Consider the following 121267-nt stretch of genomic DNA (forward strand, 5'->3'; position numbering starts at 1 on the left):
CCTGCTTTCACAAGGGAAACGTCCGTCTGTTTCTGTGCTTCCTCTATCTGCAATTTGAATGCAAAGCAAACACAGGGGTGCTTCCTGTTGAACCGACTGTGTTGTTGCTACCATTACTGGGAAAGGCGACATCTGGAAGTACCTTAAGATCAAATCCATGTGGGAGCTTCTAACATTCCCCGCTTAACTTCTTAGGACCCAGAATATATAATGATTTTTTTAATGCCTCTTTTCCAAATTTTGTCCTATAGCCACCCCATTTGCCAGTAACCAGTTTCTTCCAAAAGGATGTTTACTGTTGCTTATGAAAATGCCATGACAGTGCAGGGCTGGTGTCACGGCTGAAGATTGTTAGGTGCTTGCCAAGGTCTGCACCCATGTGAGGACCACTCTCTAGAGCCTCCTAACCCTGCCTCCTCTTCAACCTTTGGGATGCTGCCTGTTCATCCGCTGCAATATTGTGGATGCTGCCAGTTTCCCCACTGCAAGCATGCATGCATGGAATGGCCAGAGTGAGAAGGAAGGCAATGACAAGGGCAGGGATGGACAACCCTGTCAATTTCATTTTCTCTCCATTTCTCACTTTGTCTAGTCTTAAATTCAGTTAACCACTTTTAAAATAAATAAATAAAGACCTCACAAGAATTCGTCAGCATCCAAGTGCACATTTCTCCTAACAGACACATTTTGCCATGCAGCTTGCTGTAATATAATGCATTTCCACAAAGTGTGTTCTCCTTCATGGAGAGCCCTTAAAACCTGGAGCCTCCAAGATACAAGTTCACAGGCGCATATGTAAGAAAGCACCTTTGCACAGCATTCAAAAGAACAGCCCTGAATATGTTGAGCTGGTTTAATCCTGTGTCTCTTTCCCCCGCCCTCCGAGTTTGGATGGGATTAACATAACACACAGGGCAAATACGCAAAACTATTGCAGCAGTGCTTCTGAGTACAGTGGTACCTCGGGTTACAGACGCTTCAGGTTACAGACTCCACTAACCCAGAAATAGTACCTTGGGTTAAGAACTTTGCTTCAGGATGAGAACAGAAATAGTGCGGTGGCGGCGCAGCAGGAGGCCCCATTAGCTAAAGTGGTACCTCAGGTTAAGAACAGTTTCAGGTTAAGAACGGACCTCCAGAACGAATTAAGTTCTTAACCTGAGGTACCACTATATTAGAAACGGGATGGGAATGTAATATTACATTTTTTAAAAACTGGCAATAAAAAATACATTGGGGGTGTTGCATCGCATGCTTCACTGGACAACCTTTTCCATAATAATGGTGCCACCCACAGATTTTACTGAAAAGAAAGTATTTAGAGGACAGCCCTCCCAGCAAGGTAATGAAGAGCTGCTCCTGAAAGAACACACAGCCCACGATTTTCTGGGCTGTAAAGATTGCCACTAATATTTGAATGCTTGGTTTTAACTAACAAACCCCTTGCTAGTTTTATTTGCAGGCGGTAGGTGGCACCAGTGTTGTTTCTGTAAGGCCTCTGCATCCTGGCTTTTTTACATCCTCCATTAAGGGAATATTGCTGTTTATAGTAATGAATATTGGTTCTTTCGTTCAACTTTAGTCCAAAACACACACCACGAACTCCTCATTCGGCACTGAAATGTATCATTTATTTTAGTGGGAACTATGGCAATTCTTAACGATGACATATATTTAGTCATCCAAACAGAATGAAATGTTTTCCTTCCTTTCCTTGCTCAGCGGGTCAAATTTTGTAATCTTACGACTACTCCTCAAATCTGTGGTAGTCGGTTGGTGTAGAAGTTGCTTTACAAGCCCTGTCTCATTATCACAACCGAGATCTCTCACAATCATTCTTACTGTGCTCAGGCCAAAAGAGACGTTTACCAGCATACTGCACCTTCCCATTCCTGTTCTGCTCGCCTCCTTGACTGATGATCTACTTTCCACTATCTGTTGGAATTAGTTGGTTGGTTATGACAACGCAACAAGCTTTCAGCCCATTTCATAAAAGTAATCAATGGGTAGGTAAAGAGTGCAGAACCACCAATGCAAACATTCATCTTTTCCTTTTCTCCTGCAGGTCTCTTAGATATTCATATAGTCACCAGATGAACTGGGGACAGGCAATAATGGACACACAGTAAAGCTGCAAGGAAAAGCAACTGAGTCCCATCAGGGAACAAGGCAGGGTACAAACAAACAACAAACAGCTTTGGGATCCTATTCATTCTCTCAGGCTAATGGGTCATATTGATTCTACTCACAGCTTGATAGGTGGGGTGGCAAGGAATTTGCCCATGAAGGAGCTGGAACAACATCAAACACAGCTCTACCTGTTATGGTTTAATCTCTCTCCCCACCCTTGTAAAGCCCTGGTGACACAATAATATACAGTAGTTTGCTGAAGTTGTAAGAACAGCGCACTAAACCAAATTATTCCCAGTCTGCCGCTGGAAATTAGTTAAGCCAGGCAGTGGGCAGAAGGTAAATTGGAACTACTGGCAGATTGCTGGATGATTTGCAGTTGATCAAGAAGAATTTCTCTTTCATAGCAACACAAAGCCCCCCTTTCCCTAAATTAGCCTGCCACATCACACATGTGGGTACTAGGTTCTGTTAATACTTTCTTGGGTGCAAACTCAATGGGAATTTACTTCTGAGTAAGATCTAGGATGGCATTAATCCCATGTAGAATGAACAGAGGGAAAGTAGGTCAGGGGGACAACAGGGGCAAAGAACAGGGGGTTTATTTACTTATTATTTCAAGTCTACCTTTTTCTCCAAGGACCTTGTTATGTACTGAAGTTCTCACCCTGGGCCAGCAGGGGGATACTGTAGATAGTTATGCAAATGAAGGATCGAAAAGTGACGTTCAGTGATTGGATAGTTTTAGAAAATGGCAACAGTTACATTGTTCTGGAGCTCTATATAAGCAGGCTGACTGAGCTCCTCAGTTAGTTCTGTTCCAGCTTACAAAATAAAGAGCTGCTTTGGAGAAATCGCTGTGTCGTCTGCTATGTCAACCCACAACTTAACAGACCTCATGGTAGCGCACAGTCTCCCCCCATTTTAGTCCCAACAACAACCCTGTGAGGTAGGTTAGGCTGAGCGGTGGCAACTGAACCAAGGTCACCCCGTGAGCTTCATGGCCAAGCAGGGATTTGAACCTCAAAAAAAGGGGATCTTTCAGCTTCTAGTCTAACACTCTAGCCACTACACCACGCTGCCTTATTGAACTTCCTTATACTCTGAGTTGTACCCACTGCACATAAACAAGTGCCAGCCCTCTAACTCCTTTAGACTGGAAATGCCAAGGATTGAACCTCATGCAATCTGCCTACAAACCAGGGATGGACAAAACTATCAATTTTCATTTCTCTCGCTTTATAATTTTCCCAATCTTTAGTTCACATTTCCACACAAGTTTGTGACCCCCCCCCCCCGTTCTCATCATTTTAGTGCAAAATTCTCCTCATATACACATATACAAATTCTCCTCATATACACATTTTTGAATGCAATTTCACTCAATGTTCACATTTTTGCAAAGCAATTTTACCTTGCCTGATGTGTTTTGCCATTTTATTTCCACTAATAAATACACAATTATCCCTAGTGTATACATTTTTGAGGACGCTACTTGGCTAGAGAACTGTACTGTGAAATCTGGAAAGGTGCAGATTTTGGAAGATGGCCGTTCCTCCTCCGTTCACGCATTGTGTCGGCAGGTAAAAATTGGGTAGAACTGAATCCCCACCCCGTACTACAAGCAAGACCTAAGGTCCAGCCACAGAGCAACTCTCACCTCCATTTCAGAACATGCAGTTTTTATCACTGCTGCATCTCCCCAAATCCCCCCTGTGTGCTAATATCATCCTTACTGAGAAAACCCCTTGGCCCCAGCTGCGGCCCAAGACTTCTGCACCCTGGGTGGTGGATCTATGTCTCTGTGGTGAAAGCAGGTGCCTGCCAGGCTTGCGAAGATGCTTCCTCCTCCTTTATTGCTCTATTGCTTTATTATCATTAACTACAGCCTCAGGGCCTTTTCCCTCAGGTCTGACCTGCCTGGCAAGTACTGCAAATTAGGGCTCATATTCGGCCCTTCTTGAAGGAGACATTTCTTTCTTACTTTCTTCTGTTGGTTGACAACGAAGCAAAGAGGCAGCAGGTACCGTAAGACAGGACAAACAGGACAAAGGCGCCCCTTTTTTGGTCTGTGTTCTCTAATACTCTTGGCTATTCTGAACCCATGTTGTCTGCCACAACCATGAGCCACAGAGTTTTCAGTACCCCCAAGCAGCTTATGGGAGGGTGACTTAAGACTGAGTCATCCATTGATCTACTTAGCTTAGTGTTATCTATATAAACAAGCAGTGGCTCTCGAAGGATTCAGATCCAGCCCTACCTGCAGATAATAACAATAACAATAATTTTATCATGCATACCTCGCCCATCTAGCTGGGCTTCCCAAGCCACTCTGGGCGGCTTACAGCACATATAAACACACAATAAAACATCTAACATTAAAAACTTCCCGATACAGTGGTACCTCGGGTTACATACGCTTCAGGTTACATACGCTTCAGGTTACATACGCTTCAGGTTACAGACTCTGCTAACCCAGAAATAATACCTTGGGTTAAGAACTTTGCTTCAGGATGAGAACAGAAATCATGCTCCGGTGGCACGGCAGCAGCAGGAGGCCCCATTAGCTAAAGTGGTGCTTCAGGTTAAGAACAGTTTCAGGTTAAGAACGGAGCTCTGGAACGAATTAAGTACTTAACCTGAGGTACCACTGTACAGGGCTGCCTTCAGATGTCTGCTAAAACTTGTGCAGATGTTTGGGATTGATCCTGAGATCTTCTGTATGCTCTAACACTGAATGAGGGCTTTCCTAGAAAAGCTACCCAGTGGCGTAGCGTGGGGGGTGCAGGGGGGGCCGGCCGCACCAGGCGCAACATCTGGGGGTTAGGGTTAGGGGGCGCAAATCCACGGGTTAGGGGGCGCAAATTACTTGCCTTGCCCTGGGTGCTGACAACCCACGCTACGCCACTGAAGCTGCCATCTTCTCACTGGCCCCATTTCTGTATCTTTCACACCTTATGCAGATACTGGCCAATGAAGCTTTCCCCACTGCATGACAAGAGAAGCTACAACACAGCTGCCACCTCCCCCCCCACCCGCAAGCCTCATTGTGTGCCAATTTGTGTGCGTGGGTTGGGTTGTGTCAAGGAAGGACAGGTCTCCTGCACCTTTAATATTTACGCAGGAAAGGGAATATCAGCAGGTGCAGCTTTCTGGGGTGGAGTTGGCCGTGCTGCATGACAAGCGACACCTGCTGAAAACCCCTTCTGCCTAATTGTTAAAGAAGCCCTGTCTTCTTTTTCATCTGGCCACCGGAATGGCAGTCAGAAATTTTAGCGAGAGCAGCTTTCCCCCCCAGCATTGAGATGCAGGGATTTTAACCACTTTAATTGTCATGCTTTTTAGCTGGCTTGTTTTATTGTCTATTTTAATTAAGGGTGTTTTACTGCTCTAGTGGAATCATTGTGTATTTAATTATGTATGGATTTTACAATTGAACACATAGTTGTAAAGTGCCTCGAGGCCGTTTGGGCATATAAATGTAATATAAATTAAATAATAAATATAATAAACAACTGATGCAATGCAACCTGGTTCTATATGCATGTTTGTTTGAAAAGCCATTCAACTGATTTCAGTAAGAATACTGTGCTATGCATGCAGACAATGTAGTTATCTCAAACCCAGCAGACTCCACCTGTAACCTCCATATTCATTGACTCATTTTCGTATGTGGAGGTTGTGGGTGGAGCCTGAAGCCATAACCATATTCCTCTCTGCACCCACGCATTTGGTCTGTTTGCACTGATAGCTTGAACAAGGCATTCTTCTTTTAGGAGTGCAGCATGAACATGCAACCAGCCGGTTAAATAATTCACCCAAGACCCGACTTCTTGCTGTGAATAGGCCTAGCCATGAGTAACTGTGTCAAGCATACAATTTAAGCTGAAGACTTCAACCAATTTAAATATGATTATTCTCAGACAATTGATTTGAGGAGTGCAGCCTCAGTGACAATATTTGCTTGTTAACATTTGTGCGGTCTTTACTTCTCTCTCTGTTTCAGTCTTCACCAGGAGGGGGAAAGAAGCCTAAGTACATAAAATACTGTATGATTTATTTCACTAGGAGGCTTGTGCGAGATGCCTCCTGCATGACTCCATCGCAATTAATTGAGTACTGCTTAAGCAGAACTCAGTTTGAATTAAAATGCATCTGTATTGTAATTGGAGTTTTTTGTTTTGTTGCTGTCAGCTGGACATGCATAATAGGATGGGCCCCTAATTTCCATTATCAGTCGCTTGCCGTCTTACCAGCGCAAGAAGAGGGACACCAAGCTACAAAATACTGTAAGCGCAGTGAGCCTTATAGTGCTGATAAACATACTGGCTTCTTCACCACCCATGGCCTTTTGTCTAGTTTATGGCCAATGCTTTTTATCCACTGAACTTAGAGCAATTCACTAAGATGACTGTGATTTATTATCTCCATTGTAAAGATTGCTTAACAGAGATGAAAGGCAATCTTGTTCCTCCTCTGCCACATGGTATAACAATGGTAGAGGCAAGTGTTGAACAGAAGTCTTCCATTTTTAAAATCTGGTCTCTAATCCATTGGAATGATGTTGACTACCCTCTCCCTCCACTGGCCCTTGTGATCTATCTGGAGATCTAGCTCTGCCTCCCTTAGCTCATAGCAATTACCCAGTAGGGCTCAATCCTGCAAGATGCTAGGTATAAGGAGAAAAGCATTTCTGTGTTTGCTTTAAGCATACAAGGACAGACAATGGTGCTGGAAATAAATTTGGATGAAAATCTCTGAGTTAGAAAAAGTATGGATTTTCTCTGTCATTAAAAAGCAATAACACCTTATGAATCACTTTGACATTCCCAATGGAAGTTGGAATCTAAAATACTATATGTTCCACTATGCCAGGTTTGTACAATTTGTGACCCACTCAGAAGTCTCGGCGCCTTTCACCAGTCTCTGGATGAACAAGATGGGGGCGCATTGTATGTATGAGAGCATTTCTGGGACTAGTTTGCACAAGCAAGCTCTCCATGCAATTCTTCTCATGTATAGGACAGAGCATCCAAAGTTCATTGTAGGGAAAGGTTTGCAGCTAAGCAGTCGAGGCCTCAGGAGGTCTCCAGGTTCAATCCCTGGCAACTCCAAGTGGGGTTAGGAGAGACCCATCTGAAACCTGAGAAAGTCACTGCCAGTCAGTGTAGACAATACTTAGTGAGATTGACCTGACTTACTTCAAGGCAGCTTCTTATATTCCTAGTGTAAACCAGGCTGGACACAAGTAGAGCACATGGCAACCATTTCTGTGATTTTGGCAGCTTAAACTACAACAAAAAGCCAGCCTAATCAAAGGAATTGGAGCTGACTGCTGCAAAAAGTATTCATGTAGAGTTTGATAACACTAGGAAGGAGCATGCAGATTCAATAAGGAGTCGATGTACCTGCATGCATTGGCTTTAAGAAAGCCTGTGGAAAATAATGTGTGCATATGTGTTTTGGTTTGTAGGTTATTGAGCAGCGGCCACCCGGGATAGCTTTGATTGAATGTCCCTGCCCTGTAAAAGGCCCTCCAGATGTCTAAAGGAAGACCAGGGCCAATATTCTATACTTGTTTCTGTCTCAGAGTCTGAAAAATGACAAAGCAAAACAAATAGAGAAGTGTAGGTATTTCGTTTAAACATTCACAGCTTGGGCAAAATTATTTGTTATTCAGAGGCTGCAGTTGCAATGCAGATCTCTTTATGTCCACCTTTTGTGTGATTGGTTGTTCTCTGCTTTGGCTAAGGGCACCAATGTACAGGACAAAAAGAATGTAAATCCGAGACTGGCCAAATTTCTTAGCCATGTTTCTCTTCATAGGATGCCTTAAGCTAGGGAGGAGGGACCTAAGGCCCTCTGGATGATGCTGAAATTCAGCTCCCATTCTTTCTAACCATTGGTCATGCTGGCTGGGGCTGATGGGAATTCAAGTCCAACGCCATTTGACAGGCCACAGGTTTCCCATCACAGCTTTAAGCTGCAGTCTCAAGGAAGTCCAAAACCTAGGGTGATTTTTGTTTTGTTTGGGAGTTGGGGTGTAATAGAAAGACTGTAATTAGAGTTGCATTGATATGAAGAGTCTTAGCATTTACTTGGAATAGCTCCAACGGAAGTGGGTTGACTTCTGATTTAATGTATGTTTAAGGCTGGGTTGTAAGTTTCCCTGTTTCGATCTATTGATCTCAGCCACTTGACAGCTAATTGTCACCTATCTATCTATCTATCTATTATCTATCTATCATCTATCATCTATCTCTCTCTCTCTCTCTCTCTCTCTCTCTGTCATCTATCTATCTATCTATCTCTATCATCTATCTATCTCTCCTGTCATCTATCTATCTATCTATCTATCTATCTATCTATCACCTATCTATCTATCTATCTATCATCTATCTATCTATCTATCTATCTGTCTGTCTATCTATCTATCTATCTATCTATCTATCTATCTATCTATCATCTATCTCTATCTATCTATCTATCTATCAATCATCTATCTCTATCTATCTATCTATCTATCTATCTATCTATCTATCTATCATCTAATCTATCTATCATCTATCATCTATCTATCTATCTATCTATCTATCATCTATCTATCATCTATTTACGGTATCTATCATCTACCTACCTACCTACCTAATAGCAAATTGTTATGTTTCCCCAATACTATAGTCCCTGAATGCCGAAAACGGATATTTAGCAATATGTACCTCCCAGGTACAAAATGACTTAGAAGTGTATGCTAAAGTACCAAATGTGTCAATTACTTGAACTCTGTAGCTTATTGTGATTCATGTGCTTTTGTTGAAACATACAAAGAGGCCTCATGTTTACAAAAGATTCTTACGTGGCTGCAAACTTATAAATATTTTAAATCAAGTGCTAATTTTCCAAAAACATCTGGTTGCAACATTATTCTTTTTTGCCCCAGTTGTTTCAAAGGCCATACCCAGGCTGCCTGCCCACAAGCCACGGAAAAAAATGAGGCACGAACCTTTCCCTGCACATTGGATCATCCAGGGAGGTCTTTAAAAAAAGAAAAAGAATAAAGGAGACAAATGCCATCTCTTCTTCTGTACAAATAATTGCTACTGACATTAGATGCCTCTTCAAAGCAGAATGCCTCTTCATAAACTAATTGTTTACTCCTGCTGTGTAGATGCTGTGCAATATATTTTAATGTGCATCTTTTGCTGCTATACATGTCGAAACTATATTCACCAAGCACAGCTATGTAAAATGCATGAGGGAAACTGGATTTTTGTTTGTTTGCCTGGCCAGTAGAACAAAGACCAATATCTTTAGCTGCAACCAATTCTCAGTCTCCTAAAACTTTTGCAGATGTTACATTAGCATTTTAATATTAATCTCAATTGCTTTATCTCCCAAGATCATGGTGAGCTCTTGCTGCAAAATGCAGGATGTTTGGGGACTGATCCAAGTATGCACTGGATCTTTCTTGCCCCAGGGCTGTTCTGCAATCACTGCGATATGGAGGTCTTCAGAAATATACAAGCACATAAGATTATGATAAAAGCTCGTTAGCATGAAGCAAACCTCAAGGCTGCATTAGTCAGCCGCAACCATACACTCTCGTTTTACTAGTATCAGTAAACGCCAGCAATAGTTGTCTCTCCCACACCCTTCTTCCGTTGGAAGCAAAGCTGCAAAACCACTCCTTGATGAAATAATGACAATGAAATTGTTATTATCCTCAGGAAAAAACCCAAAAAGGTCTCCAGCAGAGAAGCTTTTCTTGTCGAGAAACTATGGCATTAGTATAGAAGCCAGTGGATGCTTTGTGGGGCACTGTCCCACCAAGTCTGCCCGCAGGCAGCCCCCACAAACCTGCCTCCTTACAACCAGCAATATGAGGGGTATGGGACACTAGTTGTCAGCCTCCTCCTTAGTCTCATTGTTTCCTTTATAGAACTTAGCAGGGAGGAGGATGGGAAGAATTAGTTGGGACAACCTATCATTGGCTCTGGTGCCACCTGCTGGTTGGCCTCCCTGGCTTCCGCCCTATAGTTCGAATGAGCACCAGACATCAAAGGTGGAAGCTTTTCAATTTTGGAGAAAGGTATTTTTTTGTACTTTTTTTTGCACCCCACACCAGGAACTCCCCAATATACAATCATATTGATTATATGGTATCAGACTTGTGCTACCAAAATATTATGAATTGGGGGAAATGGCATTTTGGATCAAATGAACATTACGTGGGTGCTACATGCTAGGGGCTTGCAAACAACTACTTGTTCCCCACAAGTAGGAGGGACTAGTAACCAGGCTTAACTAAATCGTGCCCTGGAAGTGACCACATAAGTAAGTGTTTGCAAAAACCAGCCATGTAGTACCCAGTTCATGTTCCTTGTATGGAAAAAGTTACTTCTCTTGTAAGATTATTTAAAAAAAACCAAAAAAATAGGACATAAGTATCATAGGTAAGTGTTTTGGTGCATTTTGGTGCACTAGGTTTTCCGGAACTAGTTCAAGGCTTTCTTTTGGCACCTCCACAACTTTGGTTAATGGGAAAAGATTAAGATCTATAAAGCCAACGATTTTAAGAAAACAAACGTAGATCGATGGTTGCCTATTTAGTGTTGTTTACTTTAAAGGATTGGCTTGCATGTGGTTTTGCATACCTTTGTCAGGCAGGACCAGGGAAGGCCATGGAATAAGGCCTGGAGTAAATATTATCTCTCATGAGCTGGAACCAGAGACAGAGATGGGGTGGGGTTTGTGGCTTATGGGAAGCCTGCAATGTGGGCTAGGCTACACAAAGGCTGAAGGCCAGAGCTCTTCTTACACACCCTCCAAGTGTCCCTGTTTTCCAGGGACAGCCCTGGAATAATGAAAACCACCCTGGCTTCTGATTTGATCTGATTTGATCCCTATTTTCCCCATCAGCGGCGCTGCTCCCAAGCTCAGGGAGAATGAGCTGATGCTTGCCTGAGCAGTGGTGACAGCAGTGGTGGCTGCGATAGAGCATTTTGTTGCCTCTCCATGGCTGCCACTGTTGGCCTCCTCCTTTAAGCAGTTTGTAGCAGCTGCTGGAGAGAGGGCAAGGAGGAGCAGAGGTTGCTGCTGCTGAGGCCCAGCATCAAGTGACGCACCGGCTCTGAGGGGCAGGCAGAGGGCATGGCTGCAAAAGCACAGAGCAAGGAGTCTTGCTTGTCTTTTTAAAACAACAACAACAACAACAACACGCTTTGTGCATCCATGTCAAATCTCGCCCCTTTTGAAATTTATTTATTGCAGTGTATTTTTCTTTTTTTGCAAATCTACCAAAGAATCAAATCAAATCAAATCAGGATTAAGGGGTTTTCTCAAGACGGTAGAGGGCATGTGTTCCGTTGCTGTAGTAGCACTTGCGATTCTTCTGAAAGGAAATGCTCTGTGGGGGCAGGAGACAAAAAATGGGGAGCTGAGAAGGGTCAGTTGGGGGGGAGAGTGAGAAATATCCCTATTTTCATCTGAGGAGCATTGGAAGGTCTGTTACTATTGAGAAGGTGCTAGAAGCTGGGCATGCAAAGCCCTGGGTTGCTCCAGTGGCGTAGCGTGGGTTGTCAGCACCCGGGGCAAGGCAAGTAATTTGCGCCCCCTAACCCATGGATTTACGCCCCCTAACCCGTGGATTTGCGCCCCCTAACCCTAACCCCCAGATGTTGTGGCCGGTGCGGCCGGCCCCCCCTGCACCCCCCACGCTACGCCACTGGGTTGCTCACATGATGCCATTCTCTGACCAGATGGATGACCTTCTTTTAAGGAATGGTAGTGAAAGGACAGATGAACAACATTTTGACTGTTCAAAATGTATATTTCTCCTCTTGCAGGGTTTTTTTAAAACAAGAAGCCAGGTAAACGTTTCCTACTGGGATGATTTATGTTTAGTGAATCCTGCCTCAGAGAAATGAATACAATTCAACAGCACTGGAGGTCCCCTCCAGCCTTATGAATCTATAAATAAATGCCAGCAGGACATTCAACAGCCTTGATCCACAAGGCTCTGAACAGCTTTTTGACAGCCAATCAACAGGGCTATAGAAGAACGATGCTATTAACAAGCAAACCTGCCCCAGTTGCTATCTTTTGGCAGGAGGGTGGTGTTTAGTAATTTAAAAAAGCATATCTCCCTATCATTGTTTCAAGGAAGAAGCGGGAAGACCATATTGGAAAATGCCCTCTGGATATCCATCTAAAATCGTGCAATACGTAAGGATGGGCAAGGAAACTTCCCTTCCCTGTGTTTGCTGTAGAAGTCAAACAAAAAGGAACAGGATCTGATGTTGACGATAGTGTGGAAGTACATGTGTGTGTAATGTACACACATATACAAACATTTGCTCATTAAATACACAGCCAAGATCTTTGCCTGTGCTCTAGTTCACTTGTAATAATATACAGTACGGAGAAGATATTCCAGCAAATTTGGACGCATGTTTCCAACGTATGTTTTCTTTCACTGTCTCCTGATGAAAACATAACTTGGAACATGTGCTCGATGTTAATAAGCATTCAAATTCACTTTACAAGCAAACGTTAATGATACTCGTGGCCAGCTTTGGGGGCTGAATCCTGGCCCCCTAGACAGTCTCAGCTAAAGATCATGGATAAAGCGCTTGGCCTGTCTCTGCCTCATGGCAAGGGTGGGTATTCGCCCCCCCTTCCCTCCCGAGTCTCAAAGCAGCTACAAAACCATTCTGTGATTACGACTGCAGCATGTTATGTATATCTTCTCACGGGAGGTCCCACACATCTCTGTGAAGCAGAGGGGCCAGAGAGCTGCCACCTACATTGCTTCAGCCCTCACTTTGATCTGCAAAAAAGCAGATATCCACACAGAGGAAAATGACCCTTGATTGACTTAAATATGTACCTAGATCTGAAGCTGTATATAAAACATATTCACCAACCATGCAGAAAACACGAGTCAAAATAGCACTTGGAAGGCAGTTGTGAACCAGACATTTGGAGTGGCATCTAACCACCACTTAGTTACTATTCTGAAGCAACTTTAGCGTACTTGCACTATGGAATAATCTCAGTCAATTACAGTGGTACCTCTGGTTAAGTACTTAATTTGTTCCGGAGGTCCGTTCTTAACCTGAAACAGTTCTTTAGCTAATGGGGCCTGCTGCTGCTGCCGTGCCACCAGAGCACGATTTCTGTTCTCATCCTGAAGCAAAGTTCTTAACCTGAGGTACTATTTCTGGGTTAGCGGAGTCTGTAACCTGAAGCGTATGTAACCTGAAGTGTATGTAACCCGAGGTACCACTGTATATATTTTGGGGGCATGGGGATCATAGCAGATATGAGAAAGCAGCCTTCCCTCTGAACACAGAGTTTCCAAGTAAATGTGAATAGTCTTGTGCTGTTAAGAGGTGGAGGTCATATTTACAACCAGACTTGACTACTGCAAGACATTATGCATGCCCTTGAAGATTGCTCAGAATCAACAATAGGTTCAAAACGTGGCAGCCAGGACCAGAATGCAGTACTGTCTGCTTGGAATGTATCTCACCAGCATTATACAAAAAAATAAAATAAAAAACTCTACTGATTCCCAGTTTGCTTTTCATTTTCCAGACATACTTTGAGACGTGTTTTTCTTTTCTTTTCTTTTTTCTTTTCTTTTCTTGGTGGAGTAGAAGGACCATAGTTCAGTAGTAAAGCCATGCTTTGAATGCAGAAGGTCCCAGGTTCAAACCCCCCTATTCCTTTCTGAAACCCCGGAGAGGCACAGCCAATCAGAGTTGACAATACTAAGCTTAGATGGACCAATGGCCTGACTCAGTATGAGAACTTTCTTCTGTTCCTGTAAAGCCTATTAAGAATGAATTAAATAAATTTAATTTAATGAATTAAAGGAAGAAAGAATTCGAGGTGGTTTGTTTTAGAACATAGCATCTGTCTTGTCAATGTTACAAGGTATGATTCCTTTCTAATTGATCTTTGTCCAAAGTTAAGACCTTTAAGTAGCTACCTTATAACCAGAATACCAAGGAGGAACTGACAAAAGTAGCCAGTGAGTCCACCTTGCAAAAGAGATTGCAAACTAAAGGGCAAGCATTCAGGTTGTAGACAGCATCATGACTTTATAAGGCATTCCTTTTTTCCATCCATTCACCAGCCACTGAACATTCACAGGGCTGTTGCTCAGATTCAGGGGAACCTGGACAGGAATTTTCAGTGGGCACATCAGAAAGTACATATTCCCTTTCTGGGCATTGGATTCCTCTGCCAGCATGATGAAAGCACCAAGGGCTCTTCCACGTATCTGGCAATCTTTGAGTGTACTTTTACACTCCATGGATAAGTTGCCTATTTGGTAGGCCATTATTATTCCTAGTTTACAAATAGGGAACTGATTCTGAAAGAAAGCAATTTTCCCACAGTTGACCAGTGAGATCATAGCTGAGTTACAATCATGGCATTCCAGATCCCGTGGGAGTGCTGTCTCCATTGGACAACAGTGGGTCTCTGCCCATAAAACAAAGGCACATTAGGTTAGTTATTTATTTGGAAAAAAATATACCACGTTTTCCTCCAAGGAGCTCAAAGTGGTGCACATTGTTCTCCAACTCCCCAGTTTATCCTCACAACAACCCTATGAGGTAAGTTAGGCTGAGAGGCAGTGACTGACCCTAGTCCCCCAGTGAGCTTCATGGCTGTGTGGGAATTTCGTATCCTGGTCTACCAGGTCATAGTACAACACTCTGATGGCCATCAAAATCTTTAGCTTAACCAGCTACGTACCTCTAGTGCAGGCTTCCTCAAACTCGGCCCTCCAGATGTTTTTGGCCTATAACTCCCATGATCCCTAGCTAGCAGGACCAGTGGCCCAGGATGATGGGAATTGTAGTCTCAAAACCTCTGGAGGGCTGAGTTTGAGGAAGCCTGTTCTAGTGCAATGGTGGTTCATGTGATGCCCTCCAGATGTTACTGGAGTAAAACTTCCATCAGCCACAGCTAGCATGGCCATTGGCCAGGGATGATGGAGGTGGTATACCAATAACATCTGGTTGGCACCATGTTGGTTACCGCTGCTCCGTCGCTATGTACATGTTATTGGCTTGAAACACAGCTATGTCGTTCTTTTTCTCAATTTGGATTAAAGCTGGTTTGGCGGAAAACACATCAAAACATAGCATTTCAAAAAAACCTCTAGCATAGATATGAATTGTGGCTATCACTGTGCGTATACCACTTCCCAAACTAGTGAATGCAGAGTAAACAGAAGTTTGTGTACAGCTTAAGTGTATCAATATAATGATAAGTTGGAGGGGCTCTTCCACAATGGCAGTCTATGGATGGGTGCTCCTCCAAGGAACATACAGGTTAATCCAGTTAAATAAAAATATCAAACATACACAGATTCAGAAAAAATTGTGAGAACAGATGCAAAAGCTAAGCATAAAATCTAGATATTTGAAATCAGTGGCAGGTAGATTCTATAGCTCCTATGACATACATACTTTCTACTGTTATCAGATCAAAAACTTTTTACTAAGTAGGTGGTTAAAAGAAACTTTATTTACTTTTACTTGCTGATTCCATCTCAAGTCTTGGGTGTTTTGTGTTAATGTTTCATAACGCTGGTTACCAGCAGCCCACACCAAACATCCCTCCTAACAACAGTATAACTATAAAAGCAGTTATTTTACCCTTTATAGGAAGAACCAGAACAACCAGCCGAAGTACCAAAAGGCCATGCGTAGTCATGAGTTGCAGCTGGCAGCTAGCTGCATAGTTGCCTATAAGCCATTTACTGTGCTCAGTTAATTGAATGGGTGGGCCAGCCCCTTAGTAGGTTATTCATACTTAAAACAAAAATCCCACCTTGTAATACTTTTACTTTTAGGACAATAGCAAAAGTAAAGTTTAAATTCAGGCACTACCCATAACTGCTCTGGAATTATTGGAATCTAGAGCAGGGAACCATAAGATGACCCCCAACTATCACTGGAGCTTGTTTCTGAGAGGCAACAGTGGCTTTCCACCACTGGATGTCACAGCTAGTCTGGCAGGCAATTAAAGTTCTCCGGCACCTGCAAGTCCTTCACTGCTGGTGATGGCTAAGGTCCCAATCCTAATCCCACTTACCCGGGAGTAAGACTCACTGAATTCAGTAGGGTTTACTCCTGAGTAGGCATGGTTGGGCAGCATCCTGGCCACAATAAGAGACAATGCTACAGTTCATCCACTGATGAACCCTGTTTTCCAGCGACTGCTGGGAACATGAACCTTCCTGCCAGGCTTGCTCCGATCATAGCTCTTTCCATGGCTGACAAGTCTTCCAAGCGACTCTGACATTTGCATTAGTTTGGAATCTGCTTCTCCCTTCCTTCCCATCTCGGCAGCAAGCCATTGTGCTGTGGCCAAATCAGGATGAGGGGCAAGGCGCTGTAAGTTTGCAACAAACACTCCACCTTGAATCAAACTGGAAAGGCAGGAGCATGTGTCATTCTCACAGTGCCAATGGGAATCTATGAAATATCCACAACATTGCACTGAATTTGGTTTCCTCCATGACCCAAAACACATTGCTTGGTCTCCCAACCCCTCTGTCCCCATAAATACATTGGACTTGGCATCAGCTCAGAGGGCAACTCACAGGCATTGCTCTTCGTGGCATTTCAATGGCTGGCTAGGAAATGCAATTACTGTTCCTAACTATCATGATGACAGGAAAGGAATTATCCAAGTATGACATATTCCCTTTAAATTTCAGGGAAGGGCTTCTGGAAGCACACCAAAAGACATTGCAGATGGGGGCTGCTGGAGTCCTTTCCGCCATGCCTCCCCTAACGTCACATGTGCTGTTTGTGGCACAGGCCACTTAGCTGTATGCTATGATGTATACATCCGTTATCTTGGGGATGTGCCAGTTACATTTATGGCACATAGCTCTTCTTTCCTGTGTTGTGGTTGAGCAAATAGCCACAGTCAGATACACAGTGCTTTTGTGACTAACCCAACCATACAGAGGAAGTTTCTGAAAGAAGAGGAATCTGAGCTCATGATTCAAAAAGCCAGTCGCCCTTACCAATAAATCCGAACGCAGAACAAGCTCAAAAAGGACCAAGCCCACAGCCAGAATTCTTGTAGTGAGAATCCTGGAGGATAGGAAATTGAAGAAGAGTCAGAACATAAATACAGGTAGACTAATATATTTAAGTGTCTAAGCGAGCATTTGGGTAAAAAAATAAGAAGCCTGCTAACTGAGAAGCACAGCTAAAGTCTACAAAGAGATCGTTTATTTCCACTTCTTTTAACTTCCCCCGCCCCATCCCTCTTTCTTTCTAGTGCAGCCTTCCCTCTCTCTCACATGAGCATCCTCATATATTTTCCTGGGGTGGGGCAAAATAAAACATTGAAAGGGTGGAGCAGGCGAATTTCTCACAAACAAAATGAGAAGAATGGTGTTTGCATGCTTTGCCTCAAATCTTAGGTTGCAAAAATGACAAACTTACTTTAGCAAAAAACCATGAAATTTGGGGAATTTGGGGGGTTGCGCTTCATTCCAGGGGCACCAAGGAAAGCATGGCACCCATGGGTGGTGATCCCTGCATTAGAACATCCAAACACAGCCCTTGGCTGAAAAGGCAGGCTGATCCTATACACATTTCCAAGGGTTTGTAGCTCAGTGGTTGAGTATGAAGAAGTTCCCAGATTCAATCCCTTGCATCTCCAAGGAGGAGTGGGAAACCCAGGCCTGAAACCCCGGAGAGCTGCTGCCAATCAGTGTGACCAATCATGAGCTAGATGAGCCAATGGGCCATCTTGGTATAAGGCAGCTTCTTATGCATTCCAGGCAGAAATGAAAGTCAACGCTTTCCCACTGAACTTCTCCTAGTCACAAAGTTGTTAAAGCACTGGGGGGGGGGGATCCAAGCCCATGTAGGATTGGTATTCACTTGTGTAGACCACTGGGTGTTAGAGACTGTTCTAGAAGGCTAGAAACTGTTGTAAGCTAGTGACATTTTTTATGATTTAAAACAGGAGGCTTCCACCTTGACTGATTTTCCAGCTTGTTCTCTCCCACACCCTCTCTGCAGCTGGCCACACCTCCTCACTACTTGGTGGCTTCCAGCTCATCATATCTTAAAGCAGGAGTGCACAACCTTTTGGGGGCACATTTAGAAAAAATGAATTGCTCTGGGCAGCAGAAAACACACATTCCACACAACGAAATCTGACAATGCTTCAGAACCTTATTTGTGAAAAAGTGACAATGACCGACTCTCCCCAAAAGAAATAAAAAACAGGCAAAGAAACAGCAGGCAACCACCTGAAAACAGCACTGGAAAGCCTCCTAAAACACATACACACAAACTGAGAGGAGCAGTGGGCCTTGCCTGAGGGTGCCAGGGTGCCTACAGGTGCCATGTTTGGAGACCTCAGTCTTAAAGGAAATTTACCCTCTCGACGCTGACCTTAAAGTGATGGCTTGTGGATGAAAGTGGATTGTGCTGTGATTCATCACTGCTTCCATATTCTTGGGGAAGACCTCTTGGGCAAGATGCCCCCAGTGGGCCTACCTCCTCAAGCAGGCCTCGCCTCCGTGCCAAAATTGACAAAGGAAGCCATGGGGTTTAGCTGTGGGCCCTTACTTGGATGTGAGCCTAACAGTGCTGTTCTCTGATGTTGATTCTACATGCATGAGACTACAAGGAAAGCCCTGCTTTTCTTATGTTCCCTGCCTCTGGCATGGGAGGTAGAACATAGCCACTGATGGCCATGAATTTGGCCGGTCCTCTTTTAAAGCCATCCGAACAGGTGGCTGTCACGGCATCCTGTCGTGACCTTGGGGGGCTGGCACAGCTACTCTTTTGTTGCTGTTGTTTAGCTTTAAAAGCAACAGCAGAAGAAGATGGAGAACCAAAAAATTCAAAAGAGAACATGTACTCCTGTGGTCTCACAGTTGCATAGTTGTGAAGTGATTTCAGCAGATACAACTTTTACAGACAGAAACAAGTCTTTTTGTCTTTTTCAGAATTACATGTGCAAGTATGTCCCCCCTTTCCTGAAAGGACCTCAAGGCTGGTTTCTCCCAACATTTTATCCTCACAACAACCCTGTGAGGTAGGATAGGCCGCTAAGAGATAGTGGCTGGCCCAAGGTTATTCCGTGTGCTTTGTGGCCGAGTGGGAATTTGAACCCTGGCCTCCCACCAGGCCCTAGTCCTGGCATTCAACACTACACCACACTGTTGCAGGAACACACCCCATATAGGTGGTGCCATAAACCTGAAACTTAAAAGCCTAACAAATACCTTATGGCAAAGCTTCCATAGATTAGGGCATTATTAATCTTTAAGGTACCTGCGCCCCAATATTATTTGACATTTCTTTCACGCAAGTGTTATTGGTGGAAGAGATTTGAATCTGGGCATCCCAAAGGAAAAAAAGTTAAAACTGGGCGGCAGTAGGAGCTTTCACGGGCCTGACAAAACCAGGACTGCAATGGAAGGAAGGGGCTGTCATGCGGTGTGCGCAGCGCCTCGGACGGGGGTGGGGGGCAGCGTTTTCCTCTTCTCTCCCCCCCCCCCAGCAGTTGTGCCGCTCCGCGTGCTCCGCCCCCTCCCTGGCTGGGGTCCAATCCCTTGGCCGCCGTGGGGTATATATAACATCTCCAGGCGCAGACGGCGCGCAATAGTTCCTCTCTGCAAGATTGTTTGGAGGCGAGCACGTGTGCGCTCCGGAGGCGACGCTGGGCTGGTGGAGCCGGGCGGCTGGGGTTGCCAAGCTAACGGCGCTGTTCCTTCTCTTCCCCTGTAGGTTTCGCCGCTTGTACACTTGGCTGCGACCCAGAAGCAGCAGCGCGAGGGAGGGAGCCAGCAAACCAGCCTCGGCGGGCGGGTTGGTCGGCCTGCCCGCTCATTACCGCCAGGAGGAGGCGGGGCGGCGGCCTCGACATGAGCACGCAGGCGCGGGGCCAGGCTGCTCGCAGTGACTGGAGCGGCGGCGGCAGCAGCAGCAGCAGCAGCTTGCAGCCTCAGTGGCAGGAGCAGCAGCAACAGCACCACCAGCAACATCTCCTCCACCACCTTCCTCCTCCTCCTCCTCCTCCCTTGGGCCGCAGCGACCTCGAAGGCGACCCCGCCGCAGCCATGCCGGTGACCGAGAAGGACCTGGCCGAGGACGCGCCCTGGAAGCGGATCCAGCAGAACACCTTCACCCGCTGGTGCAACGAGCACCTCCGCTGCGTGAACAAGCGCATCGGTAACCTGCAGTTCGACCTGAGCGACGGGCTGCGCCTCATCGCGCTGCTGGAGGTGCTGAGCCAGAAGCGCATGTACCGCAAGTACCACCAGCGACCCACCTTCCGGCAGATGCAGCTGGAGAACGTGTCCGTGGCGCTCGAGTTCCTGGAGAAGGAGAACATCAAGCTGGTCTCCATCGGTGAGCTTGTGGCGCGCCCGTCGGGGCTGGGCAAAAGAACGGGGACGCGCGGGCTTCCGCGTGTGGCGAGAGCAGCGCTTACGGGCTGCAGGCTGCCTGAGGGAAGCAGCTCAGTTTCTGCATCCTCGGACCTCTTTAGTTGGGCTTGGCACTTCGTTTCAAACCAGCCGTCCGGGCACCTCTTGTGCCTGGGGGTTACGGCTCAAGGTTTTGGGGGCAAACTCAAACCAGCTCGTCTGTTGGCAGCTGCGGGGAGGTGTCTGAATTCCTCCCGGCGTGAGGAAGGCAGAAGTGGGGCCAAAGCGCCTGGCAGTGGGTGCCCCGTCGAGTTGCCGCTCCGCTAGAGTAGCGAGCGGCTGGACGGGCGAGGTGGGCGCGGCTCTGCTGCTGAGCGTCTTCCTGCGGCGCCGACGAGCCCCCGGGAGCCCAGCGTGGAGGGCGGCTGTGGGGAGGAGCCGCCCAACCCGACCCTCCCGGGGCGGGTACTTGCCGGCTTGTTGCACCCTGCGAGCTTGGAAACCAGCTCGGCTCTTAGCCTACCGCCCGCCAAAGGAGGACTCTTAAGCCCCCCCCCCCTCACTTCACGGTCTCTTAAGTAAAGCACGCCGGTTGGGAGGAGGAGGGACGCCCAGGCGTCGGGTATTTGCATGCTCTCTTCCCCCGCCCCAATTAATGGTGTCTCCGCCATCTACACACTCCCCCGTCCCCGGGCTCGCATTGAACCGTAAACGGGGCCCGAGCCTAATCCTGGGAAAGCGGAGAAATGGCTGGCGCTGCTCAGACAGGATTTCCTGAGGTGCCTCCCTCCCAGCACAGGGAGAAGTATCTGAAGTATCTGAAGAAGTGTGCATGCACACGAAAGCTCATACCTAGAACTAACTCAGTTGGTCTTTAAGGTGCTACTGGAAGGAATTTTTTTATTTTGTTCCCTCCCAGCAGGTAGAGCCACTTCCTTTTGGCGGCAAAGACTTCGGTTTCCATGCTGGAGGTTTCGGAAGGGTGTGCGCTGTATAAAAGCCCAGTCTCTGATCTGAGACCAGCTTCTTCTCTGCTTTCCTGGGAGAAGCAGGCATAGGGCTGAACTTGGTTCCCGTTTAAAATTAAAAGAGCAGCTGCGGGGCTTGTGGTGAAAGCAGTGCTCTGCCCCTCAAGTAGCATGTCAGGAAGAAAACCCAGCCGGCCTAATCATTTTATTCTCTGGGTCTGGAGAACGTGGTGTAGCCAAAATGTGCTGTGCTGTTGGTTCTGTGCACTAAGGATGCAGTATATAAGGAATGCTAATAATTCCTTGTTAAATTGTTTTAATACCTTACTTAGCAAGCATTCTAAAGTGTCTGGATTTCTAAAAGTGTGACTGTGATAGTACATCTATTTTGACCATTAGGATTTGACGTTAAGACTAATTTGGTAGAGACTATTCACACCTATTTTTTCAGTTGGCACTGCTGTTGAGTCAGCTGTGACCAGGTTCTTGGTGGAATGGGACAAACTGCAAAATGATAGGCTATGTATGGTAATCTGGGTGTACATATTTGACACATCACACCTGTAAGGTGTTGTGCACTATTAACTAACTTGTCACCTATCAAAGGGATAGCTGCAGCAAAATACAATCTTGTTGAGCCCTCAAAGACTGACATCCTGATGGCATAAGCTTTTGTGGACTAGCCCACTAGATTAGATGCATGATGTTACCCTGAATTGCAGGTACATATGCAATGTGTGTTGTAGAATCGAAGTGTGAAAGGATCTCAGTCATCTAGTCCATTCTTCTGTGAATACAGGAAACTGTATTGTGACTCCCTTAAAAATTGTCCATGGATAATGACACTCCATATTTTCTCTTTTAAAGCTGCATTTTTCTAAGCTTACGAGTTGGGAGGTGGTAGTGGTAGAGAGGGAAGATACTAGTCAGCTTCTGTCTAGTCAGAAACCATTTGTAAAGGACTAGATGGCATTTCAGATGCTGTGATTAAAAGGCTGCCAGTGTCCTAAGCACAACAAACTTCCAAGATACAGTTGAACTATAGAATGGATAAATGTAGTCTGATTACAATAGCCATTAATTGCATAGAAAGCTCTGCAGCTAAGTACTGTTGCTTTGACTGTGTTTCTGGTGTCTTTTATGTTGGGAATCTTTTCTTGCAAAATGCAGAACTTGTATTAAAGGAGGGAATAAATAATGCAAAATAGCACTAGGAGGTGTTTCTGGATAATATCGCATGGATAGAATGCCAGCTGAAATTATCGAGAGGCTAAACCTGATGCCTTGTGGACACCTGTAGTGTATACCAAGAATGCAGGATATACTTCACAACAGTTGTGTTTGTGAAAACATGTAGGTAGCACAAACAAAATATTTTACTGTGGCTTAAAAATGTTAACTATAAAAAAATCTTAAATGGCTTTTTCAGCAGCTGAAGCGACATCAACAGCGCACCTGCTTTTCTGCTACCAATCACAATTCTAAAGTGACACAAAATTGAACACTTCTGCTTTTAACAGCTACATGAACCTTTGCATGTTTTCTGGGAAGTAAATCAAAGGGGGATAATTGGGAGTGCGTGTGCACAGCCTGTTGGGTCCATAGAGCATGAAAGCAGGAAGGGGTCTTGCAGAATTAGGTTTTTACTAAGGCAGGCCCATACCCTGAGGCAGAAAATGCGCATTATCCAACTTGTCCGTGAATGTTTATGGATGAAGGCTATGTGATATTTAGGGAGGAAATTATGCATCTACTAGCAACTGCCCATAATTCCCATTTTAAGAGTTGCAAAATGTAGGATCAGTAAAGTGACAAATACTCTTAAAACATTTTCACAAAGATAAACTTAATTGGCAGGGTTTTTCTGGGCAGAGACTTCATCCATTGGCCAAAACCCAAAACAAAAAAACTCTGCCACCAAGCAACTTGGTAACCATTCTCAATGATAGTTTAATGCTCTCAGTTGCAGATGCAGCTTTTTTCAAGGCAGTAATGGATATATTTTGGGAGCACTGAATGCTACTCTGAACCTTCAACAGAAATAGTGGGGGCATGAGTATAAAGTACATCATTTGCAAATGAAGGCAGCTTTCAAACTTTTAAAAAGATGGGTTAATAGCAAGTGGTTCTCATAGCCAGATCTTGCTGTGTTCTCTATTAGCAGCCAAGTAGTAGCACAGAACTGGTGTGTTAACAAGCAAAAGAAAATAAAACTAATACCTGCCTGTGGGAGCTGAAATCTAACTTTCTAACAATTGTTGCCCTGTTTGGAAGTCTGTCTGAGTTTTAACTGGGGAAGTAACTTCGCTTCTCTCTGCAGTGGTGTCTCTGGAGTATAGAACTATGTTATGAGCAAAACGTGACCTTGAGTTAGAGACCTGAAACAGAACTTCAGAGACGTCCTGTCTGTGTAAATAGAGTTGAGGCTTCAAGGAAAAGTATAGGAGAAAAGAATGTTGGTTCTCTGTATGTAACCCATATGTTTTGAAGCACGGAAACCTTGCTGAGCTCTGAATCAGACTCCTTGTGGGAAAATACCTTTGACAGCTGTTGCAAACTTGCTTTTCCAGGGATTACTTCACTCTGATTTCTTTTCAGTTTAAATATTAACAGCAGAATATTGTTGGTGCAAAGCGCCAACAGAAGTAACAAGCGGGATAATGTGTACTCCTGCAACTAGTGCTGGGTGCTGCTAATTTCAGAAACCCCATTAAAAACTGTTGTGGTGGGTGGGGGAAATTTTGCCTTTCACTAGACAAGGCCCCGCCCGTCCTGTACTGCCCCTGGGAGATGGCAAGCTGCCTCTTACAAGTTGGTACTCCAATGTCTGGGCAAAGCAGGAAGTGTTAGGCTCCTGCATGTGTGGATTACAGTACATTCTATGTAGCAGCAATATATTTGATTCTATCAGATTTATTGCAACATGTTTAAGGAAAGTTTCTGAATTGTGTGCCCTGGGTAAGCTTAATGATAGCTGTGTTCTTCCTCCATTGTTGAAGGAAGTACGCCTTAGAATATCAGTTGGTGGGAGTCATAGGTGGGGGGGAGAGTGTTGTTGTGCTCAGGATCTGCTTTCACATTTCCCATAAGCATCTGGCTGGCCATTGTGAAAATAGGATGCTGGAGCAAGTGCTCTTCCCAAATATCCCAAATTCTCCAAGCTGCTTTAAATGCTAACATGTCATGTCACCTAAAGAGAGGTATAAACTTATCTTCGGGCCAGGGAATAGCAGAGGTATAATTTGGTGGCGGCATCATTTTGATACATTCCAAAGGATTAGAGATCAAAGGATCAAGCTTTGCTTTACAGCTGCTTTAGCTTCACCTCCTGTGAGGCACAAGCAGGCTGATGGACTATCCTCCTTCTTGTAGGTATTTTGTCACTCATCATGGGACAGGAAGGGTCAAAAGTTCCTGTGTGGTCTTGGAAGGCATTCTGTGCCATAGCTAGAACTTGAACACGAAATTCCATGCATGTTGCCTCCCAAGTTAAATCTCACTGAGTTCACTGGACTTTGCCCAGGTATAGGATTGCAGCCTAAAGCAAAGTAGGGGAACTTCAGAATCTCATGAAGGTTCCACCAGCATGCAGCTATACCTCCGATTCAGTTGCTGGAATAGGTTATCTTATAAAAGAATCACCTTGCTTGAAATAGGATTGAGCATCAGTGTGATCTATAAACTTACAACTTGTTAAGAAGTTCTTACTGAAATCTTAAGTACAAACAGCCCTACTAATTTTGCTCCAGGTGTTTATGTTCCTGAATCAGATAAAATCTGGCATTGCTATGGATAGCCCTGTTCAGCAGTGCTTAGGTCTAAAATATCGCATTTCAAATATAAGTGCATCACAATAATCTAAAGAATACCTTATTTTGTCACCCTCTTTCTATATTACATTGCAATACTGAAACCTTAAATATTACTGCCCAAAACCCTTCCCTGAATGATCATCTCACTAGTGTCTTGTAGCTCATGTCTAGATGCAGATTTATGTAATGAATTCATAGAATCATAGAATCATAGAATCATAGAATTGGAAGAGACCACAAGGGCCATCGAGTCCAACCCCCTGCCAAGCAGGAAACACCATCAGAGCACTCCTGACATATGGTTGTCAAGCCTCTGCTTAAAGACCTCCGAAGAAGGAGACTCCACCACACTCCTTGGCAGCAAATTCTACTGTCGAACAGCTCTTACTGTCAGGAGTGTTCTCTGCTAAACCGGTAGTGGTAGCTGGAATTTAGACTCTTACTTAGTAGCATATACCTCAATATTGAAAGCTGCTTCAGTCAACAAGAGACATATGAATCCTTTTTTGGAAGATGCATAGTTAAGCACCTGTATTTTGGCAGTTAACATGCAGCTAATGACTAGCTATCAAATTTAATAACTGATATTTTAGTGAACCATTTTGGTTCATTTGCCCCAAGCAGGTTCCAATGTAGCTTTCTTCTTAGGCTCACAATTGGGTTGCAAATGAAAGTGTAAGAAGTGGGAATTGATTCAAACTTTTAAAATTGTGATTGCTGTGTGATTGAGAGCGCCACTCCTGAAGTACAGGTTATGAGTGTGTGCCTCATTCGGTATATATTGCCAGATCTTTGTGGGAATTCTTTTCCTTCAGTAAACCTGGCAGGTTTTTTCATGAGCAATAAAATCCTAGTATATCGCCTACACTACACTCCTTAATGATTCACCCAAGTGAGCAGTTGGGTTGCCTTCAGTCTTATAACTAAATACAAACTGCAGCACTGAATACAGTGGTCTGCTGGTGGTAGGAGATGCAGTTTGGTTTCATGGCAAAGGCTCAAAGGAAACATGGAACCAAATCTCCATGAGCACTAGTAGACAAAATCATTTTTATTGTCCTGGGTCAGCTTGGAATTCAGAAGTCTCCTAATACATTCCTTTTTGAATACCCATGGTAATGTGTGCATAAGTGGAGTGTGATGGTCTCTTCCCAACTGATCAGGGATTGGATCCAGACTTCCTTTGATCAGTTCCATTCCGATGATGCTTCTGCCGATGGAAGGGGCGGGAGCTATTTCCCCTCCCCAGTGCCCCTCCCCCTGAAGCCTTTATGCCCCTGCCAATTGCTCAGGAGGATTGGGGATCCTTCAAAATGCTGTAGGCTTCAAGCAGAATTGGTGCAAATGTCTTATCTCCTCTCCTCCAGTGAAAACCTCCATTGGATTGGACAGCATGTACCACAAGCAGAAGGTGCCATTGCATTTGCAGAACAAAGTATTGATCCAAACCATAATCTTTTACCACCATCGTGTGGTAGAGGCAATAGCTCTCTACAACATAGGGTAGATAACTTTAGAAGTAGAAAAGCACTACACCCATGCTGACTCAGTTTAACAGGAACACTGATAAGCAATACTTGGATGTCACTATATGGAGAAATACTGAACCAATTCTTGCTAGACATTCAATCATGCAATGGTTGTACTATTTATCAGTGGCTCACTAGGGTGTGTGTTTGGGTGTGTGAATTGAGTTGCAATTAGTAATGCTATTGAAGCAACTTCCTGTCTTCATGTTGCAGTTCAAGGAATGAACCTGTACTCGACTTGGGGTTTTTGGGTGGAGTAGTTCAAATGAAATGTTTGATTTATGGGTTTCTTTATATGCAGTTGTCTCCGTGAACAGAAGTAGTAGCTTTTTAAATAGAGAGGGTGGTTTCACTGCTGCCAGCTAATGTCCACACCCCATGTTTATATATACTCAAAAACCTAGGTAACAGCTAAGCTAGCTACTGTTATGCAGCAATAATTGGCTGTTTTAGGATGTGGGGACTAGAAACCAGCATGTTTCTAGTCTGCACGATGCAGGAACATACCTTGTGTAATTGCAGAATCACCCCCAGCCTAGTATGATGTTCATACTTTGGTAATATTCTAGTTTCCTCAGGCAAGGAGCGGAGTGATGAAAGCATATGCCTTAAAATCCTCATGACAGTGGTTAATGCACCCTTCTTTGGTCAGGGGAAGATGGCGTAATACTTTGAGCAACATTCCAAAGAAGATTTCTGCCCCCGAGTTTGCGTGCCGTTGCCACCCATTGAACTTGAAAAATCCAGACCTTCAACACAAATTCAGTATTGTCCTTTCTGAGTGGCAATGTTTTTTTAAGGTCTTGGGCAGAGAGGGCTTCCCCAGTCCTGCAGCCTGAAATTTCTTGCCTAGGGATGCTGATGATTAGAACTTGGGACTTAGTCACACAAAGCATGAAGTGCTGGGAGTTGTACAGAAAACATGCTTGCCCTTTAGTATAGAAAAATATTTTTTTCTCTCTCTACTTGTGAATTGATAGCTTTGTTCAGGTTGGTGTGTGCAAAGAGGCTTTGGCTGCAATTAAAAATGACTCTGCTGGGTGAAAATGACATAGAAACCTCATTGGCAAATCTTTTGGAGTGTGTGTGATAGTATTGGAACTACTGGTGCTTGGATTGTATTCTTTAATCTTGAATTGGAAGCTTCTTAATGTACTCATAATAAAGGGTGGCATTGGTAGCTGAAATACATGTGTAACCTGAACTTATAAACAGACTTTGCTTGTTCTGTTTCAAAAAAGCATGTTCTTCTGTGTCTGCCTGATCAGAGCAAATGCTGGATCTTATAACTTACTGTTGAAAGGAATGTTGGCAGTTTCCTCCTCCCTCTCCTCCCATTTTGCAGAACCTTGCATAGGAACTATAAATGCCTAGAGATTATCACAGTGGAAATGGTGCTGCAAAGCACAACTCGCCACCTTTGCTCCTAGAACAATGATTTAGCAGACAAACTTCCTGAGGAGGAGCGCAAGGTTCAAGGATTGCTTTCTGCCTGTTGATTGACTCCTTAATCATCCTTAGTTAAAACTTGTCTACTTGAAAAGCCCAGTTACTTTTCTCGGGGCTTTACCACTGAGTTTCAGCTGGCATTATTGCTTTATTGCTAGTGAATACAAGAATTGTTATTCCTCTAATGTGCTAGGTTTTAATAATGGGTGAAATGTAAAATCATTGTAGATAAAATTGCTGTGTAGGAGGCTTTTTTTTTTTTTTTTGCCCAGTTTATAGTCGTGTGACACAGGGACATGAAACACTGACTCACTCTGCCCTACCCCTTCCAATGACATGTTTGTGCGTGTGTGCCTGGTTGCCTGGGCATCTAAATGACCTGGTAACTTAGAACATATTCCCAGCCCTGGCTAGCTGGGAAGTTAGAATAATTCCTGCCTGTAGTATATGTAATGTGGTCTGTTTAGAAGAACTTGTTTTTAAAATAAGTTTTTATCAGAAATTTTAATGCACACTTTATATTTTATGTAATCCTCTTAGAGGTTTGGATAAATCCTGATATCTAATGTATATATTTACAAGCACACACACATACACACACAATATGCAGTTACAATGAAAGACAACTACCTAAATGAGGCATAAAAACAAACCAACAAAGACAGCTGTGTTGGGATGAAAAATATCTCCCAACACCCATAGCTATATAATACCTGTATTAGGACAAGCCAAGTATCATGAAATGTGCAAGCTTTCAAGTTCTCCAGAACTCTTAATCAGGTTAGATGAGTTTGAAAGCAAGGGATGGGGATGGGGAATAAAAATTAAATGGGCTGGGCCTTCAAGTCTAAAGATGGAGATTGCAAAAAAGAATTAGCCTGGTAGGTGCTTGCCAGTGTTATGATCCTTGCAGGTACAGTATTTGGTTAAACCTGGAATTCTGGCATAAACAAGTGACAACTGCTCCCATTTTTTAAAAGTAACATTTAGCAGCTATGCAGGCTTCCTCAACCTCAGCCCTCCAGATGTTTTTGGCGTACAACTCCCATGATCCCTGGTTAGTAGGACCAGTGGTCAAGGATGATGGGAATTGTAGTTTCAAAACACCTGAAAGGCCGAGGTTGAGGAAGCCTGGGCTATAGCTTGAGCTGAGCCATGAAACTCATGGGGTGACCTTGAGCCAGTCACTGCCTTTCAGCTGAACCTACCTCACAGGGTGGTTGTGGGGGTTAAATGAGGACCATGTGCACTACCCTGATTTCCTTGGAGGAAAAAAGTGGGATGGGAATGCAACAAAATAGAACAGCTTCCAATGAGACGGGCTTATTGACTTTGCCTGTAATCTTATGCATGCTTAAGGAATAAGTCCCATTGTTCAATGGGGCTTACTTCTGAGTATGCAAAATCGAGGGTTGCAAACAGATTCACACTGTTTGCCTCTGCTCTGAAGGTTTTCTCCTGTAAGAGAGAAGCAGGGACATTTGGGTTTAATAGACTTGAAAATCCTCTGAGACCCTTCAACACGACCAAAAAGAAAGGAGAGAAACTGGCGCTGCTGCTGCTGGCAGCGCAATCATGTCATGTAAAAATGAACCATCTGTGCAGAATTGCGTTGTTAATCTGAAGAATGACTGTTGGCAAAGATGTACTCAATTCATCACGTGAAATATGCTTCTGTACAGTTCTAGAGAACTGTAGGCCGGGCATAACTCTTTGGTGCTATTGAGCTGTCATAGTGGAGGTAAAAGACCAAGGCTCCTACAGTGAGCCAGGAAAGACTATTCCTTCTATCTAGCGTTTGTTTGTGGGTGCTGGGCTTGCTGCCTTGCTGCTCCTGTTTTAATTGAGTGTTTAATGGATTCGCTCTATACTACTTTTCTCTGTAAAAGGAATTGTTACGTGGAAAAGGTAACCTATGGCGGGTCATCTCCTTGAGTTCAGGGCAGGGGTCCCACAAACTTACATAAATCACTACTTGCAACTTTAGATTCAATTCACACACTGTAGGTAATTTTAACTTGGAGGGGTTTCTCACTTCATGCTGTGTGTACTGTTTTTGTCTCCCACAAATCCTCTACCACAGGTGTGGGCAGACTTCAGACTTGGGGGGAATCTCCTTCCGGGTATTTTCTGCTGGTATCTCATGGTCTTCAAAATAGTGTCTGCAGGTAGGGTGGGGCTGAATGTATCCTAGGGAGCTTCTGAGGGACATGCTTAGCCCAGGAATCTGTTTTCAGTACCAGAACTGCTAACTCCTTGTGTTTCTCTCCTCACCCCCCTTTGCAACTATGTGTTTTATTAGCCTAATTTGTTTAGAGGTGCTTTTTTTGTTGCTGTTGATAAAGGAAAGTAGGAAATGCTTGCTCCACTGCAAACAGCTCATATCTATCACATGCTGGGAACTTGGGAGGAGTGGGTAGGATTAATTAAAAAAACATTCTGTGCTTTGAGGAAGCTGGCTGCAGCAAGTATGTTTGCCACTCTTTTCTCCTTCCAACTCTTCCCATTAAATACATGAAGCAACTCTCTTGCTTTCGACTTTCCCCCCCAAACATTAGCATGAAGCTGAGATAAAAGTAGGGCCAGTGGCTTCCTGGCCCCTTTATTTATGGATGGGAGCCGCTCTCCACTTGCCTGCTTTATATTTCTGGCACAAGGGTTGGAAAACTCAGGCTTCACTATCTGTGGCCCCTTCCCCCAAGTTCTGTTCAGTAGAAGTCAAAGACGTAACATAGTTTTGTGGTGGTGCAAAGTCATATTCTTTATAGCAGTGCATTTTTTTTTAAGTGTGCTAAAAGCTAGGGTATTGCATCCATATGGGCTACAATGATAGAGGCCACCCAGGCAGTCTGAGTGTTTCATGTGCACTTTGCATTGCGGTGCTCTGTGTCTTGGAAGTAGCTCAAGAAATGGGTGAACAATAACCACCATGATCTGACAACTGAACTGGGACTTGTGCCAATGCCCTTAACTCTGACGTTAGAAACTTGGTGTGGTATAAACCTGACCAAGTACTATACTTTCTGATTTCATCGGCTGCTGTGGGATCCCTAATTGGATTAAACAGGTGAAAATAACGCTTAAGTTGTGCTCCTTCACTTTATGAATCAATAGCGAAATGGCTTAATGCTTTTAGCAGCACAGCTCCACTTGCTGCCTCTTAGGAAGTGAAGGCCGCTTTGACATAACATTGCTCTGAGTGGGACCAGGCCCAAACTTCAATTAAGTTAGTGGGGGTGGGAGGCAGAAATCTTAAAAAGACTTCTGTGTGGAGGTGGAGATAACTGTTTGATCTGCAGCATAGCTGACATGAAAATGTGCTTAGAGCTCTACAAACTGCAAGGGAAAACTTCCCTCTGGGCACTGTGGCGGCTGATGGTGGGGCTCTTCAGGAGTGGAGTGAAAGGTGGGATTTCTGAGTACAGTGGTACCTTGATTTACAAACAGCCCTGTTAATGAACTATTTGGTTTACGAACTCTGCAAAATTGGAAGTAGTGTTCCGGTTTGTGAACTTTCTACGAAATGGAATCTACGAATCTACGAATGGAAGCCAAACCATGGAAGGGCACTGGTGGCGGGAGGCCTCTTTAGGGAAAGTGTGCCTCAGTTTAAGAGCATACTTGGTTTAAGAATGGACTTCAGGAACTGATTTAGTTTGTAAACCGATGTACCACTGTAAAGAGCTTGGGGAACTGAAACTCGGTAGGCAGCTGAGGAAATTAGTGGCCCTGAAGCAACAGTATCCTGCTGCAACTTAATGCAGGAAATGGAGATGGTCAGCTCAGACACTTGCAAGGTTCTGACTTTAAACTGCTGAGGAGCAGGTTTATGTGCCAGTGACTCAAAGACTTGGAAAGTCCCTATACACTGGTATTGCATCTTAACACACATTTTACTTAGGCTTTCCGCTCTCGCCTGCAGCCTCTGTGTTTTTCAGGGGAAAGACCCGTCAAGCAGTGAGCCAAGAGGGGGAAAAAGAACCCCTTTCGAAAATGGTGTTCCTGCCACTTCTTTGCAAGGAGCATCCGCAGTGGGGCTGTAGCCAGTCTGAATTGCTGCTGATAGGAGGGTGCCTGTCTGATGGCGGAGACTCCGGCTAGCTCTGGTGGGATGCGGTGGCGGCATACCAGTTCCTCTTCAAGAGAGAAAGCTGCACAGATGGCTTGCCTGCTGCTAAAAGAGTTGCACTGGTTATGAATCGGCTATCTGGCTAAGTTCAAAGTGCTGGTATAGTGGTGCCCCGCAAGACGAATGCCTCGCAAGACGGAAAACCCGCTAGACGAAAGGGTGTTCCGTTTTGGAGGTGCTTCGCAAAATGAAATTCCTATAGGCTTGCTTCGCAAGACGAAAATGTCTTGAGAGTTCCTGCGGTTTTTCCCCCCTCCCCCCTTTTTCTAAGCCGCTAAGCCACTTATCAGCTGATCCGCTAAGCCGCTTATCAGCTGATCCGCTAAGCCGCTTAACAGCTGATCCGCTAAGCTGCTAATAGCGCTAAGCCGCTAATGGGCTTGCTTCGCAAGACGGAAAAACCGCAAGATGAAGAGACTCGCAGAACGGATTCTTTTCGTCTTGCGAGGCACCACTGTATTGGTGTTCAAAGGCCACCAGGATACCTAAAAGACTGTCTCACCCCTTTACATACCTAACCAATCACTGTCTTCTATAGAAGAGGGTCTCCTGCAGATATGACCTTATCAGGCGATCCATTCTGTATGATGTAGTATTTGGACCTTCATTGTGGTGGCACCCTCCCAATTATACACCAGACCTTTCCTTTTTGACTCCCATTGAAGGCCTTCCTTTTTCAAAAAGCCCTTTAAGTGGATTTTATTTTATTTTATATCCCAATCTGTTTCAGATCTGATGCAGTTTTTACATATGACTTTATTGAGCATTAATGGCTTTGTGATGTTTCATGGGATGCCATTCATAAACTTTAAAAGAGAGACTAACCTTGCCTATGTGTGGTAAATGTCTAATAGGTTGTGTGCAATTCTTAGAGTCCCCCTAGTCAGACATGTGTCACTGGCCTGCTTGGTGTGGGCACTGAAGAATGTCTGTGCTGGGCAGAGGAAGCAGTGCTGCCCATCTTCCTCTCTTGGAGGTGATGTTGAACTAATGAAGGCAGACTGGCCTCTCAAAGCTGCACAGGCAAACCGTTTCCTTGGTTAATGTTGATGAGAGAGAAAGCATTCCTTCCCACAAGTACTGGTCCAAGTTGATCACTTATTCCTTGCAATTAAATCTTGGTTGTGGTCAAATTCTTCCAGGACTGACCGCCAAGATGGCCTCTGGCCTCTCCCCTATTCTTGCTTAGTCTAGGTGACTGGGGACTAGATGACCCTTGGGGTCCTTTCCAACTCTGCAGTTCTACGGCTCTATTCTGTAATTTTTGGCCCAGGGCTTAATGTGGTGGCCACAATAAGTGTGACTTGGGTGAAACATTGGTTGTTTTGTTAACAAAAATGGGAACATCTTTTAGGCTTATGCCATGAGTCTTGCGTTGCTTGCCTTGATCAAAATGCTTTAAAACAGATTAGTAGCCAAAATATTGTGTGTATCAAAAAGTTTTAAGAGGTGTACCAGGCTATGAACATTAAAATGTTTTTCCTTTGACTGGAACACTTCCTTTTTCTGAATGCTGCTCTCTGCTTGTGATGGAGCCTGGCTGAACTGTGCATACTTGCATGAATGGGATTTCCTCTCACCAATCCTGTTATGTGTGGTGACTCTGGATGGTTTCAGATGGAAAAACTGAATCAAAGTGTACATTGTAGTCAAGGATTTCCCCAAACAGTAATCACTTCTGATTACTTCCAACGTGTTGGTTTTGGCTCTAAAAAACCCGTATACACTGTGGCTTTAGTGTTTGGCGTGTGCTGCACAGAAGATATTTGGCTCTACCATATCTAAATAGCTTCACTTATCTGTGCAGTCCTCTGCTGGTGTGATGGCTGCCTGGAAGCATCTTGACCCACACCCAGTGTGAGTAAACATGCTTGCTAATGCTGTGGATGTTGGTCTTGGAAGCTCCCCAGACTTTGTCACTAACCATGTAGCCTCTACTACTGACTGATTGCTAAAACAAGCTGCTGCAGATGAGTAACAAGAATCTTATGAGACTTTTTTTGAGCATATTTATATGGATAAGGAACAAATATTGGGGTAAGCTAGTTGTGGGAAAGATGGCCACTTCCAGCTTCACCCCAAGCCTGCCTGGGTCAGATGAACCCTTTCCTGTTTCTGGGAGGTCTCCAGTATTTTGAGTCTGCATGCTTCTACCACTGGGGATAGATAAGGCCAGAAGAAGTCGTTGGACTACAGCTCCCATCAGCCCCTGCCAGCATGGCTAGTGATCAGGGATGGTGGGAGTTATCTGTCAGCAATTTCTAGGGGTCACCACATTGGCCATCGCTCTATGAAGCAGCCTTATCTGATCCCCCACAAAGGACACCAGGTGGTAGTTTACTCTTCATAGTGAAGGTGAGCATTGAGGGCTGTGTCTCTGAATAGTTCCTATGAACAGTATTCAGTGATCAAAACTGAGCAAGATGAGAGAAGTTTAGTTGGCTGGTTTTGAGACCTAGCTAGTCTGTTACCTGAGATACCAAATAGTTTGATAGTTGGTATTGCAAAGGCTTTGGCTTTAGGAAAAGCTAAAAATAAACTCCCATTGTGCTTTTAGATAATGAAGCCTAAGGAGATCTTGCACAACTCCCTTTAGAGTGCAAGTCAAAGGTGTTTGGGCCTGCTTATTCCAGGTCTACCACCCTGACCTCTGATAGGTCGCTGTAATAAGGACAACTTTAAGAAATGTAGACTGCCAAGAAGGTTCTGATTTTTTATTCTGGACAGGGTACTTATAGCAGAACATACTGCAGAGACATATAAAGGATGTCAATGCATATATCTAGTTAATAGTGTTGAGAAAAAAGCGCATTGCTCCTTGATTGCTGCCTTCCTGGCAGCAGGAACCTCAGATGTAGTTATGATCTGTGCATGAACTGTAAATAGCAATAATTGTCTGCATAAACCATACATTTTGACAAGACTCTGTATTATCAAATGAGAGGGTATTGCGATCAGGAAATGAGAAGGCAACAGTGGCTTGAAGCTGACATAATTTGCACTTTTAATGCCACAGACTCAAAGCCAAACATACCTTAAAGATAACTGCAGGCTTAAATGAGGGTCTGTTGTCTGCAATTAGCCACTGAAATAGGAGTGTGATGTGCATAGTCCTTCCAGCTTCGATCTGAGGTGGCACTTTTCTTGTCCAATTGGAAAGCTTTTGCATACTGTTGATGTTTACTTGTAGTAGAATAATATGCATTGAACTATGGCATATGTTGATGATGGTTGTGTGGGTTGCCAAGCCCACAGAATCTGCATTCTCCTGCCTAGTCTTTCTGGAAGGATTGTTTTATTTCTGTCTTGCAAATGTCAAATTGCAAGACTGGCCTGCCTTTTGGAGAATGAAGTTCTGGTTTGTGAGAGGCCTTTTGTGGGAAAAATAACAAAAATGACTGTGCAGTTTATCATGCACTGAATCCTCCTAGTATTTTCCAGTTCTGTTGTAATTTCAATCTTCCCCCAACTTGGTGTCCTCCAGGGTAATGATCACCTGAACTCACTTCAGCTGGTGTAACAGGGATTGTAGAAGTTAGTCCAGCAACAGCTTGAACTCACTAGTTTGGGGGAAGTCTAGTGTATTTTAGATACACTTTCATTATAGGTTTCTATACTTTCATGGGGCCATGCAAGGTCTCTGTAATGCTTCATACTTTCTGCCCCCCACCCACCCCCCAATTTCTTTGACAGCAGAATAATGGGAGTTTCTACTTATATTTACCTAAATTTAATAGCATTGGAAGATGGAGCATCTTATCTTACTCTGCAGTCATATGCTGTTGTTTTTGAAGTGAGGTTTGAAGACATGGAAGCATGCTAGGCAGGAGCCATAAGTGTAATGTGCCTTTCCAACAGTTATTTTATATGGCTGCCTTATTCTAGAGCCAGTGGCTAGTTGATCTAGATACACAGCTGGAGAAACATAAATACTTACCAGAGTGTTCAGTTCCTTTTGAGGCCTGGTGATGGGTGTCCTGTCTCCTTCCTAAATGGCCTATCACTGGAATTGGTGTTTTCTCATTATTACTGGTTTTCATGTGCTTGTGATGTGTAGCCACTGACTAGTGCATTTTATTCGTGAGTGGGCACTGTAGTATTTCGGAGAACAGGCTGGTGGGATGCCTGCCTGAAAATAGACCCATGAACAAATATTCCAGACAGCAGCCTCAAGCAGCAAACTTGAAGGGGGGCATTGTTGTATGTCTAGACGGCTACCATGAACAATGTTGTGGGAAAGTTAATACCTCCTTTCTGGCATATCTGAAACGAAATGCAGGATTGGAGCCTTAATCAGCAGGCAGGGCTACTTCAGAACACTATTGTACTCATACGGATGGCGGCAGATTACTGGGAATGGTGGGTGAATGTGGGTGCAGACGTAACCGTAGGGCTTTCCAGACAATAGTTTTCCACACCATTAGCTGTTGACTATAGTGCTACCTCTGAAAGCACTTTCCTGACATTGTTTTGCACAACCTGTCTTGGACTGTCCCACCCATTCTGTTCCTGATTTGCCACTTTGGCCTAGCAGCGATTAGCACAGTTGTCATGTGCTTCCATTGGAGCTGCCACTTCTTGACCATCAGTGCCCTGGGGGTCCAGTGGTGCAGCTCTGTTCTTCAGGATGCTTGCTTCCACAGCATCCATTCACCCGTTGGTTGTTGATGAATGAATCTAGAACCTCTGAGGTAGGTTTGGGCTGCCAAAGCAATTGCCATAGAAGCGAGAACGAGAGATCTCTATAAACGCTTGAGGCAGCTTGCGTCGAAATGAATGGCAGCATTGGGGGGTTGGGGAATGATTCTGTGCATGTGCAGGTTAGAATGGCTGCCAAGAAAATCTCCTGGGAATGTGTGCATCAATATTCAGATGCTTCGCAAGGCAGTGTTCCAGTCAAGCCAGTAACGAAGCAAACTGATCTCATCTGCAGCTTCTGGGGGCTTTTCACATACATGGGGAACAAGGGGTGACCTCACTAATGTGGAATGTGCTTTGCTTAGTGTAAGAGGGGGGCCTGTTCTCCTGGGGGTTATTGTCAGCATAACAAGTTTGCCAATGATGTCATTTATTCAAAGCGTGCTGCAGCAGGCTTTAAGGACACAGGAAGGGCTTTTCGAAAGCCGAAGTTTCTGTTTTAGTAATAAATGGAACCAAAGTTCTCCAGGTTGGCTGTAGGAAAAAAAATTATTGGAAAAGGAAGCATTACCAGGTGCTGACTCCTGTTATACCACTAGTGCCAGATCTTAATAGCCAAAAGGCTCTTAACTCAGAACTGTGGTGGTAAATGTTAAGTGATAACAAGAACTGGTGAAAAACAAACCTGAGCTTGGACTTAAGTAGTGATCACTTAGCAAATGTGCCACAGATGTTTTCTAAGCAGCATAATAAAGCACCCCAGTATTCATTGCCATACTTCTTGGCATCCCACTTATTGGCATCTGTCTCAAGAGGTCAAACAACTGCATTAGTAACACCAAAGTGACCTCCCTGAGGCACAAGCCTGGGCAGTGTGTGTGGAGCTCCTGGGCTGCCCAGGGTACAAGACTGTCCCCCCAGCCTCACTGCTGTGGTTCAAAGGAAAGCAGAGCAATGCTTTTGGCACCAGACTGGCTGCAGGAATTGTCAGAAGGAGGGGTACAAGGCACCATCCAGTCGTCTTAAGGACTCTGCATATGTGTAGGGTTTATTCTTGTGCCATTTCTTCTCCTGAAGTTATCTCATAAGGCAGTGGAGTTTTAAGACCAGAGTTTTCCTTCTAGATGGGCTACCTTCCCAGGTTGACGAGCTGCCTTCCAGACTGTTGGAGTCACTATTGGTTTCGTTTGCTTAATCCACCAGAGCCTGTGTCTGCATGCAGGTGGAAGTCGCTAACTTACCAAGGGTTTGAGACCCATTGGTTATCCTCACCTGATTTAGCTGGCCAATGGAAGCCATTCCCGGGGTGTGTCTACTGTCACATGCTGATAGCTTCAAGGAGCACAGGTGAGAGCCGAGTGCAGGGTGGGGACTAAAGGTGGACAAACTACCCCAGAGGGGTACAATGTGTCCCCTACCAGAGTTACTATCCCTCCCCTAACACCCCATCCCTTTTTATTTAAAATGCCTACCTCATTCTTTAAAAGCACAATCCTCTTGGGAGAAGAACTTTGTTAATGTGGCTCTGGTTGCATGAGGTTCAGTTCACACTGCTTTCAGGGTAAATCACAAACATGAAAACCTCCCACTTCTGATAGTTGTGTGCTTTATTTGGAGGCAGGTGATGGGAAAGTTAGCAGTTCTGTTTTAAGGGGCAGTACTGCAAGAGTAAACAGGGCAGGGTATGTTGCACACAGTACTTAAGGACTAAATCATCCCTGCAACCATAAGATTTGACACTTGCTTAACATGGAGACAGTATTACCATGTTAAATACTACAGCTGCAGAAGACAAATGGCTTGTGACTCTGTACTAAGAAACTTGAAACTTCTAACACATTCAAAAACTAAATACCTTCTGAGAAGTGGGAGGTGCAGGGAATAGTGTTGGTCCTTGTGGTGGCTGGCGGTATAAAAATGCTTCTTTTAAACATGGCGGGGGGCCCTAAACCACGGGCAGTATTTGGCACCCCCAAAAGGTGGTTCAATGTCCTCTCAAGATGTGCTGCCCATTCAAAATTATATTTAAAATTTAAATTTTACTGAATTTAATGATAAATGGTTTGAATTGATACACAATGGTGGATGGGACTATTGCAAGGCAGCTTTGAGAACTGCAGTTTGCACCACACTCATACTAATACTTAAGCCGCACCCATTTAGATATGTGGCCCCCGGAGGGTTAACAATGGGTCATTGTGGCACTTTACCCAAAGAACCACAGGTCTGCAACAGACTCTTGTTTTGAAACATTACGTGCAACAGCTTCATCTTCCCTAGTTTACAAGACACCTAAGGTTGCATTTGCAGCCATTGTAAGGCAACTGATTGCGGGATTGGGATCTTGTGGCCCTCCACTTGCTGGACCAACTCGCATCAGCTGCAACGAGGGATGATGGGAGATGTACTCAGCAGCATACGGATAGCCACATATTCCCCACACCTTTTCTAGTATGTTCTGTATTTTCCTTGTAGCATCATTCTCTGGCTCTTTCCTGGTGTCTGAAATGATTAGTGTGCAGAATGGTAGCAGTGTTAGTCTTGTTGTAGCAGGAACAACAAATTCATGTGGCACTATCAAGTCCAGCACAGTTATTATGATGCAAGCTTTCATGGACTCTGACCACATGACTCTTCATTGAAAAAAATTAAATGGTACAGTTCTACCTTCAGGGAAATCTGCAAATGATATCATTTCTATTCACAACTCCGGTTAATAACTTGCACTGCTCATTCCTGCAACATGTTTATTCTCTCTACTAGAGTTCAGAGATCATGTCCTCTTGCTATGGTTTGGATCCACAGGCTTGAGTCTTAAGGTCAGGAGGAATGACCTGTTTCAGACATTACGACAAGCCATGTCCTAGCATAATGGGAACAATTTGTAGTGAGACATGTGTTCATATGCTTCCATTGTTTGATGGGTTGCAAGATGCCATTTCTTCTAAACTCAACAAGCTGTGTCTGATGTTGCCTAAAAGATCTATCTTAAGGTAAGCATATGAAGCCAAACTCTCTGCTACAACTAGAAAGCTATTTGGCACCCTCTGTTTGCTTTGTCATGAGGGTGATCTGCTTCCAAGGAATACATCTTGCAGATTTAGGCATATGGGGCTGCTGCGACTTTCCCCAGAGCTATTTCTGGCCCTAAACATCATTTATGCTTTTAATAGTCATGTGTTTTAGACTCTCCTCTTGTCAGTTGTTGGTGGTTAACATGCTGGTGAACAATGTGCCTCTCCCAAGTGACAGTGTGTGTGGATGTGAGCATATACATACCACATTGCAGCTTGGTAGCAGAACCTTTGCTGCTGCTCCTTTAAGGCATATAGTAATCTTTGCTCAGTTCTAGTGGTTCTTTTCTTTTTTAAAAAAACTATAAGCTAACAGTACCAAAAATAACATGCTTTGGGTTTATAATAATCTGTGGTCACATTTGTCATTTTAAATTGCAGATGTGTCACTAAGCTCTGCCCTCTGTTCCAGCGGGAAGGCCCCCCCAAAAAGAGAAGTTACCAAGTTATGTACTACTAGCTGTTATCTGCATGATCTGCATCAAACCTACAAAATTGGCTTACACTTTTTAATGGAAAAATAGCTGTGCTATACCAGTGGATTTCAGCCCTTTTAGTTTAGAGGAAACACACCTTTTTTTTTTTTTTAGTACCGTGGCCCTTTCTCCCTGCCCCCGACATCCACCCTACAAAGTAAAAACTGGTAATGCATTGTAAAATGTTGACGGACCCAAGCATCCTGTGGAACCCTGGTTGGAAAAGGTGCAGTCTAGAAGGCAACTAGCACATAGGTGGGTGTCTGCCTATAAGTTTTTCAATATCTGTAACCCAGTGTAAAGGGTCACCCAAGGTGAAGGGGTGCATTTGGCTACAGAAGAAATCCTGCCATCTAAGTTATAGCGGCTGGTACCCTTTGAGATACTGTAAATCCCTTAAAAGAAACATAATGGCTGGTGAATACTGTATTTTAGTTGTATTGCCTTGTAGAATAATAGCAATCACTCTGAACTATTACCTTAAGTTTTAAGTACAAAATTCTGAAGGCTTGCCCAAAGAAGTATATTACTCTCTAGACACTAGGTTCATAAATGATACATCTGTCTCCCTCAAATCAAGGCTAGGCCAGGAGAAGACAATCTCAGTGACATTATTCTTACTGAAAATATTGCAAAAAGTGGATACCCTTTCAAGAAATAGTGTGGCTAACAAATACAAATGAACTGGAGGGAATAAATTTGAATTTGCACACCATAACCAAACTAATGGCAAATATGATGACCTACAGTGGAACAGATAAGAGTGTGTGCTGCCCAGAGCCTGCTGGTAACCATTTAAAAAAATTGAACATAAAATCTTTTCTAGAAGTCTTACTTTCCTGCCCTCAACTTACTTTGCTCCCGGCATTTGAAAGCAAGCCCAAATAAAACCTATTTTGGGATTGGGTTAGGAAAATCTAGGGGAATGGGCTGCCATTGCAATGGAGCAGCCTTTTTCTCCATGCTCTTGCTGTTCTAAACTAGGTGCACAGGTGGCACAGTCAAGATGCCTGGTTGGAAAGTGGTGTCAAAGTTTGGAGTTTGTGCTGTTTGCTGAACTTCTTACTTCCACAATCCAAATGGTTGCTATGCCAGTGAATATGTTAAGAACTGGCTACCTTTCATTCTTGGCCAGTAGTACTACATAGGAGCTTGTTCACCATAGGTATGTCCCAGTTTGGTCACTTCCAGAATCATAATATCATAAAACTGTAGAGTTGGAAGGGACAAGGGTCATCTAGTCCAAACCCCAGTGATGCAGGAATCTTTTCCCAATGGTGGGGGGACGGGACTTGAGCCCATGATCTTTGAGACGTAAGAGTCTCATGCTCTACCGACTGAGCTATCCTGTTTCAAGTGACAGTTAACCTGGTTTCTCAAGCTGCCAAATCTAGCTTATAACAATACTGTCCTTCCTTTGCCCATGTTCTAATCTCTTGCTCGTGCCAGTAAAAAGCATAGTTCTTCTGTGTATTCCAGTTACCAAGGAAACTGACCACAGTAGCTTATCGTGTTTCCGCTAATTGTCTTAAGAGTAAATTCCTTGTAGTACTGCAGCAGGACAAAGTTTTTAAAAATTAACAAATTCACTTGGCTCTTATGCAACGAGGTTTTAGTTGGTGTTTCCCAGTCCAGGCGCTCGTGAATAAACTGAGCCGTAAACTTTGTTTTGAACGGTGGTCCTGCAGAATAGTGGGTTGCTGGCAAAATGAGAACTGTTTCTAAGCAAGGCAAAAGGTCCTATTGGGTGTCCCTCTGGACTGTATTGAAAAGAATTCTTTGGATTGCAGTGCAGAACTTAACCCAGCTAGTAAATGCCAGTAATAAACCTGAATAACTATTCTTCTTTTTAGTAAATATTTAACGCTGGTCTCCAGGATCTGACTAATTCCCAGGGCTGCAAGTACATACTTGTGAGATTGCTCAGTTTCAGTATTGATCAGTCATGTGAGGTTCACAATGGGCTGTAAGTAGGAGAAGGGGCAGAATGTTACTACTGTTTTGAACGTGTCCCAGGTTTTAAAATGCATGGGTAACAACCAAAGATGTATTTGGAACAAATTACAGCAATTTCTGAAGAACTAGCATCTGAAAGTGAGAAGGCCACCAGCTAAATACTTAAACAATTCACTGTTGGAAAAACAGAAAAGAATCAGTGGTACCTCGGATTACAGATGCTTCAGGTTACAGACTGCTAACCCAGAAATAGTACCTCAGGTTAAGAACTTTGCTTCAGGATGAGAACAGAAATCGTGCAGCAGTGGGAGATCCCATTAGCTAAAGTGGTACCTCAGGTTAAGAACAGTTTCAGGTTAAGAATGGACCTCTGGAACGAATTAAGTTCTTAACCTGAGGTACCACTGTATGCTAAATTTGTCTTCTCTGGCATAGACTGTCGGCTGATCGGCAGAGATGCCTTGTCGCTATTTTATTTTGGATTGTTTTATTTGCTGTTTTAATGTGCTGTAAGCGGCTGTTATAAGAATTTTACGATCTTAGATATATAATAAATGTTCATAAATATACCAAGCAAACACGTACATAAATATATAAACCACATATCTGAAGCAGCACAGGAGGGCAGTCCTGAAACCATTTTAACTCCCAAACTGACCAAATGTTTCTCTGCAAGGAGGGAGAAAATGAAAAACAAAACAAAAAAAAAACCTTCCCATTGTCCCAGGAATTAAGTAATTACCATCTCAAAAGGAATCGCCAGACTACCAGAAAAGGCAATAAGATAAGGCATTATCAGATAACCTGGCAGTCAGGAAAAAGAACAACCATCAAATTTCTGTTGTAGACCGCCTTTTCTGTGATGTAGGTATTATGTTTGTGGGGGGTGGTCTTGGGCTACACCCCTTCTGTGATGTATATATGGAGGGGTGGTCTGGAGCTCCAGGGCAGGAAATTTCAAAATGGATATATAAGGCCTTGCTCGCCATTGTTCGAGGTCCTCCTCCTCTCTCCTGCGTGTGGGGGAGCACCCTGTTGCAACAGTCAATAAAGATCAAGCTTACTAGCTGCTTTGCTTCTCAATATTCTCTGGTTGGTCTCTGTTATTTTCTCCTACCGATAGAGAACCTACAAAAGGACTCTATATGGGCTCTTGGGTACCCCATAAGGGAAAAGGAGCAGGTTTTTTTATATCACTCCATAAAATGATATAGAAATTAAATGAATAATAATGATTAAATCCCCACTCCCAAAAGGCAACTAGACAGTCTTGTTGTTATGACTGTAACCTAGGTTGAAGGTGCCATTTGGCGATGAGCTTATATATGAGCTTCTCACATCTCTGGATGTTGTTGGACCATAACTCCCATCATCTGTGACCATTGGCTTTGCTCACTGGGGCTGATGGTAGTTCAGTAACATCTGCAGGGCCACAAGTTATCTGCCCATGCTCTAGTAGTCACCACACAAGATCATATGAAGGCCTCCCCATTGTGTTTCTATAGACAAAGTTTCAGCCTTAAATTTAGAGCACTTTTGACCTGCGGTGCCTATATCACTATGGAAGCCTGCTTCTGCCTGAACCGTTTTTCTTCAGCGATGCTTGTAAATCTTTCCCTGTGGCTAATGGCTCTAAGCAACTCAATTCATTACATTATAGCTCTATCCCTCAGCAGCTAATGTAGGGCCTGCCCTCATATGACTGCATATTATCTAAAATACAATGATTCAGTTAGGAAATGCGCAGGTAAAAATTTGGTGCCTGCTACCCAAACACATTACTAGTTTTTGAGTAGAAATGTTTTCCACATAAGGAGGAAATGTCCAATTGATGCAAAATGAGTTCCTACACTTTGTGCAACTTTTGGTTCACTGGTGGAATTACTTTAGGCTACTGTTTTCTTGCAAGCCCTTGCATCTGTGAGAAGAGGCGATTGCACACCCCTTTAAATCTTGTGTGCATATTGTAGCTGTATAGTGAATTGAGCAATGGCCCTCTGGAATCCGACAAATCTCAGACTTCACATGTTAAAAGACCAGTATGCAGCCACAAAGCTAACTTATCTTCAGCAGTTGATCTGCCCTGCAAACCTGGCTTGTGTGAGTCTACAGCTTAAATGTTGCAATATTGCTAAACACTGTTCCTCAGGCCATGTACCTTAATAACCTCCAGACTGAAGCTGTATTGCTTAAGCAGTTTTAAGATGCAATTAACAAATGACAGTGGCTAGATAGAAATTCCACTGTTAATTGCTCATGAAATATATTTGTGCTTGGGGCCAGAAACATTACAATAAAGCTTTGCAATGGAGAGAGTTGTGTAGGTGAGCAGTTCCTCATCATGAGACAGTGCCTTGTCATAGTCTGTGAGTCCTGGTCTAGTTCAAACAGACCTGGCAAACAGGGCTTGATGTGAGTCCTGAAAATATTTGGATAAGAGTTCCCAGGAAGGACTTGTTTTCATAATTATGAATCTTTAAATTTCCCTGGTGTGATTTTGGTTTTACTTTTGGCCAGAGTGGTGGTACACTGCAAACCGCTTCATAAGTTTTTTAGCCGCAGTATCACTTATGCAAGGACTCATTTTAAGTTTATTTCTAGATCTCTTTGGTACCCAGTCACAAATAGCTGTTGTAAGAGTCAATATAGAAATGAACTTTTGCTTATTATACATCTGAGCTAGGTAGTAGGGGAGCTTGCTTTCCAAGTCCAGTTTTGTCGGCTTGATGCCATTTTAGAAGCACATTCATCTGTTTGGCTTTCTAGTTTCATCAACATACTGATGTGTCCCGGGCAAATGTTGACTAGGGTACTAAGGAATTTCTAGCTTGGTAGAAAGTCTGCTACTAATAGTTGAGTGATAAGGAGGGGAAATACTTGGACTAAACATAACATTTTCATATTGATGTGAATAAGCTATAGCCAAATTCGCAATAGCATGGAAATCTAGCTGTGTAAATGCTCCTTTTGTTCTCTAAATTCTAAATGACTGATGCAGATTGGTTCCATCTTGTCTTTGTATATCTTATTCACCATGTAATGTACCTTTCTACAAGAAAGGTTTGTGTTGTAGAAATAGCTCATGGTTTCCACCCCCATTTTTAAACCCAAGGTCTGTTGCTGCCAATCTGTTTAATTTTGCAATTATGCAGATTCTGTAAGAAGCTGAGTAAAACATTAATCTTAAATCATGGTTGATTCACTCTTGAAGAGAAACCAGAGCAAAGGATTTCTACCCTTTTGGGATATCTACCAGTTAGTATGATTGGCTTTACTGCCCTGCCACTTACTGTGGAGGTACATAATGACAGTATATAAACTGTTTTATGCTCTCCTGTAGGGCAAGGTCTTGGATTGAGGACAATAGGCTGGTTGTCCTAGTTCCTAAGTTCACATTATTATGATCTGTTTGTTGACAGTAGACAGCTGAACTCATGGCTTGAGAAGAAACTTGGAGGAAGCTACTCCAACCATGAATCAAGCATATAGTAAAGTATGTGTAAAAAGATCTCAATAGATACCTGGGTAGATAGAAAGAACCATTGTGTCTGCCAGTCATATTATCCACCTGACTCCTGTGTGGTTAGATTGGTGGCTCAAAGCAAACGCCTTTAAGTGGATTTGTTACCTTTCAGCTTGACTTGATGCCTAATGGTGGTTTTAGTAGTAATTCTGTTTTTCTTCTTCTTTTCAGATAGTAAAGCTATTGTTGATGGGAACTTGAAGCTAATCCTAGGGTTAGTATGGACCCTTATCCTCCATTACTCAATCTCTATGCCAGTGTGGGAAGATGAAGGAGATGACGATGCCAAGAAACAGACTCCCAAACAGAGACTCTTGGGATGGATTCAGAACAAAATCCCTTATTTGCCAATAACGAACTTCAACCAAAACTGGCAAGATGGCAAAGCATTAGGTGCCCTCGTTGATAGCTGTGCTCCAGGTAAGCCTCCTGTGACCTTTCCATTTTCTCGCCCTATGTCAGTAGCAGTTGATTTATCTTTACCTTAATGTAAATAAGATTCCCTTGCTTTGAGAAGTCCTGTACTTGACTAGAAGTCACACCTATGAAAACAAGCTCTAAATGTCTGTATAGAAGTCAGGAACCCTTAATGAAGGTTTCACAACTTTTAGGCATTGCTTTAAGTTTGTAATGCATCATAAAAAAAACTTGGTACATATTTTATGGATTCCAAAATGTCCAATCATAGTTGTTGAGCAGCACGTGTTTAGCTTCATGAAGTATTGCACGGATTCCTAAAAGCTTTTCTACAGTTGTTTTTTAAACAAAATATCCTGGATGTAAATGCAGCAGTAGAGCTGTTTTGTCGTGTTTACGAGCTGTTACCTTTGCTGCACCCAACTCTCAAGTGAATGAGAAGACTATTGGCTAAGTTAACCTTCTTGTGATCCAGGAGTAGCCAGTAGCCTTATAGATGTTGGCACCTGTTTCTGAGCTAAGAAAAGAAGGATGTTGGTGGTCTAACCTGCTGTGACCCCTGGCCGGGGTTGGTGAGAGTGTGGCAGAAGACCATTTTGGCTACGCCTTCTGTTGTCAATAGGATTCTTTAGCATCTTATTTGTTCCTACTTCTGGCGAAACAATTTTCTGAAAATTCAGCACTGCAGAACAACTTGATAAATGTTGCATCCAGAATTTTAGGGTAATCTTTAGTTATTGCATATTGTAAATGAGAGAGCAGTTTGTTAGAATCATAGAATTTGACCAGACTGGCTGCATGGAGTACTGGAAAAGCCAATCAGTGGTTCAGCAGTCAGTGTAGCTCAGTGGATAGTAGGCAGTTCCAATCTGTTAGATCTCAGATTGGCATTGAATCTCTTTCCTCACAAATGGGAGTGGAGGCCAAACAATACAAACAGGATTTATCTCACATATCCTGACTTTGCAGTCTGAAAACCTTGGCTACCAGGCTATAATCTCCACTTCCTACTCTTGTGTAATGCAAGTGCACTTCTGTGGGTAGACCTTGACAGTTGCTAGCTAAAATTAAAATGGATTTATGCTAAGTGTAAATGCTTCCTGATGTTCATAGTATTTTAAACTTTATAATTCTTGCTTCACTAGGTCTCTGCCCAGACTGGGAAACCTGGGACCCTAAGAAGCCTGTTGATAATGCCCGTGAAGCCATGCAGCAAGCAGATGACTGGCTGGGTGTCCCTCAGGTATGGAGAAGAGAAATGATATTTGAGCTTCAGCATATCCAGGTGGCAGGATATGAACAGAAATAATTTTACTTGTAGCATCTGATGGTCCCGGTCCCACAAATTCAGCTGTGTTTAAAAATACCTGCTGTGGTTTGAAATGTCATCGTCTCAAATGATTAAAAACAGTGGGTCCTCCACACAGAATACATTTGATGAGACTGCTTCCTTGAAAGCTGCCCCGTAACTTATGCATGGGTTACATTCTGGGAATCGTGCCTGAATCCAAAGTTCTGTTGGGTTCAATGGTAGGTGGAATTGTCAGTTGCTACCTGGATCCCCACGCACCCCTTTTATTTTTATTTGCCAAGCCCATAAAGCTGAATGCACACAAATTAAATGTCATTTTTACAAGGATAGAAGCCCCCCTTCCTCTAAAGGTTGGGCTGGATCCTATCCCTGCTAGAAACACTTTATAGTCCTCTGCCTTTATTGAAATAACTCATATTATGCCCATTATTTGCTCCAGTAAAAGAAAGCACTTACGACTTACTGTGCCAGTGCCAGTTCAATAAATTTGCCTCGGCGTTTCTCTAAGATTAAGAGCCTTGACTGCTGTTATGTACTTTTGAATTGGTGCTACTGAAGTATTTATTTGAGAGGTCTAAAAAAGTTTGTACATAGAACCTAGGCAGTGTTTAGGGGGACCAGTAAAACACTCAGTGCAACTTCAAGTGATTGGCTGTTGGGAGGAAGGTGGCATCATAACTTTTTGACTGGCAGTAGTAACTCAACTGCAAATGACCCAGCTACAAAGCTATGTGTGCAAATAAAGTGCACTTATTCTATGTGTTGCAATTACACGGTGTAATCTTTCAAAAGGCTTCTTGGTCTTAGGAATGCTACTGGTTATATTTCCAAACTTAGGGATTTATTGGACGGGCAGTGATTTGGATGTGTAGGAATGTATGAGGGGAACTCGGATTCACATGCTGTAATCCTAATGGAAATATGTCCTTATTTACCAGGTCATCGCTCCTGAAGAAATCATACACCCTGATGTGGATGAACACTCTGTAATGACCTACTTGTCACAGTTTCCCAAAGCAAAGCTGAAACCTGGTGCTCCTTTGAAGCCTAAGCTTAATCCAAAGAAGGCAAGGGCGTATGGCAGAGGTGAGGTCTAAAATGCTTTTCTTATAACTTACGTGTATTGTTTCTTTTATCTTGTTACATACATTCAAAACTATTGTGCTTTAAAAGACCAGTTGGTTCTTGCTCTATTTAAATCATGTTTGTAGACAAACTTCCAAGTTGCATTGTATTCGTTTAGTGCAGTGCTGAGATTCAGAAAAATGTGGAAATAGTCCAAAAGCCACTCCTACTTTCACATGAAAATTCCCACTTTGAGAACCAGTTTAGCAAGGCTATTGTCTTGTTCTAAGCTGTAAACCTAAACTTCATCACTGTCAGTGGGAGGGGACCAGTTGCTTCGTGTAAGGCAGTGGTTCCCAAACATTTTCCCATCATGGACCACCTAGAAAGTTGCAGAGGGTCCAGTCCACTTAATGGTATTTCTGCCTGTTGTAGCAATTGTAATGCACTGTGCTGTATGGTTTTTAATTGTATTTTGAATGCTGCTTTTATTTTGCACAAATTGCATCAGTTTGTATTCAAATAATACAGCAAAATACAATATATCTTGGTGTATATTAAGATGGTAAGAATGTTGTTACACTGCAGTTTTCATGACTGCTGATAGGCAGACTGCCCAGGCAGAGGGTTAGCAGGAAGGCATCCTAGGCAGGTGGGTGAATGGTTGGCCCAGGTGAGTGTTGTCAGTGGTGGGTGGTCTGGGCAAGTTATAGAGGAACACGCAGGGTTCCCCAGCAAGCATCCTGCTGTTCTCGTTGTGAACCTCAGCAGCTTCGGTGACCTCAGTATATGAGGCGTGTCTGCTGAGGAGCTTCCCTAACCTATTCCTCCATAGCTGACTTGGGCTGCCATTTGGCCAAGCTGTAAGAGGGGCATGGCTTGGGTGGTTGAGTGACAAGGGAACTGGAGGTGGATGGAGGCAGGCTGGTGAGTGGGATTGGAATGAGAGGGGATGGGATGAGAACCTGGAGAGGAACAGAAGTTCTACCAAAGGAAAACAAGCAGTGAAGACCATGAAAAACTAATGCACGTGTATATTCAGAAAACTACCAAAATCTAGGGTATCGATGTTGTCAACGCTAGATTTTTTCTTTTTTAAGCAACACTAAGAATTTTAAAGCAAACTCCTAATTCACACATCACAGATGAATACAGTTTTTTCGGATTCTGCACACCTCCAAATTTTGAAATACAATTCGCTACTCAAAACCTGTGTGTTAGGATAAAATTCATTTGGAAATGTGTACATTGAGAAGTATGTATTTACATTTATTTTAAAAATGCAGTTTAATGTGACAGTAGCTAAGACCAGCCCCATCACCGTGGATTTGTCTGTCAATAGCAATTAACCACGTTAGCCACAAATTGAACCTCCCATATTTTGTGGCAGTGCTTCTTTTCTTCACCATTATGTCCTGATGCTACATTAAGAGCAAGGATAGCTCCAAATTGGTGCTGATAATTCTAGGAAATAATGTAATTGCATCACAGTTTAGCAAGTAAAAGCTCTCTGCATGTCATCTTTACAGCCAGCTAAGCACAGCCTTTTATTCCTGCAGGAATTGAACCACATGGAAATATGGTGAAACAGCCTGCCAAATTCAGTGTTGACACCATCAGTGCTGGCCAAGGCGAGGTATTGGTTTTTGTAGAAGATCCAGAAGGAAACAGAGAAGAGGTATGCATATTGAGAGGTCTTGGGCCAGGGAAGGGAAATGGGTTGACCACTTACTACTATCTTACACTATGGAAAAGGAATCCTCTTCAAGTGTGTTGGCATTTGAGTGAGTTTCATGAATCATGAGGATGGACCATAGTTAAGGGGTACAGGCCATATAGAAGGTCCTAATTTTAATTCCTGGCATTTTATTTATTTGTACTCTTAGCCCACCTTTTACAAAATGCTCTCCAGCGCAGGCTATAAAAATGTCACTATAAAAATAGGCACAATGTGTAGAATTAAAATCATAAAACGACCACAGCAGCCAATACGATACCCAGTGAAAAAGATCAAGAAACTTAAGCATGACTGAGTTGCCTAATGCCTTCCTCTTCCTTAGGCCATGGTGACTCCGGACAACGATAAGAACAAGACTTACGCTGTTCAGTACCTCCCAAAGGTTACAGGAGCTCACAAGGTAAGAATATCTGAAGATTCTGGAGGGAGACGTGAGTTTTAGCTGCCAAGTACATTTTGCTCAGGACAATGTTGTTGTAATACTATCTCAAAACAAGTTGGTCTAGTTTTGTAGCTGTAGTTGAGAGCGACAATGCTCCCCCCCCCCAGCTTAAAGTACTGATTGGCTGGTCTAACAATTGTTCAGGTAAAAGAGGAGGTGGAGGCAACACTGGTAGTCGGTTTTATTTTAGAGTAGCTAAGCTGCCTTTTTTATCCTGCCTTCTCTTTTGTTGAGAAAGTGAACTATATGGTTGATTGACGTTCAGTGCCCTATTAAAATATGTTTTGCCTGTAAAAATGTGCATAATTCATCTGGATATGGTAGCTGGCAATACCACATTCAATGTTGGGCCTGCAGACACTTCTCCAGAAGTTTTGTTTTTTTAAAATTGGCTTTTAAATGTCAGCTTGTGAATCTGGATCTGCTATTGAGTGAATGCAAACTGGCTACCTGTTTGCAGTGGTGCATACCTAACTTGAATACTGTTACTACACATCTAGGTTACAGTTCTGTTTGCTGGCCAGCACATTGCAAAGAGCCCGTTTGAAGTAAATGTTGATAAAGCCCAGGGAGATGCCAGCAAAGTGACCGCAAAAGGACCAGGCTTGGAAGTAACAGGAAATATAGCCAATAAACCTACTTACTTTGAAATTTACACAGCAGGTAAGATGGGCTGAATAGATTCCTTCCTTTGTGACGTGGAGCTGTGAGCAGGCTTGCCTTCTCTTCGTATGGGCCATGATGTTACTTCTCCCTATAGTGTCCACACAGGATAGGGACCCTGGGGCTCTGCAGATGTTTTGGGCACTGAATCATACCTTTCCAGACGTCAGGAGTGATGGGAATTGGATTCATAGCCAGAGACTCCTCCCCTGACACAGAGCATATGTGAGGGTGGAAGGGAATGCACAGTGCTCCATGGGTTGGGCATTTACTGTTATTAAAATTGTATTATTTGTGGTGTTTTTAAAGGGTTGTCTTTATTTCTGTTTTTAATTAATACCATGCCACTTTATATAAACACTGACATATTTTTTTTATGAAGTGGTATATGAATCTTGCTAGATAGAATAAATGCAAATAAATGGGTTAAGGATGCTGAAGATGCATTTGAAGCTTCAGGGTTCAATTTGCAATTCTTGGCCACAGTACTTAATTAACAACACCTAGTTTGGACATGAAGGGGTGTATATCTGCTTTACATCTCTTTGGTGTCCAGTACAGAAGCCTGCCTCGTACCAACACTTACTAGTCTTCCAACAGGTTTTTGTTTTTTAGCAGGCATTGATATGAATTCACATCATTTTTTCTGATTTACCAATCAGGGATGGCAACGGCCTTGGGTTGCTTTGGCAAGAAAGGTTGCCAATGTGTCTGCGTTCAGGAAGTGCAGAGTATAAGCTTTTTGTGCAAGGTGCATGATGTTCATGCATTTGAACTAAGCATTCTTCATTGTTCTTGGGAATGCATAGCATGTCTGTGGCATAGTAGCTTCGCTATTGTTTCTTCAGAAGTCACTTAAGATGAACTTACTGAGTACTAGACTTAGGAGTTTATAGCGCTTGAATTTTGCAGTAGTAACTTAAACAAAAAGGTGACTGCGAATTGAGTATAATGAGGATTTTCCCAACTGGGGGTGCGAGTCTTGTTGGGCTATATTGCAAAACTAAAGCTGCTTTTAAATCCTTCCAAATAGGAAAACTGGTAGACATAAGTCTAAATAAATCTAGCAGCGTTTTCTGCAAAACAAGCAGGCAGGACCTTGGTATAAAGATAAGGAGAATTCTGGCTGCAAATGTCAAGGATGTATTATCAGGCATTTCTCAACTCATTTCCTCAGGCTGCAAACCTTGAGATCCTCCTGCCTTTTGTTATGGATCATTATCATACTCAATAGCTTATGGGTTCTTTTTGGAAAAGCTAAACTGGAAATTCGTGACAAAACAATGTGTTCTTGAGGGGAGATGGTCTCCGTGTCCCATTTCCCAACACCCCAATTTGGCTATATAGAGTGTGTATTTCCTTGGCCCTCTTTCCACTGGGATGGCTACTGGCCAACATAAAAAACTGGGAGACTTCCCTAATTGTGGAAATAATTTTTGAGCTCCTATTTTGTATCTTGTAGGGGCTGGTGTTGGTGATATAGGTGTAGAAGTTGAAGATCCTCAAGGGAAGAACCCCGTGGAAGTTGCAATAGAAGACAAAGGAAATCAAGTCTATCGTTGCGTGTACAAACCTCTTCAAGCTGGTCCCCATACCATTAAAGTGGCGTTTGCTGGAGAGCAAATTCCCAAAAGCCCTTGGGGTATTCATGTTGGTGAAGGTATGTGTTTAGGGCAGATGTATAACTATTTAACCATATTACTGGATACATGTGCACATTAAGTGCAGTATCTATGAGACTCTCTAAACGTGGGAATTTAGTCTTTTGGCTTGGATAAAGCAGTTCAATTCTTGCATGTAAGTCATTTCCCCAAAAAAGGACTTTTAAGTGTTAGTATCTTATCACATTTAACTAACTGGGTTTTATCAGTCTTGTCATCTTAAATGACCGCATTGCTCCTTCTTACACTTTTAGAATTGAGCTTTCTTGCTGTGTCTCTTTAAAACCAACTATATTCACTTTATTTTGTATCACAACTCTCTTCCCTTCTTGAACTGACACTTGGCTTTCTATTCCATCCTTGCCTGCTCCTGTGCTTTCAGACCTCTGCTCACCTCTCCTGAGCTACTTTCAATTTGTGAGATGTTGGACTTCACTGCTATTGGCTTCATAGTTGGGCAAGCTCTGTCGGTAAGAGGGTGTGCAGGGTGAACTTGTGTTGCTGCGTTTTTTTCCTGAACACCTAGTCAGCAGGCAGGTTTGCAGCCCTAAGCAGAAGTGGCTGGGTTGTATGAAAATGTTGCAAGCGGCAGGTCAGGCTTCAGGCAGTCTCGCAAGAAGTCAAACGGCTTAACCACAAACTGCCAAACTTTGTTGCAAGGAGCTTGAAACTGAACTTCGGCTTGCTGCTACATCCCTGGTTTGCTGCATCTACAGATGGATGTAGAACTAGTCAATGCAGATTGGCTGGGGGGGTGAGAATTCCCTGCATGCTTGCAGCAGGACAGCTTTTCGTGGGATGAATTGGTTTTCCCTCCAAGGAAATGGTTGCCAACTCCAGAAGGAAATGCATGGAGTTGAGCTGTTGAGAGCCCAAGCCTGCATGCCTCACAGTCCAATTTCATGGCTAGGCCAAATACTGACAACTGTGACCCTGCTTATCTCCCATAAATCATCATTCTGTATGTGGTCTTTTTCACACTGTGTATCCAGTGGTTTCTGCATACAGACCTGCTTTCCCTAATGGTGACGGTGTTCAGGAAAGCATGTTTAAACTCTTGCGTGTGAATTATATTTCCCCACCTCCATGGTATTGTTCATTTCAGGCACACCTGCATGGGGCTTCCTCTGGGGGATTAAATGTGCTAATTTAGGGGCAATAGCAGGATCAGCATAGCAACACTTGTCTCAACAATGCAAGGTGCAACATCTCTATGAGATGCTCCCTGTCTCATGCTATGTTTCACTTCTTGCCCTCTTCTTCACCCCCCACCCCTTGAAACCTGAGACTTCACTGGGGAAAAAAAAAGTCTGGTTCAAACTGGAAGGTTTCATCTGCATGCATGCCCTAAGGCAATATGCCCTCCTAAGTTTGAAACTGTGAAAATGAGGATACTTTGCTCCTTTTACTGTTGTAAGACCAAAAACACTTGCCTTTTCTTTTTTAAAAAACAAGTTTCTGCAAAACAAATTCCTTCCAGTAGCACCTTAAAGACCAACTAAGTCAGTTCTTGGTATGAGCTTTCGTGTGCATGCACACTTCTTCAGATGAAGTGTGAAGCACTTCATCAACAGCATCTCTCATGCTGTTGTAAATTTGTTAGGAGTTTAGTTCATTTAAATGAGACTTGGGTTTGTACATAGTGAAGCACGTGAAGCAAAAAAACTGCAACCCCGAGTTTTATGTTAATATAATGTGCATTGACAGCCTCAGTCTTGCCTCCTTAAGACTGCAAAATGGTGTTCAGGTTTTACATTTCATAAACTTAAAATCTCATCCATCTTAAAGCAAGCTGAGAGAAACCGTTCCAGACTAGCTTGGCTAAGTTAAATATCTCTAGGAATCAAAGGCTGTATTGATGTCTGTCTGCAATTCGCTTGCAGCGTGCAATCCAAATGCCTGCCGTGCCAGTGGTAGAGGCCTCCAACCTAAAGGAGTTCGGATCAGAGAAACCGCAGACTTCAAGGTTGATACTAAAGCTGCAGGGAGTGGAGATATCCATGTGGCAATAAAAGGACCAAGTAAGTGCTCGGCTTCTTAGCATTGCTGGGGCTTTGGGGTGGGGCCAGGGAAGTTTGCAAAGGGCTTAAAAGTGTAATCCATCGCCTTGTGATTCTGGTATCTGTATGTTGACTTTATCCCCTGGGGAAACTCCAGAAGTGAAATGGAGCCGCTCTTTTCTCTCTCTCATATCTAATTGCACAAGAGGAGACTAGGTAAACATGGCTGGAAATTTGAAATGACTGGTTCTTTGGGTGTGATAACCGCCTTGTTTACCTGTTTATACAGAAGTAATCTGAGCTGTGCAACTGCTTTAGTGGGTTTGGAAAGGCTTGAACTTCTACTTCACTATCTATGGTGCAAAGCTCTTGGACAAAAGGGTGTGTGTGTGTGTGTGTGTGTGTGTGTGTGTAGCAAAAAACATTCAGTAATAATGTTTCATGACAACATTGCTCAAGAAATGTGAAGCAATCATGCAAAAGGGGAAGAAAGGTTAGGCCAAACTAGACAGGATGATATCAGGTGCCTGCATTTCTTTGCTTATCTGCCTGAATGGAATATAAATAAGAGGCTGTGTGTCAAACTGATAACCAAATGAGATGTGTGGCTGAGGAGTTCCCCTCTGTTTCAGAAGTGGTTTACCTGGGGAAGTGTAAATACTGGAAACTAATGGAACTTGTATTAATTGTTTGAAATACTCCTCAGCTGCTTGAGGTAACTTGGACATGATTTGTCAATTTTTATGCAACTTAACTTGACTGTTTCAGGATTTCAGACCGTCATTCTTTTCCTTGTCTCAGACTTGGTAAAAAAATAAGTGAAACTTAGCATTTCAGGATACTACATTTTACACATTTTGGGGAGTTCTGACCTTAAAGATGGGTACTCAAAACTGAACCCCAGGATCATTTTCCCTCTGCTTCGCTTTAGCAAGTTAATGCTCCATTCAGGAGTCATAATGGACAGAAAGTCCCCCGCTGGCTTGCTGATCGTACGGCAGACACCTTTTTCTACTCTTGGATCACAGTACGCCTTGAAATAGATGCAGGGCTTTGTTACCTTCTGGCCCCAGATCAAAATGAATGGCAATCCTTTTCAGCCTTGTACAAATTGGTGGGGATTCTGGTGGGCCTCTTGCGAGCTGTAATGTGCTTAAAGCGTTGGCTAGGGCAGGGTTGCCAACTGTGCACTGTTAAAGACAATAGTCTTGTATCAACAAACTTAGGCATATTTAGACTGTTGCAGGAAAATTAAATCAAGTAAGCATTCCCCAAATACTTGTGGTCATGAGGTCTGATGAAGCTTAAGCTTCCCTTGTTTTAACATGACACGCATAATTCTTTAGACTAAGGAATAACATAAGGGAATGAGTTAAGCGAGGTAACGTAACACTTTCACTCATCGATCTCTTCTGGAAATATTTATGCCATCTTTCTTGCATGACAACTTGGAGGCCATTTCTCCTCCTTGCAAACTATTTCTGGTTGGGGGGGGGAATGACTTCATTCTTAGCAATTTTTCTTAGAATACTGGAAAGGGGCAAAATTGCCTGTAACCAGAGGATTGAGGCTGTAACTATGGAAGGCTAATGCTAGATTGATGATATTTCTGCAGAAGGTCTGGAGGAACTTGTGAAACAAAAGGAGTATGTGGATGGCGTGTATGCTTTCGAATACTATCCAGTAACCCCAGGAAAATACATTGTGACAATCTCATGGGGAGGCCACAACATCCCTAAAAGGTGAGTTAGAACATCCATTTCAGGTTTGTTTGTTTTTAGCAATGGATGTGTATTCCCTACCAAACACGTTGGAACTGCTTAAGTTTCCACATCTGCCCAGAGCAAATTAACGGATGGTAGTACTGTTGTTCGGTCCCAGCTCCTGCCCACCTAGCAGTTCAAAAGCATGTCAAGTGCAAGTAGATAAATAGGTACCACTTCTGGTTCACCAGAAATAGCTTAGTCTTGCTGGCCGCATGACCCAGAAGCTGTCTGTGGACAAACGCCGGCTCCCATCGCCTATAGAGTGAGGTGAGCGTGCAGCCCCAGAGTCATCCACGACTGGACTTAATGGTCAGGGGTACCTTTACCTTTTAGTGTCTAGTACAAGGGTACTACCCTGTTTGGACAAATTGTATATTTCAATTTCTGAAGAGGGAGACTTATGTCAGCTGCATTAAAAAGAAATCAAATCCTGTGGCACCTTAAAGGCCAACAAACTATTGTGGCACAAGCATTCATCTGTATTTCTAGGTATCAGATTACTATTTGGTAGCACCAAGATTATTCAGATTTTATTTAAAGAGTGGAATTTATTGTAGGCAACCTTTGGAATATCTGCCATATTGTAGCTTTCATTGGTCCCTGTCTGTTTTCCAAGTGATGCACCACATAGAGGTTAGGCTCCCACTTCATCTATCTGTAGCTCCTGGTCTTTTAGCTGGACAGAGGTGATTGCACAGTAAGCTCTGCCTTGTTCTGGATTCAGGCTGTAACTGGAATCATTGACAGTGTAGGGAAGGGTAGTGGTGACCATTGTTGCTTTCAGTCCCAAGCTTTTCCTAGAGTCCCAGGTGCATCATATCCTTCCTCTCCCTACCCAATCTACCTGATCTGATTCCAGTGGCAGAAATGGAAAAGAAAGGAAGAGGTTTTTTGACATCTGGATCCAACCCAGGAGGCGCTTACAAAAATGCATGAGGACAATGTTTCTAGTTAGCTACATCTCTGTGGCTCTACTTGAGCCCATCTTTAGTATCTGATATTAATTGCTCCTAATCCTGCTTTCTGGTGTTTCTGTCATAGCCCATTTGAAGTTCAAGTAGGCCCTGAACCTGGTCCTCAGAAAGTAAGAGCCTGGGGGCCCGGCCTTCATGAAGGCGTTGTTGGTAAATCTGCCGACTTTGTGGTAGAATCCATTGGCCCAGAAGTTGGATCCTTAGGTAAGAACTTGCCTGGCTTGCCCTGCTTTGCTAAATGGTTATTGCATTTATGTGATGCCTAGCTAACTTCACATGGAGAAAGTCTCTCAACATCACATTGCAGTGGGCGTGGAACCACATCCAATTGGATTTAAAAGAAATTGGTTTGTATAGCACTTCTGACAAGAACAATGATGACACTGTCCTCCACCCAGTTTTAGCATGACAGGCAGTAAATGTTGGCTGATGCCTTTGATTCTCATGATTTTGTGATGGTTACGATGTCTCTGGTAACTTCATTATTGACCCTGCCTTTCAGCAGGCCCCATTGCTATAAAACCAAGGGGAAGGACTTTAAAAATTAATTAGTACATTTATAAGCCATTCTTTCCTCCTAGAAGCTCAAGTTGGCGCACGTTATTCTTCTTTGTCCTGCTTTCGCCCCACTCTAACTTCACAACAACCCTGTGAGGCTGAGAGACTGTGACTAGCCCCAAGGCCACCCAGTCCAGCACTCTAACCGCAAAACTAAACTGGCTTCTGACAGAAGTGATGAGAAATTTAGCACACGGCCCCTGAAGCACAGTAACTGCAGTGAGTTTTCTGGTTTGCTTTGCAATAGATGGTTTCAGTTCACATAAGGGTTACCTCAAACAAAACCTGCTTAACAGGCTTTAATGCTGTGGATTTAAAAAATGGTTTTGAACAGACAACCCAAGGTCTTTGAGTCCTACTAGCTAAAGCATGGCACCTCTTAACAGCACTGCTAACATGTTTGCTTCTTTTAGGTTTTGCTATTGAAGGCCCATCTCAAGCCAAAATTGAATGTGATGATCAGAACGATGGCTCGTGCGATGTAAAATACTGGCCCAAAGAGCCTGGCGAATATGCCGTTCACATCATGTGCGATGACGAAGATATCAAAGACAGCCCCTACATGGCGTTCATCCAGCCTGCTTCTCCAGGCTTCAATTCTGACAAGGCAAGTATCTGAGGAGCTGTTAATCTGTCAGGCTTCTGTATAAACTGTGCTAGATGGTATTCAGGGTCAGGATTTAGCCCCAATTTAAAGGAAACTCACGGTATGTTGGAAAAGTTGCTGCCTTGTCCAGTGACATGGCAACACCAGATATGAGTCTGTCCCAGGTTAGAAGTTCATTACAGGAGAAACTCCTTCCATTGAGGACCGTTGCAGATTTAGGCACTAGTGCATGTATGCTTTGCATTGTGAGATGTTCCCAAGAACATCAAGTGGAAAACGACTTATTTTAGCAGTGACATGCAAGGTGTATCCAGGTATCTCACTCGAACAAACTTTGGGCATTGTAGTCTGAGCTATTAACAACCTGTAAAGGTATGTTGACATATTCTCTTATGTTTCTGCTGATCTTTCTTAGGTAAAAGCTTACGGTCCGGGGCTGGAGCGGACTGGCTGCATTGTGAACAACCCTGCAGAGTTTACAGTTGACACAAAGGAAGCTGGGAGTGCCCCTCTGAGGATCTATGCACAGGTAAGGTCCAGAGTTCCAGGTTGCATTTGCTTCTCACTAAGTCATCTGGAACTGTAGCCTTGGAATTGTGTTCAGAAGTTGGGAGTTTTCTTCTTAAGGGTATTAGTCTGACTGGCAGAAATACTTAAGATGCCATATGGCCACAGACAGGCATCACAGGATGCTGGACTTGATGGGCCATTAGCCTAGTCCTGGCACTTGCCATATTGGCAAGTGTGAGTATGCCCTGAGCCCAAGTCCTTATAAGATACAGGGTCAGATTTATTCCTTGATAGGAAAGAATTGCACTATTGGTCTTGTCCATGTTATCCAGGTGGTTGCTGGTATGTGGTTCTAGCAACACTTGTTTGTGTGAATTTGGTCCTAAGTGGGAGTGGCTGATATTGCCTGCTCTGTGAAATCTAGCTATAGCCTGTAGGATTAAAGTGGAGCAAGTTTTATGGCTCTTTACATGGTGGCAGAGAAGAGAAAGCAGGAAGGGCTTCCATCACTTACCAGTACTGTAGATGAGAAGGTAAACAAAACACTTCTTTGTCCTCTATACCTGTGTTGTGTTCTTGCCTACAAAAGGTTTATACATTCTATGTACCGTTAGAACATACGGTGCCACAAGGTATTGGAAGATGTTCTGCATGGAAGTCTTAAATGCTGACCAGTAAGCTTGCACTAAAGACTCTTGACTCGCCATCATTTGTGGTAAAACCAGCAGTGATAGGATTCCAAAACCATGTCGGTCTGTATGTCACCCCTCTTAAGAGGATCTACATTCTTCCTTTTTTTTTTTAACAGGATGCAGAAGGGAATCCTATTGACATCCAAATGAAAAGCAAGCCAGATGGTATCTATGCCTGCTCTTACAATCCAACAAAACCAATCAAGCACACACTTGCTCTTACTTGGGGAGGAGCTAATGTGCCCAATAGTCCTTACAGGGTAAGTTTTAAAAGCAGCTAAATAGCTGCAGCTCTTTATCCTCCAGTTGTAGCATGTCTTACTGTGTCTTATGCGCAAACCCTTGCTTATGTTAACTGGCATTTAGTTGGTAGTATTACGCTAAGCCCAGAGGTGGAAAACTGGATCCATCTGGCAGGCTGGATCTTTATCTCCCTCACCTGCTTGCAGGCCAAGTTTGACAAGTGGGTGGTGCCACCTGCCCGTCAGTCACCTGATACCAGGTGACCAGTTTCTTTAAAAGAAAAACGTGCTTGGAAGACCCAACAGAGTTTTGCTGCTGCTGCTGAGCAGTGCCTGAAAATTCTCTTTCAGCCCTATTCCCCAAGCACTCTTGACATCATACGAGGCTGTAGGGCAGGTCTGTGTGGTTTAGGCCAAAATGGCCTTGTAGGCCAAATGGAGAAGCCTGGTGGGTCTGATTTGGATGTTCTCCACCACTGCTGTAACCAAAAGTTCAGTCGCTTTGTGCCATTGTTGCACATCTTTATGTGCCAGGCAAAAATATTCCTCTTTACCGAGGCCTTTGGCCATTAAACAATCTATGGCCTGTTAAAGCTTGGGTGGGGAAAACTGTTATGATTATTTTATTATTATGCTGTTTGCCATTATTCTTTTTATTAAGTTTTTATAATTATGCTCTGTAAAATGTGTTCTTAATGTTGTGCACCATCCTAGGATCTTTTGATAAAGGTGGTATATAAATTGAAATAATAATTAATAATGCACCATTAAAGATGTAAATGAGATTAGGAAAAGTTATGACCATAAAATAAAGCAGATTCAGAAATACTCATGTTTTCTGGTCCTCTCAGTTCTTAAATCCATTTTTAACTTTGGGGTTGCCTCAGGTTTTGTTATCTTATATTTAGGTTCCTGTTCATGATTTTATTTTGTCTCTGCATTGTCGAATACTTACTGTAAGCCTTCCCTTTTATGGAGTGGCATACAAATGTTGTAATAAATACAGGGCTTGTGTAATCAAAGTGGCTCCTCCTTTAATTGGATGAAATGTTCCCGCCCCCTAGGTCCAGATTGGGCAAGGCAGTCATCCCCAGAAGGTGAAAGTTATTGGACCCGGGGTGGAGAGAACTGGTCTGAAAGCCAATGAACCTACTCACTTCACAGTAGACTGCACAGAGGCAGGAGAAGGTAAAACCAGAATCACTAACACCGTTAACCTAAGCTCTATTTGCTGCTGTTCCAGTGGAATTGTTCTAGAAAGAAATGTGCTAATGGAAGTGGGTGACAAGGCTGTTAAGTCTGTGTAAATGTGTTAAGCAGGAGTAGAGAGCCTTGGGCTCTCAAGATGTTGCTAAAATGCAACTCCTATCAGCTTTAGCAAACATGACCAATGGCCAGGGGTAGTTGGTAGTTCAACAACATCTGGAGGGCGTAGGGTTCTCCATACTAGGGGTCAAGCCACAACTACTGATACGAGGGAGCAATTGTGAAGTCATTTTACTAACAAATTGATACTTTTGTTTTCTTCCTAGGTGATGTCAGTGTGGGCATTAAATGTGATGCTCACGTATTGAGTGAAGAAGAGCAGGACATAGACTTTGGCATCATACATAATGCTAATGATACATTCACAGTTAAATACACACCCCCTGCAGCTGGGCGTTACACTGTCAAAGTGCTGTTTGCTGGAGAGGTATGTAGTTATGATGGTGGAGGGGGGAGTTGAGATGCCATTTTATATTGCTCTCAGGTTAGCTGAAGCTTCTGTATGTATGACATTATTGTATGACTGATTTATTTTTAAGCTCTGTTTCACATCTCACAAGGGTTCACACCTGAAGGTCCTCAGGGTGGTTTATGACGAAGAACAGCAATTATAAAAACGTATCTGATAATATATAGAGATGGTTGTAGCAGATAAAAAAACCACTTAATGGGCTCTTGATTTCATGTTCTGCAGTTGTTTCTGACTCCCTTGCAGTTGTCACTAATATTTGAAGAGCAAAATGAAATTCAGTGCTTGCTCTTTAGAAATGAAACTTGTTTAATGCACAGATAATACAAAAACGGATAATAAATTTGATGTTCTCTTGCTCTGTGGCCAAGGACTGATTGTAGTCGGAACTGATTTAGCATCAGTTAAATAAAAATTTAGGGCACTTCTATAAGACACACACCAAGAAATAGGAATGCTTGTTAAACAGATGGCAGAAAAGGTACCATGCAAAGCATCATTTCTGCTGTGTATGGCACTGTGGCATTTGCTTGAATGACCACTTGAAATGTTCCATGATATGTGCATTTAGGCCAAGGGTGGTCTAAGCAGGATCAGCATTTGCCTTTTGATCTTCTGGAGCAGAAGATTAGATTAATATTGGGGTTTCTGAGTACACACAAAGAGTTGATTACAGTGGTACCTCTGTATGGTTCCGGAGGTCCATACTTAACTTGAAACTGTCCTTAGCCTGAAGCACCACTTTAGCTAATGGGGCCTCCTGCTGCCGGAGCACGATTTCTCTTCTCATCCTGAAGCAAAGTTCTTAACCTGAGGTACTATTTCTGGGTTAGCGGAGTCTGTAACCTGAAGCGTATGTACTTAAGGTGGTCTCTGCCCAAAAAGTTGATTTTATTTTGGTATTCTTTGTAAATAGAAGGAAGTCAATAACTTCATAGTCTGGTGTATGTTTGAATATATATATTTTGGAAAGATGCCCCGGGTGTATCATGAGCTAGTTCTTTTGTATTTTCTTACTTGAAAAGAAAACTTACATTGAAACAAAGCAATTTTTTTTGTCTTGAAGGAAATCCCTACAAGCCCTTTCAGAGTGAAAGTGGAACCATCACATGATGCAAGCAAGGTGAAGGCTGAAGGGCCTGGACTAAGTAAAACAGGTGAGAGTTCATCTTAACTTGGTGAGTGTGGAAGTTTGTCATGATAGCTGTTTGCTTGTTTCTTTTGTCTTCGTATTAAAACAGAGCAATACCCAGTTTGCGCATACTCCTTGTGCAATGGACTCCCACTTAAGCAGAAGGGACTTCCTTTTCCTCTCTTCCCTCGCAGCTCCTTGCATGTGTCCAAATCCAAAATGTGTTCTTTAGCCTTAGGGGACTGCAGTGGGAAGGAGAAGGAAGGGGAAATCCACTAGGACACTGTTGGATCTCACCTATACAATTCTGTATTTAGGAGAGATCAGTCCATTGATACAAAAAAACTTAATCACAAAGAGTTCAGTTTGGTATTAGCCTGATGTCTTCATTCTGTTAAAAGAAAAAGAAAGCATGGCACACCTTCTTTCTGAATATGCCTTAAGGGGTGATGATGTTCTACTTTTTCTCCTACTTAGGTGTGGAAAATGGGAAGCCAACACATTTCACCGTGTTCACAAAAGGTGCTGGAAAAGCCCCTCTGGATGTTCAGTTCAGTGGACCGATGGCAGGAGATGCTGTCAAAGATTTGGACATAATTGATAACTATGATTATTCACACACCGTAAGATACACTCCAGTACAGCAGGTAGGATTTACTATAAGAGGTATTAATGTGATCTCTTCTGTCTCATGGCTTAGCCCCAGGCAGCATGATAGCAGCAGGACCAGAGGAGGAGACCGTGATCTCCTCTCCCAGGGATGGTTTGGTTGAACTATCACTTTATGTTCAAAATGATGTTACGAGCTGCAACTTTCATTTTTGCCCCTAGTAGTTTAAGTATAGTGACTGCTGTGTAATCCTGCTCTTCTTGTGATCCCTTCCTGGTTTCTGCACTGCCGGGCATCTGTATTGGTCCATTGATACAGGTGGTCTTTATCTAAGCCATGTTCATTTTTATACCAAGATGATCCTTTGGGTATTTTGTGCAACTTTTAGGTGTCCATAATTTGGAGTAGCTGGGTTCTATAGGCTTTTGTTTTAGTTGGATCTCGGTGGCAGAAACTTCAATGCCAGCTTTCTCTTTGGCATGCCGCTCGTGACACTGGCTGGTGTAAATAGAACTGGAGTTTATGACTTCGGAAAACAGTGGTGCTGTGTACTATCCTCCAGCAACTTGCAGCAAGCTTGCAAGTGGTGGGGTGCATTTGAGGGACTGTCTTCAAAATATGGCTGACGCTTGTTGAATGTGTTCTTTGGAGGCCAGTTAACTGTTCCTGGCTTGCTTACACCTCAGAAAGTACTAATTTTTTCCTATGCTTACCAAATCCAAGATACACACGGATGACAGCTAAGCCATTTTACGCTTGATTCCTTACAGAATTGTAGAATTGTGGTTTCTACCCATTTGCATAGAGCCTTGCTTGTAAATGCTTCCTCGCATAAAAAGTTCACCACATGTCCCAAGAACATCCCTGCTGGTTCAGGCCAAAGGCCCGTTTCGTCCAACATCCTGTTCTCACAGTGGCTGCAAATGGGACTTGAGTACAACAGCACTTTCCACAATTCAGATTTCTAGCAACTGGTATTCAGAAGCATGATGGCTTTGACAGTGTAGGCAGTACCTAGCCATTGTGGCTAGCGGCCGAGAATAGCCTCATCGCCCTTTAAAGTTATCCATGTTGTTGTGTCATAAACTAGCACATTTAGGAGAAGACTACACTGGACCTTAACTCAACAGGTGATGCTGAATTATTTTGTGCAGGGAACCTCTTCTGCTTTCTGGGTACAGTGTAGAATATTTGGCCCATGGGCTCCCAGCTTAGATAAAGGAAGCGGAGATAAACTCAGAAAACTGAACGCTGGCATTCTGCCAGCATTCTGTCAGGGGTTGAAAATTATAGTAGGTGGTGGCACTGTTGAGAAATACTGCCATATTTGAACACTGCACCATATGTACATTGCATTTTTGAAGCAAACGTTGATAGAGGTTCTGGAGGGGGAAGGGGAGAGCGAGCTGGTTAAAGTGAATAAGGGGTGGAGTAAGCAAACATTGCAGTCTGCTCTTTTGCTCTGTCAGTCTGTAAACATAGCAGTGACAAATACTACTTATCAAACATTAAACTGCTCCAGGCCCTGTGAAAATGTAACTTCCATTCCCAAATGCCTTATCCAAGGGATTAATTTCCAGAACTGCCGCATTATATGCACCTTAGTCACAGGGAGTTAACATGCTATGCTTTGCTGGCCCATGCCCAACTAGCTTAACTGAAAAATCTGAATTTCAAAGTCTCTTCTCTATAGCCTGCCTCTGTTCCTTCAAATTTATTAGTGTTCTACAGCAAATGAACAAAGCGAGGCTGAAGATTCTGGATGCATTAATCTTGTGCCCATATGGGAACATTGCAGACGAATGCATGGCAGTTTCTAGGCAGCAAATGCTTCGTTTCTTGGCACCTAATTTAGCTGTTTTACAGAATCAAAAGTGAAGTTGACTGTCTTGTGGTGTTAATAGGTGCAGCTCAGACTGTAACAGATGAATGGGAAACTGGGAAAGCAGGCTGCAGCGTATGAGTGGCCTGTTTTGATGTTGTTGGAAATACCTTAGATACAGAATGTTGGATTTTGAATGGGTCTGTTAGGTTTAAACTAATGGAGTTGATATATAAAACACCCTTTGCCATACACAAAGGTTTTATCAACTGAAGATTTCTTACATTTCCATTAGTGTTGTTTTTTTTTTTGCCCTTCCTGTATCTCTTATTTGTAGATTATAAATTTGATAGTTACGGACTTGGGAGTATACATACACAGTGTAGACATCCATGTAGAGGTCAGGAGGGTGGCAACACAAGAATGGGCCTTCTCTGCAGTAGCTTCCTGTCTGTGGAATGCTCTCCCCAGGGAAGTTCGTCAGGCACCTTCACTATACATCTTTAGGCACCAGACAAAAACATTCCTCTTCAACCAGGCCTTTGCCTGACCTGACATCCTATACCCTTTTTTAAAATGCTGGCTCTTTTCGGGGGTGGGTCTGGTTTTTGTTTTGATTTTATGTAAGTGATTTTTAATGTGAACCGCCCCGAGACCTTCAGGTATAGGGCAGTATAAAAAGGCAAAGGACCCCTGACAGTTAAGTCCAGTCACAAACGACTCTGGGGTTGCGGTACTCATTTCGCTTTACTGCCCGAGGGAGCCGACGTTTGTCTGCAGACAGTTTTCCAGGTCATGTGGCCAGCATGACAAAGCCACTTCTGGCGAAACCAGAGCAGCGCACGGAAATGCCGTTTACCTACCCGCCGGAGCGGTACCTATTTATCTACTTGCACTTTGACGTGCTTTTGAACTGCTAGGTTGGCAGGAGCAGGGACCGAACAATGGCAGCTCACCCGTTGTGGGGATTTAAACCGCCGATCTTCCGATTGGCAAGCCCTAGGCTCAGTGGTTTAGACCACAGCGCCAGCTGTGTCCTTATAGGGCGGGATAGAAATAAAATAAAACTGTAGAGGACCCCAACAGTATTTTTACACATCTATAAGAAGGGTAAAACAGCAAACCTTAACCTGCAGAGTAGTCGTCGTGTTATTTCTGATGTTTTGCCTAGTATTAAGCCCTTGCAGATTAACTGTAGTTAACTGATTTACAGTATCCTTGGTTCAAAAACTTGTATTTTGCTGAAATTTGTAGACAATAGATTAGTTTGAAACACAGTAGGCTTAAGAGTGAAGCTAGCAAAATACGGGTCCTTATAGGGCATGACTGGGCACAATTTCATCAATAACAGGGCAGAGCATCTTGTTATCCTAGTAAAAACATACTAGTATTTTAGCCTTTAAATGCAAAGCTTCATGCCAAGGCTGCATCTGCACAAAACCTGCCAATTGGGATTTCTCCTACCAGTTATTTACTTGCCTCTACAACTTTGCTTGTATATACTGCTGAACAATTTTAAGTAGAACTCTGGAGGTTTGGGATAAGCTTTTGCTTCCTGGTGTCTGAAGATATGCATGATTCAGTATTAGGGGGCAGTTGTATGTCAGACTCTGCTGCTGTAGTTTCTGGCTTGTAGCAAATATCGAAATAAGAAACAACGTTTTCCAATCTGTCCAATCTTTCTAGGGTAGCATGAATGTTCAAGTGAGCTATGGTGGTGATCCCATCCCCAGGAGTCCTTTCACTGTAGGTGTTGCTGCTCCACTTGACCTAAGCAAAATTAAAGTTAATGGCCTGGAAAACAGTAAGTAACTTAAGTAATGTGAGCTTTTCTTCTTTTTTTAAAAAAACTTGTGTACAGAATAAACTTACCTGGAATGGAGGTCAAGATGCCAGTAGACACCTGAATTGACAGATATCACTGTTTTGTGTGTTGTGTAGAACTTCTGAGTTTGTTCAAACCTGAGAATTTTGGGTGGAGAAGGGTGTATGTATACGTTCTCGCTGTTAAATTGAAATTGGCCGTTCTCTGCTTTGGAAAGAGCAGGCCATTTAAGGCAAGTACTTGAAGCGAGAGTTCTGCCTGTATTGGCAATAAAAGAAGTTGCGAGCTTAAAGGTCAGCATTGACCTAGGACTTTCCTTGGATACGTCCCGTTCAATACTCAAAATGTGGGGTAAGGAAAAAAAAGTAAGGCGTTGAAGATTTCCTGAGTTCCGCCCATTAACCATGGGGAAGCAGGAATCCTTCTGGTTCTAAACCCTTCACCAAACCTTCCTGTATGATGTTTGCTCTTGCTAAAATGTTGGTTGGATACACTGAGATAATAGTTTGGAAGGTAGTTCCCGTTATCATCTACTTCCCATCTGCAGTCCCCTATGCTACATCCTGCAGTATTTCCTTGGAATTGGGGTTCCAGGAGTAAAGTGGAGAGGCAGGACAACAGGAAACAGCATTCCATGAACAGAGGGCTGCTCATGGGTTGGATCCAAAGCATGCTTTATTTTTTAAAATGGGTACACTGAGGGTTATGCAGAATTTTAGGTTGGTGATCATGTAGCATTCCAGATCCCATTTGATGACTTCCTGGAACATAGATGTGGAGATGATACGTTTTGCTCTGCTACAGGCATAGGCAAACTCAGCCCTCCAGATGTTTTGGGTCTACCACTCCCATCATCCCTGACCACTGGTCCTGTTAGCTAGGGATGATGGGAGTTGTAGTCCTAAAACATCTGGAGGGCCGAGTTTGCCTATGCCTGCTCTACCACTTTTCTAAGCCATTCCTTGAGTTGATTGACTTTTAAAGAAGGTGCGTTTGAATTTTAAGAACTTGAAAGACCTTCAGGCTCCTGAAGGGAGTGTTCTACTATGAAATACATTGAGCTACAATAAAGAGTTTTGCATCAGTGAGCACTGGACCTTAGGTTAACCAAACGTTAAACTACCTTCTCCATTCTAGACTTCACATAGCACAATAATATTATAGTGAGGCGATGTGAAAATGGCCTATATAAAAAAAGAGTACCTTTAAAAAAAGTTCTTACCCTGTATGTTGTCATGTGACTGTTTTAAACACCAATTGCTCTCTGTCGATTCCCCCCCCCCCCCAACCACACCTTTCATGGCAATATTGGCACAGAGCAAAATCCTGAATGTTTCAAAATGAGTGTGTCCCAGTGAGCTACAGGGGCAAGTCTCCGTTCTACTGAGTTAACTCTGGGGTTGGCTTGCAAAATGAAATAGTAACTGTACATATTTTGGAATGTACAGTCTCCCTATGTCGTTGTATTGATAGCTGGTATGAATTTTGTTCTGAATATGGCCTATGGTCAGTGTAGAGAAAGAGAACATGCCATAACTGAGTCTCCTTTCCTTTCTGAAGGAGTCGAAGTAGGGAAGGATCAAGAATTTCTAATTGATTCGAAAGGCGCTGGTGGACAGGGCAAACTCGATGTGAACATCTTCAGCCCCAGCAAGCAAGCTGTGCCATGTCTTGTGGAGCCTGTAGTAGGCAAAGAGTGTAGCACTGCAAAGTATATCCCACGGGAGGAGGGCCTTTATCTAGTTGATGTCAATTATGATGGGAATCCAGTCCCAGGAAGCCCTTACGCTGTAGAAGCCACTCTGCCACCAGATCCTTCCAAGGTAAGCTGTTGCTAACCCTCGCTACATGGGTGGGTGAGATTTGGATGCTTCCATTGCTTGGCAAGTTGTGATGTATGTGCATTACACCTTTGAAAAGTGTGACAAATGTTATCTTTTAGCAGAAGCCCTTAGACGCAAAATTGGGGCATGGGCCCACAGACATAGATGTGCATTTGCTAATCTTACATGAGTTTGAATTCAAATTTCACAGAAACTTAAGCTTATTAACCACCCAAATTATTTAATTTGCACCCTCTCAGATCACCCCAGAGCACTTCCTTTTCAGTTAATTTGACCCAGTTTCCTAGCAGAGCCTCCTTCAAATCAAATTGCCCTTATGCTATCCCCATTCATTACCCCTTCAAATAGCCTATTGATATTTATCCCCCACCATTCAATTTCCCTCAAATTCATTATGGACTCAGAAATGTTCCAGAAGAGGTACAGTAATAGCCATGGATCTTAATTGTTTTCTTTCTTGGCGTTCTCATATATTACAAATTGGTAAATTTGTTAGATTGTGCAATGAGTTGATATAAGACATTACAATTTACTCAGAATTATTTTGGATCATCTGTGATTACGCATTAATGTCTGGCATTTTGGTAACGATCTAAGCTTCTACGTTATTTTAATGCATGTTGAGCCTTGTAATAGCTGGCAGGATTAAAAGGCCTATTTCTTTCGTAGTTCCTGTTGAAGAAATGTTGGCAATTTCTGAAGAAGTTAATGATAAATCACATGGGACCGTTTTAGCTCTTGTTTTCCTTTGTGCTGATTGGGTCAGCTCTCTTGCTTTCAAAACAGATTAGATTAATGAGAATCAAGTTGGCGGCAATATGCTAATTAGGCCAACTGTTGTGCAATGTCGCTACATTTTCAAAATCGAAGAAAAAAATGTTGAGCTTGAAATCTTGCTGACTTGTGATAACGATAACTTGTGATAGTGATGATAACAGTGCCTTTGAACAATAGAAATACTGTTTGGTTCTTATACATCTATTTAGTGACTGCAGACCACTAACATAAGAGAACTCTAGAACTGGCTCAGATCCCTTCCTGGTTAAATACTTAATTCAGCACTTTCCTGTCCTTCCCAGGTGAGAGCCTATGGTCCAGGTCTTCAAGGAGGCCTTGTTGCAAAGCCTGCTGAATTCACAATAGACACCAAAGGAGCTGGAACTGGTGGTCTGGGGTTGACAGTCGAAGGCCCGTGCGAAGCCAAGATAGAATGTTCCGATAATGGGGACGGCACTTGCTCAGTCTCCTACCTGCCTACGAAACCTGGCGAATACCTTGTGAACATCCTCTTTGAAGACGTCCATATTCCTGGCTCTCCTTTCAGAGCAGACGTTGAAATGCCGTTTGACGCTTCTAAAGTAGTCGCCACAGGCCCTGGGCTTGAACATGGCAAAGTGGGGGAAGCAGGCTTGCTACATGTAGACTGCTCAGAAGCTGGGCCTGGGACTCTGGATATGGAAGCTGTGTCTGATTCTGGCTCCAAGGCAGATGTCGAGGTTCAGGATAACAAGGATGGAACCTACGCAGTTACATACGTCCCCCTTTCTGCCGGGATGTACACACTCAAGATGAAATATGGCGGAGAACCAGTGCCAAACTTCCCTGCACGGGTCAAAGTTGATCCGGCTGTGGACACAAGTCAAGTCAAAGTGTTTGGGCCAGGAATTGAAGGAAAAGGTATGCCTCCCTTAGTTTCTCTTTAGGTTTGTAGCACTAGTAGAATCTAGTTGGAAGGTACCCAGGAGTCATCTAGTCCAACCCCCTGCAGTGCAGGAATCTCAGCTAGAGGATCCATGACAGATGACCATCCAACCTCTGTTTAAAAACCTCTAAGGAAAGAGAGTCCACCACCTCTCATGGGAGACTGTTCCACTGCCAAACAGCTCTTACTGTAAGAAAGTTTTTCTGAATGTTTAGTCGGAATCTCCTTTCTTGCAACTTGAAGCCATTGGTTCGAGTCCTACCCTCCAGAGCAGGAGAAAACAAGCATGTTCCCTCCTCCATGTGACAGCCCTTAAGATATCTGAAGATGGCTATCACATCTCCTCTGTCTCCTCTTTTCCAGGCTAAACATACTTAGCTCCTTCAAGCGCTCCTCATAAGTCTTAGTTTCCATACCCTTGATCATCTTGGTTGCCCTCCTCTGCACACGTTCCAGCTTGTCAACATCCTTCTTAAATTGTGGTGCCCAGAATTGCACACAAAATTCCAAGTGTGATCTGTCTAAGGCAGACTAGAGTGGTACTACTACTTCCCGTGATCTGTATATAAAAAAAATGTCCAGTAGCACCTTAGAGACCAACGAATTTTGTTCTTGGTATAAGCTTTTGTGGTCATGCACACACTATACAGCGGTACCTCAGGTTATAAACACATCGGGTTACAGACTCTGCTAACCCGGAAGTAGTACCTCGGGTTAAGAACTGTGCCCCAGGATGAGAACAGAAATCGTGTGCTGGCGGCACGGTGGCAGCAGGAGTCCCCATTAGCTAAAGTGGTACCTCAGGTTAAGAACGGACCTCCAGAACGAATTAAGTTCATAACCAGAGGTACCACTGTACTTTTGTTGTCACTCGCGTGACTCTTAACCTGCATATCCCAGTACATGCTTAGATGTGCCCCTGGCAGTTCACAGTGCTTTCCAGGAAAGCACCCTTCCCGCTACCAAATCACACGGCTCACTTCCTCATTTCTGTGGGTTGATCGTGACTCATGAGACTGTAGGAAAGCACCCTGGCAAAATATGGCTTAGGTGAGCAGGTTTGCGGGAAACTGCTTGGTTGGGATCATTCTTGCATGATACCATTTGCGTCTCTTGAGTACCATTCCTGCCTCAGAGCGGCCAAACCTATTTCCATGCAGAAGCATGGAATTCTTGCACATGATTCTGCCCAAAACAAAGCTGTTTCCCAACTTTATTTCATAGATGTTTTCCGTGAAGCGACCACCGATTTCACCGTAGATGCTAGACCCTTGACCAAGACTGGCGGAGACCATATCAAAGCTCAGATTGCAAATCCCTCTGGAGCTTCCACAGACTGCCTCATCAAAGACAATGCCGATGGGACATATGCAGTAGAGTTCACACCCTATGAAAGAGGTAAAGTCTGCTAGTTGCTACTGACTTTGGGAGAATAAAGGAGGAAATAGATCGTACTAAGTGGCACCATTCTATTTTACCATACATCGAAGGGCAGGCTTGCTCCAGGACAAGGGTAGCCAACTTGATGGCCTCCAGATGCTGCTAGACTAAAACTCCCATCTTCCCTGACCATAGGCAATGCTGGCTGGCAGAGCCATAGCTAGGTGATCTTGCGCCCCTGGCAGAACCGCCCAGATTGTGCCCCCTAGCCACGGACAAATAAGCTCTTCTTTCCGCCTCTCCTCCAACCCCCCACTTTCCACCCATTCAATTCACCATAAATTTGAAACCATTTATTATGAGGCAATAATCAATATTTATATTTATGGACATATTTTTTGCCAATTTTTCACTCACCCACCCAAATCACCTGTGCCCCTGGTGGGGGCCCACCTCACCAACCCCTAGCTACGGTCCTGCTGGCTGGTGCTCGTGGGAGTTGTAGTTGAACAAAATGGGGAAGGCACTACATGTTCTAGAGCAGGCACCCCAAAACTCGGCCCTCCAGCTGTTTTGGGACTACAACTCCCATCATCCCTAGGTAACACAACCAGTGGTCAGGGATGATGGGAGCTGTAGTCCCAAACATCTGGAGGGCCGAGTTTGGGGATGCCTGTTCTAGAGTAAGCTCTCTTGCATTCTGAAAATAGTTAATTCAAATAAGGTGGAGACTAATGGTCAGACACCTGTGATGTAACTTTTGCAATGGTTCAGAGACTTCTCCAGTAAACGTTCATCTTCTCCTTGCAGGTCCTCACACTGTTGAAGTAACCTATGATGATGTTCCTGTACTAAACAGCCCTTTCAGGGTTGATGTTACGGAAGGATGCCATCCTTCTCGGGTGGTGGCCCAAGGAGCTGGGCTACAAGAAGCCTTCACAAATAAACCAAACCCATTCACTGTTGTCACTCGGTAAGTATGATGGACTGTATTCTGATACATTAATGTGGGCAGAGTAAGCTGTGTATTTGTAAAATAAAGTTAGAAGATCTGACTGTAGATGCATGATGCAGAATTGCAGGTGTCCTTGCCTCTCCTTCCAAAGTAGCTGATTGACAGGGACATGCCATGGGCTAGGTACAAATAGCAAGAAGCAACTTAGAGATCTTGACGTTACCACAGGCTTAAACATTGTCATCTTCCTTACAAACCCGCCCACACACCTTCAACTCACTGCTTTGATTCTTGATGACTTTCCCCAGACTGTCTTTGTGTGATTCACACGCCTGCCAAGTAATGTCCTCACCAATGACTTCAGAATTCCCCAGGCTAAATTGGACTTTAAACTGAAGAAACCATTAATCAATCAACATGTAGACCTACCTGCATTACAGGTTCTTATTCTTCTCAACTGTCTAGTAGGCTACTGTCATTCTGAGAGAATGCAGCAGAGAACAATTAGTTGCAGTCATGCAAAGCAAAGTGGGATCTTGAGTTTAAAATGCTGTAATAGAAACATGTTAACTGTCCCCCCCCCCCTTTTCTTAAATGCTTGCAGAGGGGCTGGAATTGGCGGCCTTGGAATAACTGTTGAAGGACCCTCAGAATCCAAAATAAGTTGTAAAGATAACAAGGATGGCAGCTGCAGTGCAGAATATATTCCTTACGTTCCAGGAGATTATGATGTCAACATAACTTATGGAGGCGAACACATCCCTGGTAAGACGACTTGTATCCTGAGGTTGGATTCAAAGTAAAAGCCTGTGAACTGACTTTCATGTTGGAGAACACTTTCTTTTTTCTTTTTAAGGATGTTGTAATGTATAATAAATAATGTGTGTTGCATTTGAAAAAGTCAACATATCACGCTTTTGCAAGAAAATTCCCAGTGGGAATCAGGGTCTCATAGCAGAGCCTTTAGATTTTTGGGAATACAAAGCAAATAGCCTTATTGACCTATAACACAATAGTAGTATATTTTGCTGCTGCTGCTCTTTGACCACTACATAAGAATTTGTCTTACAGAGTCCACCTAGTTCAGTGTTGTTGACACTAACTGGCAGCAGCTCCCCAGGTTTTGAGTTTGGGGGTATCTCCCAGCCCTACCTGGATTGTCTGGAGATTGAGAATCTGGGATTTCTTGCATGCGAAGCTGATGCTCAGCCACTGAGCCACTGCTCTATCCCAAATGTATCTAAAGATTTTGTGGTGGGTGCTAGAACCAACTTTCAGTGCCCCAAAACGTATTTTTCTCACCTCATTAGAGCATCAAGTTCACATTGCATACAGTCCCATTTCAATTAAAATTTAATCCTTGTCCATCTCAATAGCCAGTATAAATCTGATTTAAGTTGCCCAATTTTATCAGGATAGTCATCAGTGGGGGACCAAGGGAGCAGTGTGAGAGGAGCTGGGCTCCTTAGGGATGGCTGTTGACGCACCTTTACACAAGTTGCTACATTCCCCTTTGTACTGAGCTAGCACTTTCTTCATTGGCAGGCAGTCCATTTAAGGTTCCTGTAAAAGATGTCGTTGACCCCTACAAGGTGAAAGTCTCTGGACCAGGCCTGGGAACAGCAGTCCGTGCCGGAATTCCCCAGTCATTTACTGTAGATACCAGTAAAGCTGGGGTAGCACCACTTGAGGTTACAGTAACAGCGCCCAGAGGTAATGTGTTCCACTGCAATCACTTGATATTTCTTTTAAATGAGTTGTATGATTAGCAGAAGTCATCACTTGGAAGCACTTGAGTGGTAACTGGTAGGAGTTGTTGAATTGGAGGTACTAAGAAAAAGTAGCGTCGTGTACAGTTCTGAAGTGCAAAGTTTTGGGTACTGCTGATATAGCTATTACTCTGTAGTGCTTCAGAAAGTTGGGAGCTTCAGTAATCAAGGTGCTCCTTTATAACTCAGTTGGGAGTCTTCAAGGCAAGTCTAGTGTTTAAACAGACATGGGAGGACAGCAGTTTGAGTACAGTTGTATCTTGGAAGCTGAATGGAATACATTCCGGAAGTCCGTTCGACTTCCAAAACGTTCGAAAACCAAATTGAAGCTTCTGATTGGCTGCAGGAAGCTCCTGCAGCCAATCAGAAACTGCGGAAGACCCATCAGACGTTCGGGTTCCAAAAGAACGTTTGCAAACTGGAACCATCACTTCTGGGTTTGCGGTGTTCAGGAGCCAAACGTACGAGTTCCAGGGCGTTTGACAACTAAGGTACGACTGTACATGACACTTGGAGTGGAGCATATCTGGTCATTGAACGAACTTCTTGCACTAAGACAATATGGTGTTCAACCACCAATCCCGCTAACAAGTCATTGTAATCAAATCTTGCATAGAAAGCGGCAGACAGGAGTATTAATATTTGATTGTTTTCATGATGCATTGATTTGCATTTTTGTTCTGTTGTGAGACGCTATGAGAATATAAATTTAAATAATAAAAACAAATGGTACACGCTGATCCAAATATATTAATGTTGGGGTTGTTTTGTTTTTTTTTAAAAAATCAAGGTAGCTCAGGTAAAAATAGTACTGTATCTCATAGGGTGGTGAGAAATGGCCTAGGATCATCTGACAGCTGAATGGGGGGGGGAAGGAATCTGCGTTTTGAAACACTTCTTGGCTACCTTGAAGGGCCGCTTACAACCTGTTAAAGATACACCACCGCTTACTCTGTATTTGTGAATAGAAAATGTTAAGGTGGTTATCTCTTTGGCAACGAGTTCATTGAGCTGCCCTTGGTCCTATCCACTCCTGTGAGACGCAAGTGTCTGGCTGCCTTCTCTGTGAAGTGCCCTGATCCTTGATAAGAGCATGTAGAAAGATTGAGGGAGGAAAGGGGACAGAGGTGAAGGCCTGAGGAAAGCGCTGTGAGAGGGTGGCTAGGAAACATGAGTTGGAAGAAGGAAACAGCCTGGTGGGATGAGGGCTAGTGGAAGAAGCCCAAAGCAATTCTGATGTTACTAGATGCTAAGCACTCTTGCGTGTCAACTATCTAACATTGCCAGATATAGAATGGGAATGCATTGAACGTCAGATGAATGAAACCCTTACCCCCCCCTCCACAAATTGTACTTGGGTCCCCTCTCTTACCTCATTCTTCCAGTTACTGAAGACCTAACAGGCTTTTATTTAATGTGTTCTGAGTACTGCAGACTTATGCAAGAATATTTGAGTACGTAAAATACTTATTGGAGCAAGTACGTTTCAGCTGTTGGCAAATCTAATTCAGCATTTTAAGAAGTCTTTCTTCGCTGAAGTTGTGAAAGCAACTCAGCCCAAGGGCCAGGGGAGGCAATGGCATTTGGAATTAAATTGCATGTACACTGCACACCGTGAACCTATGCTGAACGGGATGCACTTGGTCTAATGTAGCCGTTGCATGAATAACCACCTTTTGTGTAATTGGTTTTAAGGCAAACATGTCTCAAGGGACAACTGACAGAGCTCTGATTTTGTATTACTAAGTTAATAGCTTTTTAATTCTAGCTGATGAGCCGGATACCCAGTCATGGCGCAGTCCGCTGAAAGCAATTTCAGAGTTCTTTAAAGGTGACCCACAGGGTGAATCTAATGAGACAGGTTTGAACTTTTACTAACTAATTACCTGTGCCTCCAGCAAATCCTCTAAACTGTATAAAGTGCTGCTGTGAATGAGCTTAATTGAACTTCTGTGCTTAACTGCCGCTGTACTATTAATTCTCCACTGAGTTATCCTTTTTACTAAACAATTCCTTCTTTGATTTATATGCACACTTACTTTGGTCCTTGATCTAAATTGTAACTGCAGGCAGTTCTAATCATGTTTGCAACTAATCTTGTGAAATAGCTGCATGTGCAAATCCACATATCTTGATTTTCTGGGAATAGGTCCTTGGAGCTCTTCTTACCTTGAACTAGCCGATCATAACACTTGTTTGGCAGCACCAAATTTTGTTGACTGCGCTCAACTTCTTAATGTCATACTGAGGGGTAGAGCCTAAAGAAGGCAGGGTATTTTTTTCCATTCTGCACCAGTTTTCATATATTTATTCAAATGTCAGTTTGATCCCATTTCTACATTAATCTGCATTTTTATTATAAAAAAGCATGAGCATTTGTATTCAAATACACATTGTCATAATAAATACTTTAAAATGCATATTTTATCAGTTTCTCAACCTTTTAAATGCTAAAATATGCAGTTTAATTTTTTTATACATTTTGCTGTTTTTGAGAAGTGTATTGCAAAATTTGGAGAGCTGTTCTGATCTTTGTATTAATCTGGGAGGTGCAAATTGATTTGGTTTGCTCATCGATGCAGACCAAATAAATCTCTCCTCCATGCCTGGGTTATAACGAAAGTTACTAACTATTCCTGACTAACACGCAGTACTGAATTGGATGTTGAGCCTAATCAGTAGTAGTGTTCAAATAAAAAAAGTCTTCCTTTTTCTGGAAGCTTATATTTAAATCTGCCCGATAACTGACCTAACCAGCTGTATAATTTTGGAACAATAAATCACTCCAACCCCTATTTGATGGGGGTTTCTTAGCTTACAGCCATTGGAGTTGAGCCAGCCAAGGAACTGCTAGTGATTTCACCTCTCTCTAATTGAGGTCACAGACTGGGAATGATAGGAATAAATTGGCTTATCTGAACAGACCACAAAGCAGATGTCTCTGCAGATTTCTTGCAAAGCTTTAAATCAGCATTGTGTGTGTGTGTGTGTGTGTGTGTGTGTGTTGGTGCTCAAAGCGGCAAAAATTGCTCGTGTGTCATTGAGGCCTTTGATGAGAAGGTGGCCAAAAGAATTGAAATGTGGTCTTTTTACTACTTAGGCTTGGCAGAACCTGTAAATATAGTTGACAATGGCGATGGCACCCATACAGTAGCCTACACACCTACGAAAGAAGGTCCCTACACAGTTGCAGTAAAATATGCAGATGAAGAGATTCCTCGCAGGTAAGAGTGGGGTGCAGGAAACAAAGCTTATTGTGCAAACTGCAGTGCTGTTGGTTGGCCTCCAAATTTGAGGTGGGTTGCATTGTTGTTCATGAGCTTAGTCTTTGCATTTAGTTTTGGTAAAGAGGCTTTAAAGAAATGCTTCTACAGCAAGGACTTGGTTCCTCCTGGTGGTTGTCAGAGAGGGGGAAGAGGCTACAAAGTGCTGTGCATTTCCTTGAACTGTAGAATCTAGCAAACATTCTGTAACTAGCCCAGTGTTTGCTTCTGCCAAGGACCAGCTTGTTTATTTATGTGCTGCTATTATTGCTTGAATGCCAAAATAGGCTTCCGAGAAGATTTACAAAGCACCAAAACGAGTTACACAAGCATTAAAATACAAGTGCCCGTCGCTGAAAGGCACAATGAAACAACACAGCAATTAAAAACAGGGGTCAAAAGATCTTTAGGGAATGCCTGTGTAAACAAGGGTGTCTGTCCCACTTTGTTCCCCAAATGTCTAGTAGGTTTGTACATATAGTAATGAGTGGTTCCCTAACTCCTGCATCAAAAAGGTTCAGTGACTAATCCAGTGTCTGGCCTTCAACAGTAATCTTGTACCTTTGTTTAACTTTCATGCCGGTGAGGCATCTACTTACATAAACATTCATGATCTTCAGTGCTGAAATATGTCGCTTTGTTCTTTCAACAGCCCGTTCAAAGTTAAGGTGCTTCCAACATACGATGCCAGTAAAGTGACGGCGAGTGGGCCAGGGCTAAGCTCCCATGGGGTTCCTGCCAGCATGCCCACTGAGTTTGCTGTTGATGCTAGAGATGCAGGCCAAGGACTTCTCTCAGTGCATGTGACCGTAAGATACAATTTCTTCCTACTGTTGACCATTTAACACAGGAGCTGAATCTTCACACGCTGAACTCAAAGACCTCTGGTATTTTGAGTAGGAGAACTAGAATGTTTCCTTCTGGTGCACTGCTGAGCATCACTGGGGGTTCAACAGGGCAGACCTCCATTCAGCAGTGCCCTTAAAGCTTTCCTTTAAAAGTATCAGTTGGCAAACTTCGCTCACTTTATATATCACCCAAATTTAGCAAGGCTACTGTGTGCCGACTATTTCTAGGCAAAGCTTGTGGCTCCTAATAAATAGAGGGTGCCCTGGACATAGTACAGTGCTTTTTGATGTGAACTATTCATAGCCTTTTCAGATCCCCATAAACTAGGCCAGTCTGCAGTTTTCACCATGAATGAACATAAACAAGGTTTTGTGGAAGAGCCAGTACATACTTCAGAGGTAATCATAGCTGTTCTGGGCTCTGTTTCAAGGCAGCTTTGTCATGAGCATTTGCAAAGACAAACCTTGGTTTTGAGGGATACCAGTTAACCCCCACAGCGCATTAAAGCTGTTAAAGCAAACAAATATGTATTAGCCAGAATAATGCATGGTGCCCCTGTCTAATAAGCAGTGCTATGAAAACTTGTTATAAAAATATAATGGAAGAGTAGAGCTTGCATTTTACCCAGAGGACCTTTGACTTGCAGCTATTAGTCAAAAACTGCACAGATACAACACCTAAAAGCTGTCTGGTGGCATTATGATATGCAATAGTCTTGCATTAGACTCCTGTTTCAGTATAAACCTAAGGTAAAGGTAAAGGTACCCCTGCCTGTACGGGCCAGTCGTGTCCGACTCTGGCATCTGGCGAGCCAGCGCAGCACATGGAAACGCCGTTTACCTTCCCGCTAGTAAGCGGTCCCTATTTATCTACTTGCACCCGGGGGTGCTTTCGAAGTGCTAGGTTGGCAGGCGCTGGGACCGAGCAACGGGAGTGCACCCCGCTGCGGGGATTCGAACCGCCGACCTGATGATCGGCAAGTCCTTGGCGCTGAGCCTTTACCCACAGCGCCACCTGCGTCCCTGATAGTATAAACCTAGACCATTCTTAATCAAGAAGAAACAGGTTAACAAAAATGACTGCTTCCAGTGTAACATGGAAAGTGTTTGCATTACCCACAGAAGCAAGCCAATTGCACATTGCTCATCCAAAGCCTGTGATATTTCTTGCAGGATCCAGGCAATGTGGATATTTACTACTTACTGTCCTAAGGATTTTTTCATGTCACAAGATTGGCTTTTACAGGCAGCAACAAATCACATTCCTTTGAACTTCCATGTCAACCTCAAACTGCCCTTTGATTGCTTAAATACCAGGTCCGCTTGGAAATAAAAAAACAGCATGTTATAGAAACTGTCAAGTTCAGGGTAGATGTAAACTTGAACGTCTGCTGTTTTTAGAGCTTACGCTCTGCGTCTTTGTGATTGAGGCTTTCTTGCTGATTGTGGCTTCGCTTCTGGCATTCAGGACCAAGAAGGCAAACCAAAGAGGGTTGATGTCCAAGACAACCAAGATGGCACTTATGCAGTCACTTACCTCCCTGACAAGACTGGTCGCTACTCAGTTGGCATTAAATACGGTGGGGATGATATCCCCCTTTCTCCATACCGAATTCGTGTGTCACCAGCAGGAGATGCTAGCAAGTGTCAGGCAACAGGTAAAGTCGTCCTGTTTTCTCACTGTAAGCAAGTGTTTTATAAGAGTACCGGAGTCAGGCAAGCTATGCAAACTGCTCTCCTAAAAGCCTTTGTACAGATATATTGACGTGAAATGGGCTACCTGCCCTATATGATCAGCACACATACTTAAACAGTAACTGACTGGCAGTGGTTTCATGTAAAGGGCCTTCTCAGCCCTAGCCCTTCTGCATGCAAAGCAGATGCTCTACCACTGAGCTGCACCCCTTCACCATGCACAGTGAATTCCCCTTGGTGATTGCAGCTTGATGCAAGAATAAGTTGAGCCCAAAAGTCTGCTGCAGAATTAGTTCAAAGTGGAGCCTGTGGCCAGATGCCAACTGTGTGCCCCCAATAGGCATCTTTCAAGCACAAAGAATGTGGAAGTGTTGGTAAGCATGCCAGTCTCTTAGGAAAGCATCCATTACAGCCTGAAGCAAGCTCTAATGCTAGAGCCTAGGGTTGACAGCAGGGAAAGACCATCTTTGCACCAAAGGAGTGACTGCACTGTTGCCTTGATCCACAGCGGTCCATTTCTAGTAGGGTGTATGTCGTGACATCTTCTGGTTGTTTAACAGCATTAAGGGGGCACAGTGGGCTTCAAGGGAAAGAGCAGCTGTCTCTGCTGCAATAACCACCTACTTCTTTTCACACTCCCCACCTTACAACCAGCAACCTGTCGTTTGAAAGCTGACACAAGGATCATGCTTTCTGCATGAATAAAGCTTTGTGTTGCTCATGCAGATGGCAAGTCGTGCAGGGCTCCTTTAAAGTTAAGCCAAACTACTTTAGTGTTCACAAACTTACAGACCTCTCCTTATCAAAGTATACTGTGGTACCCTGATAAAAATTCTCATCTGTAAAACATTGCTGTCTTGTGTGAAAAATGCTTCTGATGTGTTACAAGTGCCAGATAAAGAAGAAATGGATCTGGAGGTGCAAATGAATCTCTTCCCCACTTCATCCACCTCCACATGCACCCAGGGGAACCTTGCGCTACAGCTGGGGTGGTTTGCAAAGGTTTCATGACAAAAGCCTGGTTTAGGCTTGCTTGTCTGCAGAAGTTTGGATTAACTTGCTGTGTGTTTCATAATGCAGGTGTCCAAAAGGAAACTGCACAGGACTTTCTTAGCAGAAGATATGAGAATCTGCTCTGATGCTCACCATACCATTTCTCTCCTAGGTCCTGGCATTGCAGACACAGTGAAGTCAGGAGAGGAAGTTGGCTTTGTGGTTGATGCTAAATCTGCAGGCAAGGGCAAAGTGACATGCACTGTCCTGACACCAGAGGGTACAGAAGTCGAAGCAGAGGTCATTGAAAACGAGGATGGAACATACGACATCTATTATACAGCTGCTAAACCAGGAACCTATGTAATTCATGTCCGCTTCGGTGGCGTGGACATTCCAAACAGCCCCTTCACTGTCATGGTAAGATACCTGGCTTTTGGTTTTGAAACCCTTTGCGTGAACTTAACAGGTAGACTGATAAGTAGTGAGCATGTTAGCTTTAATAAGTCACATGGAGTTTGACACAGTCGTTTGCAGCCTATTAGTCCAATCCTTATCAAGAGTAATGAGAAGAAAGTTCTGATGAGTTCAGTAGGACAAACGCACAGGTAAGTGGCGCTAGGATTGCAGCCTAAATTAGCATTTGGAGTGAGCTGAGTGTTTTGCCTATGTGGTTCTTGTGGACAAAGCAGTGTTTTTTCAGCTATGAGAAATACTACCTCACAAAACCCTAGTGTCGGATGCCATTCTTTTCAGATATGCTGTTGTACCACTTTCCCCCTTGTTCAGGGCTCTTCGCCGTAGTGGTCCCAGCTAGTTGGGAACTGTGAGCAAGAAGTCAGCCCAACACAGAGTGCATGCGCAAGAATGGAGTTGGTTCATGCGGAAAGAGGGAAGGTGGCTAGCTTGGAAGTGTCATGCAACCCTTGCCTTCTGCTTCTGGTGTAGCTGCTTTCACCACTCCCACACTGTGTACGCCACAGAACCCTATGCATATGTACCTCTAAGTTGCGATGTTTTTATAAGCTCTATGAATGAAGAGGGTTTTTAAAACTATACCTTGCCTTTTGCCACTAACTAGGCTACAGATGCAGATGAAGTTGCAGTGTTGTCTCAGGAGCCACTAAATGCAGCATGTCCCCCTGGATTCCATCCCTGGGTACCTAGTTTTGTTTTTTTACACTGTCTTCCGTGTTCCATGCAAGAGTTGACATCCTGCCTCTTGGGTCTGTCTAAGCTTGCTTTCTTGTCATATCTTACTGGTGATCAAAAAGCTACTTTGGGGCAACTTGGGTTTGATTCAGAACCTTCCTTCATATATATATATATATTTAAGAACCCTTAACATCACAATCATTTTAAACGGTGCATCTGTGGTACTTTGTCCTTGGGGAGCTATTTTCTTCTTGACTTCAGATGGTGAACGGCTTCTTCCTAGAGTATTGTCACTGACCATGTTGCTCTGGCTTTATGTTTTGGTTTCTCTTCTGCTTTAAAAAAACCACAACTTTCTTCCAGACCATAGCCAGCTTCAGTGTTCCTTTGGACGGAGCTATCCTTGCATCTTTTACTCTTCCATTTTGTATGTTTTTAAAACTCTCTTCTGAATGTTTTTCACGTTAAACAATGAATGGGAGCAAAGCTTTGTGTGGTGGTCAACAGTCTGCAGTTGAGTGGTGTCTTCATTCTGGATGCAACTGTCTGAACTGACCAAAAATAGCTAAGCAAACTGTTTTGTGCTAGAATGACAATAACTTTTTCTCCACAATAGGTCACGGAAGAAGCTTATGTTCCTGATGGTGACATGAATGGTCTTGGGTTTAAGCCTTTTGATATGGTCATTCCTTTCGCAGTAAGAAAAGGAGAAATAACTGGTAAACAAGCTTTCAGCACACAGTTGATGACTCTCTTTAAAGCAGTGGTGAGGACCCTGTGGCCTGCCGGATGTTGGGCTCTTAACTTCCACAGTCCCTGACTGCTGGTTGGGGCTGATGTGGGTTAGAGGCAACATCTGGAGAGCCACAGAGTCTCCAAACCTTAGTTAATGTCAAGGAAAATGCCTTTCCCCCACCTGTCTTTTGGGTGCCCCTTGCATGGCTCAGTAGTTTAGCTTTGTAATAGAGGCATATATTTCACCCTGCAAGATAATCTTTCAAAAAGATGGTGCTATTGTTTGGTCTTAGCAGAGCTGGGAGGAGATAAAAATGAAGCTCTCCTAGAGTAGCCATGATTGTCCTGTCCTTGTTACCCACTGTGCAAGTCTATTTAATCTGCTCTTAAGTATCATCCAGAGCAACAGCTCTTCATTGGGGCCTTCGATTATTATTATTTCTTCTTATTATTTATTGAATTTCTATATTGCCCTTCATCCGAGGATCATGGAGCGGTTCACAATATAAAAACACAAAAATACATACCATAACAATTATCATTATTGTTATTTATTGAATCTGTATACCACCCTTCACCCGTAGATCTCAGGGCTGTTCACAACAAACACAAGAAAAAGCCTTGCACAAAATGCTAAAACCAAAGCGCCTGAAAATAATACCCCACCCCTACACTGTTAAAAAGGCCATAGATTGTTTAATTTGCCAAAGGTCTGGTTGAAGAGGAACATCTTTGCCTGGTGCCTAAAGGTGTTCCAATGAAGGTGCCAGGCGAACCAACCTGGGGAGAGCATTCCACAAGTGGGAAGCCACTGCAGAAAAGACCTTTCTCATGTTGCCGCCCTCCAGATCTCTTATGGAGGAGACACACAGAGGAGGGCCTTTGATCATGATTGCAAGGTCCGGGTAGGTTCATATGGGGAAAGGCTGTCCTTGAGGTATTGCGGTCCTGAGCTTGAAAACAGTCAGCTTTGGCCGGCCATGGCAAACTCTATAGAGAGTTGTAGATGCCACCAGACCTTGATGGCTTTATGGATTTTGTCTGTCTAAGCCAACCTTCAAGGACACGACTTGTCTTAAAGAATATTAGCATGTTATATTCTGATCATTATCAGAAGAATAAATGGATCTCCAAGCCTTAATGCAGGAGAATTTTTGGAAGTGCTTTCAAAGAAATGCAGGGAAACCTTTGTATAACCTCCCCCTCCCCTGTTTATATGAGTGAAAGGGAGGGCCCCAATACCATGCAGATTTGAGTGTGAAAACACTAAAACACATGGCTTTGCTTTTTGAAGTATTGTGCAGTTTGAATTTAGTTTGAGCCTTGTGTTTTCAGGGGAAGTTCACATGCCCTCGGGGAAGACTGCACCAGCAGATATTGTTGATAACAAGGATGGCACTGTAACCGTCAGCTATGCCCCTGTTGAGGTTGGATTGCATGAAATGCATATCAAATACATGGGCAGTCATATTCCAGGTGAGTGCCAGCTGATCTCAAATCAGCACTACGTTATGTTACAAGAACTTGGCTGTTGTTGATTTTCAGGGTGAGGGCTGCATTTATTCACACCTTTTCTTCGATTGTCCTACTTCAGTCCTATGCATTGCCTTGGTCTAGGGTTGTATTGCATGCCTCATATGGTGATGGCGGTGGGTAGCTGAGTGAAGGCAGGAGGAGTTCTTAGTGGGTTTGCAGCCTGTGCCAGACTTAAAACAGATTTGGCTTTTGTGGACAGAGTTTTGTGGCCATACTTTTGCAGTTAGCTTGGAACTTATAATTAACTTATTTTAGTGAAGAGGTACTACAACTAGAATTGAGAAAAAGTTTTGAAATGCATGTGTAAAATATTAGGCCTGCTTTGCTTAAACTATAATCTGTGGAAAGGATCAAGCTATAAAGAGCTCAGCCCAATTTCCTAGTGAAGTACTTACGTTGCCAGTTTTGACTGCCTGCGCCACTTTTGCTGGCTGACTCACATGCATCATCTTCATTGAGAAGTTGTAAAAATGAAAGCTGAATACAATCCATCTGGCTTCCCCCCCTCCCCCCCCTCCTCTCTTAAGCCAACACTATTAGCTAGCTTAAGGTTTACTACTTGGCAAGAATTTTCAATTAATTTTATCTGGGAAAATGGACAAATCCCTGGTAGTTCAGCTTTTGCATACATATTCTCCTGGCTTACTGGGATTGATACAACCAAGAATTGTGCATGGATATTTTTCCTCTTTGGCATGCTGGTGCTTCGGGGGGCACACTCGGTTCCTTTCCACACCTGTAGTGCCGCTGCTCAAATAATTTTTATTACATCACTTAGAGTTTTGTGACTAAGCAGCTTTCTAAATAAATAAAACAGAAAGCGATGGGTGTCCAGTTCCATACTACCTGGGTGTACAGCTCCCCGTCTACTCTTGGAAGCGGCATTGCAGGTTTCTGCCCATGTCAAAAGGGGCTTTTTGTCCCTTGAACTGGGGCACATCCAGACAAACAGGAGCCGGCTCATAGCTTTTGGGGACAGGGACACGTTCAGCTATTTCAGCTTTGAAGCCTGTGGCAGAGCTAGAAATAGAAGCGCCAGTTAAGTCCCAGCCACAAGAACAGTCTCTGCATAAATCTAGACTTTTTTTATTATAAAAAAAATAGCATTGGCTTTTTTATGTGCTCCGTGATGACTGGTTTAGTGAATCTCTGGCAAACTCAAACTTCACTGGCAGCAACCAGTTGATAAATTTGTAAGGGATAGGATGCTTTACATGGGCATGACTGAGGACCTGCTATTTGCTTGCTGGTAGAAAGCAACTGCATGGGATGGTTGGAGTTCCTGCTGGGAGGTGTAAGGCAAAGTCCTGTGGGAGACTTTGATGGAGGGTTGGGTGCTGCATATGTTCATTATTTGCAGTAGGCTTTCTAGAGCGCTCTAGTACACTTTGGGGCGGTGAATAAATGTGAAACCTAAATGGAAACCAGTGAAACACTGAAATCAGAGGAGGATAAAGTTACTGGAACTGAGCCTAAATGCTCATGATTGACAGTGGATCTTGCATTTAATTTCTTGCAAGGCTCTCCAGCATCAGAGGCATCATGAATGGCTGCACAACTGCAGCACAAGAGAGCGATTGCCCCACGTCTTCCTGCTTGTGGGTTTCCTAGATAAGCATCTGGTTAGCCACTGTGGCAAATGGATGCTGGAGTAGATAGTTCTTGGTCTTATATAACAGAGGTCTTAATGCATAGCATTCTCTGTCATACGGAAGGGAATATAGGAAAGAACTGAAAATAAATTCTGTGTGTGCAAGCTTAAGACGTATTAAATTGCTGAGTAAACACACAAACTTATATTCGTTCTCTTTGGAGAGATGTACAAAAAGATGTTAAAATAATTTAAATATCCTACCCCATGTTTATGCATAGTTTTTCAACCTTTGCAGAGAGCCCTCTACAGTTCTATGTGAACTATCCCAACAGTGGAAATGTAACTGCTTATGGACCTGGCCTTGTCTATGGTGTAGCAAACAAGCCAGCAACCTTTACCATAGTCACAGAAGATGCTGGTGAGGGTAAGTGGTCTAATCCATAGTCTCTGAAGAATTTACTTGACATGAATCCTGTTTGATTTTTGGTGGAATATTTAACTTCGATATAAGCACACCCCAAAATTTTAAATTCCGAGGCGGATGCTATAATCAGACTTCATAGAGGGTGAATAGAAATAATTCATCATTTTCTTCATTCCCCCAGTAACTTTAGGGATCCATAAATATACCAGTGCATGGTTCAACAAAGCATCACATTGTACATCACAGAAGTACAATCTACTTCTGAAGCATTTTGCAGATTACATGATGTGTTACAACTGCCCCATCTAACATTATGGTGACCCTAATGATGGGTTAGGCTCAGAGCTACCCAAAGCCATGAAGTGAGCTTTATGGCTGAGCTTGGATGTGTACCTGCAAGTCCAAATACGATTCTGGACACTGAACCCTCCTTTAGGAGAAACGTAGATGTTCCTGTAAAGAGCCATAGAGTTGGGACCCAGCGTCTTACTGCCCTTGTAGTCCAACCCCTTGTTTGCAGCAGGAAATTCAGAGCTGATTACAGTCAGTTTGACACAGACTTAATTCCCTTAATTCAAAGTTGCTTGCTTTCACTCCCAATAAAACATTTTTGAAGATAACTTGAATATGACAAATGAAATCTTCAGAGGGCTAGCCATGATGCTCAATCCAAGCAGGGCCTCCCACATCTGGAACTGAAACTTCGTTCTTAATTGAAGTTCACTGATTTTTATTTCAGACCATGTCTTGAAAAATGTAAGTTTGAGAATTCTTGTGGCACTTTTTTCTCCAACGTGACAGGTGGCCTGGACCTAGCAATTGAAGGTCCCTCCAAGGCAGAGATCAGTTGCATTGATAACAAGGATGGCACTTGCACCGTGACTTACTTGCCAACTCTTCCAGGAAACTACAGTATATTAGTCAAATACAATGACAAACACATCCCAGGAAGCCCATTCACTGCCAAAATCACAGGTACGAGGAGCACTTGAAACAGCTACGATGGGCCTAAAAGTTTTGTGTTTGCAATCGGTTGCATTTAGTATAAATTTACATAAAGAAAAGACTTACCTTTAACACTCATACTCTGTGTAGACTGCAAACGGAGAACTGACAACTTGTTTTTAACCATGTGATGAAGTCATGTTGTGTTTAGCTGGCTTTTGCCCAGTAATTTAGTATGAACTGCAGAAACAAAAGGTTCCCTGCAATAACTTCTGAGCTGTCAAGTGTTGTCCAGTTACTGTCCACGGGAGTCCTGGTTTCGTGGAGCATAAATTTGCATTTGTAAGCAGCACACATGTCTTCTGATTCTCATCAATACTTTCTTTGTAAATTTAAGTGGAAAGGCATTTGGATGGTTTGCCCAGAATGTTAAGATCCAGTAATGTTAATACTTAGTAGTGTTTTAATCCAAAGTCCTAATGGGAAATTTTCCTTCTTAAAGATGACAATAGGAAGCAATCTCAAGTTAAACTGGGTTCTGCTGCTGACTTCCTGTTGGACATTAATGAGACTGACCTTAGCCTCTTGACAGCCAGTATTAAAGCCCCATCTGGCCGAGATGAACCTTGTCTTCTGAAAAGGCTACCCAATAACCACATTGGTAAGTCTTAATCATCTTCTAGGGAGGCTGCTGTATTGGTTGTGTGGTGCTGCCAGGGTAGTCTTGGGGAAGCTTGTGAGCCTGGGCCACAATTGGAATCGAATAATACTTTTAATTTCTGGCTAGAGTGGGATTTTGATGCCACAAATATTTAATGCCAGCTATCTTACAGGGACACGGGTGGCACTGTGGGTTAAACCACAGAGCCTAGGGCTTGCCGATCAGAAGGTTGGCGGTTCGAATCCCCGCAACGGGGTGAGCTCCCATTGCTCGGTCCCAGCTCCTGCCAACCTAGCAGTTCAAAAACATGTCAAAGTGCAAGTAGATAAATAGGTACTGCTCCAGCGGGAAGGTAAACTTCTCTGGTTCGCCAGAAGCAGCTTAGTCATGCTGGTCACATGACCTGGAAGCTGTACGCCGGCTCCCTCAGCCAATAAAGTGAGATGAGTGCTGCAACCCCAGAGTCGGTCACGACTGGACTTAATGGTCAGGGGTCCCTTTACCTTTACCTTTACTTTTACCTATCTTCCAGTTCTGTATTGTGATTTGACAGTGTGTTTAGAGGGGGGGGGCGCAAAAAGATAAAGTGTGAAGTTACAAATTTGTCTCACTTCTAACCTCTGTCTGGCAGGTATCTCATTCATTCCACGGGAGGTGGGAGAGCACCTGGTCAGTATTATGAAGAATGGGAGCCATGTCCCCAACAGTCCGGTGTCCATTATGGTGGTCCAGTCTGAGATTGGTGATGCGAGCAGAGCAAGGGTTTCTGGACGTGGCTTAGTCGAAGGACGCACGTTTGAAATGTGTGACTTCATTGTAGATACAAGAGATGCAGGTCAGTACTGGGATTCCGAGGCTGCCAGAAAGTATCTAAGGGATGCCTGTGGGCTGCGGGTTGCCCACCTGTGATGTGGTTGATCTGCTGTTGTTGTTCTGAGTCGCAGTTGTCCGATCTTCACAGCTACTGAGCAGAGCAAAATTGCCTGACTTGTAAATTGTGGTTGCCATGATGTAGAACAAGTTTGGATGCTCTGTCAATCTGCTAATTTATATAGGTTAAAACTCACAGCTCTATACCGCAAGCAGCATATCAAGCAAAATCCCATATGTGACCATGAGCTGAAACGGCTGGCTCACTTGGAATGGTTAATATACAATGACTGCAGTCCATAAAGCCGTCCATCAAGATTTAGGCGGTGCTCATTGAAGCTCTTTACAACTGCTTGCACTCATCCCAGCTGCTTTCTTTTCTAGGTTATGGTGGGATATCGCTGGCAGTTGAAGGACCTAGCAAAGTAGATATCCAGACAGAAGATCTAGAGGATGGAACTTGCAGAGTTTCGTACTTTCCAACTGTACCTGGTGTCTACATAGTATCTACTAAGTTTGCTGATGAGCACATCCCAGGTAAGAGAAAAAGAGCCTACGTAAGCGAGCCATTGCTGGTCCACTTCCCCATCAGCGCTGACCTCTTGTAATAAGTGCAGAGTCTATAGGACACCATCTAGGCTTCCCACCAGGGCCTTCATGTTCTGAAAATGCCTGAAGATGCTTGTTTGCTAAATTTTGGAAGGCAGGATAATAAACTTCTTGCGCACCTTGAAGATGCTTTTGTTTGAGGGGTTGTCTCCTGCTGCAGTGTAACACTTATCTCTTCGCTACTCAAACTAGAATATTGGTTTGGTACAGGTGACTCTCAACATACGTGGGGGTTGCGTTCTAGGGTGTAGCTTGCAAAGCCAAAATCACGAATAGTCAAAATACAGTGGGGTCATAGGTGGGTGGGATTGCCAAAGCTTTTTTTTCCCAGGACACCTGCCCCACCTTTAATTAATTTAAAATTCGCAAAGCATGCAAAGCTGAATGTGTGTAAATAGCAAGTTAATCTGTGTAGGAAGATGGGGTTACCTTGATAGTCATCGGTGATAAGTCTCATGCTTAATGTGCTTAGTTAACAATGCAGTGGTCCAGCCTTCCTCAGTGGGAAAGAATTCTAAGATGGTAGCGGAAATAACTATTAGTAGACGATATGTTACTTTATTGCCTGTGAAAGTCTTTGCTTCCTGTACTGATAGATGGAACTCAGTGTTGTTTTGTCTCTACTAACTACAGGGAGCCCATTTACTGTGAAAATAAGTGGTGAAGGAAGGGTGAAGGAAAGCATTACACGTACTCGGCGGGCTCCTTCTGTGGCCACGGTTGGAAGCTTGTGTGATCTTAACTTAAAAATTCCAGGTAAGTTAGTTCTACTAATAAATTTACTGTTTTGGAAACCATAAACCAATAAGGCATTGAATCTTCTGGGCATTCTTTGCAATCCGATTTAAAAATGGAATGTTTTCCAAATACTTCTAGAGATCAGGGAAGGCATTCTTATATAGATCGGGGCTTTGCATGGTAGGACTCACACCAATTTCTTCCTTGGCCCCATGAAGCAGCAGTGGCATTTAAATTTTGCTTTCTAGCATATCACCCACTGACTCAGTTCTAATAACAAGTGACCTGGTTCACATGTAATGCTAAGCGAAACCTGGACTTAAGGTGAATGCATAGGCTATTCAAAATGATATCATTATTTTTGCCTCTTAGACCTTCCTCCTGTTGCCTGTCTACCTGAGTCTAAGCCACAATTTGACTTAGCACATGGCTGAACCCAGATTTGTTTTATTAACCAAGGTTTTTTCCTGGTTTCACAGTTTATGGGTTGTCTAGAGGAAACAAACCATGAGCTTGAGTTTGGGCTACATGTTAAGCCAAACCATGGCTTAACTCACTGTAGCACAGCAGTACTGGATGAAGAACAATATGCCCAAAATTTCTGTTCTGGGAATTCATGCATTCATGCTATGTGTGAAGTACGGGTGCTAGGATGATCTCAGAAGGTTGTACTTGAGTCACCTGATGCTTGAGTTACCTTCAGCCATATTTTTGGAAGGGTAGGAGCGCAGTTGCTGCTATAGAGATCTGTATCATGTGGATCTAACTGGGGGAGACGCATAAAATAATTGGCTGGTTAAAGAATAAATGCTATCTTCCTCATAGAGTGCACTAATATACAGAATATATTCAGCATGCTGCTTCAGTTTAATACATATTCTGACGTCTGTTTCTATCTCTTTCTCTGCTGCTCTAATCAATCTTGGTCTTCCTGTCTTCTGTTCCTTTCTTTCCCCCTATTGCCTTCTCATAGTTACATGGTTCCAAATGGCTATATCTCTGGAAAGATTGTCCCGTGTTTCACACCAGTTCATTCCCACTTTCCTGTGTGTTGAGCAGAAGGAAAACTGCCAGACTCAATTGAGAGAATCTTGGTGTCCTAGTTTCACAAAAAAACCAGCCAACATCAGACAACAATGTTTCCAATCGGTCCTTCTATGGGATCTACAGATGTATTACATACCTGGCTCCTTAGGGGTAGTGGGTACGTTGTAGTACTGAGGTTGTCCTATAACTGCATTACATACTTCAATAAAATCTGCTTTAAGGCGCAATGCATGGCAAGTCAGCAGCAAAAGTATTTGTTACAAAGACCTGTAACAAACCCTCAGTCAGTAATGGAGCCTGTGGCCCTCCAGATATTGTTGAATTCCAATTCCTATCAGTTCTTAGAATGGGTAATGTTCACTGCACTAAATCCAACTCTGTTCCCAAATAAAATTAGTTTTTTCTTCCTTTCCTTTCCTTTCCTTTCCTTTCCTTTCCTTTCCTTTCCTTTCAAGAGAACTTCAAAAAATCTTAAGCACAACTCCTCCTGGACATATTTGTCTGTAACCTGGTAGATTTGATCTCCTCTGTTGTGGGGGGAGTGTATTATGCCTGCAAATTCCATCCTCTTCTGTCAACAGGAAAAGGTCGGGTTTTTTTTACTTTCCAGTGGGGGATGAAGTGGACTTAAGTTGGGTGATTCAATTCTTGATTCATTTGTCAAGTGCTTCAGAAAGAGGCAGACTGCTTTCTGAATTGTGCACCTGCTGTATACATTGATTAAGTAAACATTCAAAAAAAGGGGGTGAGTGGGCTCAAATTTAACTCATCCCCCACACTTGAATGCCTGTGACTCAGTGTGAGTGCAGTTGAGGCTCCATCCCAATTCCATATTTGCAAGAAAAGGGAGCTGCTTAATATGCTTAAATCTTTTGAAGTATTCTCTTTTCGTTTGAGAGATTCTATAGCTTCAAAAATGGATGGTTGGGGCTCAAAGAGCAATGTATTGATTTCTCATTACCTGCTGCAAGCTCTCTTAACTCTGCTTTCTGCAGTCAATGGAGACACCGTGACTTGCTTGTCAAGGGTGGTGGGTGACAAAATAATTGGATTTGTGAAGATTCTTGGTTTTTGAGGTGAACTGATAAGTATGTGCTCGTCCCTAATATATATATCTGACACTCTGCATGCACAGGTGAATGCTTGGTATGCATCACTTAATCGTCAGTTATGTTTTGCTGGTTGCAGTTCTGGGAAGTTGAGTTCCATCAGGTTCCCAGCAAATGTCTGCCAGGTAAAAGTGTTTTGGTGTATGATCTATAGACGAATGTGTACTCAAGGGCCACTTTGCATGTAATGTTTGAGGGCATTTCAAACATCTGAAAGCAGCTGACTTTGGAACTTCCTATAGATCCCAAGAACCTCAGTTGTATAGTCAACTAAACTTGGTGTCTGGGTTTGCTATGGGGAAGGTTTCAAAACAACTGAAATACTGGGGAGCTCTGCCCTCGTGCACTGGGCATTGTGTGACAGAGTAAGATGTTTAGAAACCGAATCTACCTGCTCCCCATTAATGGTCAGTTTCTTTCTTTCTTTTTAGAAATCGACATTGGTGACATGTCAGCTCGGGTCACTAGCCCATCTGGGAGAATGACAGATGCAGAAATAGTAGAGCATGATAAAAACACGTACTGTGTCCGCTTTGTACCACAAGAAATGGGGGTCCATAATGTGGATGTAAAATACAGAGGGCAGCATGTGCCAGGCAGTCCATTCCAGTTTACCGTTGGGCCGCTTGGTGAAGGAGGGGCCAATAAGGTCAGAGCTGGCGGTCCAGGACTAGAAAGAGCAGAGGCAGGCATCCCAGGTAAGACCTTCACTAAATTTCATCTGAATGCATGGGCATGGGTCTAAGGGCCTTGCAGTGAGAGGGGACAATAGCTGTAATCTTGGAACAGGGTACTTATACCTTGTAACACTAGAACACATTTCTGGAAGCCTAGTGACCCTGCCTTGTGTTGCAGAGCCCCATATCACAAAGGGATTGGAGGGCCACTTGCCTGCTTCTAATTCCTGGGTGGTTGTTGTTGTTGTTAACAGCTGAGTTCAGCATCTGGACAAGGGAAGCTGGAGCTGGAGGTCTTTCCATTGCAGTAGAAGGACCAAGTAAGGCAGAAATTGCTTTTGAAGACCATAAAGATGGATCGTGTGGTGTATCATACACTGCTCAAGAGCCTGGTATGGATATCTTAAGCATTAGCAAGTTGAAATGAAGCAAAACACCACAAAAACAATTCCTCCTTGCTTAGCAAAGTTCTTATTTCTTCCAGGTAACTACGAGGTGTCCATCAAATTCAACGATGAGCATATTCCGGAAAGCCCTTACCTGGTTCCTGTGATTGCTCCTTCCGATGATGCTCGTAGGCTCACTGTTATGAGCCTTCAGGTGAGACATAAGGAAGCATCTCCCATAGCCTACCACAAGCTGATACCATCCTTGTGCTCAAGCTCCTTAAAATTATTACTTGCTCACTAGCTACACTTCTTCAGAGGAGATCCCTTGGCAAGCATGTAGGCCTTCCAAGTTAGGAAACAGCATCTGAAAAGGGGCGACTCTTTCCTAGTGCTATTCAGCTAAGGAACAACTATAGCCTCCATTCTCCCCGCACAGTGGCACTAAGCAGTTCTATAAACCTTGCTGTTAATTTTCTCACAAGGTTTGTCTATGTATGACAGCGTTCAGCAATGAAGCAATACTAAGTGGGGTAAGTTGGCTTGCATGATTGCATGCTGACAAGGCAGTTAGGCTAACATGCAACATTTCAGCTTGGCGTATGCTCCAAGAATGCACATGCTTGAACAAATGAGGCTCTGGGGTGAGCACAGAGCAGTAATTCACACATGTGCAGATGTTGCAAAACCACAAACTTGTACTTTAAATGGTTCTTAAACAGCAGCCAAAGTCTGAGTGGATTCCAGACTTCTAGTGGCTTGAGTTTGTACATAGTCCTGACTTTTTCGTGGTGTGCATCTAGCAACATTTTTAAGTGACTGTCTTTAATCTAAAATAAGAAGCCTGGAAGTTTCAGATTGAGCGTCATCCAGCCCATGATGTGTAGATTTGCTGCAGCTTGAGGCAGCAGTATTGGTTAAATTGCACTGCTTTTCAGAACTATGGTTTTATAGACTGACATTTGGTGTAACTTTCTAGCCAGAGCTGAACTTAAAACAAGGAGTTACAAGGACGATAATTAGCTGCTGTGGTACTGATGTTTTTCTTGTGTTTCATTTAAAGACTCTTGACAGAATGTGTGGTGTCAGCTGACTTAAACCCTGAAGAGGGAAATAAAACTGATATTTTTTTGGGGGGGGGGAGGAGTAATCTTTTTACAAAAGATGTCTTTTGGCACTCCATAAAAAACTTCCTTGGTGTATTTTAGCTGCCTGTTTCAGTTTATTTCTCTCTTGAGGATAAAACTGTTAAGTTGAAATTAAGGTAAGCTCTGCACTGAAAGCAAAAGCTCAGCATTCCAGCGACCCTCCCCCCCGATGGAACTTCAATTTTCCAGTGGCTGGGGGCGGGAATCACACATGCATAACACCAGGAGACTCTGTTTTTTTGTATGTGTGGTGACCGCTACTGGGGAGCAGGTGTGCATTGATATATACTTTTGGTTCCACCTTTGCTGGCATGTTAACAGAAATCTCCAAAACGTTGTATTTGTTGGCATGGGGTGAAACATGCTTTGCTTAATCAGAAAGCTCCAGGCTTAATTGTCGGTGCAATATGGAAATTTATTTTTGGCAGCATATTAATGAGTTAGCTACACAATTAGGAAAAGAGATTTCAAGTGATTTTGGGAGTATGGCAAAGCAAATTCAGCCCAGACAACCATAAAGATTTGGGCAGCGCAAGCATTTTGTTTTAAAGCTAATGCATTTGATGATTTGGGGGCTGGCATCCTACATTTGTAGCAAAATGATGACCTTGCATACTTATAGTCAGACCAGAAAAAAGTGTGTGGGTAGACAAACTTAACCAAGCCCACACTTTGGGAATGTATCGTACTGCTGTTGAGGAATATAATTAGTTGTTAATAATAATAATAATAATAATAATAATAATAATAATAATAATAATAAATTTTATTTATACCCTGCCCTCCCTGGCCAGAACCGGGATCAGGGCGGCTAACACCAATCAAAATTACAATAAAACATAATGGGGGGGGGACAGTTAATTAAAATACAGGTTAAAATACCATTTAAAATGCTGCCTCATTTTAGTAGTAGCCCATAAATCAAAACTATGAGGGGAGGGACACATAAGGGTCAGACTGAGTCCAAACCAAAGGCCAGGCGGGACAGCTCTATCTTGCAGGCCCTGCGGAAAGATGTCAAGTCCCGCAGGGCTCTAGTCTCTTGTGACAGAGCGTTCCACCAAGTCGGGGCCAGTACTGAAAAGGCCCTGGCCCTAGTTGAGACAAATCTAACCACCTTGCGGCTCAAGACCTCTAAAGTGTTGTTATTTGTGGACCTTAAGGTCCTCTGCGGGGCATACCAGGAGAAAAGATCACATCACTTAGTGGTATCTGGAACCCTCAGAACTAGGAAGTTAAAAATAAAAAATATTCCTAGTTTTAAGACATGAGAATACTCAGTTGAGAAGAGCATAACATACAGCAGGGTTAGGGGTGCCTGTGTCCTTGTCAGACACATTTTTGTAAATAGTGAGACTGATAACGTTTTTCCACGGCCATAACTTCTGTGATGCAATAACTTTACATTTGCAAATGTGGTACAGGGCGACCACGTGTCAAATATTGGTTCTGTGTTAGACAAAATATGCAAAGCTGCTGCTATATTTCGGAGACAGTAAAGGACCGAACTGTTATATATTCCTTGCAAGCCAAATGTCAATATGTATGTGAGGATTTTACTATTGCGTTGTTAGGAGTCTGGGTTGAAGGTTAACCAGCCAGCATCCTTCGCTATAAGGCTTAACGGGGCAAAGGGCAAGATTGACGCTAAAGTGCATAGCCCAATTGGAGCTGTAGAAGAATGCCATGTTTCTGAACTGGAGCAAGGTAAGGATGTGTCGTAAATTTGGTACTCAAAACTGCTTTAAATACGTAAACAGTCAAAATGGTTGTAAGAGTTAAACAGGAGGTGGCCATTTCAGTTCATGCCAGTATAGAAACATGTTCAACAGTGATTGGATGTTTATTGTACAAAGGACTGTGTTCCACAAAGGAGTTTAGTACTACTTCCTTGGTGGTAAAAGGAAAAAAGGAAGTACTGAACAAAATACTTCCGCATAACCCATTTTAAGGCTAATTGGCATGTGCACTTTACCACAACCCCAGTTGTTGTTTATGCAGAGAGAAAGTCCTCCTGTGAACAGAGGTGTGCATGAGGTTGCATGTGCTAATAGCTCAGTTGAATGGCTGCATATGCATCTTTCTGCACATTAGAGAGATTGCTTCACAACTTTTAGCTAAATTGTGGACCAAGGAAAAGTTATAATCCTACATAGGGCAGGTACCTTCCTCAACCTCAGCCCTTCAGATGTTTTGAGACTACATTTCCCATCAACCCTGACCACTGGTCCTGTTAGCTAGGGATCATGGGAGTTGTAGGCCAAAAACATCTAAAGGGCCGAGGTTGAGGAAGCCTGCTGTAGATATTTCAACTCTAGCTACCTGAAATGGCTCCTGTCTTTCCATCCTGCCCTATACATTTTCATTAACTCTTTCTCCCCTCATCCTTCACTTTTGAAAATACATGGTATACCTATAGGCTGATTCCAACAGGGTCTCATCTGATGCTGGTGCCAATTTGTTTAAATTGGCCTTACATTTTTGATAGCCATTTCTAGCTACTTTTAACCATGCAGATTTACCATTCTAGTATTCTATGTTTCCTAGACAGTTTTCAGACTAGTCACTGATTAAAAGGAACAAGCTATACTCAATTGTGCTATAATTATAATATTTGCTGTATAATAAAGAAATGCAGTTTTCTACCGGTGCAAGTGGATAACCATTTTGCAGCACACTGGTGGTTAAAGGATTAAGAACGGATTTTAAAGTGACAGCTCCAACTCCTATGCATGTTCTCCACATGAGGATTGCATTTCAGAGGCTTTGCTTCTCCTCAGGCATATTCCATGTGCCACCTTCCCATGGCCCAGACATGGCAGTCATAGAAATAGTTTTAGATGCTGTGTGCTCTGCTTTTTAACATCAAGTTCTCAACCTAAATTTATGATGATTTGCCTGTATATGTATTGCAGATAAATACGCTGTTCGGTTCATCCCGCGTGAAAACGGCATTCATTCTATTGATGTGAAGTTCAACGGTAGCCATGTGGTAGGCAGTCCTTTTAAAGTTAGAGTTGGGGAACCAGGTCAAGCAGATAGCCCAGCTCTTGTCACCGCCTATGGGCCAGGCCTTGAGAGTGGCGTGACAGGTGAGTGGTTTCCTCTTTCTGCGTTAGAATTCTGAAAAATAGGATGGTCTTGACCCAGAGATTGCCTTTGTCTCACTAGCTAACACTCTTCTGTCTGGTGTGTACAATTGGGCTATACCTTTAATAGGCTCAGCCAATACGTTTTGAAATGGGTGGTGGTCTCGGTTCATTTCAGTTAAAACAGGGAAAAGCTAATATGCAAGAAAATGCAGAAATAGATGCTGAACTGATTTGAACAATTCAGTTTAGCAGTTTATCACACAGTCACATCATTCCTGTCCATTGGTCATGTTGGCTGGGGTTGTTGGGAGTTCCACAACATCAGTTTGGGGGGGGGGCACAGGCTCTCCATCTCTGGCCTGTGTAGTTTTCAGTGGGTCACATGGGAGTAGTGCTTGTTTATATCTCCCGAGGCCCTTGGAGGGAGAGATTAACTGAAATTCGACAGATGAGTTGTCAGTATTACCGGCAACATACCCATTCGCCAGCGCTGATGCTTAACATTTTGGGCTGGGTCCTTGCTATTGATCAAGCTGTAATGGATTCCACACAGCCAAACATTACTTACTGATGGTCTGGCTGCACTTAGGACTCAGCTATACAGCTGCAAATAAAACATTGTACAATGTGACACTAGATGGCAATGGTGAACCTTATGGAAAATTCAATGTATTTTTAAAAACGCTTTAAAGGAAAGCATTTTCAGAACGTTTTATATGTGTGTAGATTCCACCTTAGAAGAAGCATTCATCAGTCATTCTGGGTTTTGTTTTACTTTTTGCTTGTCTTCACACACTTGCCCAGGCATCCCCAACCTTCAGCCTTCCAGATGTTTTGGACTACAATTCCCATCATCCCTGACCACTGCTCCTGTTAGCTAGGGATCATGGGAGTTGTAGGCCAAAACATCTAAAGGGCCGCAGGTTGGGGGTACCTGCACTTGCCTGTGCAGCAGCATGGGAAAGTGTGAAATTTGTGATCACAAGCCATCAAAGAAAGGGCTGCTTTTATTAGTAGGTGGGACAAGTTTTTTCTAAATCTTTTGGAGTATTTGCTTTTTTGATGGATTAGTGGTCATGACTCACTTTGGGTATTTCTTGAGAAAGTGGTCTGGTTTTTTGTTTTTTTTTAATTAAAAAAATACACAATTTGCAATGGCAAATTGTTGCGGGGTGGGAGGCTGTATCCATGACATATACTTGGCAAACAAGATTGCTGCATGAAAGTGTGAAGTGACAAACAGTCTTGGAACTCATGCTTCCTATTTCTCCTTTGCTTTCCAGGGTTACAATCGGCATTTACTATAGACACCACCAAAGCAGGCCCTGGAACCCTTGCTGTTACAATCGAGGGGCCGTCAAAGGTGAAAATGGATTGTCAAGAAGCTCTGGAGGGCTACCATGTAATGTACACACCTATGGCCCCAGGGAACTACTTAATTGGAATTAAATATGGAGGGCCCAATCACATAGCGGGCAGCCCTTTCAAAGCAAAAGTGACAGGTAAGACTCTGAGCCAATATTACCTACCTGGTTGTGTTCTCAGTGGGAGGGTGGGTGCAGAGAGATGGACTATCCCAAGGTGGCACAGTGTCTGACTTGACTGGCATCTAGTTGACGGTAGCTATTGAGCTCTTGAACTTAACAGCAGGGGTACTGCCACACTGTTTAAACTGTGCTCTGGTTATCTTGCTCTGTAGGCCAGCGGCTGGTTAGCCCAGGTGTGTCCAATGAAACATCCTCCATCATGGTGGAATCTGTGACCAGGTCAACAACGGATACCTGCTATAGTGCCATTCCCAGATCTTCATCTGATGCAAGCAGAGTGATCTCCACGGGAGCAGGGCTCTCTAGAGCTTTCGTGGGCCAGAAAAACACATTTTCTGTCGACTGCAGCAAAGCTGGTAACTTCCTTTTTTAAAAAAATAATAATAAATATGGGTTTCTATTACTGGTCCAGTGACCAAAGACCTGAGCTTCTCCACCTTGTAAGTGTCCACTAAATCTTTAGTGCCTCTTTCGCCCCAGAGAAAAGTATTCAGTTGCCATTGGCAGTGGAATGTTGGATCTCCCACCGCTTTACAAAGCATTTAAGAGCATCTAAAGCAGGCTTTCCCAAACTTGGGTCTCCCGCCTGTTATTGGACTACAACTCCCATCTTCCCTAGCTAGCAGGTCAGGGATCATGGGATTTGTGTTCCAAAAACAGCTGGAGACGCAAGTTTGGGAAAACCTGATCTAAAGATGAACAGCTAAGACAAGAACTAGAATTCTTTGTCTTGCACAGGAGTCAGCAAGGTTTACTTGATGAATTTTGCCCCGTGCTTTTTCTCTGCAGAAATAGCTTGCCCTGCAAATAGCATTATCCTCCATGAGCAGCATGCTATTAAAGACTACTGACCGTAATGGCTGTGTTCCACTGTGGGAGGCAGTATGTCTCTGGACCCAAGTACGGGACTTTCAAATGGGGAAAGTGCTGTGAATTCAGATTCTGCATCCCAACTTCCCATAGGCACCTGTTTGGCGAAAAACAGGGCGCTGGGTTAAGTGAACCTTTGGCCTGATCTAGCAAGGCTCTTAACTTTGAGTCTGATTGGTCAAAATATTTAGGAAAGCTGGATTGGAGCTGCTTGAATTTGGGGTGTGGTAGTAACGCTCTTCATTCTGCCTTAGGTTCAAATATGTTGTTAGTTGGTGTCCATGGACCTACAACTCCTTGTGAAGAAGTATCTGTGAAACACCTTGGGAACCAACAGTATGGTGTAAAGTACGTCGTCAAGGAGAAGGGTGACTATATCCTAGCCGTGAAGTGGGGTGAAGAACACATTCCTGGAAGCCCCTTCCACGTTACAGTTCCCTAAGTTTGTATGGTTTCAAAACATTCAGCTCTGTTCAAGTGAAATCTGAACAATTCAATACTGTGAGCATTCCTGTGAGAAACAGAGTATACCTTCATGTATACAGAACACATTTTTTAATGCACCCCAACTTAAATTCTGCAACTTTTTAAAAGTGTTCTATTTGTCTTAAGCATCCCTCCTATACAAATGTAAACCAATGTACCTTTCGGATCGATATGCAATCATGTAACAAGGTCACTATCCTTTTTTTGTGGATTTTAGAATTTACATGTTAAACTGGAATTTGTGTTTGATAATTGGGTAGCTTAAACTACTGACTTTTGATGGACATTTTTTAGACTGGAAACTTTTTAAATTTAGCTGTAGAAAATCACTTTGGCTATTGCCAGTTAAAGTTCTTCTGTAAAGAAAATGAGGTAAAACTGGTACTTACTGTGCCTTTTGTATACTTGATTTTTTTAAAAAAAACGTAACATTGAAAACTCTCAAGCGTTACAGCTAAACACTAAAACACCATAACAGAAAGCTTGGCTGTTTACATTAGCAGAAAATGAAAACTGCAAGGGGTATCAAACTGTTCCTGGAAGTCTTTGCCTCTTTTGCTGTGTACAGTTACGATGCTAGCTTACTTTAACCATGATTGTTGTGATTGACGGGATGCCAAATTAGCTGATATTCTGCCACAGGTGCGTTTTGCTGGGTGCTTGGTCGGTTGTGTGACACACAGTAGGTGCAACATGCAGGAACTCAGTTTCTCCCAAGAGTTACCTACTTGTTTCTGCACTCAGTGTAAAATTCATGCTTGTGCAGCTCACACCTTGGCTGTGCTAGAAGGACGTTTATCTCCAGCACACGAGGCTCTTAGTTGAGTAACAAAAAGTAGCTTCTGACTTGCTCATCGTGTCCCTGATCATGATGATGTGAAAACTAGCCTAGTCAGTCAGACAATATTAAGTGTACCTCTGAATGTTTCTGCTAATGGTGCGAGTTTATTGAGCCTGTTCATGCACAAAGTGTTTATCCCCTTCATTGTTTTGGGATAAGGGAATGAGCACGCGGCCATTCCAGATTTCAAAAGACATTCCAGGTATGCAACTAATGGTTACTACAAAACTGTGGCTTTTAGCAGATTCTCTTTCTCAAAGAGCTTTAAATGTGCCTAATGGAAGAAGAGACTTGATGGAAATTTGTTCCCTCTGTTTAGAGAAAGATTTCTACTTGGTCAGCTTTATTTTTGTAGTAGTATGTCAGTGCACTAAGTCTGAGCACAGCTTCTTGGAGGAGGAGCTTGAGTAACAAGACATCCTTTTTTTTCTTTTCTTTTTTTACTGTGCTGTGTGCCTTAATGTGAACTGCTCACTACATTGTAAACTATAAGGAAAAGCAGAATAAACTGGAATAATTGCAAGATTGTAATATTGTATCCCATAACTTATTAAAAACCATGAATGTTGGCTTCATGAAATAAAATGTGCATGTTAAAAACAAACTCAGGTGGGCTTCTAAGTATTTTTTTTGGTTTTGCCATGACTCATGTCTGTCTAAATGGACCAACTTGTATTGTATCTGCATCAAATATCATTCCTGCTGGTGGTTTTTGTTTGGAAACTGAAACTTTGAAATAGCATAAGGCAACAAAGTGCCTTACAATAGTACGGAGATCTTGAACATGGACCATAATTGGCAGTGGTAAAAGCAGATGTGGTCTTTCGTTCATCATGCATGATTTTAAGCATACAGGCTCCCTAGCTCTCAAGACTGTCTCTGTGGCTGAGTTAGGTATGCTTTGTCTTTTCCACAGATTTTTACACTAAATATTCTAGGTCTTGTGCTGTGAAAACAAGCTAGCCCTTGGTCAAGTATTTAGCTCTTAAGCCTCCTACTTGTTTGCATGGCTCTGCCGAAGTCTACCCCTAATCCCTAAAATCATTTGGTTCTTGCCATGCCATTGAAAGGCACTCTGGAGATAGGAATTTTGGGGAGGGGGTGTAGTTCAGTGGTAGAGTATACACTTTGCATTCAGAGGAACCCAGGTTCAAATCCTGGCTTCTCCAAATAAAGACCAGGTAGCAAATTATGTAAAATGCTTCTTTTTTCAGAGCTGCTGTCAGTTGACCGTAGCCAGCTTTCCCCTAACCCAGTGCCTTCCTGTTTTTTGGACTACCAACTCATATGCACCCCAGTTATCATGGCCAATGGTTGGGATGGTGGGAGCTGGTAATCCAAAACATTGGGAGGGCACCAGGTTGAAAAAGTCTGAGCTGTGTTGACATGGAAGCAGCTCATCAGCATTTTATTCAGGAGTTTTTCCAACCTGCTCTGGAAATGCCAGGAATGGAACCCAAGATTTCTGCTTGCATAGAATGCACCCTTCTTCTGAACTATGGGTGATGGGGACAGTGTATGTGGAATTTATCAGTCTTTGTAACTAGTGCTACCATCGAACCAGAAGTAATGATTGCTGTTTTTGTTTTGTTTGCAATGTTCTTTTTTCGGTGCTAATATTCTTCCACTGTGGCCCTAGCTTAAAAGGGCTGTGCCATGTTTTCTAATAGATGTCAGATTCTCACATCTGTGGGCAGTTAATAGCTAGAGCTACATACAAAAGCTTTCACTGTTTTCCATGCCACTCCTAGGCACACACCACAGTTTCAAAGTTCAGTGTTATGAATTTCTTCAGAATATTCTCTCTCCTCTTTATATTAGTTTACTCACTATGTACTCTTTGAAACTTGGGTGGAGGCCTGGCATTTGAATCTTATAATTTATGGCTTAACTCCAGAGGTCTAAAACTTTCCCATTTCTTTATGGGTGTGGTAGTTCTTGCATTGCGATGAAAGCATTAGAGGAGGAAACCAAATGGCTGGCATGGAGTTCATCTCTATACAGCTGCCTTACCCATCTCTGTTACAAATGCTTTTGATTCTGTTATTTTAAGATGTTTTGCTTTTAAAGGGCAACTGCTCAAATTAAGACCATGGGACAAGAAAGATAGAGGGAGTACCTTTGCATGCATTTTAATTTCCTCTCTGTAGCTGTGTGCTATATACATTTCTCTGAAAAAGATTTATCCCCCTACTGTGCTACCTTTCAGCTATCACTATGACTACTGCGTTGTAAGGCAGGGGGCTTTTAAGAAGGTGTTTGAATTCTTTGTGTAACACACAGAGAGCCAGTCAAACCTTGCCTGCTTTGGGGCTGTATTACGCACCCAAACCCCAGGGTGGGTTTTGAGCAAGGGCACACAGCCAGTTTTGTGGTTTCAGAGAGAGAAATCACAGGCACCACATGGAATGGTAGCCAATCTAACTTTTTGTGGCTTCCGCTGAGTTTGGCTTTGATTTTCTTTGGGTTGAGTCCAATGCAACTTAAAATTGGGGAAATGAAGATTGGCAAATCTCCTGCTTGCTTGTGCACAACTTGCATTCAAGATGGACTGCTAACTTCCAACCAAGTGTTTTTGTTAAATCACTATTTGTGTGCATGTGCACACACTCGTGTGTGTCTCGGGTGTAAATATTCTGTAGTCAGCAAAAGTGGGAAGGGTGAGGAGGGCAAGGTTATTCTTTATTTTCAGTTTGATTTACGAGCTCTGCAGTTACAAAGCCCCAACTAAGTTGTAAGATAACTAATTCCACCTGTCGGGCAATTGTAGCTGCAAAGAAGCCCACCTAAGGTTTTCAACATTTCACCAAAAACAAACCCTTCCAATGCAGCTTTATGCCTTGTAGTCACCTAGTTGCAGGAGGTGTGTGTGTTAGTGGGAGAGCGAGAGCGCACACAGGCCCTGTTCAGAGGCTGTAATTTGAGAATAGCTTCACTGGCCCTTTTGTGTATGTTTCCTTGGACACCAGAGGCAGGAAGTAACATTTGCCGAGCACACGGTGGTCACCACACAGACTCTGCCATCTCTCTGGGGCTATGAGGGGCCTGCTGACCACGCGGGAGCAAGATGGCTGGAGGGAGCTTATTAACAAGGAGGCCACCTGCAGGGTCAACTGGAAGGCAAAATACGGTCACAAATACCCCAGGCGGGTGACTGACTATGGGGTCGCCAAAAGGAAGTGTTTCTTGCCTGCCATCTGCCCTCCTGAGAAGAGTGCAAGCTCCCTCCGGTGTCAAGAAGTAACTCTGCAAAAAGAGGACAGGCGGCAGCTGTCAGGGAAGGAGGAGAAGCAGGAGGAGGAAGGCCCAAGCCTTCAGGAGCCTCTTCCCGAGATGAGGGTTCCCACACCACAGACAACTCAGCTGCTATACCAGGGCTTTTCCCATGAAGGCAAAGGGAGGCATCACTACCTCAAACAGAGGAAGATGAAGAGCCCTGAGGAGAAATTCTGCTACCCAGTGCTGTCGTCGTGGGAATATGGCTGGCGCTTAGGTAAGAGTAATGAACCAGTAATGGCTATTGCAAGGATCCCAGAGCATGAGAGGCATGCAGTAGGCTTAAGAGAATGCTTCACCAGGGACGACGAAATATTTCAAGTTGCTTCTGCCTCCCCCGCTTTAATTGTCTTTGTGAGGGGAAATTATTAGGGTGGAATGCAGTGTAGCGCTGTCTGTTGTTGTCCATATGTAATCTCCCCCGCCATGACATGCTTAAATTTGTTGTAGGACTTCCCCTAATCTCTAGCAGATTTGGGAAGGCACAGGGCACTAACAGGATGTGTCCCTGACAGCTGTCTGTCTTTCCTTATGCACACATGCCAGCTCCTGAACAGTTTTAAATATGGTGGCCCACTTACACATTGGCAAAAAACCCGAGGAAATGTATCTCCTCAAAAGAGGCCAGAAATCAGCGCAGTATTTAGCATAATGTAATTTATATGTTTGCAAATTTGACAATAATTAGTATAGGTCAAATGGGAAGACTGACCAGGTATCAGTTGTTGATTGACAACTCCATTGACGTCTGTCTCTTTTGGAGCAGACTGTTCTTCAGTAGAGGACTGTCCTCTGGAAAGTAGGCCACATGGTCACCCTCCCTTTTAAGCTTTGTTCAGAAATGCATTTTTGAGGCGCAGGAGCTAAATTGTGCCTTCCGCTTGCTCTAGTTGCCCTATGCCTGCCTTTCTATCTGTTACCACTTAGCAGCCTTCCTATTCCATTCTGCATAAGCCCCCAGCAAACCACTGAATTGCCAGCTACGCATTATTCCGTGAGTCACGGTGACAGAAGCCAATCTAGTTCTGTATGCCAGAGTCTGAATAATGTTTCATTTGCTTACATGGTGACTTTGCTCTGAGCGTAAGTGTTAAGAAGAAATACAAAACAGTAAGAACTAAATAAAGTGAAGCGCAAGCTGGTGGTGTTTGCCTGGGATGACGCCACCTTTACAGGACCCACTTCAGAGTCCAAATCCCCACGCAGTGATGAACCTTTGGTCAGGCACCATCTTTCAGCCTAACCTGCCTCAGAGGGTGGTTGCGAGGATAAAATGGAAGGAGGGGGAAGCCACATTTAAGCTCCTTGGAGGAAATGACTGCCTGCCTGCCCCCTGAATGGTAGAAATTAGGCAGGTAAAGCTTTTAAGATAAAATGAGGGCAAGGGTGCACCTGTTGAATTTCTGTATAGTCTGCTGCTTTTACAGACAGGGAAAAAGTTTGCTATCATCTAAGCCAGGCATAGGCAAACTCTGCCCTCCAGATGTTTTGGGACTACAACTCCCATCATCCCTAGCTAACAGGACCAGTGGTCAGGGATGATGGGAGTTGTAGTCCCAAAACATCTGGAGGGCCAAGTGTGCTTATGCCTGAGCTAAGCATTTATATCTTTTATTAATGGTGGAACTAAGCTGCTGTTTTGTGCATTATTGTTTTATGGAGCAGAGTTTTGTTCAGTGGGAGCTATAAAGCACTGCAGCTCTTCAGATCTATCAGCCTCATTCCAAAAGACCCAAACAGGTTTTAGTGCTTTCTCCTTCAGTTAAGAGCACATGTTGGCTTTAGCCAATTGTAAACGCAGGCAACTGAACGATAATCTTGGTCATTTGATTGCCCTTTTTACCCATTGTTGTCTTTTTAATTGTATATATTGCTTGTTTTATGTTGCTATGGCCGTTGGCTAATGCGAGTAAAGTTTATCTATCTATCTATCATCTATCTATCTATCTATCTATCTATCTATCTATCTATCATCTATCTATCTATCTATCTATCTATCTATCTATCTATCTATCTATCTACAGCATAGGCAGAACTACCTGGGCAGCCCTGGCAAGGCGATGTAGTCATCACAGCTACAGGTGGTGAACTCATGATGATTTGTATGGCAGTCAGTTAAATGCCTGGTGATGATTTCACCAAATCCAGGAAATGGATGACAGGCTTATACTGCTCCTTGCTTATCAGTTTACAAATTGTGACTGTTCTGTAAGGGAATCTGAAAATCACATCATGTGGCAGCTGGCATTCTGCTTTAGGTTATCTTAGGCATGCAAATTTTAACGCACAATTACACATTTATTTTTCCAGGAGACGTGGTTAAGGACATGAGGACACCAATCCATGGCAAATCCCGAATTGTAAAGGATACTTTCTACTTCAAAAATGGAATCTTCTATCATCCATCAAAAACTGACAAGCTGTCATGAATATTATTGCTAACTGACATGTGGAAATGTTTGTGCAATGTTGCCTAGCATGGATATTTGTTGTGGTATTGGATCAGACAACCCTCTATAATTACTTCCCTCCATAATTACTCCATTAGGTTTAGAACTTGCTTCTAGCCTTCCTTTCCCTGTAGCCTGTAGCACTGCTTCTTGTGTAATAGATGCACAGCACCTATCATTCTGGCAGAGTAACTTACTGGGTTCTGTGTCAAGGATGTGTACACCACCTTGCATACATTTGGGACCAGAGTCTGATTTAGAGCCAATTAATTCATATGGCTGTTGTGATGTTTCTTGTGGTAGTTTCCTTTTGTGGTGACACCTTGAAAGAAGACCTGCCATAGGCTGATTTTTTTTTAAGCACCTATCACAGTTTATACCAAGATGAAATTAGAGAACTGCTTTGAAATTCAAAAAGGGTGCAGGTTTGTAACAAAAACTTTTGTGACAAAGTATTCCCAGTTCTCCAGGTAGTGGATCTATGAAAGACCTTTGACTGAGGCCTTGGAGGGCAACTGGCAGTCAGAGTAAACAGTATAGGACTAGATGGACCAAGTCTGATCCATTAGTGATTGGGTACATTATCGTATTCTTCCCTGGAGGTTGTGTGAGCTGTTGTATCGGTTCTTAGTCGTGGGGTGAAGTACCACAATGACTTTACTATTTTCACTCATGGGAGCGAACCCATCATTCACTTGTATAATAAAGGTAGACCATGAGGAATTTATAGCCGCAATTATGTGTATGTCAGACATGGGTATGCTGATCAGCTGATCAGTCATGGAGACAACGAACTATTGGTGAGCAAAAATTCACAGGGCACAGCCCTCGGAGATGGGTAGCTCTGTGGTTTTTGCTATTTTTCCTAGAGCTCTTCAGGCATGGATGTGAATGACTTGTGAGAGTACCCTGGTTTCTTCAAAAGATCATGTGAGAAAGCCATGCTTTGTTGTGTGTCATATCCACTGCAAAGCTCAGATTGAGCAGGAAATCGATCCATGAGCCAAGGTTGCTGCCTGCAGGGGACAGAGGCCCCCAAGTGAGGTGAACCTGGGGCTACCAGAATACCCTTGTTTTTCTAAGAGTTATTTTCAGATACATGATTCCCCACTCCATAGAATAGTCATGACTGCCTCAGAATGCCCCTTGTTTCGAAAGCTTTTTGCTGACAGGCCTCCATTGCTCTCAACTGCTGTGTTACAGCCAGGAGAGTGAACAAAAGCTCTGTTGTTACTCGCAGCTCGAACAAGCCTGGCTGAAAAACATGAGATTTAAGATTAAAATGGGGGTTTGTGTGGGTGCTCATGCTTTTAAGGGTGCATAAGGCAGGCATGCTTTTCACAGTTGTCTCCACAGCTATGACATACAAGTATTTTATATGAAAATTGAGATACCCGAAAAATTGAAGGTGCTCCCTGGAGCCAAGACAAACTGTGCTGCTGCAACTCACAGCTTGTGTTACCCTCATTCTATATACACTCATACAATGGACTTTGTAACTTCAGCTACTCTCCCTATTTGATCCGGAACCAGGGTGGTGATAATTTTTCTTTCTTTCTTGGCTTTGTTTGCTTGAGAAGTCGAAGAGATCCAGTGACTCACTGCTCCACAGAGACCACTTGACTAGAACAAAATAGCATAAAACAAAAGAGCTGCAAAATAAATTTAGTGAATGGAACCATAAATTTATGTGTGCTAATGTATCTAAAAGGTGGCTCTTTTTCAAGTATACGTGAATAATTTCATAGTATCTTATGTCTCACTTGACTGAAATTTGATAGTAACATGAAATATACTTTCAGTGTTGTGATTTACTACAGGAATGTTGTCCAATGGGCCAGCAGGGAATAAGGGATGAAAATTTCAGTCCATGTGTGATATATATTGCTGATATTTTATCTGCTCTCAGTAAAGCCACAACTTAGTCCTGCGATTCAGCTTATGCCGATCCATGGACTGAATAACAGGCTGCGTCTAGACCAGGCACCCCCAAACTCGGCCCTCCAGCTGTTTTGGGACTACAACTCTGATCATCCCTAGCTAACAGGACCAGTGGTCAGGGCTGATGGGAATTGTAGTCCCAAAACAGCTGGAGGGCTGAGTTTGGGGGTGCCTGGTCTAGACCAATACTTACTCCATTTCATTTTGGTTTTAGGCTTCACCATCTCTTTGCATTTCTCTGGACAGGGCTCAGGATGGATAGCAGTATGATAATTATTCTACACCCTCCCTGACTAGCAAATAACAATTTAATAAAAACATCTTCCGGATGGTGTATATATGGATGTAGGAAGCTGCCTGAATTCAGATCACTGGTCCATCTAGCTGAGTATTCTCTGCACTGGCTGGCAGCAACTTTCCAGGGTTTCAGACGCTACTTTTTTCTAGCTGTACCTGGAGATGTCAGAGATTGAACATGGGAATTTCTGCATGCAAAGCAGAAGTTCTACCACTGAGCTATGGCCCTTTCTCATGCTTGGCCATTGGAAATCTCTTCCCCTAAAGACTCGCTTCCTCTAAAGACCCCTAAAGTTAAGGAAAAGCCACAGGGAGCCCCCTCTTTCTGTGCAAAGTCAGTGAACTTAAGAGAACACATCAATTTCTGGGAAGGCAAGTGTAGGATTTTATTTTCCCCTGCAATTTCTATATGTGCATACACATGAAGGATGAATGAATGATTCACAGGAAGACCCACAACCACCACACAAGCAAATCAGGATTAACACTGTCATATAACTGCCCTGCGAACGAAGTGGAACAAAAGCAGGATGAATGTCCAATAAGCCGGTTGTCTGAATGAGCCCCACATCTGAAACTGCATGGCTTGCCTTCTGTGGTTATGTTACCATAGGCAGCATTTCAGCTAGGAAATGACATCTACATTACACATAGATTTTGTATTTGAGAGTGCAATATTATTTTGATGATGGCAAATAAACAAGATGATCTGTAAGTTAAGCACAACTTTCTTTGGAGATCCCTTCAGAAATACGGACCAAGGAGGAAGCAGCATGATGGGTCCAAACTATTTTTTGGCATCCTAACCTACAGTGAGCCATCTATTTTAAAAGGTTATCAAAATAGTTTCACTGAAACTTGCTTGCTTATTTGTTTTATCTTCCCAGAATTGGTAGTATTTCCTGCCCAGGAATTTTTAAGCAGAAGCAGGCCTTTATATCAAATCCTGCAATTAATTTGTCTAATTAGTTTACATAGAAGCTATAGCAAATAGGCTTTTTAGTATTTTAGCCTCATTTTATAAAATAGCACATGCATGAACATTTAGAGGTGAGGGCTTGAAGCTGTGCTAATTTGTACAGGAGGAAGGGCGTTGTGAAGAGTCACTAGTAGAATGACAGGAGTGTTGTCTTTGGATGTGGTTAGCCAGATTTTAAATCCCCCTTTAGCTATGAAGCTGCATGGGAGGCTTAGAAATCAGACTAGTCAGGAAGCCAGAGAAGAAAAACAGCAAGAGGAAACTCCTGACTCTGTCCAGACACAACTAAGCCTAGTGCCACCTAGTGACTAAAGGTTATATTCAAAGAAGGGCTAAGTCACGTCCCTATTAGTGCAAGGATTTCTGCTTGAACTACAAAACTCACCCTGTGTGCCCCTTAAATTTGTTCTAGGGGTTCTGCCAACACCCTGGAGCAGATCTGGGGAGGGGGTGGGGGGTGGGGAGAGGGGGAAAGTCCCACTGCCCAAATAGATACCCATGCACTGTAGAGACACATTTATTGCAGACCACCCTACAAAAATAGAATATACAGTGGTCCCTCCAGTTGTGGACGGGATCCTTTCCGGAGCTCCAGTCAGACCTTGAGGTTTCTGCAGCTGGAGGTGCCGCTTCTGCGCACGTGCGTGGCACGAAAAAGAGCTGCTGTGCATGCGCACATGGCGAAACCTGGAAATATACTTCTGGGTTTGCCGCGTGCGTATCCCGAAGGATACGCAAGAAGAGGTGCATGTAAGTAAAGGTACCACTGTAATCCCCACCATGAGGTTTACAGTGAGTTTGTAATTTGAAAGTAAAACCTATAGTCTAGAACGCTCATACACAATTAAAAACAAACAAACCACTATTCTCTCCTGTGTTAACAATGATCAAATATTTGCACAAAGAGAATGGGAGAGGTTTAGAGGCATTTTAAACTTCACATAGCATAAACATCCCCAAGAATGTGAGCTGAGAACTAAGTGGTTGAAATGTCACAACTATAAATTGCACTAGGGGTGTCTTAGGCCAGGCACGATCTTGCAGCCTCAGCTTCCCCATGTGGACTGTGGGGATAATACTGACCTGGCCTACGTAACAATAATCCTCTTACAGAGCAATCTTTTAGTTTGATGGGACTTATTAATTTGCTCATTTAAGATTGCAGCCTTAGCTAACCTACTTCACAGGGTTGTTGTGAGGCAAAATGAGAACTGAGTGTACACTGCAGCGAGCCATTTGAAGGATACAGGTGTGACACATAATGCTGAAAATGGGATAGTTTCAATACAGAAAAAGGAATATTGCATTTTACTCAGACAGACTTAATATTTGTACCACATTGTGGAAAAGTTTGGGGAATTATTCCGATCCTCACACCTGTGTTCATTCCAATGGCTCATTCATTTTTATCTGTATACATTTTTAAAAGACTATATGTTATTGCAGGACTGTGAAAAAGATGTGGTTAGAAATCTGTGCACTAAATATGGCCACAGCCTGAAATAAGAACCTGGGTGGTATTAGCAGGAGCCAGCCATAAAATCAACACCACCTTTCTCAATGGCCACACAAAGATTTTTCTTCTTCACTTTCCCCCACCCGCTTAATGCATCAGGAGGTATACAATTTGTGGAGGTGACATATTTCAGGTATCTACAAGGGGCATGTAGGTTACGAACAGAAAAGGCTGGGTGAATCCTTGACATTTCTGCTCCAGCAAAAAAAATAAAAATAAACACTTGTGTTTACTTTGGCATTACAAGATATACTTACTTTTTGCTTGTTTTTGTCCTCATGGGCTATGCTGAGCTATAAATGGCAGGAGGACAAGGGGGCACATTGTGGCTGGGTGGCTAAAGGCCAAGCAGTTGAAAAGTTATGGTTTTGATTAAAATTGACAAGTTAACACTGCTTAGTTTTATTCTTCTCATTTCTAATTGTTGTGGTTGTTTTTTTTTAATTCCCGCTTCAGAAACAGGGATTTGAGCTTTCAGATCTGGCATAAGAGGAGGGGGTCCTCAGTTTCCTCCAGACTATTCTAGTCTCTCTTGCTTCTTATTCTCCACTTTGGTGGTCAGGCAACCCAGAGTGAGAAATCAGAACTTGTTCCATTATTCAGCTGAATATACATTACAATGTTACAGTGGTAACATATGCTTCGGGTTACATACACTTCAGGTTACAGACTCCGCTAACCCAGAAATAGTACCTCGGGTTTAGAACTTTGCTTCAGGATGAGAACAGAAATCGTGCGGCAGCGGGAGATCCTATTAGCTAAAGTGGTACCTCAGGTTAAGAACAGTTTCAGGTTAAGAATGGACCTCCGGAACGAATTAAGTACTTAACCCGAGGTACCACTGTACTTCAAAACAGGAGAATAAAATTTAAAACATGGCAAAAATTGTTTTATGGGAAGCGGATTAATGATGTCACATCTACAGCCCCATCAGCACTAGAGATGGAAGGATTTGTCAATTTTGTTTCTTTCGATTTCTCATTTTTTCATTCTTAAATTCAATCCTGCAGCAACTAGCAATTTGAAAAAAATAAATCATGAAAATTATTCAGCATTTTAGTCTGAATTTCTCCTAAGACACATATTTGTATACAGTTTTGAATAATGTATGCATTTTTGCTAGTGATTTCTCCTAATACAATGCACTTTAGTACATAATTTCCAGCTATAGATGCATTTTTTGTAAATATTGTTTGGCTGGAGAACTCCCTTGAAAAATTCAGATAAGTGCAGATTTCAATGGCTATACTTTTTTGGTGCTGACATTGTTTTGGAATGTATGAAATCAATTGTACTTTAATGAAACTGAATTGAAATCTCTCCCTTTCTTAACCAACTCTACACAAATGACTTCTGCTGTAGAGTGAATTGGGATTCAGCTACACGGCTGCAAATAAAACATCTTAAATGAGTGCAATATACAAATGTGACACTAGATGACGAAAGTGAGCTATGCAAAATTCAATGTATTTTTCAAAATGTTTTTAATTAAAAAAAGCATTTTCACAGCGTTTTTATCTGTGTGTAGATTCCACCTTAGTTTCCCCTGAGCTTGATCCAGAAGATATGATTGTTTAGAAATACAAACACAATGAGCTGCACTTCCACAGTGTGTGATGGCCTGGGATTCCGATTCAGAGGATGAACCAGAGGAATCCCAGCCTGCACAGGAGTCCCCGCCTCCAGGGCCGGCTGAACTGGGGCAGGGCCTTGATTCTGAAGCGCCTGCACCTGTGCCGGATCCTCAGGAGCAGGCACCAGGTGATCCCACTCTGGCTCCAGAGGTAGTTGAGGACTCAGTGCCTGCAGGTGAGTCTCCCCCTGGGCCCAGTAACCCTTTAGCCTCTCCTGAACTGCAGAGGCTCAGGGCAGAGAGGCGAAGGGAACTGGTTTCTCCCAGGAGGAGTGCTCGCCTTAAGGCCAAGAGAGGCGGGTCTCCTAGGGGCCGGGACCGCCCCTGGCCTCAGAACAGATAAAGGCCAGTCGGCCCGGTCCCAGGTTGTGGGAGCAATGTGGTTGTAGAGTATCTGTTCCTGCCCGGATCCAGACCTGACTCTCCAGTGCTCCTGTCCCCACCCGGCTTCCTGCTTCGGACCTCGCCCCGCTCCTTGTGGACTGATTCCAGGCTAGTGACCCAGGACCGGACTTTGACTACGCCAACGGTAACCTTCCCCCCGGGATCAGCACACAGTGGGTTGTTCATTGCTAAAATAATTGACATCTGAATATAATGCTTTTCTCTGCAAAGATGCACAATGAGGTCATACCAAAACTTTAAATGTATCTCTTTTATAGGCCAATTTGGCTTACCCTGAAGAATCACGGGAATTATAGGATTGTAGTCAACGAATGTCTACTCAAAGTAGACTCACTGAAATGAATGGACTTCAGTTAGCCATGGTCATTCATTTCAGTTGGTTTACACTGAGTGAATACGACCCATAGCTTGGTGGTGTGATGAAAATATAGCAAAGCTTATGCTGGGATTCCTTCCTTCCTTCCTTCCTTCCTTCCTTCCTTCCTTCCTTCCTTCCTTCCTTCCTTTGATTTATGAATGCCTCAAATCTTTTTCGCATTGTGTAGTTACATTAGTCTGCCCACCAAACCTAGCTACAAATGGACAGTTATTTATTTTCCAGTTAGCCAGTGAAGCCAAGGGCAGACAGAGAACAAACAAGGAGCTTTTCAACACAATGCAACATAGACGAAAATATATAAACAATCCCAAACATTGAGTGAATAAACAAAGAAACAAGACCATGGCAAACAAGCAGAGAAACCCCATGGAAGACAAACGGGAGCCACATCAACCTCACTTGTTTATTTCAAAATGTGAATGTATTTCACTGTGGGGACCAAGAGTTGATAGCTTTTTGATGGAAAGAGAGGTGCGGTTGTGTATTTCTGGCTTCTTTGGAGTGGAATGAAGCCATTTTAGAGGAATAATTTCATTGTTGACACACACAAAATTCTGTAAACCATTATCTGTGGATATTCCCAGACGAGTCACAAGGAAATGACTTCAGTAGAGAAAATGGGAGTTTGTCCTGAGTCAGAAGTACTGAGCCCTCAGTTTTTCCTATCTGAGCTCTGTATTTGCTCAGCTAGGATTGTTCTAATGAAAGCATGGCTGTCATCTTGGGCTTGGCCAGCGAGGCTTCAGAGGACAACTGGGCTTGTAAAAGCGTGCTTTTATCCATGTATGTGTGTGTGTGTGTGTGTGCGCGCACACACACTTATAGAGCTTGAAAATAAATCTCAGGGGAACCTGAAGTAAACAAAACGCAGACCAAACAAATATTCCTGAATTTTTGTCAGAAAAATAAATCAAATGCTTTATATCTGAATCATTGCCTTGTTTTCAACAGCAAGGACTTCATGCTCCCCCTGGTGGGGAAAATGTGATACGAAAATATATATAAAACAAAATGTAGAAATGCTCCTGCTTTTGAGAGCTGTAAGGAAATAAGATTTTTAAATTCATTTAAGTTTTCTTCCCACAATGCCCTCCTAAAGTCTCAGGAAGGGCTTTGACCAAAGGTTGCCAAACGGTGGTTGCCCTATTTATTAATTAATTATCATTGTGTATTACGCCTTCATGGATCACTGCCTTGTTGTGGCAAAGGGGCTTGAATAACTCAGAGAAGCAAGAAGATCAAACCTATCCATTCTGAAGGAAATCAGCCCTGAGTGCTCACTGGAGGGACAGATCCTGAAGCTGAGGCTCCAATACTTTGGCCACCTCATGAGAAGAGAAGACTCCCTGGAAAAGACCCTGATGTTGGGAAAGATGGAGGGCACAAGGAGAAGGGGACGACAGAGGACGAGATGGTTGGACAGTGTGCTCGAAGCTATGAACATGAGTTTGACCAAACTGCGGGAGGCAGTGGAAGACAGGAGTGCCTGGTGTGCTCTGGTCCATGGAGTCACGAAGAGTCGGACACGACTAAATGACTAAACAACAACATTGTTTATTAAATTTATATACTGAAGATCACATGGTGGGTTACAGCACAATTCTTTAGGGTAGAGAAGCCACCGGCAAATTTAAAAGCTACCCTCTGCTGAAATATGAGAACAAAATAAATCTCTTGTCCTAGACCAATAGTACAGGGAATAATTGAGTTCTTGCTTGGTTGCATTTCCACCAGAAGCAGGCAACGTCTCATCTGAAGCAAACATGTACCATATTTTTCGCTCCAAAAATTAAGGGGAAACGTGTGTGCATCTTATGGAGCGAATGCAGGCTCATTGGCTTCAGCAATAGCAACGCGAAGCCTCCGAAGCGCAGTGGGAGTGCTCCCGCTGCGCTCCGGAGGCTTCGGGTTCCTTTCGCTGAAGGGTAGGTGCCCCTTCAGCTAAGGTGCAGCGCCCCTTCAGCTAAGCGGGAGGAGAAATGGAAGGGGCTCCGTTTCTCCTGCCGCTTCACTGAAGGGGTGCTGCGCAGAGAGGGGGAGATTTTTTGTTTTGTTCTCCCCCTCTAAAACAAGGTGCGTCCTATGGTCGGGTGGGTCCTATAGAGCGAAAAATACGGTATTTTGATTGCAATACAGAGCCTTTGCCGCCCTGATCACACAGAAGGGGAACAGTAAGTACTGCTCTTTCTCTCAAATTCATGGTGCATAGTACCCAAGGCTGGTCCAATTATTTTTGGTAGAAAATTTGGTCACAGGGTCTCTTCCCAGTAATAAAACTACAGCAGTAATAAATGAAATCACAATTTACTACCATTGCATCCAAAATCAGCTGCCTGGACAACAAACTCACTCCACCTAGTGGTGTGATCAGCCTTTCTAGTATATCACAGCATGATTCATCATGAAATACCTCTTACCCTGACCTTTGACACCTGAAATGTGTGTTTTCAGGACCCACCCTAGTCCTATGACGGTCATTTAACTGTTTTTTTTAATACTGAACTTTAAATTGTTGTAATGGGATGTACTGGTGAAGGGTGTGTAAGAAATGAGGTGGCAGTGATTATGACAATATTTTATATGCAAGCAGGTCCTGCTATCTGCATGCTTGCTATGCGAAAGGTCACTTATCCAAACATAATTATCCCCAAACTCTACTATACACTCCAGGTTCTGATTCTGATATCCAAACAGACAGTTGGCCCACTTCCTTAATTTCTTGCTTGTTTCTGCTTTGCTGGTCGGTGGCAGCCATTTTTGGGCAGAACGCATTCAGGGAGGGGAAGATGGGGTGAAACAGAGAGCAGGAGCTATTGGAAAAACAAGTTCCCCCCTTTGTCTCTCTTTGTTGGTTGGCTGTAGACATTTCAGGAAGAAACTACTGGAGGGGAAAGTGGGGGTGGGCAGATCGGAGCAATCCCAAATTAGAAATGTTCCCATAGAAATCAATGGACACTGTGGACTCGTTATGCAAACACTTGTCTACCAAATGATTGTGGGAATGGATTGTGTTCAGTAAGCAGGACCTGCATATACAGCGCATTTAAAGTTACATCACACATAATATCTCTGTTATTTGTACAACAGACCTGAAATTATCTCCATATTGCCAATTGATGGCAGTGGAGAGAAGACTGAGGCTGAGAAACTGATGGCATACCTATACACTTAGTAAATTTGTGCCTACAGTAAGATTTGAATCGGGGGCTTGGGAGCTCACTACACCCGTTTTCATTAGATTGTGGTTTCTTGAGTGATATGCATATAGCTTCTTTCTGATAGCCTCTAAGAAAGCCTGCACGTCTTGTCAAGTTTCTCAGACTTTGCAATTCTATAATTTTATGATTCATGTAGAACATGTGCTCTAACTACCGAGTCCTTTCCCTGTCTCAGAATCCTATTTTTCCTGGAATGTGCCTTTCCTAAGGGAGGCCAACCCCACATTTTGAGAATCGCTGCATCAGGTCTGGAGATCATGGTAGTTCTTGTGCAAGAACATGTAATTGAAACATATCTGGTCTGGTGTGAGCCAGTCAGCATGTTCTATATTTATCATTATTTTTTCTTCACTCTTGGGGGATTGAGACAAGAGGAGGTTATGGAATTGTCTATTCCTGTTTTGTTTCCCCATCAACTTCTTCCATTGTCCTAGCTTGAGCGCATCCTCCCTATGGGATAATTGTCTCCATGTGCCGGTTCGTGTTCCTTTTAAAAACAGTGTCTTGTTTGCATTCCCCAACTACTAAATGTTAAAGAGCATTGATTTCGGGAGACTGCCATGTTTAGAGTCACTGTGTCAGCTTTCATATATTTTTGTCCCAACAGCCGGACCAAAGTATATAAACGGAAGTTGAATAATTTTGTTTTTTGTAGAGAGGAAAGCAGAGGGAAGGGTGGAAAAACAGAATACTCATAGTCATTAACAAACATTTCCCATGGCATTTCAAAAATCTGCAGTACAGAGATGTCTGGGGAGTGTGAAACTTCTTTGTTAACAAAGCAGTTATTTGATATCACCATATTTCTCTCATAAGAAATCACATTAGAGCCCTGATCTACAGTATGTAGAGGAATATGGCTGGCTGACGAAAGTAAGAGAACAAGTAGGGCATTGTTGCGTTACTATCTGGCTGTTTGCCTGCACAAAAAATACATTTCTCCTCTCTCTCTGATATGTCATTGGCTAGTTCAAATATTCCTCCTTTGGGGCAAAATTAAGTAACGCTGCAGTTCTGCAACAGATTTCCACTTGCGCAACAGAACGTCTTTCCCCTTTCTGCTACAGCCCTCCTATTCAGCTGCAAAATCTGCTCCAGAGGGTGGGGGGTGGAACATTAACACATTTTGGGGGAACAGGGAAGAGAGAGAAAGAGGAACTTCCATTGCACTTCGTTGTGCACCAAGTTGGATACAACCCTTTGGGCCGTATCCAAATAAAACTCTCACCAATTGAATTTTTCACCCCTCCCTGCTTAATCCGATCTAGGTGTTCTCTCAAACCTCCAGAGCAGATTTGGGGAGGTTGTGAGGTGCACACAGAGGGACAAAACTAGGGACAGTTCCGTTGCAAAAGCATAAATCCTTGAACTGATGTTAGTTGGGTGACATCCTATGTCTCTAGTGGTGATAGAAAGTGCAGAACTGGTGCTGTGACCAGTGCTTTGCACGTCTGAGAAATGTTTTAAATGTCTGCTTTTATCGCTATTTTTTTGAAATGAACGTTTCATACTATTTTATGCACATCACTTAGAGGTTTTATTTTTGATAAAGTGGTATAAAAAGCTTGCTAAATAAATAAATAAATATCAAACACTACAGTTGTAAAGAGCAGCAATGATATAAAAACAAAGAATAGGAGATCACTGCAGCTAAGACTTGGTGACAGCTCATATCTGTGTACTTCCTTGTGTACGCCCTTTGATGTTTTCACCATTCATCGTGGTCTTGTTTCCACATGCCATTTCTACCCACCAAGCAGCACTAAGTACAGTGCAGCTGCCCAGCACTGGTGGGCTACACTTCCAAGAAAATATAAGTCCTACCATCCATCAAATTTAAAAATAGGCGATGCCCCACCCTCTTTTCACTCCAATTCCTGCCCATTTTAGGATTGCTTTCAATATATCTCCATGCTGATCCTTCTACTGCTGGCCCATGTGGTTGAACATGGAAGCACCATGGGCTCTGTGGTTCATGGTAGCGAGTGCTGGAACATCAAAATGGAGAGCCAGTTGGTGGTCCTGCACTAAGGTTAAGGCCTTCTGGGATATTTTTTATTGGGGTTAATAGGCAAGGAAATTCACAAAAAAATATGTACATTTGTTTATGTATGCCACAAAGGCTGCAAGAATCCTCTTGGCTCAAAGATGGAAGCAGCAAGAACTCCCCACCCTGGATGACTGGAAGATAAAGATGGTAGAATTCATGGAACTGGCGAAGTTGACGGGGAAAATCAGGAATCGACCCGATGAAAGGCTTCAAAAGGACTGGAGCAAATTTATTTATTATTTGAAAGAAAATTGTAAACATTTGAAATCGTTTGTAGCTTTAACATGAAATGTTTGGTAATGTGGAATTAAGGAGC

At 43.2% G+C, this 121267-nt stretch overlaps 2 protein-coding genes and 1 long non-coding RNA gene across 5 annotated transcripts; 2 read left to right on the top strand and 1 right to left on the bottom strand.

Annotated features, from left to right (window-relative positions):
• Positions 1-15657: 15657 nt before the first annotated feature.
• On the bottom strand, positions 15658-19608 carry LOC309334805. The gene is made up of 3 exons (XR_014153277.1): positions 18156-19608; positions 17189-17258; positions 15658-16582 (listed from the first exon to the last, which is right to left on the bottom strand). It is a non-coding gene; the product is annotated as an uncharacterized lncRNA (long non-coding RNA).
• Positions 19609-20089: 481 nt separating this feature from the next.
• FLNB (filamin B) lies at positions 20090-103411 on the top strand. Of its 3 annotated transcripts, XM_081851043.1 has the most exons (47): positions 20090-20546; positions 46289-46537; positions 47680-47777; positions 48785-48932; positions 50471-50589; positions 50972-51049; positions 51592-51754; positions 53217-53414; positions 55299-55436; positions 57031-57157; positions 58223-58359; positions 59127-59320; positions 59736-59849; positions 60639-60782; positions 61829-61952; positions 62297-62457; positions 63566-63656; positions 64109-64278; positions 67750-67867; positions 69449-69711; positions 70812-71409; positions 72659-72832; positions 73625-73787; positions 74374-74534; positions 75315-75482; positions 77307-77399; positions 78639-78762; positions 79454-79610; positions 81118-81307; positions 82510-82757; positions 83419-83496; positions 84109-84211; positions 85563-85703; positions 87653-87781; positions 88583-88756; positions 89229-89387; positions 90019-90222; positions 90642-90794; positions 91500-91622; positions 94192-94458; positions 94692-94829; positions 94922-95037; positions 97546-97678; positions 98887-99063; positions 100347-100565; positions 100763-100966; positions 101735-103411. In XM_081851043.1, the coding sequence occupies exons 1-47, from the start codon at positions 20255-20257 to the stop codon at positions 101920-101922; spliced, it is 7908 nt and encodes a 2635-aa protein (XP_081707169.1). In that variant the 5' UTR covers positions 20090-20254; the 3' UTR covers positions 101923-103411. The 3 variants fall into 3 exon arrangements, with proteins under 3 accessions (XP_081707169.1, XP_081707170.1, XP_081707171.1); XM_081851044.1 differs by lacking the exon at positions 77307-77399 and having other exon boundaries at positions 20091-20546; XM_081851045.1 differs by lacking the exons at positions 77307-77399; positions 83419-83496 and having other exon boundaries at positions 20091-20546.
• A 2157-nt stretch (positions 103412-105568) lies between these two features.
• LOC309335885 (protein SPMIP1) lies at positions 105569-110218 on the top strand. The gene is made up of 2 exons (XM_081851156.1): positions 105569-106300; positions 108394-110218. Exons 1-2 carry the CDS (start codon positions 105844-105846, stop codon positions 108510-108512), a joined length of 576 nt encoding a protein of 191 aa, XP_081707282.1. The 5' UTR covers positions 105569-105843; the 3' UTR covers positions 108513-110218.
• The last annotated feature ends 11049 nt before the right edge of the window (positions 110219-121267 follow it).

The sequence above is a fragment of the Podarcis erhardii genome (genome assembly GCF_964252035.2).
Source record: "Podarcis erhardii genome assembly, chromosome: 2".
In the NCBI taxonomy this organism is placed as follows: domain Eukaryota; kingdom Metazoa; phylum Chordata; class Lepidosauria; order Squamata; family Lacertidae; genus Podarcis; species Podarcis erhardii.

Bases quoted from the DNA above. Each gene is read 5' to 3' on its own strand.
- FLNB (XM_081851043.1), top strand. From the start codon at position 20,255: ATGCCGGTGACCGAGAAGGACCTGGCCGAGGACGCGCCCTGGAAGCGG. The intron at 53,415-55,298 runs GTATGTGTTTAG...ATTCGCTTGCAG, and splicing joins GGGTATTCATGTTGGTGAAG to CGTGCAATCCAAATGCCTGC. The intron at 74,535-75,314 runs GTAAGACGACTT...CTTCATTGGCAG, and splicing joins TGGAGGCGAACACATCCCTG to GCAGTCCATTTAAGGTTCCT.
- LOC309335885 (XM_081851156.1), top strand. From the start codon at position 105,844: ATGAGGGGCCTGCTGACCACGCGGGAGCAAGATGGCTGGAGGGAGCTT. The intron at 106,301-108,393 runs GTAAGAGTAATG...TTATTTTTCCAG, and splicing joins GGAATATGGCTGGCGCTTAG to GAGACGTGGTTAAGGACATG.